The sequence below is a fragment of the Moschus berezovskii genome, chromosome 4 (assembly GCF_049115385.1).
Source record: "Moschus berezovskii isolate FMDL1 chromosome 4, NW_MosBer_1.0, whole genome shotgun sequence".
Taxonomy (NCBI): domain Eukaryota; kingdom Metazoa; phylum Chordata; class Mammalia; order Artiodactyla; family Moschidae; genus Moschus; species Moschus berezovskii.
This window is the reverse complement of record NC_142463.1, coordinates 12,783,913-12,928,091: the sequence shown is the minus strand read 5'-3', so window position 1 is coordinate 12,928,091 and position 144,179 is coordinate 12,783,913. Positions and strand designations below refer to the sequence as shown.

Below are 144,179 nucleotides of genomic sequence, written 5' to 3'. Positions count from 1 at the left end.
GGCCAAACTGCAATTCAATAAGATGCAGACATGAAGTCACCCCCAAGTTCCTGGAAAGAGCAGACATGAAGGAAAAAACCCTTCTGAGATGAGACTCTGATCTGGGGATGAGGGAGAAGGGGTGGGTGGTCTGAGGTGCTCCCTGGCCGTTCTGAGGAATTATCCACTCATGAGACCAGCTGTTCTCAACAAATCCTCCCCTTCTTAAATCAAACTCCAACTCAACGGGAACAACAGAAATGATTGTATGAGTCAGACTAACCAGGAAAACAAACCACCTTAAGAGTGTCTAATAGAAGGAATCAAACCTTATTTATCTGCAGTTAATGTATATCCGAATACATTTTTAAGGTTAGCTTAATACATGTCCTGCAAACAGATTGCATTTTCTTTTTTATCTCCTTGTGCTACACAGTATGTTCTTATTAGTTATCTATTTTATACATAATAATGTATATATGTCAATCCCAGTCTCCCAATTCATCCACCTTCCTTCCCCTCCTGAGTGTCCATACATTTGGTCTCTACATCTGTGTCTCTATTTCTGCTTTGCAAATAGGTTTATCTGTACTATTTTTCTAGGTTCCACATATATGCCTTAATACAGGCATCCCAGGTGGCTCGTTGGTAAAGAAGTTGCCTACCAATGCAGGATACGCAAGTTCCATCCCTGGGTCAGGAAGATCCCCTGGAGAAGGAAATGGCAACCCCTTCCAGTATTCTTGGCTGAGAAAGCCCACAGACAGAGAAGCCTGGCAGTTTACAGTCCATGGGGTCGCCAAAGAGTTGGACACGACTAAGCACAACACAGCAGCAGCAGAGTTGATATACAATATTTGTTTTTCTTTTTCTGATTTACTCCACTCTGTATGACAGAACAGATAAATTCATACAGTCAGAAAGTACATTGGTAGATACCAGGAACTGGGGTGGTGGGGGTGGGTAGGGGGTTAGTATTTAATGACAGAATCTCTGTTTAGGAAGTTGGAATTTTCAGGAGCTAGATGATAGGGAGAGTTGTACGACAATGTGAATGTATTTAGTGCCACTGAAATGCACAATTAAATATGGTAAAAGTAATATGTTTTCTATTATGAGACTTTTACCACAATAAAAAAAATTTAATAATAATAATAACAGAAACAACACCACCAACAAAAAGAATGTATAATAGAAGGGATTTAATGCAGAGAACTGGTTACATAGATGACAGAGAAACTGAAAGCCAACTAGGTGGCAGGGAGGTGCCCAGAGGTTGGCAGGAAGCCACTGTCACCTCTAGACTGGAGAGAAAAGGAGAGGAGGGGGCGGTGTCACTGGAGCCCCAGGGCTAGGTTCTAGCAGAACTGGACTACAGAACGCAGAGGAGTTGGAGCCACGGAGGGCAGGCGGCCTCTGCCAGAGAAGCCACCAAGGCAGAAAGGGCAGAGGACAGATACCCAAATTCTCCACCAGCCAGGCTGCCACCAATCCCTCCTACTGGCCCAAACCAGAGGAGCTTGCAAATGCAGCCTGCAGGGGGTCAGCTCCCAACATGCACACAGTTGTGATTCCAAGAGAGATGTGAGCGCAAACAGGCTCAGGATGGGGGTGACTCCCACAGTCAGTATTTCACCTGAGCTCCTGAGTCTCACTCCTCTCTCCCAAGGGCTCCACAGGGAGGAAAAGAGAGGAAGTATTGAGGCTTCTCCAGCTTCAGCCTGATGGCCGTGGTTGTGACAGATCCCTCCTCTGAGCATAGGCAGAGACCCCAAAAACAGACCTGCGTGGGAGTCATCAAGCCACTTGGCAAGACTTACAGTACCCCGCCTGCCATCCAGAGCTCTGAGCTCCATGGAAGTTGTAGGTTGGATTTTAAACCCAGCAATGTCCAGGCAGAGGGCACCTGAAATCTGACCACACTTGACCCCTGAATCCCAGCTACCCAGCCCCAGCCAAAGCCATGGCAAACTTCATCCGTACAGCCTTCATAGTCTCAAATGTTCTTCAAAATATTCTGAGCAGCAAAAAGCTGAAAAGGGTCGAGGTGGTTAACGTAGGTTGGATTTCCCAGGAAACAGACTCTGAGGTGGGGATTTGTGCGTAGGGAGTGTGTGGGAGTCCAACACCTGCCAGGGAGTGAAGGCCGCAGAACTGAGCAGAAGCATTTGAACAGTGATGAAGTCTCAGCAAAGGCCTCGACCCACCCCATGAAAAGCCCTAGGCCTTGAGTGGGACTGCAGAGAAGGCTTGAACTGAGGCCTTTCACCCTCGCAAGCTGGTCATTGGATATGGGCCCCCCCGGGAAGGAGGTATCACCTTGAGTGAGGCAGAAGTCTGCAGCCAAGGGCAGCTCCCAGCAAGGAGCTCAGCAGGGAGCATCAGCACTCCAGAAACTAAGGGAAGGAGTGCCTCCATCCTGAAGAAGGATCTGGGAACCGCACCACAGCACCCACTACAGGTGCCCAGAGCCGAAAGAACCTTCCAAGCAGAAGGGACCCAAGACTTAGGGAGGTCTTTTGGGAGTCCACTTTTCTTTATGTTTTTGTTGTTGTTGATTTCTTTATACGTCTCATATACATTGAAAGGGGAAGTGAGGGGTAGTACATGAACGTCTAAGTCAAAGCTTTTCCCATCCACCCATGACACTGGTGATACCCAGAAACTCATCTTGTTGTGTGAAGAAACAGGGTGTCCTGATACACAGGTTGTGAATCTGAAGTGTCCTTATAAGAGAAACGTGCCCCTCTGTTCATTGCAGCACGATTTACAGTAGCCAAGACATGGAAGCAACCTAAATGCCCACTGACAGGTGATGAAGAAAGATGTGAATGGAATATTCAGCTCAGTTCAGTTCAGTTCAGTCGCTCAGTCGTGTCCGACTCTCCGCGACCCCATGAATCACAGCACGCCAGGCCTCCCTGTCCATCACCAACGCCCAGAGTTCACTCAAACTCACCTCTATCGAGTCGGTGATGCCATCCAGCCATCTCATTCTCTGTCGTCCCCGTCTCCTACCACCCCCAATCCCTCCCAGCATCAGAGTCTTTTCCAGTGAGTCACCTCGTCGCATGAGGTGGCCAAAGTATTGACTTTCAGCTTTAGCATCAGTCCTTCCAATGAACACCCAGGATTGATCTCCTTTAGGATGGACTGGTTGGATCTCCTTGCAGTCCAAGGGACTCTCAAGAGTCTTCTCCAACACCACAGTTCAAAAGCATCAATTCTTCGGCGATCAGCTTTCTTCACAGTCCAACTCTCACATCCATACATGACCACTGGAAAAACCATAGCCTTGACTAGACAGACCTTTATTGGCAAGGTAATGTCTCTGCTTTTTAATATACTATCAGCCATAAAAAAGAATGAAATGATGCCATGTGTAGCTACATGGGTGGACCTAGAGATGATCATACTAAGTGAAATAGGCCAGACAGAGAAAGACAAATATTATATGATATTGTTTATATGTGCACGCTGGGGAAAAAAAAAGATACAAGTGAATTTATTTCCAAAACAGAAAGAGACTCACAGACATAGAAAATGAATTTACTTTTACCAAAGGGAAAACGAGGGTGGGGGGAAGGATAAACTAGGAGCTTGGGATTAACATATACACACTACTATATATAAACTTGGTTACCAACAAGGACCTATTGGTTACCAATAAGCAACTGTATAGCACAAGGAACTATACTCAATATTGTGCAATACTCTATAAGGGAGAAGATTCTGAAAATAATATATATACATATTATTTAACAGCTGTGCTATATACCTGAAACTAACATGATACTGTAAATCAACTATACTTTAAATTTTTTTAAATTAATATAAACAGTTAATATTGCAAATAAAGTGATAGGGTCCATTTTACAAGTTCAAATAAATATGGAATAAAATGAAATCTGAACAAAAGGGGGATGATGTGGGTTTCAGAGCCACTAGCCAGAAACTCCTCTTTCAAACACCAAATAGCCAGCAAAACCAGCTCTTTATCAAGGACACTCCTGGTTTGTGCAAATAAAATCATGTCAGTGGCATCCAGGAAACTGCTGTTCTTTCTTTCTCTTTGGAGACAAGGGGATAGGCTTCCAGAAGCCAGAATGAGCATCTTCACAGAAATCAGTATAATGAGTGGGTCAGTATTTACTGCCGTTCTAGCTCTGACCGGTCGGGAGACTGGTCCTCCTGAACCCCCTGTTCGACTTGTAGCAAAAGCCGGTCGGTCTTGACCCAACACAATGGCTTCTGTACATGAAGATTCCAGACTACAGCCTTAAGAACACACAGCTCTTTTCATAAAGATATTTTTCAGGCCAGAAAATACCTGGAAGTGACACTGTCGTATGAAAACATAAACCATCTATGACTCTCCAAACCACGCCCCCTGTGTCACAGCCCCATCAAGCCAGCCACAGTCCAACCGTAAGAAAGGAAGTTAGCAGAGAGGTGCCCTCTCTCTGTTACACAGGCCACTGGCGACATGGAGAAAGGAAGTCACCGCCTCAGAAATACAGTTGACATCGGTGCTATATTTGAAATTTGAACTTTTCAGACCAAGCCTGGGAATTTTCTGCTGTTGGCAGTAAAAGAAGGGACCCTCCCGGTGCCAAGGTGTAAGACTAGATTGTCAAGCCACACACACAGAGAAGAGACACAGCAGGAGAAAAGGCTCACCCTTCATTCCACCGTCCGTTCACTGAGCACTTTCTGTGAGTGGGGCACTTGGAACAGAGCGGTGAGCAGAGACACAGGGGCCTTTCCTCCTGGAGCTCAGAGTCAGGGCAACACAGACTGGAAAAACTAACATCGCAAACAGAGGGAGTAAATGCTTCGAGAAGCACCACCAGAGAATGTGAGAGATCATGGCAGCAAACCTGAGCCAGCCTGGAGAGTCAGAGACACACAGACCCTCATTAGCTAAGGGCTGCCCCACATAGTTCTCTATTTGTTGACATCATTTATGTGTGGACATATGTTTATATATAGTTACACACACTAAGCATAGATTCTTGAGTTAGCCATGGAGTAACCTGTATGTCATTCTCATTCCAGGGCAGACTGTGCTGGTCTCAGCTAACCTTGTTGTTGACTTAGTTTTTAATTGACGTATGAAAGTGAGAGCGAAAGTGAAATTCAGTCGTGTCCGACTCTTTACGACCCCATGGACTACACAGTCCATGGAATTCTCCAGGCCAGAATACTGGAGTGGGTAGCTGTCCCCTTCTTCAGGGGAATCTTTCCAACCCAGGGATCGTAAACAGGTCTCCCACACTGCAGGCGAATTCTTTAGTGTCTGAGCCACCAGGGAAGCCCAAGAATCCTGGCGTGGGTAGCCTATCATTGGTTTAAGATACTGTGTTAGTTTCAGGTGTATAGCGAAGTGATCCAGTTACACATACAGTGTTAGTTACTCAGTCGTGTCCAACTCTTTGTGACCCCATGGACTGCAGCCTGCCAGGTTTCTCTGTCCACGGGATTTCCCATGCAAGAATACTGGTGTGGGTTGCCATTTCCTACTCCAGGGGATCTTCTAGACCCAGGGCCTGAACCCAGGTCTCCTGCATTACAGGCAGATTCTTTCCCATCTGAGCCACCAGGGAGATTCTTTTCCATTGTAGGTTATTACAAGGCATTGAATACGGTTTCCTGTGCTATACGTTAGGTCCTTGCTATTTATCTATTTTATATATAGTACTGTGTATCTACTAATCCCAAACTCCTAATTTATCCCTGGCCCTCCTTTCCCTATAAATAAATTTGTTTTCTATGTCTGCGAGTCTATTTCTTTTTGGTAAATAAGTTAATTTGTATCATTTTTTAGATTACACATATAAATGATATGAGATGATATGTGTCTTTCTCTAATCCTGCTGTTGACTTAGCGAGCTCCTTCAGATATTGGTGATGATCGTCCCTGTTCAGAGTGAGCCGGGCAGGTCAGCGTCCTTATCCAGGACAGAACCTTAGCCAGGAGCATCCTGTCCCAATGCACCTGCTTTGGAGAGGGTGTAAGAATTTGGATGGGGATGGGCCTGCAGGCCTGTGAGAAAGACCCTGCGAGCCTCACTGTGTATGTGTTGTGTGCGTGTGTGTACATAGGTACGTGCACACATGTGAGTCTGTGTGTCACGTGAGCTCACATGCAGAGGTGTGGATGCCCCGTGTTCTGCTGAGGCGGGCGGTAGAAGGGAGCACCTCATTTTCCTGGATCGGCAATTTTGTGGCTCAGCGCCTCTGGGAGTTGAACACTTGCTGCCTGCCCTGGTGTTCCTTACAGCCGTTTTGCCTGCAGCAGTCACACTGTTGAAAAATCTGGGTCCCTCTGACTGCTCAGAGACTGTGCAAAGGCAAACAAGTAGGATTCGTGGCCATTTTGCAATTCTTGCTCATTAGACATGTCTGGGGCCTTGCGAGTGAGCTCTGAGGATAAATAAGTATAAATATTATATTTGCCTCCAGGTTATCTTTAAAAATGTATTTCCCTCTCCCTCTACCTGCCCCCCCAACCCCCACGAACAACTGTCAGTGCCTCCAGAAAACTCCTGGGTATGGGAAGTGCCATCGTGAGAGTCTAGGGTCTTCGCAAGCCGTTTGTTTCCCAGGGCTTAGCCCCGTCGCCCGGCCCATGGGGTGGCCACAGGCACCAGGCCACCCCATGAGATTCCTGGTGCCCCCTGGGGGCAGAGCATGAAGGTCTCTTATGTCCTGAGAGTCGGAGCCACCCAGCAAGCATCCCACACAGAGGACCAGGGCCTTCTTCCTCACCAGTGGTACCCGGCCAGCACAGGCAGAGCCTCAGAGTCACGTGTGCTAACCCTCAACTAACAAGGCAGCACTGCCCAGAAGCGATGGAGACTCCCACACCTGGAAGAGAAGGTCCAGGCCCTTCTGATGTTTGGGTCATTCAGTGTTAAAAGAGAAAACAGACTCCTGTAACTCAAGGCAAAGGGGAGATTTGCAGGAAGTGTATTGGAATTCTGTTCTCTTCCCCCAGGATCTACTGACTCTGCAGTGTTTTCCAGGGTGAGATTCAGGAAGCGGTGTTTTTAGAAAGATGCTGAGTGATACTGGTGTTCAGCCAGAGTCGAGAGCTCCTGGTATGGAGTGAGAAGCAAACAGAGGGCAGAGCCCTGCCCCTCAAGCCTTGGATGGCTGTGAGCATCAGAACCTGCACTGGGACAGAGAACTTTTTCTGATCCCCTCCATCCTCTCCAGTTACAGCAAAGTATCAGCTCTCTCTACCTATGATAGCTTTTCAATGGTCTAAAAAATAAAAGAATCCCTGCATGGATCTTCTCCAGGCTGAGCTGCGTCAGGCCTGCCTCACAGAACAATATTTCCAGTTCTCCCACTGACCCCAGCATACTTCAAGGGAGACCCTGGGCCACTGTCACCTAAAATACAAGACACGGTGGAATCCTCTGTGTCTAGCCAGATCATGGGCTGCCCCAACCATGGAGACTGTCCATCCTCCCTTCTGCCTATCCTGGTAAAAAGATCTTCTTGGACTCTCTATGTGAGATGGGATGGCACTCCCCCTATCAGCATGAAAAAATGCCCCCCAATTGCATAACAATAATAGCTTCAATTTGTTTAATATTTCCTATGAACCATCTGTTCTATGGATTGCTTTACAAGCATGATTTATTTAATCTCTACTATAGTAATGATAACACTATTATCATTTTGCAGATAAGGAAACTGAGGCTCAAAGGATAACCATCCTAAGTTCCCACAGCTTGAACCCAGGTCCTTTTCTTGACCACCAGCTCTATATTGCCTAAAAAATCTTCTTGAAGCAACTGAGTTCAGCAGCCTACCTGGACCACCCCACCCCCAAACCCCAGTGACACTATAGGGGTGGGAGCTTCAGAGTCTCCACATGGAGATTAGAGCTTCTCTGGAATCCTGAAAAGAGATGAAGCATCCCTACTTACCGGAACATGACTGGTCTACACCTATTATCTAACCCCAGACTCATATCATTTTGCCTTCCTGGGCTCTCTGTGGTATGACCTGAGATCATGGGCTACATCATGTCTGGAAACAGAACTGGATAGTAAGATGAGAAGAAGCTCAGAGATGGAAGACTCCCTAGAAATCACCCAATCCAACCCCCTCATCATACAGGGGGAAAACCAGCCCTAGAGAAGGAAAGAGTTCTTCCGACTTTAAGAGCTACTTAAAGCAAAAATGGCAATGGATCTCATCTCATATACCAACTCTTGCTAGTTGGCTGCCTTTGAGTATTTTGTTGAGAACACTTCTGGCGCCATATCTGGGTTCAGTGGGAAGAAATGCATAGTTAATAGGCAATGACAAGCATGGCTTCAGGAAGAAGTAATGGTAGCAAGCACGCCAGGTAACACCAACTCTGTGCCGGAGCCGTGATTCAGTCTCAGGTGTCTTGACTGCAAGTCCAATGCCCAGCAGGCACAAGCATTCTAGTTAATTGTGAAACATTCTAGAAAATTCTGTTCTAGAAAGTTGTAAAACAAATACACCTCAAAATGTCTCAGTGATTGTCCTAGGTATACTATATTTGGTTGCCAAGACTAGAAACTCACTCATTAGCTTAAGTAAAGGGGAACTGGTTGTCAAGATATGATAGGCAATCTCATAGGCCAGATAGGAAACAGTGCATCCAGCCCACAAGGGTCAGGAGTGGAAATGTAACCTCAGGGACACAGGCCATGCTCTTTGCCTCTTTGCCACACACGTGGCGGAAACTATTGGTTGCCTGTACAATAGTGACTCCACCACCTTCTTAGGCACCAACAGTCAGAGTTTGTTCAGAAATCAGGCAGTACTGAGTCCAGCCCAAGAGATACATCATGATCAGTCCAAACGAGTCTTAATAATCCTATTTCCCTTTGCCAGTGATTCCCTTTGCAGGAACTGATTAATCCCAGTTCTGCTCAATGACAGAGAAGGAAGCCTGCAAGGGTCTCAATGAAAGAAAAATAAACAAGGGGAAGCTTCTCCCTTTCTCCCTGCCTTAGATGGGGCCATGTAGGTTGTTGTCCTGTGATTGGTCCAGATTGGTCAGGTGTTTAGCCCTGGTCCAGTCATCTGTGAGCAGGTGTGCATGAGCTGTGCAGCCATCTTACCAAGACAAGAAACCATCACCTACATTCTGAGGGTAGCAGGGTGGAGAGCTGGGAAGAAACTTGAGATTTCTGAGTCACAAGCTATACCCTCCTTCTTTCGCCTCCTTTCCTTCCATCCCTGTTAAGTGAGATGATAAATGGGCATGTTGTTTAAACTTTCTTTAGTTAGGTGTTCTGCTTCTTTTTTTTATTTTTTATTTTGAGGATGATTGCTTTACAATGTTGTGTTAGTTTCTGCTGTACAACAGGAATCAGCTATGTATACATATATCCCCTCCCTCTAGAGCCTCCTTCCCATCCCCCATCTCACCCCTCTAGGTAATCACAGAGCACTGAGCTGAGCTCTCTGTGTTATACGCAGCTTCTCACTAGCTATCTATTTTACACGTGGCTATGCCACTCTCTCAATTCATCTCACCCTCTCCCTGCACCCTTAGCCATGTCTGTAAGTCTGCCCTGTACATCTGTGCCTCTATTCCTGCCCTGCAAATAGGTTCATCAGTAACATTTTATAGATTCCATATGTGTGTATATGTATATATATATATACATTAATATCCAATACCTGTTTTTCTCTTTCTGACTTACTTCACTTTATAAGACAGACTCCAGGTTTATCCACATCTCTACAAATGATGTAGTAATTCTTAACAATAAAACACCCATCATAATTTATTTCACCCGCTCCACACCTCAAAGTTCCCATCTGTAAACTGTGAATAGCAATAGGATTGCTATAAGGACTTAAGGATATAATGCATGTAAAACACTTAGGACAGTGCCTTGCACAATTGTTAGCAATCGTTACCGCTAAAAATCATTACTTGGATAAAATGATACTGTTATCTGCTTTTAAATATTTCAATGCTTTCCCACCCACCAAAAAGTGGGGAGGCAGATGAGAAACAAGAAAAATAGAATGCTGATAATTGTCAAAGGTAAGATCATGGTTACATAGGAGTTCCTTGCGTTGTTCTCTCTTCTCTTGAAGGTTTTAAAACTTCATAATAGAAAGTTTTAAAATTAAAAAAAACATTATTATTTGTGCTAGCTTGTCTCCCAAGAGAGCCACCATGAAGTCTTTCCCTCCCTTTACCACTGATATTTCCCCATCTAGAGATAGAGTCCATTCCTTTTGAATCTAGGCTGGCCTGTGACTGCTTGAAGCGATACAATAGGGTTGAAATGATACTGTGCCAGTTTGAAGACTGGCCTTTAAGAAGATTGGCAAAGTTTGCTTCCCTTCTCTTCAGGTACTTACTGTTAGGACAGCCCACTTGGAACCCAGCCACCATGCAGAAGCTCCAGCCACATAGAGGAGACACCTGTGGGTACTCCAGGCAATAGCCCCAGTAGCGCTCCTAGCCTACAGTCAGAATCAATTGCTCACCAGTGTGCACACCATCTTGGACAGCTAGCCCAACTGAGCTTTAAGATGACACCATCCTCAGTCACACTCTGATTAGAACAATATGAGAGACCCCAGTGAGAACCACCTAGCCAAGTCCAGTCAACCCACAGGTAATAATAAACTGTTCTATGCCACTAAGTTTTTGGCTGGTCTGTTACATAGCAACTGGTAACCAAAATATTACCAACATAATCATTATATCTACTTCTTTGTGCTTCCCTGTAATTCCTACCTGTGTGTGAATGGAGTGTGACACAGAAGCAAGGGAACAAGCTGGAGCACTCACCTTTGGCCTCAATTCTACATGACTTTTCAGTACTAGTGCCTGTAATACTGTCTTACTGATTTAATCCCTTAGTCTCAGTTCCAAATTCCTATGTGAAAAAACCTGATTCACATTGAGTTAAGTGTTCACCCCTATAAAATCACTTATGATGAAAAATGAAGGTCATATACTGTCTAATACTATATAGGGTATGGGGAAGAATTTTCTAAGAAAGGTAGGTGGTATGGATAAAATATGGTGAAAAGAAAAGAAGCGAAAAGCAAAGGAGAAAAGGAAAGATATAAGCATCTGAATGCAGAGTTCCAAAGAATAGCAAGGAGACATAAGAAAGCCTTTCTCAGTGATCAATGCAAAGGAATAGAGGAAAACAATAGAATGGGAAAGACTAAAGATCTCTTCAAGAAAGATACCAAAGGAACATTTCATGCAAAGATGGGCTCAATAAAGGACAGAAATGGTATGGACCTAACAGAAGCAGAAGATATTAAGAAGAGGTGGCAAGAATACACAGAAGAACTGTACCAAAAAATCTTCATGACCCAGATAATCATGATGGCGTAATCACTCACCTAGAGCCAGACATCCTGGAATGTGAAGTCAAGTGAAAGCATCACTACGAACAAAGCTAGTGGAGGTGATGGAATTCCAGTGGAGCTATTTCAAATCCTGAAAGATGATGCTGTGAAATTGCTGCACTCAATATGTCAGCAAATCTGGAAAACTCAGCAGTGGCCACAGGGCTGGAAAAGTTCAGTTTTCATTCCAATCCCTAAGAAAGGTAATGCCAAAGAATGTTCAAACTACCATGCAACTGCACTCATCTCACATGCTAGTAAAGTAATGCTCAAAATTCCCCAAGCCAAGCTTCAGCAATACATGAACCATGAAATTCAAGATGTTCAAGCTGGTTTTCGAAAAGGAAGAGGAACTATAGATCAAATTGCCAACATCTGATGGATCATCGAAAAATCAAGAGTTCCAGAAAAACATCTATTTCTGCTTTATTGACTATGCCAAAGCCTTTGGCTGTGTGGATCACAATAAACTATGGAAAATTCTTCAAGAGATGGGAATACCAGACCACCTGACCTGCCTCTTGAGAAACCTGTATGCAGGTCAGGAAGCAACAGTTAGAACTGGACATGGAACAACAGATTGGTTCCAAATAGGAAAAGGAGTCCATCGAGGCTGTGTATTGTCAGCCTGCTTATTTAACTTATATGCAGAGTACATCATGAGAAACACTGGGCTGGATGAAGCACAAGTTGGAATCAAAATTGCTGGGAGAAATATCAATAACCTCAGATACGCAGATGACACCACCCTTATGGCAGAAAAGTGAAGGAGAACTAAAGAGCCTCTTGATGAAAGTGAAAGAGGAGAGTGAAAAAGTTGGCGTAAAGCTCAACATTCAGAAAACTAAGATCATGGCATCCGATCCCATCACTTCATGGTGAATAGATGGGGAAACAGTGGAAAAGTGGCTGACTTTATTTTTCTGGGCTCCAAAATCACTGCTGATGGTGATTGCAGCCATGAAATTAAAAGACCCTTACTCCTTGGAAGGAAACTTATGACCAACCTAGACAGCATATTAAAAAGCAGAAACATTACTTTGTCAACAAAGGTCCATCTAGTCAAGGCTGTCGTTTTTCCAATAGTCATGTATGGATGTGAGAGTTGGACTATAAAGAAAGCTGAGCGCCAAAGAATTGATGCTTTTGAACTGTGGTGTTGAAGAAGACTCTTGAGAGTCCCTTGGACTGCAAGGAGATCCAACCAGTCCCTCCTAAAGGAGATCAATCCTGGGTGTTCATTGGTAGGACTGATGTTGAAGCTGAAACTCCAATACTTTGTCCACCTGATGTGAAGAGCTGACTCATTGGAAAAGACCATGATGCTGGGAAAGATTGAGGGCAGGAGGAGAAGGGGATGACAGAGGATGAGATGGTTGGATGGCATCACCGACTCAATGGACACGAGTTTGGGTGAACTCTTGGAGTTGGTGATGCTGCGGGGAGGCCTGGCATGCTGCAGTTTGTGGGGTTGCAAAGAATTGGATACGACTGGGCGACTGAACTGAAATGAATGGAGAAAATAATGGGTGCCTTGCAAGTTCCACATGATGGCAAGATAGCTGCAGCAGCCCCAGCCACTACATCATCTTGTATTCAAGTGCAGTGAAAAAGAACCAGACCCTTCTGGTAACCCTTCTGGTAACTCCTCCAAAAGTCCTGAATTATTTGCAATCAAATGATTGCAAGAGATGCTTTGATTGGACAGGCCTGGGTCATAGACTTCACTTGTGGAGCCTAGAGCTGCTTCAGAAGAAAGGGTGAATGAATGCTAGTGTGTGTGTGTGTGTGTGTGTGTGTGTGTGTTTGGAGGCTGAAGGGGATAAATAATAAATCTCCACCATACACATGAAATATCAATGGAGATACCCAGGAACTTCAAGAGGGAGAAGGGAGAGTTCTGAGTAATGGACATTGTGATCCGGTTACTGGCAGGCACCGCTGCTTTATAAACGAGAGTTGACCTTCTCCTTCACCTCTTAAACAAACTTCACCAGTCTGAGTCTTCTTTTCCACAGGCTATAAATTCTTGCTGCTTCTATCCATCTGCACAGACCTCAGTCACACTGTGCCACGGTTGCCAGGCCAGCATTCTATCTCCACAAGTGGCAGCTGCCAGCTGTGCTGCCTGGACACCTCTTCAATACTAACTATAGCCACCATACTATCTTCTCCAGAAATCCACATGGTCCTGTCAGGGTCTCCTGGGATAGGGTGGTGGGGTGAGGGAGTGGGGAGAGGCAAGCACTTAGTTTTTTAAAAATATATTTATTTATTTGGCCGCATCGGGTCTTGGCTGTGGCATGCAGGATCTCCACTGCATCATGCGGAATCTTCTGTTGTGATGCATCCACGGGATCACAGCGTCAGACACAACTTAGCAACTGAACAGCAACAACTGAGTCTCTCTAGTTGTACCACATGGGCCAGCTTAGTTACTTCATGGCATGTGGGAGCCCCAGCAAGAAACTGAACCTGCATCCCCTGCACTGTGGGGTGGATTCTTAACCACTGGACCACAGGGAAGTCCCTACTTTATTCTTTGTACTTCTGGCTATTTCTCTTTCCCTCAGGGTTCTTTATTTGCATTTCCACCCGGAGTAGTTGTTAACTGCCCTCCAGTGACATCCATTGGCATGCTTGACTCCTTAAGACTGACAATTACCTTCCATGAAATGAACAGGCATCCTTAGCAGCCATTTTGGAAGGACTGGAGCGAACTGGGCATCAGAAAAACCCCATCCTCTGCCCTGGTCTCAGAGTCATTCATCAGAGGCTGACATTCCCTTCGTTGCTGGCCCAGGGCCAGGGGAGTGAGTGGCTTATTTCTGTGGCATGACAGTTTGAGTCCATATGCAAACCAGAGGGCTGTGTCTATAAATAAGATATTATAGTTAAATCAATATTGATTATTAGGAGTTAGTGTTATATTTAAAGCCATAAAACTGAATAAATATTATGGTAAAAGTATCCTAAATCTCATGGGCAAAATCACTGAGCAAGGCAGAGACATGGGCCTTGGATTGATGGAGCCATGACTTCATTTCCCCACCCCCTAAAAGTACTATCAGGCAGATGACTGCCCCTGATAGCAATGTGGGGACAACAGCAATGTCCCCCAACCTCTCTCTCAACCACGTTCTTAACTTTATTCAGAACTTGTTACATATCACTTGGGATGCACTCAGCTGATTCTCATGAATGGTGGTGAAAGTGTAGCTTATTCACAATTATGACAATTGTACTCACCAAATATATTTTTCTTAAAAAAAAAATAACCTTTTCTTCTGATTTAAAAGTATTTTGTGTTTATTACAAAAACAATAGAAAAGGCAAGATAAGCAAAAAGAAGAAACTAGAATCCACCCAGCATTCTACTCCCCAGAGATAATCACTGCTGGCATTTTGGCACCTACCCTGCCAGTCATTTCTCTGTGTGCGTGTGTGCGTGCGTGTAAATTTTTAATAGGCTTGGAAATAGCCAGGCTGTTTTGCAATCTGGACAGATTACATTCTATTGTATGTATTAAAATTTATTTACTCAATCCCTTATTGCTATATATTTAGATTGTTTTCAATGCTAATTCAATTACTTTTCAGTTTTGTTCATTCATTTTGTAAGTAGGACTAAAAGGTGCTTATCTTGAGGAAATAAGCCTTTATTTTTCCAGTTAACTATAAGGAACGAAGACTGAGATGGGAGCACAGTTCCGGTGGAACACAGGAAGTCACTGAACTCTTGCTTGCAGCATGGAGCAGAAGCAGGCGGCGACCGGCCCCAGGGGACAGAGGCCAGAAGGCCTCCCCCATCAGTCTCTGCCACATAGCTCTCTGCCTGGCAGAACTGGGAGTCCTCTGGAGGCCTTGGACTGCCCCATCACAGAACTGCTCACTCTGGAGAATTTGGGGTGCTGTCTCCCAGTGAGGATGGGTTAGAAATAGACAACGTTGAACAGAGTCATGGCAGGAACTAATTCCCCACGTTCTCATCTGTTTGGAGGGCTGGGAGGAAAAGGTGACCTGAAGTCAGCCAGTCACTGACCCCCAGGATGCCGAATCTTGAGCAAGAGTCACAAGGATCACAGAGCCATTGGAGGTTAATTTCAACAGTGGCAGAAACAGCCATGGCACCGCCAGCCACATCCCCTCCCATCCGCTCTTGCTGAGGACCAGTTTCTCAGCTTCCTGAATCCCAGGCTTCCAGAGCCTCCTCAGTTCCTGCCTTTTCCAGGCCTGGTCCCCCAGCCTCCTATTGATGAGTTGTTGTTGTTGTTGAGTCACTCAGTCATGTCAGACTCTTTGTGACCCCATGGACTGCAGCACACCAGGCCTCCTCGTCCTTCACTATCTCCCGGAGCTTGCTCAAATTCATATCCATTGAGTCAGTAATGCCATCCAACCATCTCATCCTCTGTCACCCCCTTCTCCTCCTGCCTTCAGTCTTTCCAGTATCAGGATCTTTTCCAATGAGTCAGCTCTTTGCAACAAGTGGCCAAAGTATTGGAGCTTCAGCTTCTGAATTAATTCTAATGCTCACATATAAAAAGGCTAACTGAAATCTACTTCATCCTCACTCCACTCACTCATCCTTCAAGGCTCAGGTCAAATGTCACCCCGTCAGTTGAAGCCTTCACCAGCTGCCCTAAAGGTAGTCACTATTTCTACGTTCTTCCAGAGCCCTTTTCTCATAACTCTTACAGCACTTATTTTATCCTGCCTGATATGCAAGGCAATTTTTAACACGACACAAAGCCTAGGTTGTGTCTTACACCATAATCATAGGAGCTTGTTGAATGGATTAATGAATGAACAAACATGTTTATCTGTGAAACTAAGAATAACATACTTTGTGTTCAGTCATCAGTGGATGGCGAACAGAGATGTTAACAGAGACCCTGAGTGTTGTTCAGTTTTTAGTTTGAATCAAAAGTCACAAGCATTTCCATCCTTTGTGAAATAAATAGTGAAAAATTCCTGGTCGGCTGGGGACACATGAACATTGAACTGTAGGTGTTTGCTAGTGCTTTTCACTTGCATCAGACATTAGCACCTGGCTGTTGTTAAACCCAAGTTATGCCTCTGGCCCCTCTGTGATTCTGTATCCGGAATCATAAACTGACTACTTGCAGGCCAAGTGCCTCCTGCAGCCTTGTTTGACCCACACTGGCAATTTTTTTTCCCCAACTGATTAGTTACCAACATTTAAAATTCAGATGACACGTGAAAAATTTCAGAATTTGACTTTTCTTGAATACTCAGGATCCAGCAACACCAGTTTCCTCTTCCTATACTTCAACAATCTGCTGGTGCCAAGCAGTGGCTTCCCCACCTGCCCGCCCCTGACTCTCACCCTTCGTATAGAACACAGACTCCTCAGAGTCCCCACAAAGCCCACTTCAGTTAGTACATGCCTGGTCCCTGAAGACATCAATACTCTCAGTCTCTGTTTGAGAGACTGGTCATTAGAGGTGGGAAAATGGCTGGATGAGGGGTTTACTGAAAGTTGATGTCCTCCTGTTTGAATCAGTTTCTAGGGTATCATAGTCAGTCATAGTCAGAAAAAGTCATCTTTAGAAGATTCTAGAAAACTATCCTCCTCCTTTCCATCCCCCACTTCCTCCACAGAGGACTCATCTGCTTCTGTGAAACTAAAACGAAGCTCCTCTTTCCTTCTTTAGTCTCCAGAGTCCACCCTTCCCACAGGCCCAAGAGGGCAATTCTGATACCCAGGGTCTCCAAAGTTCAAAAAGGAGCCTTTTCAGGCCAGCCTCCCACTTGGCCACGTTGGGATGTAAACCACAGCCCATTGGGTACCACAGGCCTCCTCAGTCTTCAAGGCTGTGTGAGGAGCCTCTCCCACCACCTGCCTGGCTAAGTCAGGGCAATAGAGATGAGGGCCAACGGCTCTCTGGCCTGACTGCTCTCTGGACAAACCACAGTTGGAGGTGGGAGACTATGCCTGGCTGGGTTCAACCCCCTGCTCATGGCTCAGCTCAGTATCAAGGTTCAACCCCAGGCCAGGCTACCTCCACACAAGACAAGTTTGACCCTCTGCCCCTTTCTGAGCCAGCCTGGTCAGAGCAGGGAGATTGGAAGGAGATGGAGTTCTTGTCCATGGGCCTCTTTTTCTCTGACAGAGCAGGGAGGCAGGAGGTGAGGTATATTTTTGTCATTGTTTCTTTTGGGGGGGTTTATTGGAGCACAGTTGATTTACAAGGCCGTGTTAGTTTCAGCTGTACAGCAAAGTGAATCAGTTACACGTTTACACATAACCACTCTTTTCTTGGATTCTTTTCCCCTATCGGCCATTACAGAATATTGAGTCAAGTTCCCTGAGCTACATGGTAGGTCCATATTAGTTATCTATTTTATACACTGGTGTTGTTTTAGTCACTAAGTTGTGTCCGATTCTTGTGACTCCATGGACTGTAGCCCCCCAGGCTCCTCTATCCATGGGATTTCTCAGGCAAGGATACTGGAGTGGGTTGCCATTTCCTTCTCTAGATCTTCCTGACCCAGGGATCAAGCCCACATCTCCTGCATTGCCTGGAGGATCCTTTACCACTGAGACACCAAGGAAGCCCATTTTGTGCAGAGTAGTGTGTATATGCCATCCCAATCCATCCCACCCCCATTTCCCTTCTTGGTGTCCATATGTTTGTTCTCTACATCTGTGTCTCTATTTCTGATTTGCAAATAAATTCATCTATACCATTTTTCTAGATTCCACACATCAATATATGTGTTAATACACGATATTTGTTGGAGGGTCTTAAAGAGACAGGCTTGCTTCCTCTTTCTCTCACCGCCCCCTATACCCAATCATCAGCAAGCCCTGTTGGCTCTGCTCCAAGACAAATACTGACCATATCTCTTCCTATCCATTTCTACCTCCTTCATCCCAGACACACTATTGCAGTGGTCTCCTAACCATCCACTAGTCTCCACACTATACCTCACACCACTCATTCTCAACACAGCAGCCACAGTGAGCTATCTAAACTGTAAATCAGACCCCATTTGCTTAAAACCTTTCCCAAGGCTTATCATAACCCTTAGAATAAATTCTCTGCCATGACCTGCAAGGCCCAGTTTGCCGTGGCCTTCACCTACCTCTTGAGATGCATTTTCTATTATCTATGTGTGTTAGTCTCTCAGTCGTGTCCGACTGCAACTCCATAGACTGTAGCCCACCAGACTCCCCTGTCCATGGGATTCTCCAGGCAAGAATACTGGAGTGGGTTGCCATTTCCTTCTCCAGGGGATCTTCCTGACACAGGGTTCGAACCCGGGTCTCCTGCATTGCAGGCGGAAGTTTTACCTTCTGAGCTACTAGGGAAGCATTTTCTATTGGTCTTCCCTAAATTCATCACACTCAGGCCTGTTTTGTTCCTTGAACCCAGCCAGGCTTATCCCTAGCCCAGTCTCCCTCTGCTTGGAACACTCACAGATCTCAGCCCAAAAGTCAGCCGCTCAGGAAGCCCTTCTTGACCACCACCCCCCACCCACCCACCCCCACCCCCATCTAAAGAAATTCACCTGTGGTCACTTTCATTTACATCACCCAATTTCATTTTCCTCACAGATCTAATATTTGAAATTATCCTTTTTTGTGTGCTTTCTTGTCTATATATTTAGGGTCTCCTCCAACTAAGAATCTTTGTCCAGGAGAACTAAATGCCTGCCTTGTTTGATACTATTTCCCGCAGTGAGCAGCACATAGTAATATGCAATAAATTGTTGTTGAATTAATTAACTAGTTAATTATCCAGGTGAGAGATGATAGGAACATAAACTAAGGCGGTTGCATCGAGAGTGAAATGGAGAGAAAAAATGTGAAAGGTATTTAAGAACCAGAATCAACAGGGCCAATTTTAAATAAGAGATGAGACAGCAGAAGCCTCCGGCTCTAACAGCCTGGTGGGTGGTGAAATAATTCATCAATATCAGTAATTTATGGGAGGGAGCATGTTTGGAGGAAACCATAATGAGTTCAACAATGAGAAATTGAGTTCAAGGTACCTGCAGGACTTCCAGATGATGTCCAGGTGTACATACATTTTGGAGAATTAAAACGAGATTTTGGCAGCTGGTTGAGATTTGGGGAAATCATGGGTGGTAGGTAAGTGGTAGGTAGTTAGAGTTGTGGTCTGCCTGAGTCCAATAAGAAGAGGACTTAGGATGCAAACCTGGGTCATTCAAAATGTAACAGGACAGACAAAGTAGAAGCAGAAAAGGACCTGAGGACTGTCTGGAGAGATAGGAGAAGAGCCAGCAGAGTATTATTAGGAAGAAATATTTCAAGGAGAAGAGAGCAGTCAACAGTTTCAAAGGCAGAGGGATCCTGAACATACAGACTGGAAGGTATTATCCTTGCAATTTAGGGGTCACTAGCATCACCAACTCGATGGACATGAGTCTGAGTGAACTCCGGGAGTTGGTGATGGCCAGGGAGGCCTGGCGTGCTGTGTTTCATGGGGTCGCAAAGAGTCAGATACGACTGAGCGACTGAACTGAGAGGCCTCCTTGGGCTTCCCTCATAGCTCAGTTGGTAAAGAATCTGCCTGCAATGTGGGAGACCTGGGTTCAATCCCTGGGTTGGGAAGATCCCCTGGAGAAGGGAAAGACTACCCACTCCTGTATTCTGTCCTGGAGAATTCCATGGACAGTATATATATGTGTAGTCCATGGGATTACAAAGAGTTGGACACGACTGAGCAACTTTCACTTTCAGAGGCCTCCTTAGAGCAGTTTCAGTGGTGTTCTTAAGCGACACCAGATTGGAGTGAGCTGCGTGAATGAGAGGGACGTTCACGAGACAATGATGGAGCAGAAATTCTCCAATCAATCTGGCTTTGAGCAGAAAGTCGAAGATGTGGTAATAGCCAGGGAAGGACAAAGGGTCAAGGAATGACTTTTCATTGGAGATGACTGACCTATATGTAGCCCAAACTTGTGATTATATGTGAGTCTATAACAAGGTTTGAGTTCTTTCCCAAAGAGCTGCTAATGGCCCTGCAAAATCACTGAATGCAGTGTTTTCTAGGTACCCAGTGATATTTGTAATATGAATGACAGTAGAAACTGCCCAAGAAAAGAAGCCCTTGAGCCCAGTACCAAGTTCCTCCCCCAGGATGGGAGAGTAAAAAGAGCAGATGACGGTGAGAAAGAGGTAAGGAGTGACATCATGGATAACATAACCTTTTTTATATTATTTATTTATTTATTGGTTGTTCTAAGTCTTCATTGCTGCCCCAGCCTTCTCTAGTTGCAGCGAGTGGGGGCTACTCTCCAGCTGCAGTGTGCAGTCTTCTCATTGTGGTAGCTTCTCTTGTTGCAGAGCACAGGCTCTAGGGCAAGCAGGTTTCAGTAGTTGTGGCTCTCGGGCTCTTGGGTGCAGGCTCAGTCATTGGGATGTGTGGGCTTAGTTGCTCTGCATCATGTGTAATCTTCCCAGACCAGGTATTGAACTTGTGTCCCTTTCATTGCAAGGCGGATTCTTAACCACTGGACCACCACGGAAACTCAAGTCTTGGATAATATGCTCCTCAAAGTCTTGGAGGGGAGAGGGGTGATGTCTGTTTTAATGGCCTTTGAGTTCCCCTGCCTGACTTTGATGAACAGAAACTGAGCAATAATAACTACAAAAAGATACTGGAACCATTATCTGGATTTTACCTTTAGCTTTATTACTATGTGTCCTCTCTTTAGGGCTCAGTTTCCCCCATCTATACTTTAAGGACATTAATATAGACCTTCCCTGAGAACCCACCACCTCTGACACTCTGTCTGAAGCCAGTGTGCCTGGATTTAAATTCCAGCTCTGCTATTTTCTACCTATTTGACCTTGGGTGAATTACTGAACTTTCCTGTGTCTTGTTTCCTCAATTTTTAAAGCAGCATTAATAATTGTCCTATGTCCCAGGGTTGTTGTGAAGATGAAATGAAGAATAATACATAAAATGTCCTTAGGAGAGTGTTGGGGACCTAGAAAGCACTGTATGGCTTTGGCTACTGTCATCACTATGTTAGCCACTGGTCCAGGAGAGATCCCCAAGTGAGTGGATGAAGCACGCTGGTCCCATCCAGAACGGCAGGAAAGAGGGGAATCTAGAACAGGGGTGGGCCACTTTTTCTTGTAAAAAAACAGATAGTAAATAATCTAGAGGGACTTCCCTGACAGTCCAGTGTCTAAGACTCTGTGCTCCCAATGCAGAGGGCCCTGATCAAGGCACTAGATCCCACATGCCACAATTAAGAGCCCACAACATTGTTGTTGCTGTTGAGCCACTAAGTCACGCTTTTGTGACCCCATGGACTGTAGCCCATTAGGCTCCTCTCTCCATGGGATTTCTCGGGCGAAAATACTGAAGTATGCTCCCACTTCCTTCTTCAGAGGATCTTCTCAACCCAGGAATCAAACCTGTGTCTCCTGCATTGGCAGGCGGATTCTTTACCACTGAGCCACCAGGGAAGCAAGAGCCCACACGTGTGTAACTTAAAAAAAAAATCCCGCATGCCACAGTGAAGACCCAATGCAGTCAAATAAATAAATAATCTAGATTTTGTGGGCAATCTAGTCTCTGTTGAAACTACTTAACTCTACCACTGTGATAGAAAACAGCTCCAGACAACATGCAAACTAACGAGCGTGACTATTTTTCAATAAAACTTTATTTACAAAAATAGGCGGTGGGCCCCATTCACAGACCCTTATTCTCAAACAAGGGACCCTGGGGAAAGGGATGGTGAGTTTTCCTCTCCAGTGGATTGTTGTTTAGTCTCTAAGGCATGTCTGACTATTTTGAAACCCCATGGTCTGTAGCCTGCCAGGCTTCTCTGTCCATGGGATTTCCCAGGCAAGAATATTGGAGTGGGTTGCCATTTCCTTCTCCAAGGGAACTTCCTGACCCAGGGAACGAACATGGGTCTTCTGCACTGGCAGGCAAGTTCTTACCACTGAGCCACCATGGAAGCCCTTCAGAACTAACAAATTTCATGCCTCCAGACCCAGATCAGAAGTGTGACCACTCATAGCTATAAACTCACCAAGAAAGTAAAGCTTCTAACTCACAGAACAAGCAAATAATAAACGAGTTTTGAAAATAATTAAAATTGAAAATTGATTGTCTGGGCCAGAGCAGATTTATGCAAAGGGCCCTGGCTCCGTAGGGAGTAAAAGGAGGGTTTCTAAGCTCTGTGTTGAACAAGCTAAGCATTTTTTCAGATTATTCCCAGCATAATATGCCAAAGGGAATAGGCTCCATTTATTATTTCCTTAAAAAAATCAATGGGCTGAAACATTCCCTCTAGACCTATAATATTTATTTCAATGTTCTGTCAATAAATATAACAAGGTTAGCTTTCTATCAGTTTAGTTGGAAGAATCATTTGAGGGAAGTTCTATTTGTTAAGCTCGATTACAGAAAGCAATCAATAGGGGAAAATTCCCTGGTCACTACAGGCAAGAAATATAGAGCTCAGAGGAGCCATCCCAGGAAGGAGATTAATGCCACTGCCCCATCCTTTTTTCCTCCCCCCAGAAACAGGAGGTGTGGGTGCAACATTGAATCATGGAGTGTCCCATCTGGTGCTGACAGGGAAACGGAGGCCCAGAAAGAGAACAGGAATTGTTCAGAGTCCTAGAGTACCACAATTGGAATAACAATCTGAGCATGCTAATCTTGGATTTCTCCCAGGCCCTGAGCTGAACAGTGGAATAGAAAGACCAATGGGGAAAAGATAATATTTTTCTTCTATTTGAATTCAGCTTTGTTGAATAGGGCTTTCCAAAAGACAGAGGAAGGTGGGGATCTCAGAAGGGTATTGAATGACCAGAGTAGAAATATGCCTTCTATGAATTGGGGATTCCTGCCACTCTAGTACTCTTGCCTGGAAAATCCCATGGACAGAGGAGCCTGGTGGGCTGCAGTCCATGGGGTCGCTACGAGTCAGACATGACTGAGCAACTTCACTTTCACTTTCACACATTGGAGAAAGAAATGGCAACCCACTCCAGTGTTCTTGCCTGGAGAATCCCAGGGATGGGGGAGCCTGGTGGGCTGCCGTCTATGGGGTCGCACAGAGTCGGACACGACTGAAGTGACTTAGCAGCAGCAGAGACTTGGACATTTAGGGGAGCTGTCTCACCACTTTTCCCTCACCCTCCAGCACACACACTTGCACACACATATATGCATCCCTGGCTAAGTTATCCAGTAGGTCCTGTCTCCTAGAACTTGAGACTCACCTTTTGGCATTGCTGCTGGATTGGGCTGGATGGACTCATTCAACTCTGCCTAGGCTTTCCATCAAATGAGTCCTGGATTCTGAGGTCAGAAGACTTGATGAGACGATTTAGCTTCACCATACTCTTGACTGGACAAAGTCATTTGGCCTCTCCAAATTTCCCTTCCCCGCATACAACATGGGAATGATAATGATGACATCTTACTTATACGGTAAAGAGTATAAGGAATGCATAATACTGTTAGACAGATAAAATGATCAGTAGTATTATTGGTGTTAAATTATTTTTTATAAATCACTGAATTTTTTTAATTCTGGGACTTGTTTTCTTTCTTTTTATTTTTTTAAATTTATTTGGTTGCACTGGACCTTAGTTGCTGCATGCAGGGTCTAGTTGCCTGACCAGGGAGCAAATCCAGGCCCTCTGCATTGGGAGTCCAGCGTCTTAACCACTGGACAACCAGGGAAGTCTTAATGTTAAATTATTATTAATAATCGAATGCTTTCTGTATACCACATGCAGGTATGTGTATGTGGTATATAGGTTTTATCACATTTAATTTTCACAGCAACACCGTAAGGAAGATGACATTAATATCTCCATGTTTGTTGTTGTTTAGTTGCTAAGTCATGTCCGACCCTTTTGTGACTCCATGGACTGTAACCCGCCAGACTCCTCTGTCCATGGGATGTCCCAGGCAAACATTCTGGAATGGGTTACCATTTCCTTCTCCAGGGGCTCTTCTTGACCCAGGGATCGAACTTGTGTTTCCTACATTGCAGGCAGATTCTTCACCACTGTGCCACCTGAGAAGCCCTATCTCCATGTTACAAGTATGGAAAATAAGGTTTGGAGGTTAAATAACTTGCTCAAGGTCACAAACCTTGGAATGATGGAGTGAAGACTTGAACTCAAGTTATCAAACTCCCAAGCCTGTACTTATAACTTCTACCATCAGAATTACAGTAGATCCTAAATCAGAAGGAGAAAGTTGCCTACCCTACCCCCACCCTATCCCATAATCCCCACCTCATTCAGGAAAGCTGGATCCGGATACCTGTGAGTCTTTATTTCTCATCCCTAGGTCTTCACAGACCTGAATATCCAAATAAAATGTCAGTGAGTCAAGTGCTTTGAGGAGACGGTCCAAAGCCGTGCTCCTTTAGTGAGACGTCTGAGACTTTAGCTAACTAGTCCCTCACCTAGACTCAGTTCAGTTCAGTTCAGTTCAGTCGCTCAGTCGTGTCCGACTCTCCGCGACCCCATGAACCACAGCACGCCAGGCCTCCCTGTCCATCACCAACTCCCGGAGTTCACTCAAACTCATGTCCACAGAGTCGGTGATGCCATCCAGCCATCTCATTCTCCGTTGTCCCCTTCTCCTCCCGCCCCCAACCTTTCCCAGCATCAGAGTCTTTTCCAGTGAGTCAACTCGTCGCATGAGGTGGCCAAAGTATTGCAGCTTCAGCTTTAGCATCAGTCCCTCCAATGAACATCCAGGATTGATCTCCTTTAGAATGGACTGGTTGGATCTCCTTGCAGTATAAGGGACTCTCAAGAGTCTTCTCCAACACCACAGTTCAAAAGCATCGATTCTTCGGCGATCAGCTTTCTTCACAGTCCAACTCTCACATCCATACATGACCACGGGAAAAACCATTGCCTTGACTAGACGGACCTTGGTTGGCAAAGTAATGTCTCTGCTTTTTATAGACTAAATTATCCCAAACAGAAAGCAACAACTGCCCTATCACTGAGGTTGGGTATTGCTAGGGGAGTTTGGGGAGAAGAATTTAGCTAATGTGTTGTAACAAATATTTATCAAATTCCTAACATGTCAGGTATTATTTTAGACACTAGACATACAAATATATTCAACAGACTGCTGAACATTACTCCTTTGGTGTTGCTCAGCATATCTAAATCTAAGTTCAATATCTCATCAAGCCAGAAACCTGGTAATCATCAGATTCTCTACTGCTCACCTGGCCAAGCACACAGTGACTGCCCCTGAATCCATATATGGTCCCACTATTTTGATCACTTGGAGCCTCCCAGCTGACTGATGGCAAGAAATTCAGTCTTTAAAGAGTTATCTTCCACTCTACTTCCTTGTTATCTCCCCTACCAAGTATTTCTGGGAATCTTAAGGGCTGCCACCACATTCCATAAATCAGTTCTGATTCCTGCATGCTGCAGTGATAATCAGCTACACACCACAGTCTTGGGACTCAAGAGTTTTGCAGGAAATGACCTTCTGAGTGGCTGGAACAGAACTGGAGCTCAGAATCTTGACTTTGCTGAAGAGAGCAGTCTTTGTGATAGGCTAGAAAGGTCACAGAGTTCTTGAGCATCACATCCCTTCACTATTCAATGATAAGGTCTTTGATTCACAGTTATAGCCCTTACCTCCCAGAAGATAGCTGTTAGAAAGATATCCAAGCTGGGCTTGTCCTAGAGCCACTATCCAGCCTCAGAGAGAACAATGAATGCACCAACAAACATGTATGCACGCACTGAGGGTAAGTGCTGAACAAATCAATCTGAAATTGATCAGTGGAACTCTTGTCTTACTGATTCTGTTCCCTAAATATCCATTTACTCCTCTCTCCTTCTCTACCACCACCATCATATGAGTCCAGACCACCACCATCTCTTGTTTGGACTTGTGGAATTGTCTCCAAACTAGATGAGCTTGTCCACTCTGGCTCTTCCAATCTGTTCTCCATCAACCACCAGAGTCATCTCTTTAAAATCAAATCTGATCGTGTACTACTTTTGCATGAAATGCTTCAGGGGATTTCATTGCACTTAAGACAAAATTTAAAATCCTACTGTCTTACTCCAATAAAAAATTTTTGAAACAAATTATTTTCAAAGACCTTAAAGCCCTTTGGAAACATCTATTAATATATAACCGATATGCAATTGAAAATTATTATTCAACAAAGGTAACTGAAGAACTCACTCTGTTGAATTTGAAATAAAATCACATTGAAAAATTTAATGAAATAACACCTTACTGTCTTATTTTATTCCCACTAAAACAGACCCTGAGACATGGGCTTGGGTGCAGGAGATAATCTCAAGGAACAAACGTAAAGTGGAGTATGGGGGAAATTCACAAGAAATAGAAAAGTGCTAGACTTATGTCCTATTGCCCTCATTAGGTAGCAGCAACCTAGCTCCTTTCTTTGTACGCTGGTCTACTAGCATAAGGAACCCAAAATGACTAGCTGAAAATCTTTGTTTTAGGTTCAGTGGAATCCTTACTGTTTCCTCTTTTGGACCAGAAGACCTCTAGTGCCATAGAGCCTTTAGATTCTAGACAGGAAGCACAAGTTTCCTCAAGCTGGTCCCTGAAAGAGGCGGTGACAGAGTCCAATTCCACTCTTACCCCTTGGTTCCCAAGTCCATGTCTTCTTGCTTTTGCAACACATCACTTACTGGCCATTAGTGTAATATATATACTGCATCCTGGAAAACAGAATCTTAACCTTGCAGGGTGCTATTTTTCAAGCTGCCACGTTGCTGAGTTTTTAAGGGGCTATTACAACATTCTATCAGCCAGAATCTTCCAGGTGGTATGATATACAATAGGACCAATGAATCCCAGTGTCAAATATCCATTGTCACACCTATTTTGCTACACAGTGGGTCCGCTGGTCTGAGATGAGGTTATATGGAATCCCATGTCAGTAAATCAAGTACTCTGTAAGCCTTTGGACAGTGATACTGGGATAGGAACTAGAGGCAAGGACGGCAAACTCATATCCAGAGTATCTGTCATTCTCAGTAAGGACAACTAAGGCGAAGACCACGGCATCCGGTCCCATCACCTCATGGGAAACAGACGGGGAAACAGTGCAAACAGTGTCAGACTTTATTTTGGGGGCTCCAAAATCACTACGGATGCTGACTGCAGCCATGAAATTAAAAGATGCTTACTCCTTGGAAGGAAAGTTATGGCCAACCTGGATAGTATATTAAAAAGCAGAGACATTACTTTGCCAACAAAGGTCCGTCTAGTCAAGGCTATGGTTTTTCCCGTGGTCATGTATGGATGTGAGAGTTGGACTGTGAAGAAAGCTGATAGCCGAAGAATGGATGCTTTTGAACTGTGGTGCTGGAGAAGACTCTTGAGAGTCCCTTGGACTGCAAGGAGATCCAACCAGTCCATCCTAAAGGAGATCAGTCCTGGGTGTTCATTGGAGGGACTGATGTTGAAGCTGAAACTCCAATACTTTGGCCGCCTGATGTGGAGAGCTGATTCATTTGAAAAGACCCTGATGCTGGGAAAGATTGAAGGCAGGAGGAGAAGGGGATGACAGAGGATGAGATGGTTGGATGGCATCACCAACCCAATGGGCATGGGTTTGGGTGGACTCCGGGAGTTGGTGATGGACAGGGAGGCCTGGCGTGCTGTGGTTCATGGGGTCGCAAAGAGTCAGACATGACTGAGCGACTGAACGGAACTGAACTAGGGCAAAAGGGTTGTATTTGGGAACTAACACACAGACGAGAAGCACCAGTGGAAAGCCTGCTATAAATACACTAGTGTGCTCTGGGTAGAGTGAGCATGGGATCCTGAGCGTGGCCATCTAGGTAGAAACCTCTCTCTGCTACCCCCTGGGTTTACAGCAATTCAACCTGTCTGCTGGTAGCAACTGCCTCCACACCACACTGACCAGAGCTATGAGCTCATCCTGCCAAAAGCATTACAAGGAAGTATCAGTCGCTTTAGGAGTCTTTTGTCCCCTAGTTGTTTAATGCCTTTTATACAACAGATGCTCTTTGGTGAGCATTCATGTGAGACACAAAATTCTGAAAACGTTGAGCCCATTCCCATAAGGCTATCTATATCCCTTATTCCCAGACTTCTCATCTCTAATCATTCAACCTTGCTTCTTCCAGACCCTCAGTCAATTATCCAAATAATTCATCACTACCCAATAGCCTTGTGTATGCTCATCTCAGACCACATCACTGTCCATAAAAAGCTGACAACCAAACTAGACAACTTGAAGCTCTACCGAGTGAAAGATTTTCTCTCAACCCTGTCCATTATGACCACAAACATATTCAGCTGATCCATCTGGGAAACAACTCAGGATTTTTCCATCTCCATGAGTTTGTTATAGGATCTCTTCACAAGGTGGCAGGTATAAGGCAAGGGGAAGGTGTTGGCTCAGCAAAGACAGATGACATGGGAGGATAATGCGCCTGTGTACTTAATGGTGCACCCTTGACCTGTTCAAATCTGGCTCAGATGTACTATTTTCCACCATACAATGGATTGCTGATGCAGCTACCCATCTTTATGACTCAGTTCTTATAGTATCTAGCTCATGATGGGCAGTTCTGATCATAGGGTCCCTTGATGGTCCATGGTCAGGTTCTCCATCTCTCCTAGGGCCCAGTAACATTCCAAGAGCTGATTTTCAAGCACTGAGTAGTTTCTGCTATAGAAGATGAGGACTTCCTCCATAATTCTTCTAATAGGGCTTGCCAGACTCTACCATGAATCCCTCCAACCACATCGTAATTATCAGGTTACATGACCCAAACAGTAGGGAAGGTTACACTGTAGCTCAGACTTGGCCCTCTTCTGATCTAGGATCCACTCAAATCTGGCAACCTTCTGAGTCCCTCAATAGATGGAGTAGAACATTATTTCCAAGTGTGGTAGACATTTCCTCAAAATTCCAAAGAGGCGCACTGAGCACTGTACCTCTTTCTCAGTGGTGGGAGATTCAAGGAACAGCACCTCTAAAAGCCTCACCAGTGGATCTTTGCAAGGCTTACCTCCCATATCCTGACAAGCTTTTCTCTTACTAAGGCACCCAGAGTACTTGCCCCTCTTATTAATTGGGTTTGATGAGAATGATGCCACCAGCGCAGTGGGTGAGCATGACGTTTTTGAAACGTCAAGAAAATCAAGGTCCTTTTAGCCGATATTGTGACAGAAAGTGAGAAAATTAACATAGCCTTGAGGCAAGACAACAAATAAATATTTTTCTGTCCTTCCCATGTGAATACAAACTGCTTCTAATCCTTTTTCCTGATGTGAATTGAAAAGATCAAACGCCACGTCATACATGCTGGAGGCTACATTGATTTGTTCTAGGAAAGATAGCATTTCTAGCACAGCAGCTACAACTGGGGCTCCCACTGTCACCATCCACAACGAGTCTGGACTTTTCAGGGGCCATATGAATGAACTGAATGGGAATCTGATGGGGAAAATCAACCTTGAACCTTTACGTCTTTGATAGCAGCACTGATTTCGATAATGCCAACAAAGATTTGGTATTGTTTAAAATTTAGCATCTTGGCCAAGGAGTTGGAGGGTACTTTTTTTATTATTATTATTTTTAATTGAAGGATAATTGCTTTACAATACCGATTTCATTTCTGTCCCATATCAGCATGAATTAGCCGTAGGTGTATGCATGTCCCCCTCCCTCGTGAATCTCCCTCTCATCTCCCACTCTTTCTCGCCCTCTCTAGATTGTTGCAGGGCACCAGTTTGAGCTCCCTGAGTCATACGGCAACTTTCGTCTGGCTGTCTGTTTTACATATGGTAGTGTATATGGTTCTGTATTATTCTCTCTGTTCGTCTCACCCTTTCCTTCCCCACCCGCCATCGTGGAAAGCACTTTTAAAGGCCTCCACTTGGGCTTCTGTTCATAATGTTCAGAAATTGTACACTATAATATAAACTTATTTTACACTAAATTTACATTCAGAAACCAGGAAAATGAACAAAGAGCAACTTTGTATGCCCTAACTCTAATAGGAAAGGCAGAGGAACCAGAGGTCAATTTGTAACATCCATTGGATCATAGAAAAAGCAAGAGAATTCCAGAAAAACATCAACTTCTGGTCCATTGACTACGCTAAAGCCTTTGACACTGTGGATCACAACAAACTGTGGAAAATTCTTCAAGAGATGGGAATACCAAACCACCTTACCTGCCTCCTAAGAAACCTGTATGCAGGTCAGGAAGCAACAGTTAGAACCAGACATGGCACAATGGACTTGTTCCAAATTGGGAAAGGAGTATGTCAAGGCTGTATATTATCAGTTTGCTTATTTAACTTACATGCAGAGTACATCATGCGACATGCCAAGCTGGATGAAGCACAAGCTGAAATCAAGATTGCCAGGAGAAATATCAATGATCTCAGATGTACAGGCGACACCACCTTTATGGCAGAAAGCAAAGAGGAACAAAAGAGCCTCTTAATGAAAGTGAAAGAGGAGAGTGAAAAACCTGGCTTAAAACTCAATATTCAAAAAACTAAGATCATGGCAGCCAGTTCCATCACTTCATGGCAAATAGATGGGGAAAAAGTGGAAATAGTGAGAGACTTTATTTTCTTGGGCTCCAAATCACTGCAGACTGTGACTGAAGCCATTTGACTACAGACTTTCATGAAGCCATGAAATTAAAAGACACTTGCTCCTCGGAAAATAAGCTATGACCAACATAAACAGTATATCAGAAAGGAGAGACATTACTTTGCCAACAAAGGTCCGTCTAGTCAAAGCTATGGTTTTTCCAGTAGGCATGTATGGATGTGAGGGTTGCACCATTAAGAAGGTTGAGTACCAAACAACTGATGCTTTTGAACTGGTGTTGGAGAAGACTCTTGACAGTCCCTTGGACAGTATGGAGGGCAAACCAGTCAATCCTAAGGGAAATCAATTCTGAATATTCATTGGAAGGACTGATGCTGAAGCTGAAGCTCCAATACTTTGGCCACCTCATGCGAACAGCCAACTTATTAGAAAAGACCCTGATGCTGGAAAAGACTGGAGGCAGGAAGAGAAGGGGATGACGTTGGATGAGATGGTTGGATGGCATCACTGACTCAATGGACGTGAGTCTGAGCAACCTCTCGCTTGCTCAGTCGTGTCCGACTCTTTGCGACCCCATGAATCACAGCATGCCAGGCCTCCTTGTCTATCACCAACTCCCAGAATTCACTCAAACTCATGTCCATCGAGTTGGTGATGCCATCCAGCCATCTCATTCTCTGTTGTCCCCTCCTCCTGCCCCCAATCCCTCCCAGCGTCACAGTCTTTTCCAGTGAGTCAACTCTTCACATGAGGTGGACAAAGTATTGGAGTGTCAGCTTTAGCATCAGTCCTTCCAATGAATACCCAGGACTGATCTCCTTTAGGATGGACTGGTTGGATCTCCTTGCAGTCCAAGGGACTCTCAAGAGTCTTCTCCAACACAGTTCAAAAGCATCAATTCTTTGGCGATCAGCTTTCTTCACAGTCCAACTCTCTGGGAGATGGTAAAGGACAGGGAAACCTGGAGTACTGCAGTTCATGGGGTCACAAATAGTCGGACATGACTGAGCAACTGAATGACAACAACAAACTCTAATATGGGTTTCCCAGGTGGCTCAGTGTGGTAAGGAATCTTCCTGCAATGCAGGAGGTGCAAGTTTGATCCCTGGGTCAAGAAGATCCCCTGGAGAAGGAAATGGCAATCCACTCCAGTAATCTCGCCTGGGAAATCCCATGAACAGAGGAGCCTGGCAGGCTACAGTCCATGGGGTCACAAAAAAAGGCGGACATGACTTATTGAAAAAAGAACAACAACAAAACTCTAATATGGTTGCCATCGTGGCCTTTGGGTTCCCAACTCAGACTTTAAGTCAAGTGGCTCTCAAAAGAGCTTATGTTTTTCCTTTCCCCCAATGCTTTTCTGATGAGTAGCTATAGGTCTCTTTAAAGGAAGAGTGGGAAAATGTTTAGTGTATACACTCGAAGTGATGTTGCAGGGAGTTTTCTCAAGGGTCATTGACCTCTCCTTCCATCAGTGAATTCTGAACAATGACTCAGATCTGAAAAATGGGAAAAGATTCATGAGTTTCTATTGGAAAGGCTTCCATAGCCTTTTGTTCACCTGCTCTTGATCTTTTTTTTTCTTTTGGTTACATAAGTCAAGTGATACACTTGTTGGCTGCCCATATATTAATGTCTAGCCTGTGGGAACATGGTCTACTAGCTATCAGCACAGATCCTTTAGGGTCAAAGCCCCTAGCAGCTTTGCTACTTGTGATAAACAAATCCACCTTTCCTCTGTCAATTATCTGCTGGCATGTGGCTTCTGCTATTCCAAAATACTATCATCCCCATTGTCATCAGGGAGCCCAGTTGCACGGCAGTGTGTCTTACCATTAACCTTCACTTTTAGAAGATAACCACCACTGAGCTCCTCACTGATGCTATATACTCCTCACTAGCTCATTCCTTCTTGCTGTAGTGAAGGGAGTATTCTCTGGATAGGGTATCCCCCTCGTAGATCAGTCAGAAAAGAATCTGCCTGCAATGCAGGAGACCCAGGTTCGAGCCCTGGATTGGGACGATCCCCTGGAGAAGGAAATGGCAACCCACTCCAGTATTCTTGCCTGGGAAATCCCATGGACAGAGGAGCCTGGCAGGCTACAGTCAATGGGGTCGCAAGAGTCAGACACAACTGAGCGACAAAACAATCAACCATCCATTCTCTGGATTCTTCCAGAGGACACAGAGAGCTGACCTGATAGTCTTGTGCCACATCCCTAGATCCTCTGACCATTTTCTCAATGTGCTTCCAAGGCAATTCCACTATCTCCACCCTGTTTACTGCAGGCCACTATAATACCAAGGAGATATCCCTTCACTATATTACATCTGGTTCAAAATGTCCTTGCCAGATATTAAATTCTTTTATTCGCTCATCAACATTTCAAAAACTTTCACCGGTGTTTATCTTTCTTCAAAAAAAAAAAATATTTTTGAATGAAAGGAAAAGGAAGAGAAAGAAGAAGAGAAAATGAAAAAAGGAGAAAGAGGAGGAGAAAGAAGAGGATCATTTGTAAAAGATGCTACTGTGCTACCTGTAGTCTCCACCTGGGAGACGTCAGAAGATATCTCTGGTTTGTCAGAGTCAAGGCCAAGAAGGTATAGACTATCTAAGAAAGTATTCCGTATCTGGAGTCTGGAAGATGAATTCTATACTTGACTTAGGCACTCACTGGTCCTTAGTTTTGTCTAACTGCTGGGTTGGAATTTTTGCATCTTATTGTTGTTCAGTCACTAAGTCATGTCAGACTCTTTGCAACCCTATGAACTGCAGCATGTCAGGCTTCCCTGTCCTTTACCGTCTCCTGGAGTTGACTCAAACTCATGTCCATTGAGTCAATAATACTGTCCAACCATCTCATCCTCTGTCTCCTCTTTCTCCTCCTGCCCTCAATCTTTCCCAGCATCAGGGTTTGTTTCCAAAGAGTCAGCTCTTCAAATCAGGTGGCCAAAGTATTGGAGCTTCAGCTTCAGCATCAGTCCTTCCAATGAATATTCAGGGTTGATTTCTGGGTTGATTTAGCATTAACTGGTTTGATCTCCTTGCTGTCCAAGAGACTCTCAAGAGTCTCCTCCAACACCACAGTTTAAAAACATCAGTTTTTCAGCACTCAGCCTTCTTTATGGCCCAACTCTCACATCGATACATGACTACTGGAAAAAACCATAGCTTTGACTAGATAGATCTTTATCAGCAAAGTGATATCTCTGCATTTTAATGCTGTCTATGTTGGTTATAGCTTTTTATCCAAGGAGCACATGTCTTTTAATTTCATGGCTGCATTCACAGTCTGCAGTGATTTTGGAGCCCAAGAAAATAAAGTCTCTCACTGTTTCCAGTTTTTCCCATCTATTTACCAAGAAGGGATGGGACTGGATGCCATGATCTTCATTTTTTGAATGTTGAGTTTTAAGCCAGCTTTTTCACTCTCTTCTTTGATCCTCATCAAGAGGACTCTAGTTCCTCTTTGCTTTCTGCCATTAGAGCAGTACCATCTGCATATCTGAGGTTGCCAATATTTATCCTGGCAATCTTGATTCCAGCTTGTGATTTATCCAGCCCGGCATCTTGAGGTAACTTCTATTTACCAGGTCACACAAGCCAGAGGTAAGAATGAGAGGAAACATTGGCCCAAAAGAGCAAGAAATGGATGTGCCATCAAGTGTTGACCATTAGTATTGCTATCACTACACCACTATCAGCACCATTCAGTCATTCACGCAGCAAAGATCTATTGCCTAGGCTTGGATAGAAGAGTAACAAGGAAGTCATACCTTCTGCTCTCCTAGAGCTTACATTCTAGTGGAAGAAGAAAGCTTGCATCACACAGTCAAATAAATTAGTATATAATGATAAACTGACATAGACATTCTGAAATAAAGAAAATCATTCTATGAGAGCAAATAAAGAATGAGTTGGCTTAAATGTTTCTCTGAAAAATGCAAATCAAAACCACAACAATGTACCACGTCCCATTGGTCCGAATGACTATCATCAAAACGTCTACAAATAACAAATGCTGGAGAGGATATGGAGAAAAGGGAACCCTCCCTTTTGGTGGGAGTGTAAATTGGTGCAGTCACTATGGAGAATGGTATGGGGGTTCCTCACAAAACTAAAAACAGAGTTGCCATATGATCCAGCAATCCCACTCCTGGGTGTATATCTAGACAAACTTTAATTTGAAAAGATACAAAAGTGGAAGTCGTTCAGTCGTGTCCAACTCTCTGTGACCCCTTGGACTATACAGTCCATGGAATTCTCCAGGCCAGAATACTGGAGTGGGTAGCCTTTCCTTTCTCCAGGGGATCTTCCTGACCCAGGGATCGAACCCAGGTCTTCCACATTGCAGGTGGATTCTTTACCAGCTGAGCCACAAGGGAAGCCCCAAAAGATACTTGCACCCCTATATTCATAGTAGCCTGATGTATAATAGCCAAGACATGGAAGCAATCTGAATGTCCACCAACAGATGAATAGAAAAAGAAGATGTGGTGTGTGTGTGTGTATATATATATACATATATATATATATATATATAATGGAATATTACTCAGTCATTAAAAAGAATGCAATAATGTCATTTGAAGCTACATAGATGAATCTAGAGATTATCATATTAAGTCAAGTAAATCAGAAAGAGAAAAACAAATACCATATATTATCACTTGTATGCAGAGACTAAAATATGATACAAATGAACTTATCTATGAAATAGAAACAAACAGACATAGAGAACAGACTTGTAGTAGCCAGAGGGGAAAGGGTTGGGAGAGCTGGATTGGGTGTTTGAGATTAGCAGATGCAAACTATCATATTTAGGATGGATAAACAACAAGGTCCTACTGTGTAGTACAGGGAGCTATATACAATATCCCGTGATAAACCATAATGGAAAAGAATACATGTATGTATAAGTGAATCACTGCTGTACACCAGAAACTAACACATTCTAAAGCAACTATGCTTCCATTTTAAAATGCTTCTCTGAGGACACAACACTTGAGCTGACATCTGAAACATGAGTGGGAGTTAACCAGACGAAAAAGAGAGGGTGGGAGGAGAACATTCCAAGCAGATGGTAGAGCAGGTGCCAAGGCTCTGTGCTGGGGGGAGGGGGGCATGACAGTGTCAGTGGAAGCGAAAGGCTAGCATGCAAGGACCACAGAGGCCAAGGGAGAAGAGGTTGTGAAATAAGGCTAAGGCTGGAGAAGCAGGCAAGAGCCAGGTCCTGTGGACCTAAAGATCTCATCAAAGATTTTGGTAAAATATGGGAAGTCAGTGAAAGAGGAATTGGGTGTTTGGAAAAGATCACTTTGGCTGTGCTGTAGATGGTGGACTGGAAGCAGCAAGAGAAGCAAAAATACAAGTGAGGAGCCCTTCCCTGGAATCCAGGCATGAGCCAACAGAGGCTTACCCTGTGGGGGTAAAATCAACAGGACTCGGGTGATGGGTGGATGATGGGCTGAGAGCAGCTGCTGCTGACATCTTGTGCTCTCAGCATCTCATGAAATTTGCAAGGTTCTTTTGGTTTTGAACAATGGAATCTCATTTTACACAGGGGTTAGATTTTGAAGTCTGTGCATAAGATAAGAATTGCATAGAGTCAAAAGTCACTTTGAAAAACTCTTAAGCCACTCACAAAGTCCAGTGTCTATGGGTTTGTTTACAGAACAACGAACAGGAATTTTTAGGCAACCCAAAGTTAGAGAGCCACTGAACTAGAAAAAAGAAAGGCAATGAAGAACAGCCCATATGCAAATGTATAGGCATTCAAATCACTCTGCCTTTAAAACAACTATGTGAAGCCTTAGCAGCAAACGAAGGGATGGGATAAGGGTGGAGGGAGAGGGGGAATCTATGTATGGAGAAGGGAAAGGGGCAGGAATCTTTAAAATGCTCCTACTTTTCTGAACCATTCAGCATTAACACGAGGCCTTTATAACGCTAACACACACTGATGAATTTCTTTCTTATATTAGGAGGCCTGTGTATAGGATTCCCACTCCAGCATCTATTCCTACTTCTGTTCCTCCTTCCCTGAAGGTGAGTTCTTTCCCAAGAGCCCTGCCCCCATTCCACACCAGATCTACCCGAAATGAGGTATAATAGATTTAAGATGAGCTAAGCTAGCTTGGGTCAAGCAGATCCCTTGTGTCAGCCAGGATGCTGTGATAAACAATCCCTTCATGGTAGCAGCTGCACACAGCAGAGATGGTTTCTTGCTTGTGCCACTTGCACATCATGGGTTGATTGTGGCTCGGCTCCGTGGCTCCTCACCCAACTGAATGGAGCAGACATCAGTGCCAACACTGCCAGTCACCAAAGCAGAAGGAAAGAACTCTGGAGAGGGCTCCACGCAGCAATTAAATGCCCAGACATGACATGAGTCACTTTCACTCACAACTCATTGGCCAAAATTAATCATCAGGCTGCACCCAACCACAAGAGGGCCAAGAAGTACAATCCTTCCATGTGTTCAGCAGGTGCGTAGCCAGAAATATTTGACAAACAACGCTAATGACTTCCACATGCTCTAAATGTACAATGACAAGGAAGAGGAGAGACGAGCATTAATTATTAAGTCTGTGTTTGGATCCTGGGCCCTGTGCAGCCATGTGGATGCATAAAATGTGCCCCACTCATGCCCCAGGGGGTGAGTCTGTGCCCAGAAATAGACGCTCAGACACATTGGATCTGTTATCTGGGAAATTAAAGAGATGTTCCAATAGAGGCAGCCGACAGCCTAAGGCTCGGCGCTTACCTCTCTACCCCTTTCCCAGGCTCTCCAGGGACCTGATACAGCCTGAGGCACTCTGTCACCAAAAATCTTTGACAGCTCCTCGAAGTGCCTAGGCTAGGAGTAGTGAATATACGGCTAAATCCCTGCCCTCAAGGAGCTCCCAGTATAATGATTGTTAATATGCTGTGGTTGATAGTTTCCAAATATGGTCATCAACTACTCCCTTTCAAACCTAGACACAAATAATGCTCTTCCCCATCATTACGTGAAAGCTGTTTCCCCTCGCCTTGAATCAGGCTGGCTAGTGACTTGTTTTGACCGATAGAATGCAGCAGACATGTTGTCCTAAACCTTCTGAGTCCAAGTCTTAAGAGGGATGGTCACTTCAGTTCTTCCTGCTTGACGCCCAGCTGCCATATTGTAAGGAAGCCAAAGCTACACTACTAAATGATTAGGGGCAAGAAGGAGAGAGGCCCTAGATGGTGAGTGGCCGTCTTGGACAGTCCAGTCACAGTGGGGCTCCCAGCTGAGCACAGCCACACAAGTGACCTAAACTTCACCAGATGGAGTAGAACTCTCCCATCAAAGCCAATCATGAGGGGAAAAGTCAATCGTTATTTGTAGCACAGAGTTTTGGGTCGGTTTGTTATACACCAATAGGTAAGTGAAAAACACCATATCAGATGTTTGTGCATGCTTCTAAAGGAGCCCAGAGGAAAAAAATCTGAGAATACCTTAAGACTTGTTTTAGACTGAGTTCTCTGGGAACAGACTTTGAAACAGAGTTGCATGAGGTTTATAGAGGAACAGAGAAATGCTTGAGGAAGATAAACCTATAAAAAGTACAAAAGCTAGCAATGGACCAGCAATGTGGTTGCATCTTTGTACCCCCTCCTCAGCCAGCACTGGCCAGGGGCAGGCCCTGGCAGGGGGCATAACCTTAGGCAAGGGGGCCCTCTTGCTGAGAAGAGTCGCTGAGAAGCGTTCTCATGGAAGGAAGCAACTGTAAGCCCTCAGAGCAAGGGTTCTCAGTAGTTGTGGACAGAGGTGCCAACACTGAAGAGAGGAGCTGGGAGGAGAACACAGTATCTTCCAAAAGAGGTGATCCAGCGGCACTGTGTGAGGGTAGGGAAGTGTCTGGAGAGATGAGGAAAGAAAGTTCCCGAGCAAAGGAAACAGCAAAGCCAAAGGTTCAGAGATGGGAATGCATGGCAGCTTTAAAAAGAAGACTACGTAAAAGAGGAGATAAGAGATGGCACAACACTGAGACCAAAAACGTGGACTTCCTCCAGAGGCGATGAAGAGCTACTGAGTTCTACGCACGGCAGAGACACGACGAGATGTGCTTTAGAAAGACTCCTCTGGTGGCAACATGGCAGGGGGCCAGCAGAGTAGAGTCTGGAGGCAGAGGGCCTGCCAATGATGCAGTAGAGAAATGAAGCTCAATGTCCAGCTCCTGCTAGTGTATCCTGGCCGAGTCTGAAGTGACACTTTTCCTTTGCAGGTGGGTTCTATTGGGTTCCAGAAGGGAGGGAGTGGGGAGTAGAACTTGGGGATAAGGGTTGGGGTGTTGCATGATGCTTGACTTCTTGCAGGGTAGAAGCCTCTGCATCATCTTCAAGCATGGAGAGCTCGAGCCTCATGTGGGAAGACAAAAGACACTTGGTTGCCTCAGAGGGCTCAGCGGGACTTGGGATTTGGAGGCATTCAAGTGCATCGGCCCAGATGTCCCTGTCCCAGGTGTGAGAACCCAACTCCCTCCCAATCAAAGCCCTCACCAATCAAGGCATAGCCAACTTGCTATGTTGAGAATTTAATTTTCTCTGGAAATCTTCTACTGTCATCATTAAACCCTGGGCCAAACTTCAGTTTTTTCTGCCCTCCAGCTGCAGAAGAATGTCTGTTTATCAGATGGCAAGGAGGCCCTCTGGCTTTTGCATTTCACCTCAAATTGGTGATGAATCACCCTCAGCCTTTCATTGTCTTTTTCCAATGCACTGAAAGCCCCCAGCAACAATTATCTAATTCCATGGTCTTTATCATTTGAAAAGACCCTGATGCTGGGAAAAATTGAAGGCGGGAGGAGAAGGGGACGACAGAGTATGAGATGGTTGGATGGCATCACCAACTCAATGGACGTGAGTTTGAGTAAACACCAGGAGTTGGTGATGGACAGGGAGGGCTGGCGTGCTGCAGTCCATGGGGTCGCAAAGAGTCGGACACAACTGAGTGACTGAACTGAACTGAACTGTGGTCTTTATCACTTCATTTTCCTCTGAGCCTCTCAGATGTTTGGGATACTACTCCCACCAGTGTGTTCCCTTCCAACAGCGCCTGTCCCAGTTCACCACTAGGAAAAGTCTGAACAATTGTTCAGCTGGCGCATGTCAGGTGCTATTACTACTTCCACCCGCCACCAGCCATGGGATTCTCATTACCAACTGGCCAGTGAGTGATACAACTCCAAACTCCCACTTGAGAATCTGTTTCCTAGGAACCACTCCTAGCACCAACTGTCGTAGGAGGTCAGGTTTCCTAGAAACGGACCTGGAATGGAGATGGGCATGCAGAGGGGCTTATTGGACAGTGATCCCAACACCTACATCTGTGAAAGAGAAAGGGCAGCAGGACTGGACAGAGGGAGAAGATGAACTCTGATGCATTTGTAACAGTGACCTCCGTCAAATCCATGCTAATCTCTAGAGCAGGTATGACCCTTTAGAGACATCCCCAAATAAAGCAAGAATAATCATTCAGTCATTGAATTCAAGGCCTTCCCTGGTGGCTCAGTGATAAAGAACCCACCTGCCAATGCAGGAGACGTGGGTTCAATCCCTGGGTCAGGAAGATCCCCTGGAGAAGGCAATGGCAACCCACTCCAGTATTCTTGCCTGGGAAATGCCATGGACAGAGGAGCCTGGGTATGCTATAGTCTTTGGGGTCGAAAGAGTTGGACACAACTTAGTGACTAAATAACAGCACCAGCACTGGAGAGTGGGAAGCGAGTTTACTCGAGGGAGTGAAGAGGGAGCGGCCCGTGCAGGAGGCAAAGAGTGAGCAGAAGGTGGAGAAGGAGAGATGATTGTTTTGACCTATTCAGACCCCACTAATGCCTGGCTTCCTATGTGGGCCTAATACCTAGGATGAATGATCCTTTAGGAATATAAGTCTTTGAGTATGGCTTGCATTATCTCCATACAAACATTATATGGACACATATACACACTGAGGTTTTGCAGAGGCAGAGACTCCAACCATTGGCTTGTGAGCAGATCTTGACACTCATTAGCCAAGTCTGAATATCAGACTTGCAGAAACAGAATGTACCTGTCCCTGTACACCTGGAAGGTCAAGCCACCCCAGCTGGAGTCTTGGCTTTGTCTTCCAGTCTGATCCGAATCTTGGCAGCAACCCAAAACAAAGAGAGCCCAAGGCATGAACAGCGTCAACAACAGTTGACATTTATTGATTGCCAGCCTTGTTCCAGGTGTCTGCTAAGTGCTTTACAAACATTAGCTCATTTCATCCCTCTCCAAATCCTGTGAGGTGGGGCATTTCTGTTATCCCATTTCACAGATGGAGAATCAAAGACTCCAAGAAGTTAGACAATTTGCCCATGGTTGCATACCTAGTTGGCAGCAGAACCTCAGTGGTGACCAGGTTAGAACCTTGATGTCCTTGAGACAAGCAGGACATGGAGAATAGACAGGACAGAACATGGAGAATGGCTCATTCACTCATTCAGCAAATATTTAAAAAGCGCCCGCTGTGGGCCAAAACTGTTAAAAGTACTTAAGAAACCTCAGGGAGCTATGCCCACAGAGTTCCTTCCCCCTTGGGGCCTCATTTTCTAGCTGAAGACATAGATACAGATGATAACTATAGTACTATTACGCTTACTCATTTGTGTATGCTGAAAGGTGAGGTGCATGTTTCAGTATGGCTCCCAGCTTCCCCACTTCTGAACTGAGGTACTCACTTCCCCAACTGCCAGGAGTACTGGTAGCTGATGGCATTCCACTGAGTCCTCCTCCTCCAGACAAGCCCTTAGAGAAAGCTGCGCTCCTCCCTAGGAGCAGCCCACATCCCACATTTGGTTCATAAGTGGTCATAAAGTCCCCCGTATCCTTGCCTCAATGCCAGGCAACTCTGAGAGTCAGTCCAGCTCCACATGGGATCAACTGAGACCTCAGTGACAGTCCAGCTCTTCTCTCTGCCCTGTTCTGCTTCCTCGCTCTCTAGAGGTCTTGATCTGAGAGCTCCCCCAAGAAACACCTTGCAAGCAAAACTATATGAAAGTCTGTTTCCTGGTGCACCCAGCCTACAAAGTCTACATTCTGTGGGGAGAAAGGAAAACCAGAGTGGAATAAGGGCCTTTGGGAGGGTAGCAGCTGATGGGGCAGCAGATAGTAGCATTAAATAAAATAGTCAAGGTGATCTTGTTAAGAAGTGATCAAAGACTTAAAGAAGGAAAGGAAATTATCCAAGTGGAGATGCAGAAGGAAAGCATTCTAGGAGGAGAGGGAACAGCAAAGACCCAAAGGCAAGAGCACAGCCAGGAGGCCAGTGTGATTGGAGTAGAGAGAGGGAAGGAAAGCAGGAGAAGCCAGGTTGGGGTAGGAAAGGGGAGTGGTCGCAGAGAGACTTGCAGCCACTGCAAGGTTCTCGACTGTTTCTCTGAAAGGAGTAGATAATTGACATGAAACTTCTGACTTGAAATTCCTCTGGCTACTGTGTAGCACAGAAGGGCAGAAGCAGGCCTACCTATTTGGAGGTTTTTGCAGTAAACCAAGTGTTACCAAGTCCAAGTTCATACTGCCCACCCCATGACAGGCCAATAAATCCAGATGAGGTGTTGGAGGAAGAAACAGTGACCTTTTTCGGAAAACCAACAGACTGAGAAGATGGTGGACTCGCATCCCAAAGAATCATCTTCCCAGAGTTAGAAAAGTTTTTGGTGCAGGAATCCTTTGTTCTTGCAGCTCTTCACTTAGGTCTGGTCCGAAGTTCTTATAAACCTCCAACAAGACGAATGTCAACCTCTGTTCTGCAGCTTTTCACCTCTGTGTGTGCTCAGTCACTGTCATGTCCACCTCTTTGCAGCCCCGTGGACTGTAGCCCACCAGGCTCCCCTGTCCATGAGGTTTTCCAAGCAAGAATCGTGGAGTGGGGTGCCTCTTAGAGAAGACAGCTGCTTCCTGACCCAGGGTTTGAATCTGCATCGCTTGCATCTCCTGCGTTGGCAAGTGGATTCTTTACCAATAGTGCTACCTGGGAAGCCCCTGGTGGCTCAGACAGTAAAGAATCTGCCTACAGTGCAGCAAACCAGGCTCAGTCCCTGGGTCAGGAAGATCCCCTGGTGAAGGGAATGGCTACCTACTCCAGTATTCTTGCCCGGAGAACTCCACGAACAGAGGAGCCTAGCAGGCTGCAGTATGGGGTTGCAAAGAGTCAGACACAACTGAGAGCCTAACACTTTCACTTTTATCTCTGTACGAATGGAAAAGTGTTATACCTTTAAAGGTCAAAGCCCTGAGAATGGGATACCATGTATATTTCAAGTTATAGGCAACATTCTTTTACAAAAGGTACAGAGCCAGCATGACTAAGCACAGGAAATGGAGCACAAAGGTTAAAGCTTTATATAGAACAGATTCTAAATGGGGTCAGGTTTGTTCTTTGTGACACAGTCAATTCAGTCACTCAGTCATGTCTGACTCTGCGACCCCATGGACTGCAGCACGCCAGGCCTCCCTGCCCATCACCAACTCCCGGAGTTTACTCAAACTCATGTCCATTGAGGCGGTGATGTCATCTGACCATCTCATCCTCTGTCATCTCCTCCTCCCACCTTCACTCTTTCCCAGCATCAGGGTCTTTTCAAATGAGTCAGTTCTTCGCATCAGGTGGCCAAAGCATTGGAGTTTCAGCTTCAGCATCAGTCCCTCCATTGAATATTCAAGACTGATTTCCTTTAGGATAGACTGGTTGGATCTCCTTGTAGTCCAAGGGACTCTCAAGAGTCTTCTCCAAAACCACAGTTCAAAAGCATCAGTTCTTCGGTGCTCAGCTCTTCTTTTCTGTGTGACACAAGTAGAGGTCTTAGTAGGGGCAGTGAAGGTGGGGAGAAGTGATAGGATTAGGAATGTATTTCTACCCTGCCAGTTGAATTTGCTGATGGACTGGATATAGGATGTAAGAAAAAGAGAGGAGTCCAAGATGACGCCAAGGTGTTTGTGATGTTGTGATTTATAATAAACATATATTTGGTTTATATTATAGTAATGGTACCCATTCCTGGCACAGAGCTCCTAAAACTCTTGGCATTTCCTAAATGCTGAGAGCAATGAAGGTGTCCTTTGTCATGTCAATAAAGTGAGTTTGGAAAGTCCTTTGATAGGATGGGACAGGTTGCCAGGGGAATCAACCACACGATTAAAGGGCTGGAAATTTTGATCCCTTTCCCCACACAACACTTACTCACACCCTTTTCAGAAAGGGGCTGGAGATTTAATTCAATCACCAATGGCCAACAAGTTAATCAATCATGCCTATGTAAAGCCCAAAAGGATGCGGTCCAGAGAGCGTCCAAGTTGGTGAACAGTTGGAGGTACTGGGAGAGCGGTGCTCAGAGAAAGTATGAAAGCCCTTTCCCCATACTTTGCCCCATTCATTTCTTCCACCTGGCTGTTCCTGAGTTATATCCCTTCATAGTAAACCAGTCATCCAACAGGTAAACTGGTTTCCTGAGTTCCGTAAGCCTCCATAGCAAATCATTCGAATGCAAGGAGGTTATGGGAACTTATGATTTATAACTGATTGCTCAGAAGCACAGGCAAGCACCTGGCCTAATGATCAGCATCTGAAGTGGGGACAGTCTCATGAGATTGAGCCCTTAACCTATGGATCTGAGGCTGCCTTCCGGTATATAGAGTCAGAAGTGGATTGAATTGTAGGACACCCTGCTGGTATCAGAGAACTGCTTGGTGATGTGAGGGGAAAACCTACACGTTACAATTGGTGTCAGAATCAGAATGTTTCATCCTGAGCAGTGGGAAGAAGGACTTGCCAAGACCTGAGGTGGGAAAGACTGCAGGTGAGGCAGGTTTGGGGGAGACCAGGAGTTCCACTTTGGACCTGCTGAGTTTGAGATTTGCAGAGTAGCAGCCCCAGGTCTGAGTAGCCAGCTGCGCTCTACGACACAGTGTGATCCAATTGGGTATGAGACAGGGCTCGGGGACACAGTGGAAGTGTGTGGCACGGGGGGCTCCATAGCACAGGAGCCTGACTCGAGAATCCCGTCACCTGACATCCCAAGATCCATTCCAAGTTCCTATAATGGAGACAGACAGACCTGTGAACGAAAGACTGACAGAGGAGTGACAACGAAGAGCCAAACTGTGTGCCGTTGTGGGACTGAGCTGAGAGCGGATTTGGAGCTAAGAGTAGGGGGCAGTCAGTGCAAAAAGGATGTGGCCTTGCGTGTGGAGGTGCTGATGGCTGGCTTGCATGAGCGCTTGTGTGTGTGTGCTTTTGTCAATGTGTGTGTGGGCATACTTCTATAAGGTCTGCATGTAAGCGCACATTGCTCTGTGTGTGTGTGCAGGCTTCTCTGAGTATGTGTACACGTGCTCCTGTATGTGTGTGTGTACACATCTATGAGTGTGTGTATACATGGCAGCACAGGTCCAGAGAGTGCTTGCTCACTCCCTGGAGTGTGAAAGCATGTATGTGGGTCGGGGGCACACGGATATGAGTGAAGAAATGACGCCAGCTCAGGACCTGACACAAAGTAGTTGCCTAGTTGCAAAACGCACAGGATAAACACATAGCTGCCATCAGCCCTTGGAAAGGGGCACTTGGGTCACCTGGAGAGTGGGAGTGGAATGCCCCTTCAGCCACCTTCGACTACACCTGGACCCCCTCGGAACCCTGAACTTGGGACTTCCCTGGCAGTCCAGTCATTAAGACTTCGCCTTCCAATGCAGGGGGTGCAAGTCTGATCCCTGGTCGGAGAACCAAGATCCCACATGCCTCTCAACCAAAAAACAAAGTGTAAAAGAGAAGCATTATTGGAACAAATTCAATAAAGACTTTAAAAATGGCCCACATCAAAAAATATCTTTTAAAAAAGAAGAACCTGCACTGACCAGTCCAGGACATGGAGGTCTCCCCCCAACCCCAGCTTCCCTGGTCCGTGCCCTCCTGCTCCCCTGGGTGGCTTTCAGGCCAGGCTGGGGAAACTGCAGGCGCAGATCAGGGGAGGGAGCTGGTTAACTCTCCATTTGCCATTAAACATAATCAGGAAGAAATCTGCGTGGAGCCCGCTGCTCTGACCGATAAGTGATTCCCCAGAACAACAGATAAAAGCCTGGCCCTAAAGTGCAGCCAGAAACGATGTGTAATTGGCATGAGAGAATCCTTAAATCTGTGTGCAGCTTTTAACTTAGGAGGCTTCAATTACAATTAATAGTTCCCTTGAAGAAGGCAGAAGGAGTGATAGAGGAATTCCAAGGCCTGAGCTCAGAGCCCTGGGCTCCACTCCCAGCTGTTTAGGCGGAGCTGGGGTGGGGAGAAAGGAGGGAGGGGAAAGGAGGGAGTGGGAAGAGAGGCTTTGCAGGATCTCAGGCCCCCTGCTGAGTAGCATCCCTTACATGTCCTGATCAGGCCGGTTCCCAAACAAGTTCAATAGCACTTTGGGACCTTTGCCCAGCCCCTCATGGCCTCCCTGGACTGTTGCTAATAGCAACAATTATGGTGCCCATTTTGCAGACAGGAAATGAAGGAGATACACATGCCCCAAGGCTCTGGAGTGCAGCTAATTCATCTGTATCTGCAACACGAGAAGAGGTCTGAGAGAGCATCCTCCCTTATGGTTCACCGGGGCACAGAGGCTCAGAGATGGGAAGGTACTTGGAAAGCACCACACACAACAACGATCTGATGGAGTTAGCCTCAGAACCCTTGCCCCCTGACTCTAGTAGTCGGTCCCTCTTTGGCGCCACTGGCCAACGCACCCAGAATTCTCTGAGGAGAGCGTGGTTCTCTGGCACTAGCCACGTGGCCCCTTCCTTCCCCAATCTGCTCCCTGGGATGGGGACTGAGGCCCGGCTGTGCCTCCTGGGGGAAGGTTGGCAGCCCTCACCCACGCCCAGGTCTGCCCTGTCTATCTGTGCTCGGCCGGTTTGGGCTGCCCACCTTCACTCCAGCACACAAATGTGCCAGCTCTCCCTCTGCTGGAGACTTCCTGCTCTCTGCTCTCATGTCATGCCTGGGGCTCTCCCTCTGGGGTCCAAGGGCAAAGCCATTGGCAGCAGACTGTGGACAAGTATTCAGGTGGGTGGCTGCTAGGTGCACATCGAATCATGAGGCTGGCTGGCTATCCTCCAGGAATGAGAGTTTGGGACCTTAGATGACACGGACAGTCAGAGGGAGCCTTGCAGGCTGCCTGACCATCCCCAGTGCTGTCTGAGTGGCTACCCCACAGACTCCTGTGTTGGCGGGAAATCCAAAGCTCCCTCCCATGAGCTCATGGGTGGCTGGGTGCCCAACCCCATGGTTCATGGCTTTGGAATGTATTCTTCAGGCTAGCATGCATCAGACCCACCCACCCCCACATCTCACCAAAGCAAGTGCTGCTGTCTGCTCCTGTCTCTTCAAAGCCGAGAAAATTCCACAAACAGCTTTTTTTCTAAGACTGACAAATTGTGTAAGCACATGAGTGCACTCGAGTGCATGTGTGTGTGCACAGATGAGCTTGTGTACTCCTATCCACGCACAAGTGAGCACCAAGTGCGTAGTTGCGTGCGTGTGTGTATATTGTGTTTGTGTGTGTTGTGCATGCATCGTTTTAAAAGAACACAGAGGAATCCGCTTGGGGCCTGTGTAGCTGAGCCTTATTTATAGCTCTCCTCTGTCTGGTTCGTTTCCTCTAACTTCCCTGCAGAATGATATGAATGAAAATGACACTATTGACTATCTTGGTAACCATAAAAGACCTTATAGAAATAAGATTTTTATAGTTTGTGGACTGGGAGAATCAAAAGACTAAGAGTTATGGACTCGGAGGATAGGAGAGAATCAAGCTGAGGCAGTAGGAGCGGTCCCCGCGGTGGATCGTCTGCGGGTTTTTTTAAATAAACTCATATAAATAAAGTGATTGTCTTGAAAGAGTTATGAGAGCCCTGAAGCTGGTGGGCAATATCTCCATGGCCTCTGTGAAGGCGGGAGGGTGGGTCTGCCGTCTGCCTGGGAGGAAACTGTTGCTCTATCTGAGTTCTGGACCTGGCCTCCCAAGAGAGAGGCAGAGGAGGCTGCTCCAGGGCCCATGCTACCTTTCCTGTCCTGGAGAGCAATAATATTTGGCAGCCCTGGGAGAAGAGCCCCGCGGCTGGCTGTTCACTAGTTAGTGTGGATCTGTAAACCCTGCATGGGGACTGAGCCCGCAGACTCTGGGTCAGCAGCCCCTCCAAGGTTGGAAGGAAACCCAACCCCAGTGAAGGCTAGGCATCCAAGCCCTGTACAGTGACTCCTCCAGACTATTCCTGGAAAGCACATCCTCACCACCTACAACAGCCCTGCAGAGAGAGCCCTGGATCTCCCAAGTGGAGCCCAAACACATCTATTTCAGCAAGTCCAGTTCCTTCAAACTTAACCAATGACCACTTTGGGTGTGTACCTTTACAGAGGAACAAGACTCCATCCTGCCCTCAAGGAGCTCCCCATCTGGTTAGGAGGATGAAGAGAAGGAGTCTGGACAGGAAGTGTGTTGATACCTGCACAGCTGCACAGGTGTGCAGGTACAGACAGAGAGCCATGTTGAAACCTGGTAAGCGATGCTTGGGACCTGGACACACAGAGCTAAACCAGACTCAGTCCCAGCCCTCAAGGAGAAGTTCATGTCCAGTGGGGAGAAGGACATGGACAATCATGGTACAGAGGTTAAGAGCTGAATTGTGTAAATTTCCCAGGGAGTGTGGATTACCTTTGCCTGGGGGATCAGGGAAGTCTTCTCAGAAGAGGACATGTTTCTGCTGAGACTTGAAGGACAGTGTGTTAGTCACTCAGTTGTATCCAACTCTTTGTGACCCTACGGATTGTGGCCCACCAGGCTCCTCTGTTCATGGAATTCTCCAGGCAAGAATACTGGAGTGGATAGCCATTCCTTTCTCCAGGGGATCATCCTGACAGGGAGATATTCATTAAAGATGAGGAGGAAGGGGCATGCCTGGCAGAGGGGATGGGGAATGCAAAGGCTTAGAGGTTTAAAAAAAATGCATATATATAAATGTGTCTGGGAAACTGCAGGGTATCCAGAAGGATTGCTGGCTGGGAACTTTGAGGTCAGGGACAGGAGGGAGTCAGAAAAGAATATTGGTGGCAGATCTTGAATGTTCACTATGATTCAGTTCCTGCAGGCAATGGGGGAGCCTACAACCACTTGAGGAAGGGGAGATTATAGTCAGATCCATGAAAGCTCACCCTGCACAAAGATCAAGGAGGGTGACTGGCCCAGGGACTCAGGCCGTGGCAGTGACATTGAAGAGAGTCATAACAAAGATAGAAAGTCAAGAGAAGGTGGGAAGGGCTCCTCCCCAGCATTGCATTTGCAAACTGTTCCCAATCCATAGCTAACGGATTTTCAGACAAAGAGCGGGATGGCACACTGAGCAGCTGAGCAGTCAGCAACCCGGCCTCCCTGGTGTTTCTCCTTCATTTTCTCCCCTCATCCCAGCCCCCGATTTGTTCACAGCCCTCTGGAGCAACACCAGGTTCACGCTGTCTTCCACCATGAAAGGGACAGTTCTGAAAAGCAGACAGAAGCCACTCCATCCTCTCGGGCAGCCCACTGGAAATCACTGCCAGGCTTGAGAGGCCATCCTACCTCCTGTCTCCTCTCCCAGGAGACATGGGGACCTGGGGTGAAGGTCAAGGAGTGCCCCCACAACACTTGTCAACACCCTGACTACCTGTCTGCAGGCATCGATTCCTCTCCTCCCTGACCTTTCAGGAGAGGCGCCCTGAATTTCATGCCAGGTCATTACAGAGCCCAGAGACTCTCAGAGGCCAGCCCCCCTGGCTGCAGCCCCTCCGGGATGGGCTGCCTCTGGTCTGGGAGAGCAGCCTGACTGCCACTGTCAGCCAGCCCGATCTGAATCGTCTGAATTGTGATCTGAATCGTCTGAATTGTGGCGAGTGGAGCAGGGCTGGATTCACACCGACTCAGCCGCAAGGCGAGTTTATGGTTCTTGATTACACCCAGCAGGGAGGCCTTCTTAGTGATGAGAGAGAAAATATTCAACAACCTGTCTTTGCAATGTGCTGATCTCTTGGAGAGAGGGAGAGCAGGAGGGAGTCGGGGAGGGGTTTGAGAGAGAGAGTGATTTACAATAAAGGGTTTTTTTTAAAATCCAGGGCTCCCCGAAAATGCCTCAACATTTCCTCTTTCTCATCATTTATTTTTGCCTTGGTGTAACTTTAAGGCCAAATGATCCCATCCTCATGGGCCCCCGCCAAGCTGGTGGAAGGCTTAGAAGACCTGAGGATCTGCTCGGAGCTGGGGGCGAGGGGGCCTGAGCTCTGCTGCCTCTTCCGAAGGCCCCCTTCTCTCCTTCACAGCCCTTCTCACATTCTGCTTTGTACTCAAGCTGTATCTGCTTGTGCTCGGCGCCCAAACACAGTGCCTGCCCCACAGTCATGCTAATAAATGAACAAACGGAAGAATGGGTGTGTATCTCTTCTCACACCCCAGCAGGAGCCCCCTGTGCCTCCTGCAGCCCCAGTACAGCAACCTGTACGAAAGTCAGCACCGAGTTTGTGTTTTGGATAAACGAATGAGTGAATAATATCAAACAGATTTCACACCCTACAGGGCTTCAGCCCTCTAACTAGACTGCCCTTTACCCTGCATGCTATTTCTGAAGCTCATTCTGGTTTTTTAATGATACATCCTATGCCCCCCAACAAACAGGATGCCAGGGAAGAAAGGGGGCTTTTTGAAGGCTACATCTTTAGTTGCTTCTTAAGAATTCATGAGAACTAGTGTTTTAAATCACTGGATCTGAAAGCACCTCCCAGTGGATCGATACGGGGGATGGGAGGCAGGGGTCTCTCCATTTCTGCAAGAACCTGAGCTCTTCCTTAAGGAAGAGGTTGGTCATGTTCCCTATCCGCCTCTCCTTCAGCTCCTCTCTCCACCCTCCTCAAGTCCCCAAGGGCTTTCCCACGGCTCATTAAAGACCCCTGCCTTTTCCCTTTCTGCTTCAGTCTCCTTGAGAGATGGAGAAGGGCAGCTCAGAAAGAAAAGAAGGCACTCTTGCCTTTACATGCACAGCAGATTCCAACCTCCAGCAAGGGTCCTGGGATCTTGAGGAGAAGAGGGAACCAGGAGCCCAGCTGGGAAGGGATAGATGGATGCCAGACTCATCACCACCTACAGAAGAGCAGGCGGGCCTCTCTTCTAGGACCCCCCCCCCCAACCAAGGGAACTTTCCAAGATCTCCCAAGCATGCAAATTCAGTGTCTGCTGGAGGTGGGCATCTGGTCGACCCTGAGGCGCGCCAGCCAAAGGCTGAGCTCTCCAGGTTGCCAGGGGTCCCCTGCCTGCTCTGCCTCCGTTTTCCAGGGCTGAACCCTGAGGCTGCTGAGAAAGCCTGTCAGCCAGTTTCCCTTGCCTCTGGCTCTGTAGAGCATGGTACCCACCGAAGGAGGAGGGGGAGGGGGGCGGAGCCGCAGGGACGAGGCCCGAGCTCGGAAACTTTACGCTGAAAGTTAATCCACTGAAGCGTAGCCCAAAATAAGCGCGCTGCCTAATGTGCCGGGAACTGCCGGTCGCAAGGCCAGACTGCTAGCGGATGTCTGCATCTCCGCCCGGAGCCTGCATTTAGCGCCAGCGAGGGAGTCTGGGCTGGAGCGCTGCTTTCACACCGACTCGAGCCGCGAGTTTATGGATCTTGATTGCACCCAGCAGGGAATCCTTTTTAGTGATGAGAGAAAAAATATTCAACAACCTGTCTTTGCATTGGGTGTGTTGGACACACTTCCCTGCTTCGGAATCAGACATATGCAAGTTGTGGGAGTGAAACTGCTGTCAGCAGGCCAGAAACACTCCTCTCCTCCCCGAGTCCCCGTGGAAGGGGGCGGGGAGCCCAGAGGGGCTGCGGACGGCCCCAGCTCCTCGGGGAGAGGAGAGGCAGCCCCCCACGGCATGGCTCCCACTCCGGCCCCATCCCCATCCGCCTCCTCACCGGTCCCCAGGCCGCCCGCCTCCCTCCCGGGCCCGCGGCGAGCGCGCCTGGGCAGTCCTCCGGGGAGCCGGCGCCCGCGTGGGGCCCGCTGACAGCGAGCCCAGTAGAATATTGTATTAGTTGGTTGTGAGCTGTGTTCTCGTCAGGGTATCTGAGTTTCACAGAACAGACGGGGTGAGAGTTTTTGTGCTATATCCAGATTGGCTTAAAATAATGTCGTTTTTGTAGCTTATTAAACCACAGAAACTACACCAAAGTCATCTACGCTGCTGCCAGCAAACTCTCTGAGCTGGGGTTGGGCTAAGAGTGGAGCTGAGCCAGGGGCTCAGGCCCCCCGACCCCAGGGAGAACTGGGCAGGCCGGGGAAGAAAGCAGGCAGCCATCTTCTCCTGATGGCTCTGGGGGAACCGGGCTGAAGGTTCTTGCTCGGCACTGGGCCCCTCCCTGACCCCAGATCCCCGCCCCCTCCACGTCTGGGAAAGCTCTGGGATGGGGCCCTGTAGGCATAGGAGCCACTGGGGGCTCCGAAGAGGCTGGGAGAAGAGGGCACTGCCTGCAGCCAGGGAAAGGCTGGGAAATGGCCTGTCCGGATCCTAACTCGGGAGGCTGTCTCAGCAGGGGTGATGGGCCTCTGAATTTCAGTTTCTGTCTGGGTTTGCCCACTCTCTCACCTGGACTGTTGTATCATTCAGACCCCATGGGAAGTCCAGACCCTATGTGGGAGGCAGAGTCCTAGGCCACACCTCCTCGTTCCAGGACTGGGGAATTGGGAAAGGAAGGGGTCTGACAGAGGAAGGGCTCCTCGGCACCCCATCCTGGCCAGAAAGTCCTCCTCCTTCTAGTCTAGCAGATGGTCCCAACTTCCTGTCCCAAAAGAACGGAGGTGTCTCCTAAGTATGAAGAAGATGGAGGCAAGGGGGAAAGGGCTCCTTTGAGACCTGGGCAAGAAGAAATGCCCACTCTGCCTCTGTTTTATGTCATCCTGCCCAGGTCTGAATAACTGTAACTAAAGGGCTTCCCTGGTGGCTCAGAGGTTAAAGCGTCTGCCTCCAATGCGGGAGACCCGGGTTCGATCCCTGGGTCGGGAAGATCCCCTGGAGAAGGAAATGGTAACCCACTCCAGTATTCTTGCCTGGAGAATCCCATGGACGGAAAAGCCTGGTAGGCTACAGTCCACGGGGTCGCAAAGAGTCGGACACGACTGAGCGACCGAACGGAACGGAACGGAAGAGTTGCGTGTAATGACATATGCCATGTCATCTTCACAACAGGCTTATGAGGCCCGTGCTATAATGAGCCCTAACTAAGGCTCAGAGACATGGAGTGATCCGCCCAAGAACACACAGCTACAGATTGGTGACGCTGGGATTTGAACCCAAAATGACCACATAATGAGAGTCCTGACCACTGCATCACAGGGCCTCACTGGGGTTTGCGATTGAGGAATGATGTACAGTTCCATTTCTCTTACAGTCCTCTGTGTGAGTTTTTCAGAATTCGAGACACCTATGAAAATGAAAAACATTTGAGAAGACATCAATACCTCTCCCCATTTTCTGGTGTGTCCATTGGCCATGCCTCTGACCTTCTACCTCCCCAGCCTCTGGTGTCCATCAGGCAAGAACCGAGGGCTAATCCAAATCTCTCCAGGGCTGGGTGATGCCCTGGCCACTTCCTGTGGGCTCCTTAAATCTTAGTCACCAGGGCTGTGGGCTTCCCTGCCCCGCTGAGGTTCCCACAGGTGTGGCAGATGCTACTGTCCTCCATGGTCTGCATCCAGCCAGAAACCTAGAAGCTAGCCTCAACAGCTCCCTCACATCCCTCCACATCCAGTCCACCACCAAATACTGAGGCTTCTAGCTCCACAACTGCGTCCTCTCCCGTCTTCACATTACCTACTCCAGCCAGGCCTCATCACTCTTTCACTTGGACTGTTGTATCACTCAGCTCACTGGCCTCCCTGCCTCCAGACTCTCTCCAATCCACGCTGCAGACAGAGAGAAACTTCTACAGTGACCCTGCCATTCTCCTACATAAAACCTCCTCAGGGGCTCGCACCACCTATGCTGTAAGAGAGAGGGACACAACTTCCTGGCCTGCAGAGACCCTTCACAAGCCAGCCCTGTGTACCAACACTCAGAATGAAGGGCCCTCCCAGACCCAAGCTCCATTGACACCTCCCTGCTTTGGCTTCATTAGAACCACCTGATACTCAGACTTCGTGGGATCAACTTCATATCCTCCCCCAAAAAAAAAACTCCAGCTGAGACTAAAGAGCATGACAGAGACAGAGCATCAAAGTCCAGACTGCACGGATGAAGCAGAGTCCGAGGCCACACCTGCAAGCTGACGGGCAGTATCTCTCAGTGGTTAAGATTCAGACCTGGCTCGACTCCTGGCTCTAGTATTTGGGCATAGCATTAAACTGCTCTGTGCCTCAGTTTCCCCATATGTAAAATGGGGTGATCATAGTACCCACCACCTAAATTGATTATGAAGAGTGAAATATGATATGTATATAGGGCTTGGAACAGGTTTGGCAAATAGTGTTACGTAAATGTCAGCTGTTATTATTATTATTACTATCATTATCTCACATGGCGCATCTAAGTCCCATTTCCTTTGACTTTAACCCCTTCAATCTCTGATGACCGCAACAAATTCTCCCTCCCTCCCTCCTCTCCTCTTCCTTTCTCTCCCCCTCCCCATCCCTCTCCCCCTCCTTCTCCTTCCTCTTTCTCTTCTTCCTTCTTTTTTTTCTTCTTCCCTCCTCCTCCTTCTCCAAAACTCCTGACTTTGGGTTCTGATGTGACAAAGGGGTAGAGAGGTAGAGGCACGGCTCCTCCTCCTCTTCCTTCTTCTTCATCTTCCCCTTCTCCTTCTCCTTCCCTTTTCCCACATCTTCACACACATATATGCCCACCTTCATATATGCACATGGGCACACACAGCCACGTGCACACGCATACACACACGCATACAGACACCCACGTGCTCACGGAGCAGCTTCCCATCCTCAGAACCCTTCTGCGCCCTGTGGTCCTCTGAAGCCACAGTGTCAGAGCCCTGGTCTCCACGTCTTCCCCTCATCAGAATCCAAAGTCAGGAGCCCCCCACTGCACCGCCAGCCAGGACCTGGCCCCTGCACACTCAGTGGCAGAAAAGGGAGTAAAGCTGATGTAGTGTGTGCAGCCAGTAGGCGTGTGGGCAAATGGGGCCAGTCCCCGGGAGGACAGGACTTCTTTCTAAAATGATCCCAACTCAGCTGTGAGGTCTCCTTTTTCAGCTCCTGCTCCAGCAGAGCCCAACCAGCCCTCCACACTGGCCCTGGAGGCAGGAGGTCCTAACAGAATTAGAAATGTTTGTTTCTACCAGTAATTTCTTGCAGTCTGCTTTACAAAGTGCCAAGGGCCCTCCAGATCTCCGTTTGTGAGTGGCAGGCAGGACTTCCCTCACGACCTTGCAGAAGCTTCCAGATAGCACCCTTTCACACCAGGAAACTTTCCTAACACCCAGCTCAGGCTATCACTTCAATGCATAAAAGCCTCTATTTCAGGGGGAAAGAGGATTTGGAGTGAAGCAGAAATGAGTTCAAATCCGTAACCTCCCTACTGTGTGACTTCCAGGCCATCATTTGACCTCTCTGAGCCTGTTTCTTCCTGGAGATAAGAATCTGTACTTAGGAGCGTTGTGGGGCATGGCCAGGAAAATGAATAAGAATGTGCTAGAGAAATTCTGAAGCATCAGACCATGAAAGGTCGTTTAGCATCTCTCCTAGGTCTGGGCTGGCCTTCTCCATTCATCCTCCCCCAGATCCATTTCTACAGGAGCCTCAACAATAAGAAGGGTGTCACCCAGGGGCCCCACCCACTGGTCTCCCGTCCAGTCCAGCAGCACCAGCAGGAGAAAGGGGTTGGGAATGTATCCCAGTTCTCCGTGGACTCACTGCATCCCGGCACCAACTGGCCGCAGCTCTAAGTGTCTAAGTGTCTATCCTCCCTCTTGCGTCTTACAGCCTAAGAGAAGCCACAGCTTCCTCAACCTGTTCCTGACGTCCAGATGCTTCACCATCCTTTGCTGTTTCTCTTACACCTGCCTCTCCCTCTCAAGCCAAACTATCCTCAGTTAAGCCTTTTGCGCTGTGACGACTTTCCCAAGCTGATCGCAGTGCAGATCTTCACTGGACCTAGCAGCATCTTCCTGTTCACTCTGCTGTTCTGCGTCTTGAAGACACCCTGGGCACCCAGCTCTGCCACCCCTACTCGCTGAGCCTCAGTGACTTTCGGTCACTTGTAGGGTGTGTTGTAAGAGACAGGCAGGAACCGGAATGATGCTAGAATGACTGCCCCCTTGGCCCCTGCAGCAGAAGGAGCTTCATCCCGTGCCCTCTTGCTGCCAGCAGCCCCCCGAGGCCGAGCAGGCATCGTGTCCAGGTGGAGACCCACCCAGGCCTGCAGCCCCAGGTCAGCCCCTGCAAGAGTAGGCCAGGAGTATGGCCTTTGTCCCCCATACCTGAAGCTCAGCGCCTGCTTTGCCTGCGCAGTGGAAGCTCTGGTTTAATTAAGGATCTTAGGAGAGAATTTTCTCTTGTTATTTTCTGAATAAATTAAGGAAGTAACTTTGATGCAATATCATTTTCATCTAATCAGGAACATTCTGAAATTACCATATTGTTTTCCATTAGAAACCCCATCAGCCCCCAAATCAGATAACCAGGCTGGAAGCTGCCAAGGCCCCTCTGTCCTGGGGCGGGTGTGTGCTGTGGGGATTCCTATCACAATCCTTCCTTGAGATCCTGAGACTGCTCATGGCTTTCAGCAGGGTTCCTCGGCCCTGGCTGGGGTTCGGGAGGGCTCCCGCAGGCCAAGGGCAAAGGGGATGCACCCAGGAAGGCCTACAGGGCAGGTCAGAACCTGTCCATGAGAGTTTCTTTGACGGTTGGGTTGGGAAGGAGGAGAGGTCAGGCTCTTAACCCCCAGCCCCCATTCCCACTCCCTCCCAAGGCAACCTCGAAAGACAAGAGGAAGGGGGCTCAGAGGGTCCTGGTGGGCACCAGGGGGCAAAAGAAGGGAGGCCAGGGGATTCGGCATCTGAGAAAAGGCTGAAGACCGCCTACGCAAGGTGGGGCCGGAGGCTGCCGGGAATTTACGGAATTTCCCCACAAAGCTGACGAAGCTCCCTCAAGGCTAGAGCTGAGGGTGTCGAGACCACAGTGAGGCAGGAGCCCAGGGAGTAGAGATGGGAGAATCCCTGGGCTGGGGCACCTGCCAAGGAGCCTCATTGTCATTGTCCACGGTCACGTCTCACCCAGGGCGCTTTTCAACCCGGCACAGCAGGATGGGAGCCAAGGCTGGAGAAGGACTCAGACCCCTTCCGAGTCTCGTTACAAGGCTGTGCAACCATGTACCTCGTTTCAAGGCTGTGCAACCATGTACCGAGAGACTCAAGTCCCGCCTTAAGAAAAGAGCGTGGTTTTTTTTAGAAGTTGCCCGGCGACTGGGTCAGAATCTTTCTGTTGGTCTGTTTGTCTCTATTACATACTTGTCTCAGACTCTGACTTTAACTGTGTCTCTTTCCCTCTGTTTCCCTCCTCTCTTCTCTTTTCTTCCCTACTCTTCCTCTCACCTCCCACCTCCCCTGCCCTCTTCCCTCTCTCCCACCAATGTCCGCATCCCTCCCTCCAGCCTCCTCTCCCTCCCTCCCTGCTCCATCCATCCCTCTGTCTTCCCAGTGTCCTCTCCCAGCCTGCTTCAGGCCATCAGGAAGCCAGGACCCTCACTCAGAACACAGCAGGGACAAGCTCCACCCTACCTCCAGGTTTCACGTGGTCCTACATCCCCCAGAGCCAAAGCCAGAAAGGGAGGGAGTGGGAGATGCAGGGAGCATCTGAGCATCCCCACAGCCGTCCTAATGCTGCCCCAGAAACAGAGGACGAGACCAGGTAATGTCATCCGTCCAAAGCCAGGATGAGGGAGGAAACCAGGGGGTGGAAGAGAATGATGCGGAGGAGGAGGCTGGCTGTCATGTGGCAGAGAAAATTGTGTGTGGAGGTGCCAGCTGGGGTGGGGGGTGGGGCAGAGGGCAGGGGGAACAGGTGGGGAGGGGGCAGAGCCCCAGGACAGAGTGGGAGCCAGCCTGGGGAGATGTGCTGTGGAAGCACTGTTAGTCTCCTTGCCTCTGGGCCCCAGAGCTCAGAGGAGGCCCAGGCACATGGAAAACCCAGGGAACATTTGCTGAGTTGAATAATTAAGTCAGACAACAACACACGCTAAGATGCAACCATGTCCCTCAAAAGCACAAAGAGGAAAGGGGCTGAACAGACACTCTGACACATGAGAACTGGAAAGGTGGCCACAGTGGCGGGGAGGTGGGTGAGGGGAGTACACTGGAGATTGGGGTTGTAGCTCTTGGCACCAGGGTGAATGCTGGGTTTGGGACTGCGTGCCCACGGACACAGAGCACGGCCAGCAGGAGCCAGTGGCTCCCAGGTGGGTCCATTCATTCGTTCTGCAAAGGTGTCTCGAGTGACTGTGCGACACTCCGGAGTGAGGCCTGTTGCCTCCCCACGAGTGTGGGTGTGGGAGATGCCGGGAGGCGGTGGACACACAGGTGGGTAGCTCATCGAGGGTGGGGGTGGGATGAGCCTGAGTGAGCCTGCAGGTCCACAAGGGAGCTTCTGAGCAGCCCGACAGAGCCGGGGCAGTGGGAGGGGTCCCAGCCAGAGGGTGCAGACCTAGCGCGCTTGGCCGCTGTCCTCACTTTCTGCTCCAGTCACTCGGGGCTTGCGGGAAGGCATTTCCCCTAGACACCTTGCCGTGGATTTCCAGGACCCCACAGCTCCTGCAGGGCCACCCCCCTGCCCCCAGTCAACCACTGAGTTGACAGTCAACCACTTAACACTGACAGCCTGTCTTACCAAGGTGTGAATCTCTGGGTCCATCTAAAGTTACCAAGAGGGGTTTTAATATGTTTGGCTTGGTGAATACTTTCCACAGTCACCTCTGGGCTCTTCTGGGTTTTTGCTTTTGGTTTTTTTTTCACTTTTTTTTGGCCATGCAGCATGGCATGTGAGATCTAAGCTCCCCAACTAGGTATGGAACCATGCCCCCTGCAGTAGAAGATGAGATTCTTAACCACTGGACTGCCAGGGAAGTCCCTGGCTCCTCTGGCTCTGGTTTTCACATCAGCTCTGGCTAGCACACTGCCTGGCACACAGCAGATGCTCACTGTCAGATCTCTTCCTGGTCCTCACCCCAACCCAAGCTGGGACAGGCCTCTAAGCTCCTAGGTCACTGGGGAGTACCAGCTTCCCTTCTTCCTTGACCCCTGGTCTAGCTCTCAATTTCAATCCTGAATGGCTCTCTCCAGCCCCAGCCGTCCCTCGCTGCAAACACCCCAACCCCCAGGGAGCTGGAGTCTCCTGAGACGCCTACAGGCTACTCCCAGAAGAGGTGGCCTGAGACCCTGGCTGAGACCCAGCCCCAGAGCGTAGGGACGCCCCTGCCACTGCTGGCTGAAGCTTGTTGTCTGAACCGGCCTGGAGGTGCCTGGGAGTGTTGGGGAGGGTGGCCTAACAGGGCTCGGAGAGCGGGCACGCCCAGGGTGAGGTCATGCATGTCTCACACCTCTGGTATTCTGGCTGATCGCTATCTCCTCCCCCAGCCCTCAGGTAACTCCGTGAAGATGCAGGCAGAAGAGCTGCTGGTACCACAGATCAGGCCCGAGGCAAGACAGGGCTGCTGCCAACCTGGCCTGCCTGCCTACCACTCCCCACCACCACCAGAGGGAAGGACCGACGGACCCCTGGGAAGGAGGTCTGCTCCCCACAACACTGCCTCCATCATCAGGCTAAACCCTGACCCAGATTGGGCAGGCTTCCTGCAAAGGACCTTCCCACCCCTCCTCCCCCAGGAAGCCAGGCCAGAAGGAGGGAGCCTGGAGGTGGGTTCCCATAGGGCTTTCCCCTTGGGAACACCCTTAGTCATCTCCTACCCCCACCTCCACCTGGGGTGACGATTCCAGTCACCATTATCCAATCGTATGTTTTATTGGGCAACTTTTGAGAATGAAAAGATGAGAATCCTATACCAAGATGGTCCCAGCTAACCAGATATACGAGCCCCCACTATGTGCGGGACCCCCAAGAGAGCACATGGGTATTTTGATGCACTCAGGCTCTGAGAAAACCTGATTATTCTCCAGAGGTTTTAGGGTACCAGAGAACTGTCCAGCACTGGAATCTTCTTCTTGACAGATTGGGGGGTGGGGGGGTGGTCACATGCCAGCAGCTCTCGGGAGACTTGCTTCTGTTTCCTGTTCTCCTTACAATCCTCATCCCTGGACTGGTCCCTGAGTTGGAGAAATCCAGGCCCTAAGAGGATGACAGGCTATGCTTTTGCAGAAACATGATCTTCCTGGGGGACTGAGATATGAGACATATCCCCCCTCCAACTTCTTTCCACCTCCCTACCCACAACACACACACACACCCTCCATTTCCTCTCCTCTGTCTGCCTCCCTCACACACTGCCACTAATCCAGGGGTCCCCAGAGTGTGGTCCCCCCATCTGCAGCATCAACATCACCTGGGAACTCGTTAGATAAGCACATTCTCAGGCCCCACCCCCTATCTACTGACTCAGAAACTCTCAGATCTGAAGTCACTGAGAGCCCTGCTCTACTCCTCAGACTTTAATGATGTACAGATCACCGGGGGATCTTATTAAAATACAGACTAGGGGAGAGAGGATGCAGATGATGATTTGAGGATCTGGGAGGGGCCTGATACTCCTCTCTTAGAAGCTCCAGGTAAGGCCGATGGTGCCAGTCGACACTCGGAGTCGCAGACCTCTGGACACCCTGTTTCTCAACCCTGGCTGCCCTTAGAATCGCCTGGGGAGCCTTTAAAAATACCAATATCTGGGCCCTGGCTCCAGACTGTGATGTAATTGATCTGAGGTGAAGACCAGGGCATGGGTAAGTTTTTAAATCTCCCTGGTGATTCTAACACACATCCAAAGTTCTCTGCCGAGGTTGGTGGGAAGTGCTTGATACACGTACAGCGCATGCCCCTGCTCACCCTCATCTCCCTTTTCCCCTTTGGTCCTCCATCCCTTTCCACATCTCCTCGCCCCATCTGCAGACATTTGCACACGTAAGCACAAGTTCGGGACACACAGAGAGGTGCAGGGCAGGCCAGCAGGAGGCTGCCGGCGCAAACACGCACAGCCAGCAAACCAGAGGCGGGCACCCCATTTGTCCATGGGCTGCAAACACCTCAGATGAATAGACAGATGGATGCATGAGCAAACCCCAGGACCTGCTCTGCAAGAGCACACGCTAGCCACGGTGGAGTTAAAGGCCTCCTGGATCTGAATCCCGTGATGCGACCCAGACACTGGGCTTCAGTCTGTCCCTGATGATATCAGCAAAGAGGAAGGCTGGTGTAGGCCCCTCCTCTTGCTCAGCACCACTGAGGTGCTCTGGGCAAGATGCAGCCCTCCTTGGGAGCCGTTCGGGCCAGGTGGCAGCCAACTCAGTCTCCGGATCTCCAAGGGGCCTCAGGAGCCATGCCTGCCCCTGTGCCCAGACCAGCCAAGAAGGGGCACTGAACCAGAGGGCTCACCCTTTCTCGGGGCTCTGGGTGTCCTCAACCAGAGCCACAGATCGGCTATGATGGGGCCCCTCCAAGTTGAAAAGCCCGACCCCCAGCCCGTACCCCGCGTGCAGACAGGCCTGATTGATGGCTCAGGGGGCTGCGGCTGCCGCAGGCCTATTTTATGATGTCATTAGGCAGCTTCGGCAGCGGCAAGGAATCCCTCCTGACATCATAAAGGACTTGATATTTCGCTAATGTTATCTTGGCGGCGTGTCGCCCTGACATTTTCTCTTTGCGGCGCTCCCCCCAGGACCAGGAGTAGTCTAACTACAGCCTGGAAAAAATGCAAAATAGACAAATGCATCCTCGGGGGACAGCGGGAGAGAGCTAATAGACCAGTCCCGGGCTCCCCACCCACGGAGGTGAGGTAGATGAGAAGCATGATGTGTTTGTCAAAGGGACCCAAGACAGACTCCCACCACCATCTCTCCCACCCTGGGCTGCCTCTGAGCTTCTGGAACCAGCTCTGCCACCCAGGGGTCTCAATTGCCCCACCTATGGCACGGGTTGGAGGCGGGGTGGGGGGGGCAAGGGGAGCAGGGAATCTTGGCCCAGACAATTTCAAAGACTGTTGAAGGCTTTGAAGCGGCAGGGGAGGGTGACCGTGCCACAGAAGTTAAATGGAGGGACCCCTTCCTAGGTTCGGAACTGAAACCCTAGACAGCTAGAGGAGGCTGGGTGTATGGTTTGCAATCCTTGTGGCCGGAAGTGGTTCTGAGGTGCTGACTCAGAACAGCAGGTTTTCCTAGCCTGAAGCCCAGCGCCTTTGAAAGACCAAGATCAGTGACTGGTTCTGAAACAACACTGAGGTGATGCTGGTGCATATCCCTAGAAGGGGCCTGGTGAGCAGAAGCTGACAGAAGGTGACCCTTCTCTCACGCCCAGGGTGGCTTGGCTGGCTCAGGGCTCTGTGAAGGAGAAAGCTCTGATTGCCACCAGTACCTCCTAGACTAGTTTCTTTTTAGGGGGATGGCAGGGGTGGGGGCAGGGGAGGTGCATTGCACCGCAAGACATGTGGATCTTAGTTTCCCAACCAGGGACCGAACCTGCATCCCCTGCCCTGGAAGCATGGACTCTTAACCACTGGACGGCCAGGGAAGTCCCAAGAGAGTGATTTTAAATCAATCACAATCCTCTCCCCCACAGGCCACAATCACCCACTCCACCCTGACCCCAGAACCCCTGGCAGATGGGCCTCCAGCTCACCACCTCCAGAAATGGGGAGCCCACTCCAGCCCCCAGGCAGTCTGGCCCTCCTTGTGCCTTCCTCCATGGGTTCCAGTCTCCAACTCCCGGGTGGGACAGACTTGGGCTGCTCCCACCATCCCAGGACAGTCCTGCAAACACAGACACCACCCTCCAGGTGTGCAGGGGGAAAAGCCAGGGTGATGCTCTGTGCTCAGAGAGCCAAATAGTTGTTTGCCAAGAGTGTAACTGGCCATATGAACCTGGGGTCCATGCTAAGAACTACAGTTCAGTAGAATGAGTTTCCTTGATAATCCTATGTATCTTATTTTATGCATTTAAAAGCACTATTTGAGATGTGTCTATAGGCTTCATTTAGCCATGAATGTGGCAGGTTTGGGCTTCCCTTGTAGCTCAGTCAGTAAAGAATCGGCCTGCAATGCAGGAGATCTGGGTTCAATCCCTGGGTCGGGAAGATCCCCTGGAGAAGGAAATGGCAATCCACTCCAGTATGCTTGCCTGAAGAATCCCACGGACAGAGGAGCCTAGCAAGCTATAGTCCATGGGGTCACAAGAGTCGGACACGACTTAGCGACCACGGTGGCAGGTTTGGGGAGGTCATTCTGGTCTGGGCATATCTCACAGCTCTGGAGAACCCTCCTCCCTACCTTTAAAAGTGAAAGTGTTAACCACTCCTTTGGGTCCAACTCTTTGCGGCCCCCTCGACTGTAGCCCACCAGTCTCCTCTGTCCATAGAATTCTCCAGGCAAGAATAGTGAAGTAGGAAGCCATTCCCTCCATCTTTAGAGGAACTATTTTTTTTTATTCTTCATACAATTTTTAAAGGTTATTTTCCACTTACAGTTATTGCAAAATATTGTCCATATTCCCCACGTTGGTCAGCACATCCTTGAATCTGTCTTATGCCCAGCGGTTTGTACCTCTTACTCCCCAACCCCTACATTGCCCCCCACCCCACTGGTAACCACGAGTCTGTTCTCTGTAACTGTGAGTCTAGTTCTTTTTTGCTATAATCAGTAGTTTGTTGTATTTTTTAGATTCCTCATGTAAGTGATATCATACAGTATTTGTCTTTCTCTGTCTGACTTACTTCACTTGCCACAATGCATTCCAAGTCCATCTATGCTGTTGCAAACGGCAAAATTTTGCTCTTTTTATGGCTGAGTAATACTCTGTTGCATATATATACCACAGCTGCTTTACCCACTCATCTGTTGATGGACACTTAGGTTGCTTCCATATCTTGGCAACTATTGCAGTGAACACTGGGGTGTATGTATCTTTTCGAATTAGTGTTTTTGTTTTGGGGGGATATATACCCAGGAGTGAGATTGCAGGGTCATATGGTAGTTCCATTTTTATTTTTTTGAGGAGCCTCCACACTGTTTTCCACATTCCCACCATCCTATGCTTTCAGTTCAGTTCAGTCACTCAGTCGTGTCCGACTCTTCATGACCCCATGGACCACAGCACGCCAGGCCTCCCTGTCCATCACCAACTCCCGGAGTTTACTCAAACTCATCTCCATTGAGTCAGTGATGCCATCCAACCACCTCATCCTCTGTTGTCCCCTTCTCCTCCTGCCCTCAATCTTTCCCAGCATCAGGGTCTTTTCAAATGAGGCAGCTCTTCGCATCAAGTGGCCAAAGTATTGGAGTTTCAGCTTCAACATGAGTCCTTCCAATGAACACCCAGGATTGATCTCCTTTAGAATGGACTGGTTGGATCTCCTCGCAGTACAAGGGACTCTCAAGAGTCTTCTCCAGCACCACAGTTCAAAAGCATCCATTCTTCGGCAATCAGCTTTCTTCACAGTCCAACTCTCACATCCATACATGATCACTGGAAAAACCATAGCCTTGACTAGATGGACCTTTGTTGGCAAAGTAGTATCTCTGCTTTTTAATATGCTGTCTAAGTTGGTCATAATTTTCCTATGCTTTGGGGCTCTCCAAAATGACAAGCAGTTCATTCATTCAACAAAAATTTATTGAACACCATTCCAGATGGTGAAAATAAAGACAAAAATCCCTGCTCTCAAGGAGCTTACATTCTCTTGTAAGAACCTCTTACAAGAATTCTTTTGTAAGAACCATACTGGAGAGAGACAAGCAACCATAGGAAATAAGTAAAAAGTATGGCATCATATACTAGAGGGTGGTAAATGCCACAGACAAAAATAAATTGGAAAGAAGAGCAGGCTAGTCCTCATGGAAAAGGTGACATCTGAGTAACGACCTGAAGGGGACAACAGAGGGAGCCATGAGGATATCTGGGGGAAGAGCATTCCAGCAACAGGCAGGCAACATGCAAAGTTTCTGAGGCAAGAATGTGGCTGACATGTTTGGGGGCCAGCCAGGAGAGGGGTGTGGTTGGAAGGAAGTGAAATGGGGGAGAAGAGCAGAGACAGTGACAAACGGAGAGCTTGAGGACCTTGCGGCTGCTGTGATGATCTTCGCTTTTGCTCCCAGCGAGATGGAAGCCACTGAAGGTTTTGAGCAGAGAAGTGATGTGATGTGACTTAAATGTTAACAGGATCACTGTGGCAGCAGTGTGGAGAATAGACCACTGGGGGATTGAGGTGGGGGACGGTGCTCAGCCCGCGGCCACCGCAGCAGAGGTAAGTTCTGGGTGTGTTCTCAAGGCAGAATGCTGCTCCAGGTGCGGGCCCTGGTCCTGCACGCCATCTTCTCTCACCCTCACATCTACCCTATGTAGTAGCTCCTTCATCCCCACTCTACAGATAAGAAAACTGAGGTTCAGAAAGGTCACAAAGCCAGTGAATGAGAGATTTCAACCCCGGCTCATGCAGCCTGAGCCCAGGTTCTTCACACCGCCCTTCAGTGCCTGTTTGGCCAGGATTCCAAAAGAAAAGACACCTCGCCAGGACCCCCAACAGAGAGGAACGAAACTCAGAACTTCACACGAATTTGAAATTGTCCATAAAATGGTCATCTTAACACGCTTTCTCTCTACGTTAAAGTTCAAACAAAACTTACTGGTGTTAAGCATTTTTATTTTCATTTATAGAGCTTCCAATTTTTAATCAGTCTTTTTACTGTAAACTCCATCCAAAATCATCAGTGTAGGGAGAAGATCATTGGAAGGGGGAAGAGATTTGGTAATTACAAGATATGAGCTGGTCTTTTCCTAAGACTAGAAATGATATTTTATGAATGCCTGGCTTCCAAAGGGACTCTGAGAACAGAATTGTCCACTTTATTGTCTCTTCTTTGTGCTTGAAATCACATTAAATAAACATATATCAAATCTGAGCAAAAAAAAAAAAAGACATGAGCTGGGACATCTTGTTTTTTACCAGAATCATCCATCTGCACTTATGTCCGAACCACTGCTGTGAGGCAGGGAACAGTAGTGCAGAGGGGGTTGAGTCTGACCTGGTCCCTGCAGGACAGAACAGAAGAGATGGTCAACACACAAGAGGAACCATATCAGGGTGAGGCTGCCTAGGAATGACCCAGGTAACTGAACAGGGAGGTCCAGCCAGGGCAGGCTGTAATCTGAGCAGTCAGGAGGAAGAACAGCCCCAAGTTCAATCCCAGAAAAGGTCAACCAGTGGCAGAAGGGACTATCATCATACAGTGAAGCTGGGGCAGAGGCGCTCTGAAGTCCGAGCTAGCAGGTCTTCCAGCAGGTAGTGGGGCCACCCTTTAGCAGCACCGCAGGAAGGCTGAGACGTTTCGCCTCCAGGGAGAAGGAGAAAAGGGCATGAGTTCTGACTCAGAGCTACTCTTGGAGTGATTATTAAAATGCAGTGGGGAGGCAAATACTTTATTTTTAAGGTTTTAACATCTTTATTTTGGCTTTGCTGGGTCTTCTTTGCTGCCCATAGGTTCTTTCTACCTGCGGGGGACGGGGGCTGCTCTCTGGTTGTGGTGTGGGTTTCTCACTGCAGTGGCTTCTCTGGTTGCAGAGCACGGGCTCTAGGGCTCACGGGCTTCATGGCACATGGGCTTAGTTGCTCCAAGATTGTGGAACCTTCCTAGTCCCGGGGTTGAACCCATGTCCCCTGCCTTAGCAGGCAGAACCTTAACCACTGGACCAACAGGGAGGTCCACAACGCCTTTAAGGAGCCCCAGAGCCCCAGGAGCGTGTGTGGTTCCGGGGCTGAGTCCTCAGAGGGGATAGGAGTGGGGAGTCCCTCTCTGGAGGTTGAAATGGGGCTTCTAGCATTCATATGTCACCTCCAGAGCCCAAGGCCAGGTCTTTTCAATTGAGTTGTGAAAAGGGAAGGAAAAGGAGAGAGAAAAGAGGAGAAAGGAAGGGGAATGGGGAGGAAGAACAGAAAAAGAAAAGAAGATGAGGCAAGGAAAAGGAGAAGGGAGAAATAAACAGGTGCCAAAGGGCAGGTGGGTCTGGCTCCAGGAGTACTCCCAGAGTTAGGGCAGCAACCTGGGAAACAGAGAGGAAAGCTTTCTTTCAAACACAGCACAGGCACGTGAATGTCCAGGAGGCTCCAGCCACAGGACAAAGACCGAAGTGATGACCTGGAGCCGCTGAAGCCACATGGAAGATTCCACCCAGCTCGCCTGAACACACTGTGCTTGCATCCTGAAATAGATACCAACGTACCCTCACAGGTAGATGTGCACACCCAGAAATGCACCAACAATCCTGGCACAGCCGTAGATGCCCATACATGGGCACATCTACAGACGTGTGCAACATACAGAGAGGCACGGGGCACTGGGAAGAACACACATGCCGCACAGGGATGCATGGGTGGATGCCAACAGAAAGGTGTGGACTCACATCAACAGATACTGACGGAGGTGGTCAGACGTGCACCAGCATGGGCACAGCTGTGGTACTGCTATGAAACGTCACAGACATATGGACATGCAGAGATCCAGGCAGAAATGTACAGACACACATGCGGGAATCCCAACAGATGTGTTTGTGCAAGAAGTTCACTCATACACATGCATGGGCACACATCATTCGTGCACACTGACACACAGACACACATTGACACACAGATGTGTACAACTACACACATGTACTTGATTAACTCTTGTACTGATAGATGACGCATAGACACACATACTCATAAGGACACATGCTCCCAGACGCATCCTCAGACACATGGACGTGCACAAAAGCACACTCAGACCCCAGCCCACATGCTCAGGCATTGCCAGCAGCCAGGCAGACACACGCATGCCTGACAGGGCCAGGGTCTCAGCTCGGGGGTGCCCTCAAGCCAGGTCCTCTGCTGTCTGCCTCCTGCCAGCTGCGCAGCTTCGGCTAGCTCCTGACGCCCAGGCTCTCCCATCATCCTTTCATCTGCCCCACTGGCCCTGGCCCAGGCCCCAGGCTCCAGGATGGCAATTGCCCCATTCTCCCAGGTGCCGACTCAGCCAAGTTTCACACCCCAAAGTGAAGCTAGTCCAACGGGGCCTGTCACAGCTCGCTTGGGGCATCAGCGTGGGGGTGGCAGGAGGGAGCCAGAATCCTGCACTGGTAGAGAGGAACAGCCCCGGCAATGCAGGCCTGTCCTGCAAGGCTGCCAGCTTCCTCTTCCCCAAGTCACACCCTTTGCGGGCCTCAGGCGGCTCACCTCTGAAATGGGACAATATGTCTGTCCCTCTGACACCTCCATTAAATGGACACTTCACCTCCAGATGATGGAATTTTGCTTAACTTTCCTTTGTTTCATCTTTACAACAACCCTAAGACTATATAGGTGTTTTTTTCCCTCCTGTTTTAAAGCTGAGCTCAAAAGGGTAGGTCAGTTACCCAAGGGAGCAGACAGCACTGGAATCCAGGTTCCTGCTCCAAATTCCACTTCTTTCGTGGTCAATAAATATGCAGCCCAAAAGCTGCCAGTGTCCAACGACTTGCCCACAGCAGACATCCCTAATTGATCATAATCTTCCTTTTGGTGACTCCAGACTTGAACTTGGAATCCTCCTTCACACATCATTCCAGGCAGCCATTTGGATTCAGCCAGAGCTGGCACCCATGGTGAAAACTACGGCCACCATCCCTATATCTGATTCTTCTAATTCAGAGGGTGGATGTAAAGATAAAAGGAAATCAAGGGCAGAAAGTGCTTTGGAGGAGCACGATGATGTGTCTCTCAGAGAAATTTTGGTACTGTTTCCAAAGCCTGTTCACACCCAATATCCCCCAAGCATCGCCCCTCTTGGGTAGAGGCTTAGAAGGAAGACTGCCACTGTCCTGCTCCATCTCACAGAGAAAGGGACTGAGGCTCAGGCAAGTGAGTCCAGGGGCACAGAGCTCCGACTCAGAGGTGGGACTGGTTCTCTTTGAATATCCACAGCCCCAGCCAGACAGGACAAGCGCGTGGGGGCCTGGGGGAGCCAGGGCTGGGAGGGCAGCAGGAGGGCCAGTCTCCATCCCCCCCACCCTCAGCAGAAAGGAGTCGACCCGACAACTAATTGGTTCAGAGTGCTTCTTTTGACCCTAATTAGCTATTTGTCATGTCTCCATTTGCATACCAGAAAAGATGCAAATTTGCATATTTGTAAATGAGGCCGGGCCTGGATGTGGGTCTGGAAGAGCTTGGCAGTTGCTGGCAGGCAGGGAGGCAGCTGGCTCTTGCCACTGAAGCCTGGGCCGCGGAACGAGCAGATCTGGAAGACAGCTCCTTGGCTCGGGGCTCCAAGGTGCTCTCGGAGGGGGTCAGACAGGACGGCCCACCTCGCCCCCTCCCCCAGGGCTGAGTGGTGGGCAGGGAGAATGGGTGAGCCTAATGCTGCTATTTTGATTAGATGAGACAAGGAGGGGGGAATATAAAGTAATTTCAGGACGCTCTGTGCTGGGAAGCCTTCTGTTCTCGTCCTTGGATAGAATCTGTAACACTTGCAAAGGGGGAGATGGGGGGACGTCCCCCTCCACCTCCCTGGAGAGGAAAAGGTCGGGAGGAAAGGGTGCCGAGGGGAGCGGAGGGCAGGTCAGGGGAAATGGGCCCTAACACACACACCCTCTTTCTCTCCCTAAGGCTCTCAGAGGCCCACATACATACTCGTACACACCTACAATTCACTTACACATACACACGTATACACTCACAAGTGCAAGCCTTACCCCCCCACCACCACCCCCTCCAGGAGTACCTTTACCCACAGCCCTCCCAGACCCACAGAGATACACATGCAGCTCTAACTGGAGAGGCACTTTCACACATGTAGACATTCCCAGACTTCCCGCCACACACACATTCACGCCCTTACACATACAGACACACACTCAGACACTCGATCATAGATGTAGGCATACAGACGCACTTAAGCTGTGCGTAAATATTTACACTCACACACACACACACACACACACAAGCCCTACACGAGCACATCCTCACTGAGACCAAATTCCCAGCAAATTCTGGAAACTCTGACCCCTCTGCCAGACTTTCTGGAGCCTCTCTGGGAAGAGACAAAGGAAGCCAGGTAGCTGTCCTTCCCAGAAGAGGAGGAGGGGTGTCCCAGGGGAATTGGACTCTGAGTAGGCACCTGTTCCTTCTCTAGGAGAGCAGTGATGGGCATATGCCCCCCACTGCCTTCCAAGTTTTGGTCTGGGGCTTGGAGCAGAGTCTGGGTGTGCCTTGACAAGCAGGGGAACACAGGAGGCAGAGGACTGGGGCACAAGGATATACCGGTGGGGCCTGGCCCATGCATTGAGCAGAAAAGTATCAGTGCCTCGGAGTGTCCATGTCGATCTTGGGGGCCAGTGTGGAACGGGGTGACACAGGCTGCTGCCTCCTCAGGCATGTGGGTACCAAGATGCCAAACCCAGAGGGAGCCCCAGGCCCGGGAGCTTCCCAGGAGCTGGGGCCCGGGTGCTGGACCCTGAAGGCCCAAGGTCAGGGACCCCATGCCTCAACCACTGTTCCCATTGCCAGCACCTCCTCTCCAAAGCCTGCACCTCAAAAGGCAAGCTAAAGAACTCCGTATTTGTAAATTAAATATAGCTGCACTCCAGCTTTCCGAGGAGCTGGGAAGGAGAGAAGGAGAAAGAAAAAGAGAGAGGGGAAGAGAAGAAAAGCTGCCGCCCTCAGGGAAGTCTGGCTGGTACAGATTGCCTGAGTCATGAATATTCATCTGGCGAATGAGGAGAGCGGGAGTTTGCATAACAGCTCCACCCACCCAACTGAAAGAAATGTCACCGCCTTTGCCAATAAAGTGCCAAAGGAAGCCGGTGGAGGCTGCCAGCCAGACGGTGCCAAACTGCTGACTTCCACTCCCAGGCGTGGAGAAAGCACATTGTTTCCGGCCCGAGGAGCCGCCACTTGGGGCTGGGGGAATGGAGCTGGCTGCTGGGAGAGAACCAGGAAGAAAAGTTTCACTTGCCACCCACAGGAAGCCTGGTGGGCAGAGCGCCTAGGCCACAGCCCTCCCCAGGACCCCTCCAAGGAGAAGCTTGAACCCTACTGATCCCAGGAGTCCACTCTGCAAGACCACCCAGGGCCTGGGTCCCAGTGGCAACCTCCAGGAGAGCTCCAGGCTTGGGACTCCCTTAAGGAAATCTCAAGAGGGTCCTCGTGAGTCCTGGGTATAATTACTAGGGACCAAGAGGCAAGAGGAGCAACTAGGTATCACTGTGGGACCGAAAGGCCCTCAGTAAGCTTGACCCCATTTTGCAGATGGGAACAACCCACCTGCCGGTGACTCTTCCCTTCCTGGGTCACACTCACTTCTAAGGCTCAAAACTGCTGTCTCTTATTCCGAGAAGTCCACTCTGATCTTTTCCTCCAAGACAGTCTACCTCTCCATCCTCGGTGCCCCCGGTGCTGAAAGCTCGCCAGGGCACCAGCCCTTTCCTGTCCATGGCTATTTCCTCCCCGAGAGGGCAGAGGTGGAGGCTAATCCATCCACCCCAGTGTCCCATCCCTGCACAAGATTCAGAGAAGGTACTGGTGCAGTTTGTTGAGTGGAGTCATTTTCTGCCAACCGTTCCCATCCCCATGCCTGTACCTGGCCCTCGGTCCTTCCTGCTGCTCTGAATCTTGTCAGGTCCCTGGGAGGTGACGCATCCTGTCCCAGCAATTCAATCTGGGCCGATGGGAATCAAGACAGGTCCTGAGTAGACGACCTCCCATCCTCAGGCTCCGCTTCCTACGAAGACAGCAGAGAGGTTCGAGCTTCTCACAGCATCCCATCTGTGGGGGCGCCCACTGAGGGGTGTTACAAACCTGCCTGCCTACCCGCCAGTCAGCCGCAGCTGGCTCCCTCCAGTAATTACCTAAATGAATGGAAGAAGCAAAGCTGGAGAGAGGACGTTCTCTTCGTACAGAAAAGCAATTAGGACTGTGGGCGTCTCCAGCTGCTGCTCCTGTTATGTAAAGTTTGGGATGTGTATTTGGGACTTAATGAGGATATTTATGTGTTCTTGTCTTACCTTCACAGACTGCTCATTTCAAGCGTCCCAAGTATTCTTGAGCTGAGTACACAACAATACAAGCCAGGCAACAGGCTCCAAGGGAGCAGTACCACCTCTGGGTAGCCAAAGAGCCCTCTCCCAGGGCTCATGGAACCCCAGAAATCAACATTGACACCCACTGGAGCCCAGCTCCCTTCTGTGACATCCTTGACAGGTCCATACCGTGCTCCAGGCCTCCTGAGACTGGATTCCCTTAATGCCTCTTTCACAGCTAAAACATCTGCAATAGTTGCAAACTTCTCCCTTAAGAACTGAGCCCAAACCAGCCTCTTTGCAATGTCCTCACATTGGCCCAAACGCTATCCCAGGGGCCACACAGGACAGCCGCTAGTCCTGCAGGAGGTAGACTGGGGTTAAGCTGAAGATGTTTCTGTGGTTGAATAAACGTGGGACAACTTGACATCAAAGTTTCTTCGCTGCAGGATTTCTCTGAGCCTTGACTGTGCTTCCATGCACTGCGCTGTTCAGCAAATACACTGAACGTATTTGCTCACTGAACTCTTTTTCATGGAACAACCTCAAGAAATTAGGGTTCCAAGCACGGTTTAGGAGACAATGCTTCTTCAGGTTAAGAGCATGGCCTGGGTTCCTTCTAGCATTGCATTTCTCCTAGATTGGGCCTGGGCCTGGGCCTCCCCACCCACCCACCCCCATCCTGCTCATTTCCTGCAGGTGAGCTCTGCGCAAGCGTCTGCATTCCTCCACTGCTCCAGACAACCTCTGGCTACTCAGAGTCCACAAGAGCCTCTGTCTCCTGAACCCAGGTCCATATGCTTCCACCAATGCCATCAAAATGCCAGTGGAGGCACGGCCGCTGAATCACACAGAGTATCTTCATGTCTTCCGTGAAAGTCCTCCCAACAAGACACAGTGGAGCCTCAGCTCCTCATTCTGCTCTCAGGCCCCACCATGGGGACACATAGGCAGACCTTCCATTTCCTCCTTCCACTTCCAGAAGTGGGGTCCCTACTATGCCTTCCCTGGACAGGCAGGTGGTGGGCCATGGTGGGCTCCCAGATATCTGCACACCAATCAGTAATCCACACACTGTCGGGCTTTTTCACAGGATCATCCAACACATGAAGTTGTTCTGGCATCTCCTCACCTCAGCCTCACAGACAGAGCACACCCACCTACCTGGGTTTCAGACCCAGAAATACTGCCAGGCTGAGGCCACAGTCCACACCTGCACTGGAGGCCCTGGCTGCCCCAGGCCTCGTCTCTCCCAGCACCTTTAATCACCCCTCTCTCCATGCCTTCCTTCTCATCATCTTTCAAGTATGTGTTCAAGCCCAGGCATGGAAAATAGGTTCATCCCACTGGCCAAGTTCAGTTGATTTCTAGTGGCTCCCTGGCCACCAGGGACAAAGATGCTGAGGCTTAACCTGGGCTTGACAGACTGATTAGTGATGCCTGCCAGTGCTGGGGAACCAGCAGGGTAGCACACGTGCTGGTGATTGCCATCCCTGATCAAGGCCCGGTCCCTTCCCTCAAACTGCTCCCCCAAGCTATCACCCTCCTTTCTCCCATCACAAACTCTCTCCCACTCCACACACACCACGGGCAGCCTCGACCCCCATCAAACAGCTCTCTCCAAGGTCACCAACAAAATCCTATCTGTCAAGCCCCGTGGCCTCTCTTTGATGTCAATGCTTTTGCAGCATTAGATATGGTTGACCTTTCTCTGGAAAGTCACCCCATCCCCACGGAATTCTGAGGCACTCAATGCCCCTGGTAGCCCCTCGCCCTCCTGGAGGACTCATCCTGTTTCTTCTCCCATCTCATCACCATGGCCAGGTTCCAGGGCCCAGCGTTCGGCCCTCTCCTGCTGATGCACCCCTTCCCTCAGAAACCTCGTCCGTGACTTTGTCCTTGGGCAAGAGACCCACCCCCCATCTGTGCCTCTGTGATGAGTGTCCTAAGAGGCAGGCCTGCTGCCTGCCGGTCACTGCCACCAGCCACATTTCTGCAAACCCAGCTCCTCCTCCATCCTCTAGAATCAGCTTCTGCCTTGGGCTTTCCACCCCATTAGTCCTCCCCAAATTTCTGGTTTCTGTCTTGACTCCCTACGCACAGTCATGAAATCACCACATGCTGATTCTTCCTGTTTAAAACTTACCTAATTTTCAAAATGAAAACTAACTTGATTATTTATTTCCTATTGAAAAGCATGTTATAGCCTCATTATTAAAAAAAAAAATCAAACCAATACTTTAAAGTATGGAAAAGAAAGTTAAAAAACCACTCAAAATCCTACCTCCCAGATATAACTACCCCTGGCATTTTAGTGAACAGGCTTTCAGACATATCTCTATGCATATATACGCACAGAGATCTATGTATATAATTTTATAGACGAGGAATTGTATTATACATACTGTTCTCGCTGACACCTGCTTTTCTCTCTCAACAATATGTCATAGACATCTTTCTATGTCAATAAATAGAGCTTTGCAAAATTATTTTAATTACTTCATAGTATTCCATTGCACGTATGTATCATACTTTCTTGGGCTGGGTCTCTATTGATGGTTTAGAATGTTATCAAGATTTTACTCTCACAAAACAACGTTGTGTGCCTATCTTTACACTCCTTTTTGCAATTCTTTCCTTAGAATAAAATCCTGCAAATGAGATTACTGCAATAAGGGTTGGCTAGTTCTAATTTCGCCACTCTGCCCTTCAGAAACTTATGACAGGGACTTCCCAACAACAGTACCCAAGCATCTGTCTGCCCACACCCTTGCCAGCCCTGGGTTTTAATGTTTGGCCAAATCAAAAGGAAAATGACACTCATTTTTCTTGGCATTGCTTCCATTACGAGTGGGAGTAAATGAGTATCTTTTATGTTTTTCAATCATTTACAAGTATTTTATTTGTGAATTGCCTGTTCCCGTCCTTTGCCCATTTTTCTAATAAGATAGTTATCTCTTAGTGAGTTGTAAGAGTTCTCTGTACATTTGAGATCAGAGTAAATCTTTGCCTAATATGTATGTTTCCCCCTGCCTTTTTTTCTCCCACTTTCCTTTTAATCATCTCTCAGGCAATTATTTAATTTAAATATTAAATTTAAATTTTAATATATCTAAATTTATCAATCTTTTCTTTCTGTTTTCTGGATATCATGTCATGCTTAGATGACCTTCTCCACCTTAATGACCAAAATATTCATTCATATTTATATCTTCATGGTCTTCATGGCTCAATCTTATTTGCATAGGTAGAAAACTAGATTTTGTTTCAAATTACTAGCCCATTAATCCAACTCCATTTATAAAATAGCCCATATTTTCCCAACTCAATTGAAATGCCATTTTAGCAGATAAAAAATTTCCTTAAAAACTTGGATCATTTCTGGATCCTGTTGGAACTCTATTCTGTCCCAATGATCTGTCTGTTCTCACGTAAGAATTTTCATTATTGTCCTTTATAAAAATATTTTAATACCCAATAGGCTAAGTATTCATCATTCTTTTTCAGAATTTTCCTGACAATTTTCATTTTTTATTCTTCCACATTTGTTTTATAATTATTTTTGTCAAACTGAAAAAGAAAAGAATTCTATTGGAGTCTTGTTTGGATTATCTTAAGTTTGTATAGTCACTTAAGGAGAATTGACATCCCTAAAGAATTAAATCTTTTCACACAGAAGTAGGTGTATGTCATATTAAAGCCCCTTTTGTAACCCTTAGAAGAGTTTTCTGATTTTCTTCATGTAAACTCTATATGTTTCTTGTAAAGCTCATTTCCAGCTATTCTGTGTTGCTGTTTTCTTCTCAACACTGTGAATGAGGCCTTTCATTTTATAAACAGAAAAGATATTATTAATAATTTCTGTATATATTATTTTCTTACAGGTCCTTTTACTAAATTCTTAATTTTTTCTAATTTCTTTCAGGAAATTGTCTTAGATTTTCCAGACAAATAATCATCTTATCTGCAAACTATGACTATTTTTCTCTCCTCCCTCAGTATTTAAACTTTTATCTTCTTGTCTAGCTCCAATGTCTAGCACTTTAGGAAAAATATTTTTTAAAATATTGATAACAAAAGCTATCCTGATTTAGTTCCTGTCTCTAACAAGAACATATCTAAGGTTTCACCAGCCTAGCATCTCCTGTTCCATCCTTTTCAGCCCTGTGACCTCTACCCTAGTCTGGCCCATATTAACTTGTCACCTGTGACATCACAAACTCGAAGAATAGGGATACAGGGTTTGAAGTCAGATGACCCATGTTCAAGTCCTGACTATCATTTATGAGCATATGACCTAGTCATGTTACTACTCAAGATCTTTGAAATTAAGATGGGTTTTATAAGGATTAAGTGAGCTAATATATACACTACGTGCAATATCAACATGTGATAGTATTTTTTCAAGTCTCAGTCCCCAAATTCTCCTTCCAATCCAACCTATATCCCAATCTTATGCTGACCTCAAAATACCATTGTGTTCACATCATTCCACCACTTCCCCCCTTACCCCCTCTGCTTGCAAATCTCCAATTATTCCCCACCGCCGACAGAATCAGGCTTCCCAGGTGATGCTAGTGGTAAAGAACCCACCTGCCAATACAGGTAGATGTAAGAGACACAGGTTTGATCCCTGAGTCGGGAAGATCCCCTGGAGGAGGGCATGGCAAGTCTTCTCACCTGGAGAATCCCATAGACAGAGGAGCCTGGCAGGCTATGGTCCATTGGGTCACAGGGAGTTGGACATGACTGAAGCAACTTAGCACACACACACACACACACCAACAGACTCAAGTCCAAATTCTTAAGTTTGCATCTAAGTCCTTCTTTTAAGCAACCCCAAACTTCTTTCCAGCCTTATTTCCTATAGACTCCTGCTGCCCCTGCCAATCACACACCCACTACCCACCCTTTACTCCAGCTGAAATGTTCTCCTCATTAACAGCTGCCTAATATTTTGGCCACCTCATGCGACGAGTTGACTCACTGGAAGAGTCTGATGCTAGGAGGGATTGGGGGTGGGAGGAGACAGGGACGACAGAGAATGAGATGGCTGGATGGCATCACCGACTCGATGGACATGAGTTTGAGTGAACTCCGGGAGTTGGTGATGGACAGGGAGGCCTGGCGTGCTGTGATTCATGGGGTCGCAAAGAGTTGGACACGACTGAGCGACTGAACTGAACTGAATACCAAGCAGGTTCTCACTCCCAGCTAAGATCCCCTGATCAGCCTCTCTATCTTTTATTTGCAAGAAATACAAAAATGAAATCCAAACTGATTTTAAAAGCAAATTTATTTAGCAGCTTAACTGAACAGGCTTCAGGCACAGTTTGACCAAGGTTGGAATGCCATTTTTCTGTGATTTTCCAGACTCTTCCCACCTCCATATGTTGACAGGAATCTCACATCATGTTCCTAGTCACCAGATGCCTACCAGGAACTAGGATTTCATTCTTCCTCATTTGAATCCAGAGATTAGGTGTATTTTCCCAGCCATCTAACAAAAGTTCTGAGCTTCTGTCTGATTGGGCCACTCTGAACCAATCACTATGACCAGAGGGATATGTGTATTAATTGCTTTGCAATCAACCAATGAGACAAGGTTGGGAGGACAGTGGCTTATCTTTATTGGCTAAACCAACCAAGACACTTCTCCATAGTCACATACGCTGTGAAGATGGATGGGATGCTGACAATCTTGTCAGTGCTACAATTCCTTCCATTTCACTTTCCTGGGACTTAGGCTTCCTTTAAGACCCAAGTCAAGCTCCAGTACTCTGATCATGGGCTCCTTCCTTTTAGCTTGCAGGGCTCTTGCTGCTGCTGCTGCTAAGTAACTTCAGTCGTGTCTGACTCTGTGCGACCCCATGTATGGCAGCCCACCAGGCTCTCCCGTCCCTGGGATTCTCCAGGCAAGAACACTGGAGTGGGGTGCCATTTCCTTCTCCAATGCATGCAAGTGAAAAGTGAAAGTGAAATCGCTCAGTTGTGTCCGACCCTCAGCGACCCCATGGACTGCAGCCTTCCAGGCTCCTCCATCCATAGGATTTTCCAGGCAAGAGTACTGGAGTGGGGTGCCATTGCCTTCTCCGTCCAGGGTTCTTACTCTCTGCTCAATACCTGGTAACCAAGCCATATGTAATTTATATAGTCATCTGTCCATTTTTCCCAATTAGTAATGATAGAACGCATTAAAGCCTGCATAACATTTCGTAAAAACAAACCCTTTGACCTTCACAACAATGCTCTGAGACTCAGGGAGGTTCAGTGACCTGCCTCCAGAGGTCTCCAGAGCAAGTCCTCGCGTGCTCTCACTCTCACACACGTAAACACACATGTGCACACACACACACACACACTCTCCACATCCCCTCCTCCGCTCCCCAATTCAAATCTGACCTGAAGGTGCAGAAATCCCCTGGCACCACCTCCCTTTTCCCATTCACCTCAATTTCTAGAGCTCATAGACTTCCTCCAAGAAGTACAGAGAAAGTTTCTTGCCAGACAGCAGTTTCCAAGATTTGTGTGACAAGACCGGGTAAAATTCAAATGACTCTGGGTGATTTAATCTGCTTGGGGCCAGGGTGGTAAATCAGCGCAGCCCAGGCTGCCACAGCCGCCCCAGAAACCCACGAGCCGAGCTGATGATAGGAGTTTATCTGCAGATCTGCAGGTGAGGGCCCTGGAAGCGTGAACTACAGCCCCGGGGAGTTCCCCTCCACTGCACTCAGAATACATTTGGAAGGTCCTACAGCCCACAGCCTCTCCCGGCCTACATGTTCCACCAGAAAACACCTTTCCCAAGGATGCGACCCCAATTCCTCCCTTGCCTCGCCTCCCATGGTCAGAGGGGGAGCCCAAATCCACACTGGAGTCTTCGGGGAAGGAGACTAGCATCGGTCAAGCTCCCACTGAAACTGCTGCCTCTGTGCCAGATCCTTGCACACCCACACACTCATTACCTCATTTCATCTTCACAACAACTTAATGAGGGAGGCATGTCCATCTTCAGTTTACAGGTGACTTAATTGAGGCTCAGGGCAATTAAATAACTTGCTCAGGGTTATTATATAGCTAGCAGGAGGCAGAGCCAAGATCCAAACCTAGATTCATAAGACTCTAAACTCCTCATCCTTTGGACCCCACCCCTCTGTGAAGTCCCAGGGAGCAAGAGAAGATGGCAGCTTCCATCAGAACCATCTTGTCTGAAAGGGGGAGAAGGCTCTGGCTGAAGGGGAGTTGTTATCCTGAGCAAAGGAAACAATAGTCTTTCCCAAGCAAGGGAAATGTCAAAGGAGAAGACAGTCACACTTACGACACCTACTGTGTGCTGAGCATGTATGCACATGTGGGGGCTGTCATCAGGGGCTCAATATCCATCATCCTAATGTAACTCTGCGAGCAGTGGTATGCTGGTTAAATATTTGCCAACTAGCAATCTGGAAGAGTAAAAGAGCCCTGAGTTGCATTGACACCATAAAGAAAGCTGAGTGCAGAAGAATTGATGCTTTTGAACTGTGGTGCTGGAGAAGACTCTTGAGAGTCCCTTGGACTGCAAGGAGATCCAACCAGTCCATTCTAAAGGAGATCAGTCCTGAATATTCATTGGAAGGATTGAGGCTGAAGCTGAAGCTCCAGTACTTTGGCCACCTGATGCAAAGAACTGACTCACTGGAAAAGACCGCGATGCTGGGAAAGATTGAAGGCAGGAGAAGGGGACGACAGAGGATGAGATGGTTGGATGGCATCACCGACTCGATGGACATGAGTTTGAGCAAGCTCCAGGAGTTTGAGCAAGTTCATGGAGGCCTGGCGTGCTGCAGTCCAAGGGGTCTCAGAGTCGGACACGGCTGAGCAACTGAACTGATACTGACTTGCACTGAATAGTATCTGCCAAGTTCTGTGGTGTAAATATCCCCACCATGGTCAACTTTCAGCTCCCAGCGGAGCTGAACACAGAATTGGGAAGAGATGTCCTCAGTTGGTTCTATAAGCCAATAGGTGGGATTGACATATATACACTACTGATACTATGTATACAATAGATAATTAATGAGAACCTACTGTATGGCACAGGAAACTCTACTAATGCTCTCCAGTGACCCAAAGTCAAAGTGTTAGTCATTTAGTTGAGTCTGACTCTTTGCAACCCTAAGAACTGGGGCCTGCTAGACTCCTCTGTCCATGGAATGCACCAGGCAAGAATACTCAGCTGGGTTGCCACTTTCTTCTCCGGGGGTCTTCCCAACCCAGGGGTCAAACCCAGGTCTCCTGCATTGCAGACAGATTCTTCACTGTGTGAGCCACCAGGGAAGCCCACCGCGACCTAAATGGGAAGGAAATCCGAGACAGTATATATGTATACCTACAACGTCTTCACTTTCCTGTATCAGCAGAAACTAACACAATATTGTAAAGCAACTATACTCCAATCAAAAAATGTGTTTAAAAAAGACAACAGAGATACATTCTAGCACACCTCCGCCTAAAAGAGAGGTTTTATGAAACCTACTTAACATATCAGTTCAGTTCAGTTCAGTCGCTCAGTCGTGTCTGACTCTTTGTGACCTCATGAATCACAGCACGCCAGGCCTCCCTGTCCATCACCAACTCCCGGAGTTCACTCAAACTCATGTCCATCGAGTCGGTGATGCCATCCAGCCATCTCATTCTCTGTCATCCCCGTCTCCTCATGCCCCCAATCCCTCCCAGCATCAGAGTCTTTTCCAGTGAGTCAGCTTGTCGCATGAGGTGGCCAAAGTATTGGAGTTTCAGCTTCAGCATCAGTCCTTCCAATGAACACCCAGGATTGATCTCCTTTAGAATGGACTGGTTGGATCTCCTTGCAGTCCAAGGGACTCTCAAGAGTCTTCTCCAGCACCACAGTTCAAAAGCATCAATTCTTCGGTGATCAGCTTTCTTCACAGTCCAACTCTCACATCCATACATGACCACGGGAAAAACCATAGACTTAACATATGAGACTATATAAAAAGGTACTCAGGCTGAAATCCATTTCTTCACAGTTTTCTAAAGTCCACATTCTCTCAGCAGCTCCATGTTCCCTGAACCAGAAGCAATGCAAGGAGCCAAGGTCACTGATCATGAATCTCTGAAGGAGGGTAGACTCCTGAGATGTCCTAAAGGACAGAAGAAGCCCAGTGGGTAAAAGTTCAGCAGATCGTGGTTGAGCATAAGGAAGGACTTACTGAATGCCTCGCTAGACTGACAGTACCAGGAAAGCTGCATCCAGCTATGCCTGGCACATAGGAAATGGCCAGCAATGAATGAATGAATCAAAAATTCATTCCACGTATGTTCCATTGATGCATCAAACTCACCAAATCCCAAACTGAACCCATCACCTTTCCCAAAAGGTGTTCCCTCCAGTGTTTCCTGTCCCGATGAATATCACCGAGCTGGAAACCTGGAGTCTCTGACTCTCCCTCTTCCTCAGTCCCTGCATCCAGTCAATCAGCAAGTCCTCTCCACTCCACTCCCCAGTTCGTCTGAAACAGACACTTACCCATCACACCCACTCCGCTCTCCTGGCTCAGACCAACACCATATCACTGAGCTGATACACCAGTCTCCTAACTGGCCTATAAACCCTTATCCCCTGGCCTGGACCCACTCCCAGCCCCAGCCAAATCCATCATCGACAGCTGCCAAAGTGATGTTTCAAAACTGCCCCTCTGAGCATGTCCCTCCCATCCCTTCAGTGGATCCCCATTACCCAGAGGATGGGACCAAAGTCCCTTGATTCTCCAAGGTCTAGCCGCATCTCCCTCTCCTATTTGATCTCAGACCACTGCCTCCACCCCAAGTTGGCCTTTATTCTCCAACAGCACCAAAGAGCTTGGTGTCCCCTGCACACCTGTCTCTAGCTTCCATCCACGCCTTTGCTCATCCTCTACCCCCACTGCCTGGAACACCCTCATTTCCCACCCCCCCCACCATTTTACCTTCCCTTACCTCATGAACTCCTTCTCATCGTTTAAGACATAAAGTAACGGATTAGTTGATGATTCCTGGGGGCTCTTTTGCTTCCCTGGTGGCTCAGATGGTAAAAGAATCCACCTGCAATGTGGGAGACCTGGGTTTGATCCCTGGTTTGGGAAGATCCCCTGGAGAAGGGTATGGCAACCCACTGCAGTATTCTTGCCTGCAGAATCCCCATGGACAGAGGAGCCTGGTGGGCTACAGTCCACAGGGTTGCAAAGAGTTGGACATGACCGAGCAACTAAGTAGCAGTAGCAGGGGGCTCTTGTAAACACTAACATTTCATAATTCTAATGCCAAGTCTTAACATTCAAGGTTTGCTGGATTCTACAGTCAGCTTCTCTCTTTATGGGACCCTGCAAGGGTCTTTGGGGATCCTCCAGTCCAATTTCACTATTTTTCAGACAGAAAATCTAAGGCCCAGAAAGAGAAAGGGAATTGCCTAATATCACACAGCAAGCCAGTAGCAGAGCCAGGATAAGAAGTAGGCACCTACCTCCCAGCCCAGGGCTCTTTCTTTGCAATACACTCTTCAACCTGATCACCCCTCTACCCCAACTCCAACACAGACATTCCTTTTTTCAAAATATTTTATTTATTTGACTGTGCCAAGTCTTATTTGCAGCTTGTGGGATCATTTTAGCAGTAGCAGGTGGGATCTAATACCCTGACCAGGGATCAAACACAGGACTCCTGCATTGGGAGTATGAAGTCTTTGCCACTGGACCACCACCAGGGAAGTCTCCAACACTTAGATTCTTAACACAATCATCACTACCCCACCCGGACTTATGTCCCCATACCCAAGCCAGACTCAGACCTTTCTTTCTACCTTTGCTTACACAGCAAGGTCATTCCCTCACCTCCATTCAACTTCCAGGGCCTCCACCTCCAGGAAGCCCATCCTGGTTTTCAAGCCAAACCCATGCACACTCCACACCCTTCCCTAAACCACCCATATTTGCCATAACCCAGCAACTAGGGCTTGGCTCCCTCTCATCAGTCAGCATCTTGTTCTGTCTCACCAAGTAGGATGCCCACTCCTCAGAGCTGGTCATGTCTCCTCACTTTTCTTCTTCTCCTCCTCTTTCTCCTTTTACACTCCCCAGCTCAATATACAACTGCTCAGAGTAACAAGGAGGAGCAAAAAGAGCACGGCGTTTGAGGTCAGACAGATGGAGGTTCAAATCCCAGTCCTGTGTATCCCTGGCTGGTTCACCTTAATCCCTCTGAGCCTCAACTTTCCTTATCTACAGAATGGGTCCCCGTATCCCCTAAGGTTGCTATGAGGATTGAATGACATTACCCATATTACAGGCCTAGCACTTAGTAGGTTCTTGATAAACGAGAGTTCCCCTCCCCACGGCCTTTCTCAGTGAACCCCCAAGACACCAGGAGAAAAAGGCTCCTCTGGGCTGGGAGGTAGGCAGAACATGAACACTCTCTCACTCCGCTCCTCAACAGGCTATGAGCAGCCTGTGTGCAGAAACGTGAGGCGTCTCCAACCCCCTTTCCCCACCCCCAACAATCTGCTTTAACCCTCCCATCACAAATGCCTTGTTTATTTCAATATCATTCGTTTGGATTTTCCATTCATGTAAAAAAAAGAAAAATTACAAAATCAGATTTAAGAGGAAAAGAAGTATTTAATGAGTCAAACTGTCTGCAGCCCTGTTTCTTTCTCAGGAAAAAGTGGCTGTGATTCTGGCAAGAGAGAAGGAAGTGCAACAGCTTCACTTCACTGCAGCTGCCAGAAGAAGTGCATTTCAGAGTGGAACAGAACCTCCAAACAGTACATCTCCCCGCCAGGCGCTTCCTGTGCCGAATTCAGCTTGGCAGGTGACACTCCAGCTTGAGCAAGGATCCAGCCCTGACATGAGCAACCGCAAGGTTCTCATTCCTACCCGCCTCCAGCACAGGAGGTACCAGCCCCACCAGGCTCCAGCAAACCGCTGACCACTGGGCTCAGGGCTCCAAGAGCAGAGGAAGGCAGCTGGAAAAGCAGTGGACACACCTGGCCGGTGGCCAAGGAAACCTGGACCCCTCCCTGTTCCACAGTATTCAGGGACTAGAACTTTCTTCTCACCAAATGAGGGAGATTTGGCATAAAGATCAGATCCAGGACTTGCTGCTCAAAAAATGTTCAGAAAATCTGCAGCTTCTTTTCTACTTTCAAAGGTGTCGTTCTAGAGGGCTGCTCTGGATTCCAAGGATTGAACTCCAGAAGGGTTCTATCCCCATCCCCTCAATAAAGGAGACGAGTTGAAAAAGCAGATACTAGCACATGACCTTCAGATATGTACAAGAGAGACTGCCCCAAGGCAGAGAGCATGCTGGATCAGGCTGGTGGTCACCTTCCCTGACTCAAACTCCATACCTCTATTAATGTAGCCCACTGACTCACACTGAACCTACTGGTCCCTGAACTCCTGAATCCCTTTCTTGTAAGCTGCTGTTACTCTCTACAATTTTTTTCCTGTCAATAAGATGGGCCCCAGCATTTATCCCCATGATATTTCATCCTGCTAAGTTCACCTCTTCACCCCGGTCTGTTGAGATCTCCCTAGATCCTGATCCTGCTATCTGAGCTTTTCTCTGTCCTTTTTCTCTATCCACTCTTCTTCCTACTGTTAAAGGCCTGCACGCTCTGCATCTTCTTATGGTCCTGGTCAGAACTGGGGAGCAGGCAGAGCCCCACAGCAGCCTCCAAAGGCCTTTACAGACTGACCTGTTCCCACTTATGAGAACATTCTATGGTTGCCCTTCAGATGGGAGTCCCTTCTGTGCCCTCACACCATCCATTGTGTCTTCAAGAGTCATAAGAGATCCTGTCCAGTGTCTGGGAGAGCAGCGTGATACAGCAGAAAGGGTCAGGCAGATCCAGGCTTGAATCCCAGCTCCGCGGGTCTCGGGCAAGTCACTTAACTTCCTGGAGATGCAGTTTCTCATCTGCAAAATAAAGAATGGTCACATCTAGTGCACAAACTTCTGAAGATCAAGACTATGTATGTGATGGGACTTCCCTGGTGGTCCAGTGGTTAAGAATTGCTGCCAAAGCAGGGGACACGAGTTTGATCCCTGGTCTGGGAAGATTCCACATGCTGCAGGTAACACCACACGACTGAAGCCCACACACCACAGCTAGAGTAGCCCCTTCTCGCCACAACGCGAGAAAGCCTGTGCACAGCAGTGAAGGCTCGGGCAGCCAAAATAAAGAAATAAGATTAAAAGCAAAGACCACGTGAGACCTCCAGGACAAGCAGGTGCTCAGTAAATAGACTCCAGCCCACTCATGCTAGCTTACTTCCTGCAGCCACCAGTCAGTAGGCTGGCGAGAATCTGAAAGACGTGCCTGGTCTGGAGAACCCACATTGGCTCCAAGGGTCACCGCCTTGTTTTCTGAGTGTCAGAGATTTTACCATCCATGCTTGGCCCTCACGCTAATTTGAGACCAGCCAAAACCCTGGCTCTTTTTCATGTGAATTTCTGTTAGGACATTCTTCCCTTCCTGGATCTGTGCAGTTTTGCTTATACACCTAAAATAATAACAGTGATAACAGCAGCCTAATCCTTTCAATCCTGATATGAAATTAAAAGTATCTCTATTTTGCCTATGAGGAGACTGACTTCATCTTCTAACGCACGGGGTGCGGGTTGGATCCCTGGTCAGGGAAGCTGAAATACTATATGCCTTGCAGCAAAAAAACCAAAACATAAAACAACAGAAGCAATATTGTAACAAATTCAATAAAGATTTTTTAAATGGTCCATATCAAAAATATAAACATATGAATAAATATGTCACAAGTGAACGTATCTACAAAACAGAAGCAGACTCACAAACAGAGAACAGAACTGTGATTGTCAAGGGCGGGTGAGGTGGGATGGACTGGGAGTTTGCAATTAGCAGATATAAACTGTTACATATAGGATGAATGCACAGCAAGATTCTACTGTATAGCATGGGGAACTATATTCAATATCCTGTGATAAACCAGAATGGAAAAGTGTGTATATATATATATATGAATCACTTTGCTGTACAATGGAAATTAACACAATATTGTAAATCAATTATACATCAATAAAATTTAAAAAAAGAAAGTGACACTTACATGCTCAATAGCCACACAGGCTTAGCCAATGGCTCCTGTGTTGGAAAGCTCAGACCTAGACAGTTTTCCATTAATTCCCTCATTCTATGAGATACTCCCTGTACAAATACCTGAAAACCTACTTAAGTTACCACATACCATGGACCTGGGTCACTTGACAGGAAGGTTGATGAATGTCATCATGTCAGTGAGAATGATTTAGGGACCCCAATGCCTCTTCCAGCTAATATGTTATTTCCGCCCCCCTCCAACTCTTTTCCAAAACAACTGTCTTGACCTGGTCTTCTCCACCTCCCTTTTTGATACCCTGAAATCTATTATTCATTCTCAGAACTCTGTCAAAACTGCTCCTGGAAAGATAAGCAACTTTCTCTTAAAAAGGAACTTCCCCTTTCTCCTCCCTTTCCATCCTTTATCTGCACCTTGGTGATGTCAGCTCTTACTGGTCCACAGATGGTGCTCTATGATTAACATAGAGAGGGAAAGTGACACTTAAGAGAACTCTTGGAAAGAGATGATGAAGTTATTCATGGGTTCATTCACTCAACAAATATTTACTGAACACACAATGAGACAGAGATGGTCCTAATAGTAGGGATGTTAATGTGAACAAAGAGCTAAAATATCTACCTCTTAGAGTTTATATTCTGGCAGGGGAGAGAGAAATTAGAAACAAAATAAATATAATGTGTTCAATAGTGATGGATGCTGAGACTTCCCTGGTGGTCCAGTGGCTAGGATTCCGCCTTCCCATTGCAGGGGGCCCGGCTTTGACCCCTGATCAGGTAGCTAGACCCCACATGCCACAACTAAGACCCAGCAGAGCCAAGTAAATATATAAATATTTTTTTAAAAAATAGTGATGGCTGCGATGGAGAATTTTAAAGCAGAGAGGGAGTAGGAAACAGGAAGGGCACAGTTTTAAGCGCTCAGGTCCTCATCCTCACTAATTCTATTAAGCAAAACACACTCATAGATCTTTCCCCAAACACACTGTCACACACACACACACGCCCAGTTTACTCAAGCCTCAGGGTCACCCACCCTCGAGGTCACCCAGGGAGACAAAAGTCAGAACTGGCAGAACCCTCAGTGGCCAGAGAGAAGTGATGCTGGGAGAGAGGCACCAGCTGGCCTGAGACCAGTGGCACCCACGCAGGCACCCACACTTGGGAACACCCACACTCAAGCGCACAGACTTGTACACACATATTCACACAAAAACGCAAACCCCCATTCCCTTCTTATAGGCAACCCGGTGGGGTGAGGTTTGGAGAGCTTCTGACAATTTCGGTGTTGCTTGTTCCCGTCGCCCTCCCCCGCCCTCCCGCCCCTTCCCAGCTGTTTCAGCATCTTCTCCCTGCCCTGACCAGCAGCCGCAAGCTCCCTGGACGGCAGGTGTGTGCATACAGATGCATCCTACATGAGTGTGTAGACATGTGGTTTGCAACTGAGGAGGATACGTTTGTGTGTAAGAATTCACACAGAGGGAGTCTGTGGCATGTGTCTATGTGTGTGTGTACGCACATGTGTGTGCACGCTCCCAAGAAAACAGAGAAATTTATAATCTAAATCTTGCTTCTCCGGGGGATGAAAGCAAAGCAAAGTTCAGGTTTAAATCACACGGCCACGGGCAGGAGGGGTTCCCTTGCCTTACATGATTATCTGCCGTGTGCAGCGGAAAGGGCTGGCAGGCAGGAGGCAGCCAGCTACCCGTCAGCAGGGAGTCATTTGTTGTCTCCAGGCCCCTGGGACCCGCTGTGGCTGCTCCGAGAGGGCGGGAGACCCAGAGAGCCTCAGCGACAAGCACATGCCTGTCCCAGGTGCTGGGGGATGAGGGAGGAAGGGGCCAGCATCCGGCCCAGGCATCCTGGTGCTAAAGAAAAGCAGAGAGAAGGGAAGCAGGAGTCTGCAGGCCAGAGAAGCCCAACCACTTGGCCTGGAGGGAGAAAGGGGGTCCAGGCAAGAAGTGGCCCCAGTGCAGATCCCACCCTGCCAATCTCTTCACTAGCCAGAATAACGCCACCAGGGTTCCAGGATGTCTGAGTCGTAGCCTGAGTTTGCCTGAGTCTTTCTCCCTGGGACCTTGGACTCTTCCCTCAGCTCCATTCGTTTCTCTTTGTTTCTCTGTGTTTGTTCTTTGTCTCTCCCTGGCTCTCTGTCTCTGGGATTTGTTTTTTGTCTGTGTCTGGCTGTCTGGCCATCTCTGTCCATCTGTCTGTCTTTCACTCTCCAAGTCCCTCTATCAGTCCCCCTAACCTCAAGGTTTCCCTCTGCTGACCTCTGTCTGCTGTGGCCTTGCTGGTGACACGTCGCACACCTCCCAGGGCGGCACATTATTCCCTTTGAGCCTCTTGCCATTTGCCCGTGACGGGGCGTGTGGTACAGCCTGGGAGAGTTGGAATTAAACACCCTATTTTACAGATGAGGAAACTGAGCTCCCAGAAGCTGAACGCCTTGCCCAAGGCCACGCAGCTGGCTTTGAATTTAAAATCCAGGTGTGTTTCCACTGTGTGACCAGCTCCCCAACGTCCACATCACCTGGAAGCATGAGCAGCTTCCCCCAGTCGTCCAAACCCTAAAGTGAAGAGAGTTTAAGGACTCAGTGCCACACAACGGCTCATCTCCGGCCAAACCACAAAAACTGCCTTTGATTCACTAAACTTCCTAGAAAACATAAGGGCGGAGATGGCATCTTGGGGCCTCTGTGTATGTCCTCCAAGGATGCCCCATCCCAGCCCCACTCTCCCCCCATATCGGAAGTGTGTGCACATCCCACATTCCCCAGGCCTACCTGGGGTGAATAGGCTTCCTGCTTCTCAAGTAGGTGCCTCTTGGGGGCTCAGTCTTCCCATCTGTACCATGGGGACGTTGGGTCTCCCTCACACTGCGGAGCTAGGCCCCTGCTCCAACCAACACAGCAGCTCCTCTTCCTCTCCAGGACCCTGATCTCTAAAAGAAACCTAACTTCAGCCACTAAGAGCCCTTGGACACCTCTGGAGGATCACTGCATTTCCAATGGGGCCCAAACTACTGTTGACCACATGCATAGGCAGCAACCACGAAGCCCAGACACAGAGGTTCATCTGCAGCAGCTCCCAAGCCCCCACCGCTGCCTCCAGCCCCCACCAGGGAGGCGTCAGCGCCAACGACCCGCAAGGGCCGGCCCATTTTCCTTTCTTTTCATTGCCGGCTCCGCGTGTAGTTATAGAACCAGGTCTCCACAGAGTAATTTACTGGCAGAATCTCTCCCAGAATCCAGCTTGAAACCAAGCTGTAAAAACAGCTTCGAGTGTAAATAATTCATGCAGACAATATGACTTTTTTATGTAAATTCGGTGCATTAACCCTCTATTATAATGATGGACGACAGATAGGGGCGACGTTGCCTTGGTAAGAGCTAATGGATGGCCGCCATAAATTCACTGCACATTTTATTGTGTTGCTGGAAATTGTGCCTTCAGGCAATGCTGTTTACTTTTATGTAAAACTCTAGGTTCCCTAAATATTACAAATATTTTACATCCAGCTCCTCAGCATTTGGGCTCTGCCCACAAATCAAGCTTTCTCCATGTGAGTTGTAATTAAAGGTTTGTTGTTTTTTTTTTCCTGGGACAATTATCTCCAACTATAAAGAGAAATATTTTTCCCCTTTAGATGTTCCGTCATTGACTTATTAACAAATCCTTTGAAGAAGGAGGTGGTAAGCGACTCACTGTGGTACTTGGCACGAGCGAGTCATGGGAGAAGGGGCGCTGTGGGTCCAAGAGCTTGGTGGCTGGCTTTTATGTCTGGCAGCCACTCCGGTTTATTTACACATATGATATTCTGGTCCTTCCTCCCCCTTCTTCTTCTATAATTCATGACCACTTTAGCAGGGTAATTCCTCCAGCCACCTCTGCAAGAGATGGGCCCCTTGCAAGCCCCCTGCCCGGGTTCCTCTGGGGATGAAGGCACCAGGGCCTTATGCCTGAGAGGGTCAGAAGTAGCGTCTTGGCAGCTGGCTGCCCACACACAAGCCAATTCATCCCTTCCTTGGCCCCCATCCGCTCACTGGCCCAGAGCGCCTTGGACGGAAACTCGGGGTTTCCTGCATTGATTCTCGTTCAGTCCAAAGTGCTGGAAAGGCCCTTCTGGCTCAGTCCCAGCCCAGGGAAAAGGTCACGAGGATGCCATTGAGTCCTGCGTGAGGCCTGGGGAGAGGAAGACTGAGGCCTCAGAAGCTTCTTAATGAGCGGAGGCCACAGCTGGAGCAGCAGCCCTCTTTAAAATAATCCTCACACTTGTTTATTACTGCCGTTAATATTAATAGCCACTCAGTTAATATTCATCTGGCTGCATTAATATCCTCCAGGAACACCTGGGATCTCCAAGCACTCCTAATGGCATGTGGACTCTGGCTGCAGCACCCCTACCTCTCCGCCTGACCCTCCCCAAGGGCATCACTCCCATCCTGCCCAGGTATCAAACTGCCCTCCACCTGCCTCAGGAGACCCAGAGCCATGAGGGATTTGGAATCATTTCTAAGTCCCGGGGCTTTACTGGGAGGATGGGACCACAGGCCAAGGACCCTGAACATTTCCTGCCTCTCCCAGGGCACAGGAAGGTTCTGACAAAGGTGGCTTAAGAAAGAAAGATAGTTCATTTCCCCCCAAGGGCTCAATTTCCTGCAGAATCGGAAAAAAAAAAAAAAGACACGCTGGTTAAAAACAAAGATGAGATATCATTTTTCACCGATTAGATTGGCAAAGATAATTATAATAATAATGGCAACAGCAGCGACCAGCTCGCTTCCTGTATGCACAGAGCCCTCGCTGCCTGCTTACACTGACTTTCACTGACTCTCCTGACAACCCCTTCCACGTATCCTTTATGAGACTGTAAAAAGCAACACCTTTGCGGAAAGCAATTTACAATATGTGATGAAATGCAAGCTCCTCTTACCCTTTGACCCAGCAATCCCATTTTTTGGAATTTTCCATATGTTAGTCATTGAAAATACTGCTCCCTTTAAGGGAAGTCCTCTCGCTGTTCCCTCCACACCCACCCATCATTTTCCCTTCCCCTGTCTCCTGTCCACTCATCTTTCAACCTGAAAGTCACCTCCTCAGAGAAGCCCTCTCTGGCTCCTGAGTCTAAGTTACCTTCTGTCTGACTCTCTCTCTTTCCCTTCGCACTGTGTGTACTTTTGTACGGCATATCATGTGCTAATTGGATCGTTATTTCTGTAAATGCTTAAGACATAAGCTCATCACAAAAAATCGCTGTCTTCCCTGCTGGCAGGGGCTGGCTGTCCTGTCTCTTCACTACATCATAAACTCTGCAAAAACAAGGACCAACCATGTAGTTTTATTCCCCATTCCTACTCCCAACCCGGCACGGGCCGGGTGTGTAGAATACCCTTGATTAACATCTGTGGCACGAATGAATGAGTGCACAAAGATAGGCACGTAGACAATCACTGCAGGGATGTTTACAAGAGCAAAACAACTGGAAAAACATCTACCGCCATCAGCTGGGGACTGGGTAAGTGAGGTACATTCAAACATACAATACAAGCACTCAACATTTGAGGTGGATCTATATGTATTGACATGAAGGATGTCCATGACATATTGCTGAGTGGGGGAAAAAAAAACAGGTGACAGAACAGCATGTGTCGTCTGATCTCACTCAGGGTAGAATTGCATACGTGAAGTCTATTTGTGTATATTTATGCACAGAGAGAAGTCTGGAAGGACGTTCACCAAAATGTTATGTGGTTATCTCTGGATGGTAAAATCTGAGGTGATTTTTACATTTTTCTTTGAACTTTTCCATATTGTCTGAATTTTTTGCAATGAGCATATGTATCCTTTTTTACAAAATGATAAAGCTGCCTTCAAAAGAAAAAAAAAAAGTATAGGTACATTAAGAAAGAATGGGAGAGGGAAGTGCCTTATGAAGGGCTCAACCCCAAGTCAGGCAAACCCAGAAGAAGCTGGGGCCAGGGCAGGGGCGGGGGCAGCGGGGCTGTCTCCCCTCTGCTGTGGGCCAGGCATCCTCCAAGGCTACAGGGGAGATGTGGAGCCCCAGAGCCCCTGAACCCCATCTTCTCAGGGCACGTCATGCCTGTCCAGAGTGGAGTTTCTAAATAGGGATTTCCGCATTTGATTCTTCTGACATGCTTTACCGCCTCAGAGCTGTTTTGCAAAATTCATAGCGGTTTTCGCAGGCTCCAAGCTTCCTGGGACCAATTCCATTTTGAACAATAGCGGAGTGTCTGCTTGCGGGTGGGGTCGGCCCACCCCAGAGCAGCCTCCCAGCCCACGAGCTGGGACTGTGGGGCTGAGTGTCGAGGCCACAGCATGAAAATACATGAGCTCGCCTTGTCCTCATCCTCACCCTGCTCCAGTCCAGGGCGGGCAGGGGGAGGGAGAGAGCTGCCCCCCTCCCCCAGCCCTCCTGTGCCCTGATGGGACCCTCCCCACAAGAGGTGAGGGAGACCGAGCCCTGCCACACATCCCTCCCTTTCCCGAGAATCACCTAAAACCCTGAGAGGCTGACTGACTTGGCCAAGACAAGGTCGCAGGGCTGGACAGTGGGAGGGGGTGGGGTGGGGTCTCCTGCTGTTGTCCCGTGCATGCCTTCATTGAAAAAAGCTTTGTAGGAATTTCCTGCTGGTCCAGTGGTTAGTACTTGGCACTTTCACTGTCGTGGCCCTGGATTCAATCCTTGGTCAGAGGATCTGAGATCCCACAAGCCATAGGGGGCAGCCCCCCCAAAATCAAAATCAAACAAAACAGCTTGGTGCCCCATTCCTTAACAGAAATCCAAGAGGTCTAGCAGCATGGTCATTACCCCAAACTAAGCCACAGAAGACCCTTTCGCTTGCCTCTGTGTCCTTTAACTCTGCCTTCCCTCAGTCAGGACCCAAAACCCCATACCCAGAACCACATTTATAAAATTTACAAAACTTCACATTGCCCGGAGTGGGGCGTGGGAGCGGGTCAGGTGGGATCTCTGCTCCTTAGGCTGATAATGCAGGTCTTGAGTAATATGGCCTCTATCCCACTCCAACCACACCTGTGTCCAGTCTTCACTGAATGACTTAGAATCATCCCAGCCCTCTGCGCTGTCACACCTTTCCCCTTCCCACCCCTGCCTGGACCATGCATCTCCCTCCCCTCTCACCTGGCTAATTTCCACTCCAGCCCTAGGATCCAGCTTGGTGGTCACCTCATCTGGGAAGTCTTCCCAGATTACCCCTACAGACCACTTATTCACCAAATACTTAATCAGCCCCTATGATGTGCTGTCAGATGTTCCTAGAGGGCAGGGATATATCACCAGGGCCCAGCTTTAATTGACTTCACAACTGTATGGCAATAGCCCAGATCATCAGCCCCATCTGATCTGAGGATCAGAGAACCAAGGACCCCCGGGCAAGCTTTGGACAAGGGCAAGAAGGGGAAAGGAAAGGTTTCCTAAAACACCAAACCGACCTGGCAATCCCCTATGGTTAGTGCCTCCTCCCAACTGTCTCCCCTAAACATTCCACCTACTAACCCAGCTCCAGGTCCCTGCAAGGGGCCTGCTCGCTCTCTCTCCTGCATTCTCCCACCTCCCTAAGCCTCTATAATTCTTCCCAGACAGCACTTTCTCTCTTGCTGCTGGGCTTTTGCACCTGCTCTTTACCTCTGCCTAGGACAGTCTTCCGTTCTTATCTAACCAGTTGCTGCGTGGTATTGATTTTGACTCAGCAACACCTTGTAGTCCCCTCCTCTCCCCTTCCTCCCGTTGCCTTGCTCAGGGTCACTGTCTCCGGATTACCCCTCACCTGCAGTCACCACCTCCCCGCAGAAGCTAGACCCTGACTCTCCTTCCTAAAGGTCTTCTTCACTGGCTCCCCCATGCACTGGGTGATCTCCACCAGCTACACACCCCCCAACTCCTGCAACTTTCTCCCTATCTCAAGCCACCCCAAAGGGGCCAGACAACTCCATGCCTATGCTCCCTCAGCCCGGCTAGATCTTCTCTGCTTCTTCATCTGACTCACCCCTTCTTATCCTCCAAGACCCTGCTCAACAACTGCCTCCTCCCAGAAGCCTTCGCTGACCCCCATCCCACCCCATGTCCTGCTCCATGAGTTTCGTTCCAGCACTCTGTGCCATCACCCTCATGGCCTCGGTGTCACTGCCTAGGTACGGGTTCGTCTCCCCACTGTACCGTGAGCTCCTTGACAGAGGGCATCCAGCACCCAGTGAATGTTCATCATTGTCATTCGACGCAGGGTCAGATCATCGGTCCCGGTTTATAGTCGAGGAAAACGAGGCATGGAGAGGGGAAGCGACTCTTCCAAGGTCACAGAACTGGCAAGCAGTGCAGGCAGGGCCTGAACTCAAATGTCACTATTCCCAGGGGGCTGTTCTTTCCACTGCATCGCAACTTCAATTAGGAACCACTCTAGCAAGCATCTCATACACACATACACACACACACACTCCAACATGCATACAAATGCACATGGGTATATCCAAACAGGGACACACACAGCCCTACTGACACACAGATGAACAGACACAAACAGCAGACTCCATAGGCATGCCTGATACACATGAATACTCATACATGTGTGCCAACTAATATACACAGATGAACACAAACATACACATCCATGCACACATGCATTTGTGCACATAACCCACACAGACACACACTGAGTACATCCAGGTGCACATACAGACATGTGCAGACACATACTTTCATGCACACATACCCAGTCACAAATACACAGACCAGCAGATGTGTCCCTGGGCACACAAAGATGTACACACACATATTCAAAGATGCACGCATATAAAATCTCAGCCACTCACTCCCGAGTCATCACAGGCACACACACACACAGGGGTGCCCTCACGTAGCACTCAGGTGCCTTCCGGTCAACACAGAAGCACGTGTGTATGCACACACACACGAGGATACATGCAAACCTACAGATCCTCACAAGAAGCAGTGCACACACACATGAGCTGGCATCCACAGAAACACACACAGGCAGACACGCTTAGTGAACCGCCAGGTCAAAGGGAGCTGTCTGCTAGGGGCGTGGGCTTGTCTGAGGTACCTCGGGGCGCTCACATTTTTGCAGCTCAGGAAGGCAGCTGACATACCAGCCCGGCTGTGATGGTATTTTGCATAAATGCTAATGTATTAATTACCATGTACAGTACACAGAGCTGCCATTTAAAAGAAAAAGTTAAGACTTTTTAATTCAAAAGCCCCATGCGGGGTGGGGGTAGGGGGCCTGCCCCATGCAGTGGGTGGAAGCAGGCAGGGTAGCCGTGTCCACGCCCACTGTCCCTACACATGGGTCCCTGCCTGCAGCCTCCAGCCCAGGCTGCCCCGGGGGTCAGCCAGCCAGGACTCAGCCTTGGGGACCCTGGTGCTTCCCGCCCCCACCCCTACCCCAGGACCACAGCACATCTGGAGCTTTGGGGTGGAGGAGGGGCAGGGAGAGTGGGGGAGGACCCCTTAAGGAGGGGGCAGTGCTGGGGCAGGATTCAGAGCCAGGATGGAGGGGCCGGCAGGATCCTTTCCTCCACGCAATCCATTCTCTGCAAGGGAACCCGAGTAACCTTTTAAACCAGTGCATCAGATTATGTCATGCCCTGGCTTTAATCCTTTCAAAGGCTTCCCATGGCTCTTGGAGGAAAGTTCACACTCCTTAAGAGCCTGTAAAGCCCAATGTGAGCTGGTTCTCTCTTAGCTCCCCAGGCCTCTGCTAGTCACATAGCCAGTTCATCCTCATATCTCCAGGCAGGCTGCTCCTCATCCACCAGGCCTCTGCTCCCCCAGCACCTCTTCGGGGCCTCTCCCCTGACTGCCCCTGGCCACCCCATCTAAAGGAACCCCTCTCCCTGTCCCTTATCCCCTCTGTGTAGTACATCTCATTAATGGAACCTTCTTTTTTGATTTTTGTGACTTGATACTATTCACGTCCCCCACTATAAAGGAGTTTTGGAAAGCCAAGATTTTGCAGACCTAGTTTCATCATGAAATCTCCCCTCCTTGGACAGGGTCTGGTACTTAGGAGAGGCTCAGCTAAAAGTTTGTTAAACGAGGTAATTCCCTGGTGGTCCAGTGGTTAAGATATGGATTTTCACTGACACAGGCCCAGGTTCAATCTCTGGTTGGGGAACTAAGATCTTGTAAGTCATAAATAAATAAATAAGCAACCCAATGTTTGTTTCCACAGTTTATTGTGATCCACACAGTCAAAGGCTTTGGCATAGTCAATGAAGCAGAAATAGATGTTTTTCTGGAACTCTCTTGCTTTTTCCATGATCCACCGGATGTTGGTAATTTGACCTCTGGTTCCTCTGCCTTTTCGAAAACCAGCTTGAACATCTGGAAGTTCACGGTTCACGTATTGCTAAAGCCTGGCTTGGAGAATTTTGAGCATGACTTTACTAGCGTGTGAGATGAGTGCAATTGTGCGGTAGTTTGAGCATTCTTTGGCATTGCTTTTCTTTGGAATTGGGATGAAGACTGACCTTTTCCAGTCCTGTGGCCACTGCTGAATTTTCCAAATTTGCTGGCATATTGAGTGCAGCACTTTCACAGCATCATCTTTCAGGATTTGAAATAGCTCCACTGGAATTCCATCACCTCCACTAGCTTTGTTTGCAGTGATGCTTTCTAAGGCCCACTTGACTTCACATTCCAAGATGTCTGGCTCTAGGTGAGTGATCACACCGTCGTGATTATCTTGGTCGTGAAGATCTTTTTTGTACAGTTCTTCTGTGTATTCTTGCCACCTCTTCTTAATATCTTCTGCTTCTGTTAGGTCCACACCATTTCTGTCCTTTATCGAGCCCATCTTTGCATGAAATGTTCCCTTGGAATCTCTAATTTTCTTGAAGAGATCTCTTGTTTTTCCTATTCTGTTGTTTTCCTCTATTTCTTTGCATTGATCGCTGAGGAAGGCTTTCTTATCTCTCCTTGCTATTCTTTGAAACTCTGCATTCAGATGCTTGTATCTTTCCTTTTCTCCTTTGCTTTTCGCTTCTCTTCTTTTCACAGCTATTTGTAAGGCCTCCTCAGACAGCCATTTTGCTTTTTTGCATTTCTTTTCCATGGGAATGGTCTTGGTCCCTGTCTCCTGTACAATGTCACAAACCTCCATCCATAGTTCACCAGGCACTCTATCTATCAGATCTAATCCCTTAAATCTATTTCTCACTTCCACTGTATAATCATAAGGGATTTGATTTAGGTCATATCTGAATGGTCTAGTGGTTTTCCCTACTTTCTTCAATTTAAGTCTGAATTTGGCAATATCATGAAAGTGAAAGTTCATGCTGGGCTGGAAGAAGCACAAGCTGGAATCAAGATTGCCAGGAAAAATATCAATAACCTCAGATATGCAGATGACACCACCCTTATGGCAGAAAGTGAAGAGGAACTCAAAGGCCTCTGGATAAAAGTGAAAGAGGAGAGTGAAAAAGTTGGCTTGAAGCTCAACGTTCAGAAAATAAAGATCATGGCACCTGGTCCCATCACTTCATGGGAAATAGATGGAGAAACAGTGGAAACAGTGTCAGACTTTATTTTTTTGGGCTCCAAAATCACTGCGGATGCTGATTGCAGCCATGAAATTAAAAGATGCTTACTCCTTGGAAGGAGAGTTATGACCAACCTAGATAGCGCGTTAAAAAGCAGAGACAATACTTTGCCAACAAAGGTCCGTCTAGTCAAGGCTATGGTTTTTCCCGTGGTCATGTATGGATGTGAGAGTTGGACTGTGAAGAAAGCTGAGCGCCGAAGAATTGATGCTTTTGAACTGTGGTGTTGGAGAAGACTCTTGAGAGTCCCTTGTACTGCAAGGAGATCCAACCAGTCCATTCTAAAGGAGATCAGTCCTACGTGTTCATTGGAAGGACTGATGCTAAAGCTGAAGCTCCAATACTTTGGCCACCTCATGAAAAGAGTTGACTCACTGGAAAAGACTCTGATGCTGGCAGGGATTGGGGGCAGGAGGAGAAGGGGACAACAGAGAATGAGATGGCTGGATGGCATCACCGACTCAATGGACATGAGTTTGAGTGAACTCCGGGAGTCGGTGATAGACAGGGAGGCCTGGCGTGCTGTGATTCATGAGGTCGCACTCAACTGAACTGAACTGAAAATGTTTGTTAAACAGTAGCACAAACTGGGATGAACAAGGGATGTCCTGTCTGCCCAGATCCATTCCGGGTACTAAACTCAGGACAGGCCTGGCTCCTCTACCTCCCACAGGGTGGCTCATGGTCCAGACCAGGACACTGAAGCCCAGGACAGAAGACATGTCCAGCATCATGCAGCATCTTAGAGACAAGTATCCAGGCCTCCAGAGTCCTCCAGCCATCCGGCAGAATGAGCGTCAGAGGATGCTGCTTAAACAGCAGCAAGGAGTGGCAACTCAGCCCTTTACCTTGCCTCTCACTGTCACATCCAGTCTTACAAAGGCCTTGCAAGGGAAGCATCATTTCCCCAATTTCAGAAGAAATTAAGGTGCTGAGATATAGGTCAAGCACCCAACATCTCTCAGGTTGTTCAGAGGAAGAGTCAGGATTTAAATCCATGTTCGCTGCCAAATCAAGGCTTCCTCAGCTGGACCAGGAACCTGCTCTCCCCTCCAGACCCTCAGGGCTGCTTCTGGCAGCTGGAGCATAGCAACAATAGGCCCCATCCTCCCTGGAGGCAGGAGAGCCAAAGTGGTCCTGCCAGGCGGGTGAAGAGGGAACCTGGGACCCAGCTGGCCCCCTCCCTAAACACAGGGTAGAGTCCTCCATCCACCCCCATCCCCACCTAGCTGCCAGCTCTCACCATTCTAGAAGCTGCATCTCTTCCAAGCCCAGACCCCCTGCTCTTCCCCCAGACCCCCTGCCCTGACCTCATCCAGGCTGCATCACCATCATCTCTCACCTATACTCTTATGACAGCATTTAGTCTGGATGTTCAGATCTGCCCTCCACCCAGCAGCCAAAGTGATCCTCCCTAAGTTCAAATCATATTTCCCTTCCCAATGACTTCTCCTGTCCCCACTGTACCACTGAATCCCCCTGCACCACCCTGATGATGTTCGTAAAGGTGCATCAATGCTAACCCACACTCCCTGAGTTCAAATCCTGGCTCTGCCACTTACTAGCCGAGTGGCCTTGGACAAATCACCTAACCTCTCTGTGCTTCAAGCACCTAATCTTCAAAGTGGCAATAATAATAGCATCCCCCCGGCTAGGGTCATTATAAGGATGAAACGAGTTAAAATATGCAAAGCACCAAAAATAGTGCCTGGCATCTGAAAAGCACTAGGTGAGAGTGTGCTGTTCTTTACAATTTTTGTGTGTGTGATTACTTGATTTGTGGCTTTTTCCTTCATGACATTATAAATTCTAGGAAGAAGGGGTTTGGACTGGGATGACCGCTCAGACGCTTCTTTGCCCACTCGCATCCCTCTCTGCCTGCGGTCTTTGTTCTGCTTTCCCCTGTTCTGGCTGGGTGTTGGCCCAGGAAAGAGGAGGAGGGCATGCCCCCGGCAGGAAATGCTGTCAGCATCAGCGTCCCAGGCCTGATGAAGATGACAGGCAGCAGCCAGAGACGACTGCTCCCCGCGGAGGGCCGGGTGGGGACGGTCCCCTCCAGAGCCCCAAGTTCCCCGGGGAGCCCCCACAGGGCCAAAGCTCCTTTTGTCCAGAAGGTCAAGAGCAGCTAGCCAGCTGTGGGAGAGTTCCGCTGCCCCGCTGCAGCCAGCGGCCCAGATGTGCGTGTTTGCACAGCCGAGTCCGGACTCTGAGGGAGCCTTGTTGAGCATCATGAAAGGGGGCTTGTGAGGAGGCAGACAGCCTCCGCACCCGGGCCTGCCCGCCTCCAGGACAGCAACCAGGAATGCAACCCGCAGGAAGCCCTTCCTACCAAGCCTGCCAAGTGCCCTGTTCCCGCCCGAGGATCCGGGCCGCTGCCACGAGCAGGTTCAACTTGCCAGCTGCAGGCTGGATGTCTGGGTTCTGATCCATCTGCAGTCTCCTCTTCTGTAAGACAGAGAGAGGCCCCAGCTTCTCCCTCCAATGAGGAGCAAGGGAAGCTCACGGCCTTATGGGAAGAAGAGAAGAAAGACCAGAAAGAATGTTCACCTCCATGCACCTCAGTTTTTCTGTCTGTAAACGGGGATGGTAGCTACTGCTTCCTGGGGTCGTCCTAGTGACGAAATGCCAAAAGGCCAAACCATGCGTGTGCTGACACACAGGAGGCGCTCAGCAGCTCTTTCGCCTTCTCTGTTCATTGGGCTGTAAAACAGGGCCCCTGAGGATGCCTACATTGAGGGTGGGGGCTTCCTCCTCACCCTGTTCCAAAAGAAGAGCTGCTGCTAGAAACCCTCACCCCAGGCATGGTGCCATGTAGCTAGGCGGCCTGTGTGCTGGGCACAAGACTCCATTTCCAGGTAGAAGAGTCTCTGCCCCCAACACGGTCTCTGGGCAGAGCTGGGCTCCTACCTCAGTCTTAGTGGTCCAGGCACAGCCCATTCTTGGGCCTCCTCCAGCCCTGGGCAGAGGAGAACTGGGCTCAGCTGCTTTGCCAGGTGGAGCTGTCCTGAGTAGAACTGGCCACTGGGTCACTCTAGTCTCTGGCACAGTCAGGCTCCGTATACCCAGTGTCTGGCATAATCAGCCCCTGAGCAGGGTAGCCCCAGGTCCAGTCAGCTCTCAGGCAGCCATGGTAGGCAGAGTGCTGGGCGTGGATGAGCCCCAGACACAGGGAGTCCTCAAAGGGTCTCTGAGAGCAGTCGTTTGGGCTCAGTTACTCCATGGTCACCACCAGTCCCTGGACAGAGCCGGTTCCCGGGCATCATTGGCTGACCAGGACACTGTCCATCCTGAGACATGGTCAACAGCCAGGCACTACACTCGGTCCCTTAGGCACAGTCAATCTTAGGACAAAGTAGACCCCTGACAGTCCACTGAGTCCCCCACCCTTGATTGACATTCATAGATGCATCACCCCCCTCTCTTATGGCCCCAGTCCCTCCTCAGAGGACCTGGAGAACTGGGGCCCACAGAAGGAACTGGAAGTACCCTCTGTGGTCCCCAGAGCCCCTGCAAGGCCTGCTTCTTGGCAGGTGGAGGCGGCAGGGTCAGAGAAGAGTTGGGGGAGAGCTCGGCCTGGGAGAAAGCGGAACTAGGTTCCAGAGCAGAGTCGGCCTTCCACGCAGGCAGAGGGGTGCACATTACAGCAGCCATGGCCCAGCCTGGACGCCAGAGTCCCCCTTCTCATTGCCCTGCTCCCCTGCTCTGTACTGAACGGATCACAGTTCTCCAGAAGAAGCATGCAGGACTGCTCCCAAACCTCCACATGACGGTGGGTAAGTGACCGCAACAAGTTTCTTGTAGTTCTAAGAATATAAATCCCCTTCCAGGTGGCAGTCCTGCTCTCTAACAAATACTCACAGCCTTAGGTGTGGCTCTAATAGGGAAAGAGAAGGCAGCCCGTCCCCGGGGACCGTCAGCTCCAGGACATGGCTGGTGCTGGATTTCTGATGCTTCCTGGGTCTGATCAGTCCCCCAGCTCCATCACCACCCGGTGCAGCTAGGAATGGAGCAGCAAGCCCAGGGTGGGGGTCCAGCCCACACGGAGGCCCTCTTCCCCAGGCCTGCTTGGTGCTCATCCCTTTCAGCCTGTGTTATTCTCTGAAGGGGGCATGGTTTCTGCAGGATGGTAATGCAATGTGGCATCCCATTAGCCGGCACCTGCCCTCACTGCCCACCTTCCTCCCCCAGCCCCCACACACATCAATGTTTAATTGAATTTCCAGTGTCGGAGTGCAAGTCACATCTGTTTCAGGGTCTGGGGATGAGGTGAGCAACGCCCACCAAGTCTCCCATGATGGGGGAGCCCCAACACACAAGCACCCTGCCATCCCAGACCAGCCCCACTGCCCAGGCACAGCTCTAGGTTAGCACATTCAAATCCCCCAGGTTCACACATTTTTTAAAAAATTGGGGATTTCCCTGGAGGGACAAGAAATCTGCCTGCCAATGCAGGGGACATGGGCTCAATCTCTGGCTGGGGAAGATTCCCCATGCCGCGGAACAACTAAGTCTGTACTTCACAAATACTGAGCCTGCACTCTAGAGCCTGTGAGCTGCAACTACTGAGTCCTCGAGCTGCTTACTGAAGCCCATGCACCTGGCGCCTGTGCTCCGCAACAAGAGAAGCCACCTCAGTGAGCAGCCTGTGCACCACAGCTAGAGAGTAACCCCTGCTCCCTGCAACTACAGAAAAGTCCATCCAAAGCCATGAAGACCCAGCATAACCAAAATAAATAAATAAAATTGAAGGAAAAGCTACTTCCTTCAGGACAGAAAAGGACGGGGGTCGGGGGAGCACATTTCGAGAGGATTCCGCAGGGACAGAATGGGGAGGGAGTTGAGGAGCGGTGCCTGGCAGAACTGACCAAGGCAGGACTCGCCAGCTGTGTCTTCCAGCTACAGACCCCCAGGGTCCCAGGGTGGCCTCTCCAAGGTTAATAATTTACTTACACTTTCCTTCTCACTGGTGTCCCAACCAAAGCCATCCAACCAGGGAGTCCTCGAGAAAAGCGTCCACAGGGAGTCAGAACCCTAACGCTGAAAGGGAAGTCAGCCTAGAGACAGACTTAAACTAGGTCAGTCCAGTTCAGACTGGTCCCAACTGGCTGCAACTCAGCCTAACTGCTTCAAGCTGGCTTGAATCAAACCAGACCTGGTGGGGCCAGCAGAGAATGTGTGGAGTTGGCCAGGACTGGATGAAGCTGAATCAAACTGGTTGTGACCTGCTCAACCCACCTGGAGCCACTGGAAGGTCAACCAGTCAATACCTTTCCTTTGTGTTGGCCTTTGCTGGAGATGTCTTTATTTATCCCTTCCTCTGCAAACTTTCTGGATCCTTTTGTTTACAGGATGTATTCTGTAAACCAGTTTTCAGTCCACATTGCACTTAGGATATGTAACGTCTACATTATCACTGCTGCTAAGGTGATTAAATGGTTAAGTGCAAGGGCTGTCAACTGCCTGGGTTCAGGTCCCCACATCTAGCCATGAGATCTTCAGAAAGTTATCTAATCTTGCTTACTCTCAAGTGTGAAAAATAAATCAGCTCATTACAGGACTGGCCTCATAGAGGACAGTTTTGAAAACTGAAATTCTGTAATGCATATATTAGCACTGTGCCTGATGCCTAATAACGACTTAATACATGTTATTCCTATACTATCATTACTCCCTGATTCTGACCTCATATAACAGCCTCAGGTGATCAGAACTCGGACTCCCACACTACCTCTTCCTTAGGGTGTGAACTGGAATAATTCACTTAATTTTCCTTATGCTTCACAATCCTCAGCTGAAAATGAGGGTACTAATGCCTGCCCCAAGGGTTGTTTAGAGGGTTAAATAAAATGAACCACATAAAGCACTTAGCACCATGCCTGGAACATGGTAAACAGCACTCCATACATGTTAGCTATATTACATTAATGACTATACTTCAGTAATGTTAACTCTACATGAAATGCTTTATGAATATGAACTCAATCTCACGGCAACCCTAAGAGGTAGGTGCTATTATTATTTGCATTTTCAAGAGAGGAAACAGGCTCGGAACGTATGACAGTGCCTGGTGACTTAGGAAATATTTTAGGAAGGAAAATAAATTATACATTTGTCAAGGTGGAGGGCAGTAGGCAGAAGACAAGGCTTGGGAGGCAGGCAATGATTTAAAAGAACTTGGGCTTTGAAGTCAGGTAAACCTGGACTCAAGTCCCCAGTTCAAACACTTTCTAGGCCTAGTTTCCTCGTTCGTCAAATGGGAATAACAATCCTTATCTCATAGAATCATGAGGATTAAATGAGATTAAAATTATAGCTTGCACAAAGTAGGTGCTCAAAAAATGTAAGCTTCCTCTCTCTTCTTCCTCAGGGACATTAGGCATTCAAAGTGGTGTGCATCTACTATTCACAATAGCCAAGACATGGAAACAACCTAAATGTCCAATAACAGATGAACGGATAAAGATACAGAACATTCATGCAATGGAACACAACTCAGCCATGAAAAAGAACTAAGTAATGCCATTTGCAGCAACATGGATGGACCAAGAGATCACCATCCTAGGCAAGTCAGAAAGAGAAAGACAAGTACCATATCACTCATACGTGAAACCTAAAGTATGCCACGTATGAACCTATCTGCGAAGCAGAAACAGACTCACAGACACAGAGAACAGACGTGGTTGCCAAGGAGGAAGGGGGCGGGGGAGGAGTGGACTGAGAGACTGGGGTTAGCAGATGTAAACTATTACATACAGAGTGAACAAACAACAAGGTCCTACAGTACAGCACAGAGACCCATATTCCATATCCTGGGATAAACCATAACGGAAAAGAATATTTTAAAATGTATATATGTGTATAACTGAACCTCTTTGCTGTACAGAGAGAAATTAACACAGCATTGTAAATCAACTACAATAAAAATTCTTCAAATTTTTTTAAAAACACAAAGTGGCATACATCTGCACAGTGACATTTGTCTGGGATCATCTTTAGAGGACATGTCCGCATGCGCCGTCCATCTCTAGTGTGGCATCTGTGCAGAGGTCACCCTCCCTCCCTGAACACTGACACCTACCAGCAGAGTGACACGGCTCCTCACTCTCCCATCTTCTTGCCCAGGTGCCTGCTGGAACCAAGCAGAGTTATGGGAGGAACCATACAGATAGATGTGACAAGCTGCACCTCAGGCTAAACATATCTGTTGAGCAAACACCATTGAGGAAGGGAAGGGAGGCCCAGGGTGGGTGGGGTGAGCATCCTTAGAGGGATGCTACAATATGGCTAGATCTGGGATGTCTGGCCCTGAACCCAGGAGGGCCTCCTTCATCCCACATCAGCAAAATCCTCCCTGTGCCCACCTGGACTGAATCCCTTCCGGGATGATTCTCCTCTCAACTCTCCACCTGGATGGATAGGGCAACAATATCCCTTGACCTCACTGATGATGATAATAATGATGAAAATGATGACATCTGGCATTTAATTTTCAACACAATGTGCCAGACTTTTTATAAAATACACTATTATATCCTCAGATTCTGAGAGACCGGGACTCCTATCTCAATCTGACTAAAATCCACAGAGGATACGTAACCAACCACGGAGACACAGCTGGTCAGTAAGGGAGCTAGAGATTTGAATCCACATTTCCTCATTCCAAAGGGGGTATTTTCTGTCTCCAACTTGATGGACCCAGAAGTTCCTTACTCCCTTCCTCTGCAAAGATGAATGCCCTCTACGTGGTAGACTGGGCCCCAGGGGTGACATAAAGAATAAAACGTGCTCAGTAACCTTAAGGAGCTCAAAGTTAATAATAGGAATCACCACCAGGTCTGACTGAGGAGCGATGGGTTTGACATGAGGCATTTCATCGGTGACGGAATGGGCTTGGAGCCCACCACGAATACGCAGCATGACGGCCTGTTAGTCGGGTTTGCGAGGCTGTGCCTCAGTAACAGCAACCGTGACAGCAGAAATGTCAGTGACTTGACACATGCGAGTTTATTTCGGCTCATGCAAAGTCCACTGTGGGCCCAGGAGCTCTTCATGTACACTCCGTCTCCAATATGACTCAGGGGTCCAGGCTTCCTGTGTCCTATAGCAGTACCATCTGGAACACATGGCTTCCAAGTCTCCGTGGCCAGGAAAAAGAAATGTCATTCACTGGCTCTTAAATGTTTCACTCCAGAGTGTCACATATAACTTCAGCTCACAGACCCCTGGCCAGATCGGTCACATGGCCCTGCATGGACACAGGAAGTTAGAAATACAGGCAGCACATGAATTCAGTAAGAAGCAAACGTCTCTGCCATAGAATGAAATTATTCATCCAGTTGGGCTGTACCATTAAAGGTCTAATATCCAACCAGAAGAAGCTGATGGTTCTATTCAGCAATGCCACTTTCAAACTTTAACTAGACTGCTATTCTGCAACTTTAGGCATATTTTCAGAGCCTCCTAGACAGAGGGGACTCCCAAAAAGAGAGGAGACCAACTTGAAAAGGGGACTTGAAGTCTACTCTGAGGAAGAGTTTAAAAGACGCTTGGTCTGGAAGAGGATAAGCCTCCAATCTCGAATTTCAGATTCTTGAAGGACTGTCATGGGACAAAAACTACTCTCCTTGTGGGTCTCCTTGGTGCAGAGCTCAGACTGAGGGAAGTTACACAGACAATTCCCAGAGGCACAGTCAGAGCAGAGCACTTTTGAAAAGACTGCCACAGGACAGAGTGAATTCCGTGTTGCAGGAATATGCAAGCAGAGTCCAGAAAGCCATTTGATTTGGATGCTTTGATTCTTCAGGCATCTGAAGAAGTTGAAATAAACAGTTCAGACAGCAAGGGTAGGGAGCACAGCTCATTCACACTCTAAGCTTGGCGTCATAAGGCATCAGAAAGGACACCAGCCCTCAGAACCCCTATTAATCAGGTTAGGCTAGGCTTCGCGACACTAACAGCAACAACAACAAAAAAGCAAAAGCTTCACAGTTTAACAAATACACATTTATTTCTCTGGGGCAGGGTGGACTGTCCAGAACCCTCCTCCCTGGGCTCCTCCAGTAAGAAGCTCTGCTGTCTGGGTGCCGCCCACTCTCAGGGACACTTATGAAGGACACCCAACGTGAAAACAAATAAAAGGAAATCACCCCATCAGAGCTATAAGTAATAATCAATAATTCAAAGCCTTGATAAAGTCTTGCTGGAGAGTGTTTCAGAGAGACGGCACGGGCTGAGTTTCATGGTTAATTCAATGTCAATTAGCTGATTGCTAACTTCCCTCCAGCGAAATCGCATGCAGTGCAGGGCAGAGAAATCAAACGTGCTCTCGCTTTAACAAGCCTGGCGTTTCAATCATTCATCTCTGGCCGCAGGCTCAGAACCAATGCCAACAGACGTTCCTTCACAGCTTTATCAACCATTTCTGCATGTCACTGTTTTCTCAGCTACCCTTAATTGTCCCAGGACCATCTCTGGGAACCATGGCTACTTGAAATCCAAAGTCAAGAGAATGGAATAGCTTTCTGCTTCCTGGAAGGTATGGGACCCACAGCTCCTGAAACTCAGTTTCCCTCTGAAGATCTTTTCCTCCAAGGGGATACTTCCATCAGTCAAGGTGACAAAGCACGCAATAGGAACGGCAAAGAGACTGGTACACAGTAGGTGCTCAATTCAGGTAGTTTCCTCTGCCCTCGTAAAACCTTAGATGGCTACCTTGCTCGTCTCCAAGCCGCTGTAGAAGCTATGCCTCCTTCAGCACCATGGCCAGAGTCTCTGCCCAGAGGCTAAAAATGGCAGGAGAGGATCAAGATGAGAAGACGCTGCAGGGCTCAGAGTTGGGGGAGGCGGGGGGCAGTGAGGAAATCAGTGTGAAGGAATCCTGGGGGCCAGTGAAGCCCACTGCTTTCCTTTGCACAGGAGGAAACAGGCCAGAGAGGGCAGAGGATTTTCCCCGGATCACAAAGATGCTGGATCTCCAAGCTCACAATCTCCACATCTCATGCTGTCCCACAGAAGGCGAGGTCAGGATTCTGGGTCCCTTCTCTTTTCTAGGAACTCCCTAGGGTGTGAGACACAAAAGAAGAGTTACTGGTGTACAGGGAGACCCCAGGAGAGGGCTGCCTGGAGGAACAGACGGCTGCAGGAGGCCCAGGCTCTCCCTGGGGGTTCAGCCCTAGACCAGAACTCTTGGAAAGTGTCCTTTGCCCATCTCGCCTCCTCACAGTTCTGAGTTGGGGCTTTAATGGACCATTCACATGCCTAGCACTGCGCCCAGCACTACCACGAGGGTAGGAAGAGGCTCCCTACACACACCAAGCACCTTCTCTTGGCAAGATGACATCTCTCTCACAAGTGCGTAGCACGCTGTGATGGTTCATTTTCTGTGTCAGCATGACGGGGCTCAGGGGTGCCTAGATAGCTGGAAAAAAACATTATTTCTAAGTATGTCTCCAAGAGCATCTCCAGAAGAGATCCACATTTGAGTCAGCAGATGGAGTAGAGAGGATCACCCTCACCAATGTAGGTGGGCAGAGGAAGGCCGAACTCTCTCCGTTTGAGCTGAGAGGTCCCCATTCTGCCTTCAGACTTTAGTTCTGCTTCTCACACCTCCAGACTTAGACTGGGGCTGATACCAACGGTTCCCCCGGTTCTCAGGCCTCCAGGTTTGAACTGGAAGTATACCACTGGTTTTCTTGGGCTTCCAGCTTACAGATGGCAGACAGTGCAACTTCTCAACATTCATAATCATGTGCTGCTGCTGCTGCTAAGTCGCTTCAGTCGTGTCCGACTCTGTGCGACCCCACAGACAGCAGCCCACCAGGCTCCCCCGTCCCTGGGATTCTCCAGGCAAGAACACTGGAGTGGGTTGCCATTTCCTGCTCCAGTGCATGAAAGTGAAAAGTGAAAGTGAAGACGCTCAGTGGTGTCCGACTCTTAGCGACCCCATGGACTGCAGCCTACCAGGCTCCTCCGTCCATGGGATTTTCCAGGCAAGAGTACTGGAGTGGGGTGCCATCGCCTTCTCCAATAATCATGTGAGCCAATCCCTAATAATAAACTTCTCTCTCTATATATATATACACATATACATATATACACACCCTGCTGTTCTGTTTCTCTTGAGAGCCCTGAGCAATAAATACACCCATACCTTGTGGACTGCCCTGGCGTGCAGTGACTGCAGAATTTTGTCCTGTGCAAGACTGAGGATGTTATTTCCATGACCATGACCCCCTCCCCTGCTCCCCTTCCCTGGGGGTGAAGGAAGGCAGCTCTCTCAAATCTCCTCTATCACAGACCAACCCTGAAAACAGATGCTGTGCCCAGCAAGCTGACTTATGTCCCTTCCTTATTAGAGATCTGTAAGGTGTTTGTTTTTGAAAGAAGAGGGACAAACTACAGTCTCTGGTCTCTGTTAGGCAGTGTAGCTTGACAGTGAAAACCTACAGTCACAGACACGTGGGTTTGAATCCCACCTCCACCACGTTCCAGCCATGAGATACTGAAAGAGTTATTTAACCTCTCAGAGCCCCAGTTTCTTCATTTATAAAATAAGTATAATGATAGTACCAGACTTATAAATAGTTGAGAGGATTAAATGAGACAGCTCATGCAAGTGCTTCCCACAGTGCCAGGTAAAGAAAAACTGTTTCATAAATATCAGCGGTCTTCCTTTAGTAAAAGTTTCTTTTGGGAAAATTCCAAGCCTCAAGGGCATCCCAGAAGTCTGTCCAGACAGAATGAGGATCAATCTGAGGCCATGTTCAGGACCAGTCTGGGCCTGGGCTGGGGCTCACTGTAAGGTCAGAGTTCAGGCTCAGTCTGAACCTAATCAAAGCTCTCCCACTGACTCATAACACAGCCTTGTGTGAAAGTCCCTTCCCTAGAAGCCTCAGTTTCCTGGCCTGTAAAATGGAACAATGAGGCCAGCCAGCATGCCCTCTGGAGGCAGTGGGCACCATCACAGCATGCATGTGAAGGCTGGTGTCAACCCCAGAGACCAGTGTCTCTCTCTGGTGTGACTTGCATCCCTCTGGACCCCGGGCCTACTGGGTGAGAGGTTTCTCTCCATGTTTCCCTATGCCCACGGTGGAGAACATTCCCGGGGATCAGAGGGAAGGACACCCAGGCTGTGCTGCTCTTCCCAGGGGCGGGGAACAGAAAGCATGGGATTCACAGCACACACATGGGCTGACTTCTCTGCGCCGTGCCAGCTTTCTGCATTCACTGCTCGGTTTATTTGAGGAGACTCAGATGAGCCAGATCAGGGTTCAGCAGACCTGCCCAGACCAACAGGCTGAGCCCTTTCTCACAGTCCCCCTCATACACCCCGCACCTCACTTGGTTTCTCTTTGTCTGTCGCTGGACGGCTTGCTCCTCCGCCTCTCTGTCTCCTCGGGCTGTTGAGTCTCCATCTGATCCCCTGCCTCGGATTCAGTTGCTGCCCTTCTCAGTCCTGCTCTGTGCCCTGGGAGGCTGACCCCTGAGGACTGCACGGCTGGGGAGCCCTTGGTTGGGTTCAGCCGGCAGGAGGCATGAGAAGAGATGGCAGGGTGGGAGGGGAGGACAGTCAGGGATTCCTTCCCCATGACCCCTCTCCTGGGCCACATCGTTCAAAAAGGCTGTGTTTCTCCACGACGACAGCATGCACGAGGCATCTGGTCCTTCCTGGCACCAGCCCTGGCTTTCTAAACTCCAGCCACACCTTGCAAGTAGCCTGTCCATTCCATTGCAGTCTCTATGTATAAAGCATTTGAGGTGTGGTAAAGAATCCGCCTACCAATGCAGGATCTGCAAGAGATGCGGGTTTGATGCCTGGGTCAGGAAGATCCCCTGGAGAAGTAAATGGCAACCCATTCCAGGATTCTGGCCTTGGATTCCAGAATTCATGAATTCCAGAATTCCATGGACAGAGGAGCCTGGCAGGCTACAGTCCATGGGGTCACAAAGAGTCCAACACAACTAAGTGACTAAGCATGCACACACACACACACACACACACACACACACACAGTGCGTCCTGCCAGGATCCTAACTGAACACTCCTCAACCTACTCAACCAAAGGGGATGCTCTTTGGCATCCTCGGCGTCTCTCAGTGTCTCTCTCCCCGCAAGTTCTCCTGAGCCCAGGGTGGGAGACACTGAGACTGCATCTGTCACTTAAGTAGAGAGACACCCCTCCCCCCAGGATGCTGGGGCGGGGGAGGGGTTCCCGTTACAGAGAGAGCCAAGAGACCCTCTCATCTTCCTCACAGGCCAGTGAGAACTAAGGGCGGCTTATAATCTCCTGGGTTATAGCATCCCTTTGCCACAAAGCAGCTAAAACATTTGATAACCTCTATTTCTTCCTTTATAACATAAAGAAATTCACTCCTCTTTCCAAGCTGTTAGAGGATCTGGTGGGCTAAGGGATGCGATGTGGTCTGTAAACTACAACCATGACACCAAGATGGGAAATCATTACTGAGTTCCTGCCTCCAAGTTGCAAGGCAGGTGGGGGAAAGGGTAGTAGGCCTACAGAAGAGCCAACATCTGATGTCTAGGGCTGCTCCCTGCCCCACAGACAACAAAGAGCCACTGCTTTCTGAAAAACATCAATATCCCAAGTGATATTGACATTGAGGTTGGAGCGGGAACCTGGCTTGAAACTTGGAATGAGGCTGTGATTGAAATTTGGGCTGGTGTTAGATTTAGGACTGGGGCTGAGGCTGGGGTGCTAAAGTTGGGGTGGCCATCTGGTATGGATGCAGGGTTGGATCTATGCTCAAGTAGGAGCTAAGATTGAAGCTGATTTCAAGGTGGGTGTAGGGTTGAGGTTAAGAATGTAGTTGGGGCTATGATGGGCTGGAGTTAAGTTAAGGTTAGGGCTGAGGAGGGAGTTGAGGCTGGGGCTGAAATCAGCATTGGAGATGGGTTAGAGGTTAAGGTCAAGGTTGAGGTCTGAGTAGGGTCTGGGGTTGAATACTGAAATCAGGCTAAAGAGGAGTCTGCCCTGAGTTGGGGTTTGGGCTTGAGGTTCCAGAATCCTCCCTGCCTGCACAGACCCCCAGAGGGCCTTGGGAGTCTCACTGACCCACCCAGTAGAGGTGCTGACACAGTGATATCTCTTCCTTTGTCCCTCTGGGCTGACTACTTTATTCATTCATTTATTATTTCACTCAACCATTCAGTGAAAAACATACTGCTCATCTATTACATGCTGAACACTATACCAGATGTTGGAAATGCACTGTAAGCCAAGCAGATGCAGCTGCTACCTCCGTCGAACTTGTGTTTTTTAAAGGGATGAAAGGGCTTCTCTGGTGGTCCAGTGGTGAAGAATCTGCCTTGCAATTCAAAGGACACCAGTTCAATCCTTGGCCCGGGAAGATCTCACGTGCTGTGGAGCAACTAAAACCGTGCCACAACTACTGAAGTCCACACCCCCTAGAGCCTACGCTCCACAAGAGAAGCCACTGCAATGATAAGCCCACGCACCACAACGAAAAGTAGCCTTCACTCGCCATAACTAGAGAAAGCCTGCATGAAGCAACCAGCACAACTATAAATAAATATGTGGTGCTCAGTTGTGCCTGACTCCTTGCGACCCATCGACTGTAGCCTTCCAGGCTACTCTGTCCATGGCGTTTTCCAGGCAAGTATACTGGAGTGGGTTGCCATTTCCTCCTCCAGAGGGTCTTCCCAATCCAGGAATCTCAAACCCGTGTCTCTTACGTCTTCTGCATTGGCAGGTGGGTTCTTTACCCCTAGAGCCACCTGGGAAGCCCGTAAATAAATAAAATAATTTTTAAAAGGAGAGAAAAGACAACAACCCAGCAGCCACAGAAATGAAAGCAAAGGAATGCAAAAGACTGTGAATGAAAGGCCCAGTGAGCCATGGGACAGCACAGCAGATGAAGGGCCGCGGAAGGCCACTGGAGGTGATGAAAGCACCCAAAGTGGTTCAAAGTTCATACGGGGGAAACAGATGACAGAAGGACAGACTCCTGCTAGTAACAGAGGAATGCTTCCTGGAAGTGGTGGCACTGTGCTAAATTCTTCATAAGCCCCTCCATCCATGAAGCTGGGAGGCAGCAGGTGCAATGGCTTTGGAGTCAGATAAACCTGGGCCCTAACCAGACTATCAAGGTACAAACCAGCTGAGCTGTGTACCTTGTACAAGCAACCTACCCTCTCCAAGCTTCCATCCCATTCTTTAAGATAGAGATAGTAATTCCTACTTTGCAGGGCTTATATGAGGATTTAACATGATGTGTATAGGGACATGTCTGATGGGCCAGTGGTTAAGAATCCACCTTGCAATGCAAGGGATGCAGGTTCAATCTCTGGTCGGAGAACTGAGATCCCACCTGCCTCGGAGCAACTAAGCCCACACAGTACAACTACTAAGCCCACATGCCTCAGCTAAAGAGTCCATGCAATGCAATGAAAGATCCTACATGCCAGGAAGAGCCAACACAGTCGAATAAATGCATACAAAAAAAAAAAAAGAAAAGGTGATATATATAAAGATCCTGGCATACATAAAGTTCTCAATTCATGTTAGCACCTTTCCCTTTTCCAGGGCAAGGGGAAGAACAGGAGCTTGCCATCAACAGCTGACACTCCACAGGCAACAACTCAGGGTCCAGGTCTTCAGGCTCGAGCTGTCACCCCCACAGGCCCAGGCATGATTTCTCCCTGGAGTTCTCACTCCCCAGAGTGCAGGCATGATTTACACAGCCATCGGGACAACTCCAAATTGGACTAAAACCTAATGACTGGAAACGAGACGAGTAATGAAATTCTACGCAGAAAATTTACAGGGGAGATTTATTAGGTGGGTTTTATTTACGATGCTGAGCACTTAGGGCTCTGGGCTGGGGTGTGGCATTGGACAAATAAATCCAATCCACACACTCCCAACCCAGACATCACCTGCCCTGGTACCACCCCTACTCAGTGGTCCTCGACTCTAGGTGGGTGGGAGACCCCTGCGGCACCCCTCAGGCCCACCGAACTCACACACACCGTACCCGCCACGCTGTGCCTTCCTTCGCGACCTCATTCCTGTACCACCAGGCTCTCCAGACCCTGAAACTCTCACCCTCTTTGGGGAGACAACTGTATTACTCTCGAGTAGGCTCTGCCTGGAGGCTGGACTTTGGAAACACAAAGGGCAGTGGCTGGAAAGCAGGAGCAACAGGAATGGCCGGTCCAGTGGTTAGCATCAAATAAATCTGACCTTGGAATAAGTATTCCCTGAGGCAGAAAGGACAGCTGAACCCCAAAGAGAAGGGTGCCATTCCAGGCCAGCAGTGCCCCTCAGGCAGGACGTACAATCAGAATAGGAGAGGAGTATGGTAAGAGTCTGGAGGGGAAACTGAGGCAACTCTGTGCTGCACAGGGATCTACAAGAAGCCAAGGACCCAGACAAGGGCTGCGAGACTGTTTTGCACTGTAGAAAGTGGAACCCTCCCCTGCTTCTCCCGCACAACCATCCCTCTCCCAGGATGGAGGGATTCATAGGGGACTCTCTGTTGGTCCAGTGGTTAGGACTCCATGTTTTCATTGCCGAGGAACCCAGCTCCATCCCTGGCCGGGAAACTAAGATCCCGCAAGCGGCCAAAAAATGTGTGTATATATTTACAGAATATAAATACAGAATACCCACCCTCCCTACTCAGCCATAAAAAAAAAGAATGAAATTTTGCCATTTGCAGCAACATGGATGGACTTGGAGGGTATTATGCTAAATGAAATAAATCAGACAGAGAAACAAATCCTGGATGGTATCACTTACATGGGGAATCTAAAATACAAAACAAGTGAGTGAATATAACAAAAAAGAATCAGACTTAGATATAGAGAACAAACTTGTGGTTACCAGGGGGTAGAGGGAAGCAGGAAGGGGCACAACAGGGGTAGGGGATTAAAAGGAACAAACTGTCACGTATAAAATAAGCTACAAGGATATACTGTGTAACACAGGGAATATAATCAGTATTTTATAATAACTATAGATGGAGCACAACTTTCAAAAGTTGTGAATCACTATATTGTACACCTATAACTCACATCAACTCTAATTCAATAAATTAAAAAAAGAAAAACTATAGGGGCTTCTCTGATGGTCCAGTGACTAAGACTGCCCTCCCAATGCAGGGGGCCCAGGTTCCATCCCTAGTTGGGGAATAATATCCCTCATGATGAAACTAAGACCCGGCACAGCCAAACAAATAAATAAATAAAGCTAAATATTTAAGTGAAAATAAAAGAAAGAAAAAAACATATACAATGTCTGCTCATTGGACGGCTGTGAAGATGAAATGAATCGAATTTGCAAAGCTCTTCATACTGACTGAACACAGTTATAAGCACACGATAACTGGCGGCTCAGATGGTAAAGAGTCTGCCTGCAGTGCAGGAGGTGTGGGTTCCAGCCCTGGGTCGGGAAGATCCCCTGGAGGAGAGCATGGCAACCCACTCCAGTATGCTTGCCTGGAGAATCCCATGCACAGAGGAGCCTGGGGTACAGTCCACGGGGTCGCAAAGAGTTGGGCTGAGCGACTAATGCTTCACTCACTTCAAAGGTTAGCCATTATTACTACTGCTTTTATTTATTGTTATCGAAAATTAACAGGCAAAGGGGAAGAGGAAAGAATTCCGAGGAGCAGGCTGGGCAGCGGTTAAAGGCAGAGTGCAGGCGCATTCAAGTTCAGAGCAGAGCCTTCCACACCCATCTCGGAGCAGAGCTTAACAAATGCCTGACAACTGGCTCTAGGGGTGGGGGACCCTGCTCTGCAGTGTCTGCTGGTTTCTGTGGGGTACATACTCCCACCTCATTTTAAACTGCCAAGGTGACGTCACCGAATGAGCCGCAGAGAGGGAAACACCAGCAGGCCCACAGGAGCGGCCTCCAGCCTGCAGGCTGGCTCAGAGGACACAGCCCACCCGAGCCCTCACAGGGCTGGCTCCATCTGCTCGCCACGCTCGGCCCTCAGATTGGGCCCTAGAAGGGCAAAGGTTAGGCATAGGCATGGGGGGCAGGAAGAGACCAACTCGGATGTAGCCTGCGGTTCATGTGTTCCTAGGAATCTTGGGAGCCAATGTAGCACTCTCTCTCTCACACACTCACAAACTCATACACTCAACACACCCCTGAATCCTCAGCCCTGAGTCCCAGGGCCACTTGGCTACGGACACATGTGCCTCTAGCGAGGCCAAGGTGATCTGAGCCCTTGGTATATCCCAGGGGAAATGAGGGACAGGGCCCTGCCCAGAGGCACATGTTCCAACCTTCCACGTGAATTCCCTTCAGAGGCCCGGGTCCCCTCATGTGGGCTCAGATGGGGAAGTTCTAGAAACCAACTTCAGAGACTTGGGGCTGGGCCAGCCCCCGCAGAGCAGCTCCACTGGCGGGGGGCGGGGGGGGGGGGCCTAGAAACTCCAGGGTTTGCCACCTTGCTGCCTCCCTCCCACCCGCCCTCCCCAGCAGGTTATCAGCGTGAAAACAGGAAGGCTGGCAGTGCTATTAATAATACATGAAGCCGCTCTGCCCCGATCAGGCAGGCAGAGGCGGAGAGGCAGCTCCAGCCCCAGGGAGGGAGAAAGCCAGGCTGCCTGGCTGAGTGGCGGGGCAGGGGTGGGGTGGAGCGGGCCCTCGGGGCCTCTCTTCCTTCTCCCATTTGCTTTGTGCGCAGTGGACACTCAAGGCTGGTGCTCCCTCTACTCTGCTGAACGTCATCTCCCGAGCTGCTGTCTGGGTCTGGCAAAAGCTGCAACCAGTAGAGAAAATCTTCCAGCCTGAATGTAGGAGTCCCAGCTCCTGGGATTTGGGAGACTACAGAGGGTAGAGGAACAATCCGAGCTCCGGTGATCAAACAGATCCAGGCCTCCGCCCACCTACTGTGTGACTCCAGACAAATCACTGTATCCCTCTGAACTTCCGATACTTCACCGGCAAAATCAGAGACTACAAAGGAAAGAGAGGGAACAACAACAACAAAAAACAGATGGGAAACCCCTGGCTTATATAGCAGGTGTTCAAGAAATGGTAGTTGGGGGGACTTCCCTAGTGGGGATCCAGTGGTTAGTAATGCCCTGTCAACGCGGGGAACATGGCTTTGATTCCTGGTCCAGGAAGATTCCACATGCTGCAGGGCAACTAAGCCCACGCGCCACAACTACTGAACCTGCGTGCTGCAACTACTAAGGCCCGTGCACCCTAGAGCCCGTGCACCACAGCAAGAGAAGTGACCGCAAAAAGAAGCCCGAGCCCCACAATGAAGAGTAGCCCATGTTCACTGCATCTAGAGAAAGCCCATGCTCAGCCAAAAAAAAAAAAATGATAGTTGGGTATCATTATTTCAATGACTCTGAACTTGGGCAGGCTTCTTCCTTTCCTGGGCTTCAGTCTTTCCATCTATAAAATGAGAGTGTTGAACCAGGTGATCTCTAAGAGCCTTCCAAGTGTCAGTGGGATTTTCACAATTATAGGGCAAGGAATCACAGACCACAGGTGGAATTTCAGAAGACCCCAAAACACCCCACTCCTCTGGGAGCCCCCTGTCTGGAAACATCCCGCCCCCAGAATTACACGTGCACCGAGACACAGATTGCCCCTGTGGGTCTGGTCCTCTCTGCCTCAGTTTCCCTAGTTTTGACGTAGAGACAGTAATCCCATCCTGGCTTCCTGGGGAAGGGGTGACCAGACGGTAGGAAAGAGGTAAGAGCCAGAATGTCCCTGGGAGGGAGAAGGAGCCCCCTTGAGGTTTCGGCAGCAGTCATCTGTCTGACTCTCCTTCTGCCTCCTTTGGTCCCTCTGAGGTTCCTTTCCAGCTCGTTTTCCCCAGCTGGCCTTCTAAAGGAAGGGTCCCCAGTTCTATCCTTCAAACTCACCTCCTCTCATGCCACACACTCCCCTGGGCCTTCTCCCACTCCCACAGATTTACCTCTCTCTTTGCCAATAACCCCCAACCTCCTTCCCTGGAGCAAACTGACCTCCAGAGCCAGGGATCCAGTTGCCCCCAGGGTATCTCTATGCTGAAGCCTCACAGGTACCTCAAACTCAACCAAGCCCAAGTTCAACTGACCACCTGCCCAGGCCCTCCCTAGATCTGGTCCCTCTGACCGTCCCACCTCCACTTTCTCTGAGCCCTACAGTTTTCAGGGCTCTTCTCTGTCCCTGCTACTATCTTCTCATACCTGAGTCTCCCTGCTCACAGCCATGACCTCCTCCCTATGCCCTACACTCAGCATCACACAGACAGTATTTCCGCCCCCTGGGAAGACCATGCCCCTATTCCCCTATAGTTTCCCTGTTCCCCTCTGCCAGTATCCAAGGGCCTTCCTTGAACTGGGGAATCTCAGTGCACAGGGGAGGGACAGACAAACTGGCAGCTGAGTGCCTGTGCACAGAAGTCTCTGGGACTCAGAAAATCAGAGGTGCCAGGAAAATAGAGTCTGCTACCTCTCTACAGCCAGATCCCCTCTCTCCAAGGCACTGCCTGTCTTCCCATGTGATGGGACCAAGAGGAAGGAAAGAGGCTTCAGACAGTAGCTGTAGTGGGCAGAGCCTGGGCCTCAGCCCTGAGCCCTGCTCTGTTCCTGCCTGGCTGTGTGGCTTTGGGCACAAGTTCATCTTCCTGGATCAGTTTTGTCATTTGTAAATTTCAATCACTTGACCAACATTCATCGACCATCTAGTCTATCACAGGCCCAGTCCTAGACACAAGAATATTTCGGTAAGTAAGACAAACCAAGTCTGTCAGACTAAGCCAAACCAAGCTTTATGAAGTTTACATTCAAACTGGGGAAACAATCAAAATGTAAGCACTCAAATAGATAATATAATGTTGCACAAGGAAAAATGCTCTGCCCCAGACATTAGAGAGGGAGGTAGTTGTTTTAGCCAGGGTAGACAGAAAAGACCACCCTGGGAGGAGGAGTTTGAGCATTTGAAGAGGTGGGAAATCACTCCTGGCAGAGGGAACAGCAAGTGCAAAGGCCGTGAGGTAGAAATGAATTGAACGAGTTTAAGGAGTAGAAGGGTAGCTGGTGTAGCCAGTGTGGCTGGAACAAGGGAATAAGGGAGAAGATAGCAGGAGGGAAGATCTGCAAGGAAGAAGAGTGTAGGTCAGGCAGAGCCTTGATTTTAGCCTGTGTGAGATGGGAGCAATTAAAGGGCTGTGAATTGAGGAGGGACATGGTCCAACCCAGATTTTAAAGGATCCTTCAGGCTGCCATGGAATAACAGACCATGCAGCAGGATGGAAGTCCCATATATGATTTAAAAGTTTCTAATGGCCACATCAAAAAGTAAAGAAACAGGGACTTCCCTGGTGGCCAACACTTAAGACTCTGGGCTCCCAATGCAGGGGCCCGGGTTCCATCCCTGGTCAGGTAACTAGATGCCACATGACTCAACTAAAGATCCCACATACTGCAACTGAGACCCCGTACAGCCAAATAAAGAAATAAAAATAAACATTTTTAAAAGGTAAAAAAGAAGGTAAAATTAATTTTAACAATACATTTTATTTCATCCAATTATTATCCTCTCAACATGTCATCTATACTGAAAGATTATTAGATGCTTTACATTCTTTTTTTCATACCAAGTCTTCAAAATCCCGTGTGTATTTTATACTTGCAGCTCATCTCAATTTAGACGAGTCACACGTTAAGCGCCCAGATAGCTGCCTGTGATTACAGTACCACTATAGAGTGGCAGAAGCAAAAGCAAGAATGCAGGGTAGGAGGCAATGCCAGGCGCAGGAGGGACTGAGAGCCGGTGGCGATGGGGATTAGGAAGAAAACAAGGATGCCTAGGAGGGGAGCTGAGCTGAGCCTGGGTGGTGCCAGTGGCTGGAGTTAGTGTCACAGGTCAGACTCCCCAGAAATGCTCCGGGACGATGAGATTTGCATAAAGGATGTTTACAGGAGAAGACTCTTAGGACAACTGCTAGAGAAGGAAGCAGCACTGGGCAAAGGGAGAAACTGACGCGCAGTGCAATCACAGCCAACCCGACACGGAGGTCAGGGGCGGGGACGGCCCTTCAGAAGTGTCCCAAGTTGCAGCAAGGGGACCTGGCCTTTGCACACCCCCCAGCCAACTGACCAGCCATTGGAGGCAGGCTGCCCCCAGGGAGGGGGCTAATTTTGGGCAAAGTACCCCTCTTCCACCAAAGGCAATTCCCGGACATGGATTCAGCTGGAAGCCATCAACAGCCCACACTCCTACACTACAGCCAGGCAGCCAGGGGAGACAGGAGAAAGGGGACCAAGAGGGAGGCCTCCTGACCAGGAACACTTCTTTCTCATGGGAAGAGCAGCAGTAATGCCCAGCGCCAGGAGGGTCGAGCACCAACCAGGGCCTCTGAGCACAGCTGAGAAAGACTCAGCTGCTGGAGGGACCCAGGCCCAGCCAGGGGCTCTGTCTCCAAACCCCTCACTGTCTACCCTGGAGGACCCATCTCACAGCCGGTCCTCGGGTTCCAGTTCCAGTTTTGCAGCTCCCTCTTCCCCTGCCTCTCCCCACAACGGGGCACATCCCTGCCCCCATCCTTGGAGGACTCCAAGCCCATCTCAGCCAGGCTATTGTGAATCTTGAATGAGCCTAAGCAAGTGGAAAAGTTTTGTTCACTGTGGGGTGCTATCCACATAGGAGGGGGCTGTTATTAAGCTCCATCCTTCCTGCCTCTGGAAGAGCTATTCCCCCTGGGCCCATGGCTTTCTCCTCTCGCCCTGGACTCCCTCCCCCAGCCCTCCTCTTCAGGGCCTTTGAGTCTTTCTTCTCTCACCCAGTTCATCTTTCTGAGTCTCAGTCTCTCCCTCCCTCTCTCTCTTACTCTCTCTGAAGCCTCATCTCTATAACCCTCAGCCTCCCCATGTCTCTTTGTCTTGAATATGGGTCTTTGTCTAAGCCCCTCCTCCTTCAGTTTCACCTCCTACCAGGGCAGCTCAGAGCTGCCCCACAGGTCTGGTCTAGGCAGGGAGGAGGGCAGGGAGAGTGGCCTGAACTCTCCAGCCCACAGCAGCAGCTCAGTTCAGTGTTCCCACTCCTCTGAGCCCCCATGAGACGCCACCTCTTGCCAGCAGGGCAGCCATCCCCGACCCAGTTCCCGCCTTAAGTCCCAGCCTGCTTGTTTATTACAGCAGCAACAGAAGCGTGGAGAGGCTCCATAGCCACACAACTTGACCGCTCCAAAAGCTCGGTGCTGGCAAGAGGCCAACAGCCCCTGCAGCAGTGCAGGCAGGCTGCCAGGCGGTGAGTCCCTGCCCCTGGAGCAGCAGGGCATCCTCCAAGCTGGGTCACAGTGAGGGTCACAGGCCCAGCCCAGCAGGGGTGGGAGCAGCATGCAAGATTCCCCACGACCCTAGTCCCCCAGGGTATCCAAGCCAGGCAGCTGCTGACAACCCCACAGCCAAGACAGAACCCTTCCTCTTGGCTCTATAGGGATAGGGACCCTGAGTTCTCAAGGAACTTCTGTAAGAAGCAGGTGGGGAAAGGAATTACATAAACAAAAGGGTCACAAAAGTATAAACACTGACCAGCTCTCCAACATACACACTCAGTAAACATAGCTGAACAGTGGCTGTGTTAGGCGTTCAGTCAGTGGAGGCATGGATGCATGGGTAGGTTGGGGGATGGATAGATGGATGGATGGATGAATGGATGGGTGGGTGGCTTGGGGAATGGATGGATGGATGGGTGGGTTGGGGGATGGATAGATGGATGGGTGAGCAGGTTGGGGGATGGAGGGACTGATGGACTGGGGATGGATGGCTGATCTAGGGGTTGAATGGAAGGGTGAATGAATAGACAAGTGGAAGGATGGATGGACAGACAGATGGATGGGTGGATGGGAAGACAGATGGAGTCGTGACTTCCAAGTTAGCACAGCCCATCAGAACAAGATCTTCCTTTTCCTTTGTGCTAGCCTTCTTTCCCAGGTTTCTTTATACACCAGACTCCTTCCCTGGCCTCTGAATTTTGAGCAACTCTTCCATTTCCTTTCTCTGTTCCTTTTCCTGCAGGAGATGTTAAAGAGCCCAGGTCACAGGCACAGATGGATGGTCAGGAGCTGAGAAGCCCGCGCTGGCTGAGGCCTGTGTGCCTACCACCTGGGAAAGGGGCAGAGGGAGCCAGGCCAGGTGCGCACCGTCCCTGCTGCCTCCAGCAGAGTCGGTGACGCACAGGGAGTGCCTCAGGACAGTCCCACCAGAAAACAGGGACAGAGCCTTCTTTCCTCCCTGCCAAGAGCCGATATTCCAAGCCATAACTTGGCTCCCTGGGCAGAGTCCAGAAGACAGGGCTTAGCTAAGCAGGGAGCTGCCAGGGGGCCAGGAGCTAAGAGATGGAGGGGATACAGGGAAGATGTGACTGGGAGCCCCAGGGAGAGGAAGTTCTGAAGCAGGCCTGGTTGGATGGGATTAATGTGGGCACCCCACCCTCTACTGGGTGGCTTCCAGGAGGCTCAGAGCCTGATCCTGGGCAGGGCCTAGCCAGGACATGTAAGACTCCAGAGCCATGACGTTCTCAGGACCACCCTGTCTCACCCATTGTGAGGATCCTGCCCTGTCTAAGTGGCAGACACTGGTGCCTGAGGTGGTTAGGAGGTGGGAAGAGTCTGAAGGAATCAAAGGAAGCCCAACTATCTCCCCAGAATTCCTTGTGTTGCATAAAAAATACATGAAATAATATACTAAAGTGCTTAGACATATAGTAAGGGCTCAATAAATGTTAGCCATTGGCACGTAGGATAGTGCCTGGCACAAAGTGAGCACTAAATAGTTGTTGAATTAATACACGAATGAAGGAAGGAATCCTGCTCCCACTTAGCTCCTGCACCCCAAACACCAGAAGATATAAGTCAATACTGTCTTCATAACTACTGAGGAAGATACACATTAAGCCCATTCTAACCCCAGAGCCTTTGCACTTGCTATTTCCTCTGTCAGGAGTGACTTTCCTCATATCCTTACCTGAGGGGTCCCTCCCTCACTTGATTCATCTCTGCCACTAGAAATGACAAAGGGCCCTGACTTCTGCCTGCTAATAGAGCTTTCAAAGTTGTCTCTCCTTTCCCAATCAAGAACCCTCACCGAGAATGTACAGACACACACACACACACACACAAATCCAGGCAATTCTAACTAGACAACTTCAGAGTCCCCACCCTACCCAGGGTGAAGACTAGAGCTGGCAGGGGCTCTGGCCTGGCAGGTGGCCCCTCCCACATGCAGATGGCCAGCAGTGTCCACGCACAACAAGAGCTCACACAACCCACAGCAGAGGTTCTGCTCTGTTCCCAACCAGCCCTCTTCCAACCAGCCTTGGCAAGAACTACAGTACCGTGCAAACAGTAGAGTCCACTGGACCACAATTTAAAATCCTAGCTCTATCACTTAAGGAAAAAAACTTTTATTGAGCATTTACTGTTTGCCAGCCACTGTGCTACGCTCCCTACATACTTGAGCTCATCTAACCTTCACAACAATTAAGCAAGGTGGGTGTGATATTGTATACATGGCTGAAGCAGAATAAACTAAGTGCCCAGACTACAGAATGAAACAGAACTGGGTTCAAATCTGAGCTCCTTCACTCATGGTGTGACCTTGGGCAAGTCACTGCAGCTCTCTGAGTCTCTGCTTCCTCCTCAATAATGTGGAGATAAGAGAGTCACTGCCTTTGATCCTGCTGATGATCAAAGGAGATAATGAATAAAAGTGCATGCAGCCTTCAGTCAAGGCCAGGGCCCTGCCCTTCCCGCCTTATCTCACCGGCTTCTCTGCCAAGGTTTGCAGGCTGGGACTGGCCTTCCCCATGGTGCCAGGCACAGGGCTGGGCACCAGCGGCACACACAGACAATTCCTGCAAATGAGAAGATTTTCCCAAGGCCTTGACTGCAGAGAGCGCACCCTGTCCCCAAAGCATCCAAGCAGGGGATCCCTGCCCTGCACAGCACCAGGCAGAACACCTCTGGAGGGGCCTCCCTTCCTGCCTCTCAGCTTCTGCCTTGTTTTATTTTTTCCTTTTAACTTTTGATTTTGTACTGGGGTATAGCCGATTAACAAACAATGTTGTGATAGTTTCAAGTGAACAGAGAAGGGACTCAGCCATAAATATACATGTATCCATTGTCCCCCAAACTCCCCTCCCATCCAGGCTGCCACATAAAATGGAGCAGAATTCCTCGTTGGTTATTCATTTTAAATATAGCAGTGTATACATGTCCATTCCAAACTCCTGAACTATCCCTTCCCTCCATCCTTCCCCCAGGCCACTGTAAGTTCATTCTCTAAATCTGTGCGTCTCTTTCTGTCTTGTAAGCAACTTCATTTATAACATTTCTTTTTAGATTACCGTATTAGGGATGTCATAGTATATTTCTCCTTCTCTGTCTGACTCACTTCACTCAGTATGACAGTCTCTAGGTCCATCCAGGTTGCTGCAAACGGCATTATTTCATTCTTCTTAATGATTTCTGCCTTGTTTTAGAAGCCCTCGCCAGGTTAGACCAGGTGTCCTAATCTGAACCCCACATCCATTTCCTAGGACTCCTAGCGTATGAGTTCCTACCCAGAAAGCCTGACTGATCCCCTGGCTTAGCTAGGACTGTGGCCACCTAGAGGGCCACCAGTCACCCACCCCAGTGCCTGGCATTCTAACTCTGCCCCAGCCCTAAGGGGCAGAGTTGGATCCTGCCTTATGCTGACAAACAGCCCCCACTCACACCAGCTGCCCAAACCACCCATTCCAGAATCCTAAGCTCCAGTCTACCTACTCAGACCCCAGGCTGCCATCCACTTCACCCCAGATGTCACTTTCACCTCATCCAACAGCCCCCCCAGGCAGGCACATTCAGAACCTGCAGCCGGTCCTCACTAACCCATGCCCTCTGCAGGGCCCCAAAGCCTGGCAGAAAAATCACCTAGGCACCTTGACATTAATCAAAGACACTCATAAATAAATATGCGTAAATCAAATGCAAACCAAGGTAGGAATTTACATCTTTCACTGCTGAGTCAGCATCTCCAGACACAGGCGAGGTTGCCTGTAACTCAAGAGGTTTGGGACAACAGCCCTCCCATTTAGGGGTCCACTGAACAACTCTAGGTGTATCATCTGAGATTCTCAAACTTTCAAGTTGGAAGCATCAACCCCCATTTATTGATTGCCTACTACATGCCCGGCATTCTACATACTACAGGCGTTCAACGAGATAACATGCACAGTACTTAGAATGGTAGCTGGCACCTACCTAGCAAGCAACCAATGTACATGGGTTATTATTAATGTTAATATCTCTTAGTTTCTTCGTTTGTAAAATGAGAATTAGAGTTGCACCTAATTCAGAGTGCTTTGGTGAGGATGCAAGGTGGAAACCCAGGCAGAAGCACAGCATAGGGTAGCACTCAATAAATCTCAGCAATTTTATTAAATACTGTGTGTCCACGCAAACAAGTTCTGGAAAGACATAGCCTTGAGGAGCAGTTAACAGAGGGGAGGTAGAGAAGAACAGAGGCCCTCCACTTTCTGTTTCGTATATTTCTGAGGCCAAGAATTTTGACAAATGAGTTTGCATGGCTTTCACCAGCAGCAAAAACAAGAAAGCTACTTCTATTTGGTGGAATAAAAGCCACCAAGGCAGAGACCCTGTCCTGGGAGCACCCACTTCCTAGCCACCTCCTCATGGTTCTGCATGCCTCCCTACTCAGCCTCTGTCCTCAGAAACTCTCCTCCAAAAATGGCCAGGGAGAGCAGTCTGCTCTGGACATGGTGTTTATACTAACCATACTTTATGGGACTTCCCCTCTCTGGCAGGATCAGTAAGCCCAGGAACCCTGAAACTTCTCCAACAAGCTAGGTCAGGTCTGCCTGGACTTAGATGTGGGTCCCATCCCCAGAGCCCTCAGACAGGTCACTAGGTCTGGATTCATTGCTGCTCCCTGGCCATCACTGCTCCTGTCAGGAGCGTATGTTTCGAATCTTCATCCAGGTCACAGATAGAGACAGAAGCATAACCATGCCATCATCCAACGGGCCTTTCTTACTGGCACCGCCAGAGACCAGGAATCGGGCTGGGGAGACGGACATGAACCAGAGCCAGCTGCTCCTCGGAGCTCACAGTACTGCCAGGAGAGACAGATCTACAAAGGGCAATGGCAATGGCATGCCAGCCCACAAATGCTAACACAGAGGTGGTCTTCACAATACAGCATGGAAGCAGGGCAAAAGTCGTGACTCAGTCTAGAGAGGGAGTGAACAGAAAGCCCAGAGCAGGTGCCCCTTGAACTAGGACCTGAAGGGTGTGATGGGAGGATAGGGGCGGGGGCAGAGAGAAAGGCATTCCAAGGAGAGGGAGCTGTGTGCGCAAGGGAACCATCAGGACCTGATGCGTTTGTGGGAAAGAAGCTCCGTGCTGCTGGTTCAGAGGACAGGCAGGAGCAGGACCAGGGGGGCTTTGGGTTGGATACTACACACAATGGGGAGCAAGGAACCGCTTCTTGGGAGGGAAGTGACATGTCCGAGTGTGTCTGGGGGGACTCTCTGGTTTGATTCAACAAAGGGACTGGAGGAAGGAAGAATGGTCCTAGCCCAGGCCCTCCCAACTTGCACAGGAGCTAGATTTTATCACCTATCCACTCCCCCTTATTCCTTTAACTTTGGTTTCCTGGAGCTCCTGGGGTGTAGGCTATAGCTGTCCCTTGAGGCTCCCAGAGCTAGCAGGCCAATGGGTCTACAGATGGAGGTAAACTGAGGCATTCTACAGAAGAGCCCTTTCCCGGTCAAAATAAGAGCAGAGACATGAGTCTGGCATATACGCTGTTCTCAGCCACAAACCAAAGTTAAGACTCCAGGGTGATTTTATCTGCAATGACAAGTCCACCCCCAGGCTCAGACAGGTATTGTTCTGGGCTCAGCAGACATCCCCAAGTCAGACAGATGTCCAGGACTCAAACAGACATTGCCCCCAGGCCAGGAGGATGTTGCACCAGGCCCAGACAGATGCTGTGCCAGGTTCAGACACATGTCCTGGGCCCAGATGAAAGCTTTCCTGGGGCCAGATAATGTTCTGGGCTCAGCCAGGTGTTCCAGCCTCAAACAGATGTTGTCTCCAGCCCAGGCAGATGCTACCCTAAGCTCAGACAGATGTCTGCCACCAGAGATATATAAAGATGCTAAGAGGTCCCTGGGAAAATATAATTCCTAAATTCTCCTTTGCCATTGCCACCCTCCACCTGCTACTCTTGAGAAAGCTGAGGAAGGCCAGCATTGAACCCAGCCAGCTCTCTCCAGGCCCTCCCAACTTGCACAGCCAAAGAGCTATATTATTCTGTCTTTCCCCCTGACTCGAAGCTGGCCTGCTGCACGGAGGGAAAGGAGGCACAGACGGTGGGGCAGTGAAGGAGGCACGTGGACAAGAGCACAGAGCATCTGTGCCATCTGCGGCATGGCAGACGATGGCATGCGGGCCCCCGCGATGACTCTGTGCAGAGAAAGGGGACTAGGTGGGGCTCGGAGCTGATGGAAAGGCTAACCCACTTGGTCTCACCGCAAACCCCACACTCTGGGACTGGACCTCATCTCCATACTCATGTACCTTGACCAACACCCTAGAAATGCCATTGCTGAGTCATTTGAAAGTACTGCTCCAAAGCTGCACTAAGCTACAGACAAAGACAGAAAGTAGGAAGTGTGGACATTAAGTGAGAGTGAGTCCCAGTCATCAGCTTGGTCCTGGCTAGAAGAATGACCTTCTTTCCCCAAGGGCCCTCACAGGGGCATCGCAGACTAGGAAGAAAAAAGACCTTTCCCATCACTGCCATGCTGCTCCCATCAGGAGACGGAGCTGTGTTAACTGCAGCTTTGCAGAAGTTACAGCTTTCCCAGTCCAAGTCACTAGACTTGAGGCAGAGGAATGAGAGGGGTTAGTTACAGTGAGACCCTGACCTCCCCATCTCCCCATCTGTCATAAGGGGCTCCCCGACTAGACTCAGTCTATTCTGAAGGGGAGTTCCTAGAGGCAGCAGCTCATGCATATTTAAATAAAGCATAAGCCACACCCCCTCCCACAGGTGAAGTCAGGATCTCCCTCCAGCTCTACCTCCTCCCCTTCAAGAGCTTCCTGGAGACTAAGGAAGGTGAGGTGTGGTCTTTGCAAACACTGCCAATGGCAAGCACTGTCTGAAACAACTACAAACACTAATGCACACATACTAATACAAACCAAGCACACCCTAACACAAGCACAGAAATACTTTACGCGCATCTGTAAAATACAAACAAGAATTCATGCAGGCATGCTAACCTGCAGTTACTCACCCATGCAAGCACACCAAGCCCCCAACTCACTGCTGTAAACACTGTAAGGCACACAGACACAGGACCTCCCTGCCAACTCCCTCCCTTCCAGACTACTCCAGCTGCCCACCCCCACCCTCAGTCGGCCAGAGGCAACACCAGGCCCAGGAAGCACACCCCTTGTCTAACAATGATGACAAGAACTTAAATCATCACTCGTTGCTCCCACCCCACCCTGTGGTGGTGAATTTTGCAGCCATCCAGATAAAAAGTGTGTTAAAAAAAGTGAGAGAGAGACTCAAACCCAGCCCCAGCCTTTCAGAGTGATTAATCCCTGCTAATGATTTACCGATTTGCAGAGAGCGTGTTCTGCATAACCGGATTGTGGGCATTAACACCAGCTCAGAGGCTGCCATTCTGCTAAAAATGAAAGTAAATTTCAAGAGCAATTGACCACCCCTAATTTGAATAGCCTACTGATGCACTGGGAGGACCCTCACCCCCACCCATCGACCTAGAAGCCTGAGGCAAGGGAAAAAACACAAGGAAAGGTTCATCCCTAAAAGATATCTCACCTTTCATCCTTCTTTCCCGTCCCCAAGACTGAGAGATAGGGAAATTTAAACAAGTGAGACTGCTTTTTCTCCTCCGCCAAAGGCAGCCATGCCTCTCCTACACTCTGGTCCCCTATACGTGGCTCTCAGGAGCACAGGAAGGGCAAAACAGGAGGACACCTGGAGGGGCTGAGTTCAGAGGGAGAGGGAAGGGGGTCTGAGAGCTCAGAATAGAGTGATCCCATCCCATGTGATCTCTTGATAGTGGGGAGCACTATGAATCTGTCTAGCTGGCACCAACCTGCAGGGAGTAAGTGGATGTACCTACCCAGGCTGGGCTTCCCAGGTGGCACTAGTGGTAAAGAACTTCCCTGCCAATGCAGGAGACATAAGAGACTCTGGTTCAATCCCTGGGTGGGGAAGATTCCCCGGGGGGAGGGTATGGCAACCCACTCCCATCATTCTTGCCTGGGACATCCCATGGACAGAGGAGCCTGGCGGGCTACAGTCCATGGGGTCGCAAAGAGTCGGACACGACTGAAGCGACTGAGCACGCAGGCAGGCTGGAATCTGATGCAGCCGGGACCCTGCCAGACGCTTCCAGTCAAAAACATGTTCCAGCCCAGAACAAGCAGGGTGTGGGCGTGGTCGCTCCTGACACTGCTTAGCAAGAACTGGTTGAGGGAACAGGCAGGTTCTGCTCCTGCTCTCACAGCCTCTTACTCACCCCTGGCAGCCAGGCAGGAAAACCAAGCCACGCTCTCCCTTTCCAAGTTTCCATCCACGCAGTGATCTCATCCCGCCTCCACAAGAACCCATTGGAGACCGTCCTGCCCAGCTTACAGATGAGGACACTGAGGTTGACAGAGATCAGGAGAGCTGAGATTGGTTTCATCAGGCAGGTTTGAGTCAAGATGGAACCGAGGGCTCCTTGACACTGAAAACACAGGATCTGGAGCTTAAGGGAAAGACTGCTGGGCTGAGAAGGGAACGGAAGCGGGCTGCCCCCATTTTGCCCCCCTTCCCACTCAGCCTGCCTTGGACAAAGACCCACGCACACAGGAGGGCATCCTAGGACATGAGCTCCTCCCAGCAGCCCTCCCTACGAGTCTGATCTCTCCTCTCTTTAGCTCCACTCAGCATTCCTGACTTGCGAGGGATCCAGGTAGAGAGTCCGGAGCCCCTTTTCCTCCAACATTGAAAAGGCCTTGGGGACTCCCCTGGTGGTCCAGTGGCTAGGACTCCACACTCCCAATACAAGGGGCCCAGCTTTGATCCCGGGATGGGGAACTAGATCCCACATGCCACAACGAAGAGTTTGCATTCCCCAGCTAAAACCCAATACACTCAAATAAATAAATAAAATTAAATATTTTTAAATAAAGAAGAAGAAGGAGAAAAGGCCATAGGTCTGTGGCTGCATCTGCTCTCGGGGCTCCCCTGGACTCCGAGGACCCGCTGCGACAAGACATAACGACAGGAGCCCAGGGACCAAAGCGGGAGAGCAGCTGGACCCAGCGGCCCCCTCTTCCTGCCTCCCAAAGCTCATTCAGTGCACCATGGTGCATGCTCGCCTGTCTGGGACGTGCGCCTAGAATATTACAGTGCATGTGCGGCTGCCCTGCTGCTGACGGCGAGTATGGTCATACCACAGGCCGCTTCTGAATCTCTCAGGCGGGAGTGTGAACGTAAATTCTTGGGTTTGTGTCTCTGACTTGAGACTTTTCGGAGAGAGGATATGGGGGCTTGTGTAGCTGCAGCTCATCCCCACAGAGCCTCCCCCCTGCAGCCCCTCCGGCTCAGAGACCCCCCACAGTGAGGGCCCCATCTGCTGGAGGCTCGCTGACCTGTGTCAAATGAGCAGGCGCTCGGTCACACTCCAGGGCCTGGAGGAGGCCTCGCCACTCTGGGAAAGCCCGGGCAGCTCCTGGCCTGGGGGCAGGCTGGGCAGGGGCCCCCGCTGGGGAGGGAGGCCAGGGAGCCTCTGAGGCTGGCGGCGGCCTGGCTGGGAGCTGCCCTCCACAGACAAGGAGAGTGTGGGGCGGTGGGGGGGGGGCGGGAATGAAAAGAAAGGGCTTTCCTGCTTCCTTCAAATGAATGGGGCCGCTGAATTGCGTGGACTAAGCTCTGGGCTGGGTATGGCCCCCTCCTGGGCTTTCTGATCCCTTATGTAGATGGGTTAGTTCCTACAGGGTGTAGGTATCTATGTGATGCATGGGGTGGGCCTCTCTCTCTGTGCATGGGGTGGGGGAGTGCATGCTCACGTTTGTGAAGAGGGTGCGCCCATTTGTGTGAACTGGCACGCCAGCTGACAGCCTCCATGCTTGTCACCCCAGGAGCCTGTAGGTCTCCTATAGGTCTGGGTCTAGTAGGCTGAAGGAATGCCTGCTTGAGCTGATTTCAGTCTCGGTGTGGACTCTGCAAATGTTGAGACACATGTCTGTATTTAAAATCGGGTGTCAGTTTGTGTGACTTTGAATATCCAACCTAATGATGTGAATCCGTGTGTTCCTATTATGAATCTGTATGTCTGTCCCCAGGCTAAATTTCATGTGTGTATCTGCGTGTTATGTGTATTTGTGTGTGTGCGTGAATGTACATCTGTTAACATGCCTAAACCACTCTGTGTCTGCATGGGTCAGGTGGGTATCCGACTTCCGTCCTCCAAGTTTTCTCTGTGGTCTACGAGGGCAGGGCTCCTAGAGAGAGGGGTTTCTCTGTAGTGGGTATCTCTGTCACTAGCCGTCATCGCCCTCAGTGTCCTGCACAGAATCTCGAAGAGCAAGAGCAAAGGGGATGGGACTTCCCTGTCAATGCAGTGGTTAAGACTTCACCTTGCAATACAGGGGGTACAAGTTTGATCCCTGGTTAGGGAGTTAAGATCACACATGCCTTGAGGCCAAAAAAAAAAACAAAAACAGAAAACAGAAACAACATTGTAACAAATTCAATAAAGACGTTAAAAGTGGTCCACATCAAAAAAATCTTTAAAAAAGAAAAGAGCAAATGGAATACTGAGACTTCCTAAGAAAAACTTAACTCTCAAATACAAGAAAATTGTGACTCAAGACCAAACCCATATCACTGTAGAGGATCTAAAATTTTGAAAGCAGAGAAAGAAATGTTATCCTTTCCTAGTTCACACTGCTGTTCAACCCAGGGCAACATCTCATACTAAGAGGGCATTTTAATTACATGCTTTGTTTCATCCTTGTAGCTCCAAAACAAACCTGAGAACTAGGCATTTCTGTCCTTGTTTTTATATGAAGAAACTGAGGCTCCAACAGGCAAAGCAAAGATCAGGGCTGTTAAAAAGATTAATGGGATTGCGACTAGATTTGCTAGCCGACAAGCCGGTAACTTGCTTAGGAGCCTGGTTTTGCTGCAGTTACCCTTCAATTCAGCACAGACTTGGGAATTTGCCTTCAGGAGCACCAGCTGGCCAGAGGTAGGGCAGTAAGCTTTCTCTGGTGTGAAGGCCAAAGTTGCTGCCTCCACAGGAAACTTCCCCATTCCACAGCCTGGGGAGAACGATGGCGAGCCATGGGGAGTGGGACTTCCCCATCATTCTCCCCAGGGTGAGGCTTGTTCTGAGCCCTTCAACAGGCCTCAGTTCCTTCATCTGTGCAATGGGAGAACAATTCTAGTGCTCTCTCCTGAGGCTGAGAGTAGCAGTTAACATCATGAATGAAAAGCATTTATTTGTTAAAACATCCATTGCTCATGGTGACCATTCCAAACAACATCTTGTCCACTATCCAGACATTTCCCTTCCTCCAACAAAAACTGAGACAGGTTCATAGACTCAGACCATCAGAGCTGGAAGGGAGGTTACAAAAAAGGTCATCTGGTCCAAACCTCCACATCCCCACACTGCAGATGAGGGAACTGCGATTTAGTTAGAGAGGAGGAGTAACCTCTTCATTTACTGGGTGCTAACAATAGAAACAACAAGAGTAAAAGTCTTTTCTGAGTCCTATTCCCTCCCACTGTCTTGTACCACTCTATGACTTACCTTAGTGAGACGGGTGGGCTGCCTACGGTACTGTTATTCCCAATTTACAGGTAAAAGAACAAACCAGGAAGTTATTCTTGCCCAGGAAGATAGTGGCGGGTCCAGGTTGGCAGCCTAAGCTTCAGTGTCACACTGTCCTGGTTAGCACCGGAGTGAGAGGGGACTTCACTACAGAATTCCCAGGTGTGGTCGTAACTCCTGGGCCTGGGAGAGAGGTCAGGAAGTCCTTGGATGCTGCACGGTGACAACTTCCTTGGCCAGAGTCCAGGAAAGCCCAGCATTTTTAGCTAGGTTCAGACACCCAGCTCCATCACAGCTCTTGCAATGGAGATGGGACCTAAGCAGCTTGCTCAGGACAGTGGTCAAAGGCCACTCTCCCTTGCGGGCTAGCCAGAGGCTAGTCCTGGGGCATTCTGGGCCTGGATGAGCACATCTGTGCCCTTGTCACTGTTGACTCTGCCCCAGTCACCCCCACTGCAGCTGCCACCTGAGCCCCCATCATCCTTCACACACTGAAGCTTTATTCCACTGTCCAGACCTGCCAGTAGGGCCCTAGCTGGGCCCCCAGCTTGGTCCTGCAGTCTGGGGCCCTGGGGCCCTGGGGCCCTGGAATCTATGAATCCACTGGAGGCAAGGTCAGTGACAGAATAGAGGTGAACTGGCAGCTGGAAGACTCCCTGTGAGACAAGCCTCAGCATGGAAAGAGTGGAGGCTCAGCTCATTCCACACAACCCCCAGCCAACGTGTCATGGAAGAGCTGATCTTGAGGCCTAAGTCCACTCAAGATCCTTCAAGGAGCCCTCAAAGACCTGGGGGATGAGGAGATACCCCAGCCTTGCCAACAAGAAAGGCCTCTTCAATCCCAGTGCCCTTTTCAGGAGCCCCAGGCAAGTGGGTTAAACTCCAGCCCAGGGTTCCCTGCAAAGCTGGACAGCTCCCGGCCTGCACTCCAGATTTCTGAGGCGCCAGTGCCCTTCCCCAAGTCCATGCGGCTCCTCACCTAGAGCAAGTTTCCCTCCGGGCGTGACCCCGCCATGACCCAGGCCAATGAGCCATGCAGGCAGGAAGGAGTAGGAGCGAGAAGGCGGCAGCGGCGTGGGTCAGATATCCGTAGGCCCTGTTTGTCCACCAGCCCTGTCAGCGGCGTTTCCCCAGAACCAGTCTCCACCTCGAGGTCCTCGCACTCAGGAACCTCGGAATCGGCCTGGTTACAGGAACTCCGGTCTCCCCCACAGCATCGCTGCCGCCGACCGTTTCGGCGCGGAGCCACCCGCGCGGTACTCACCTGGGCCACGGTACCCTGGAGGAGAGCCCATGAGAGGCGTGAAGTCGGGCCGGTACGACTCTGCCCGCGCCGGATGCTCTCTCAGGGCCGCGGAGGTCGACGGAGTTGCGCTGGCTGGTCCAGGGGCCGAAGAAGGGAAACCGAGACGGGCCGGGGAGGCGCGCAGAGGAGAGCTCCGCGCCCGCTGGAAGCCGTGGGAGGCGAGGCGGGCAAGGTGAGCAACCGCGCCGCAACCGAGCCAGGGACCCGCGCCGCCTGCAGCTCGCGGCCGCCGAGACCCGCGGGAATCCCGGCCCTCCGGCGGCGGCACTGCGGAGGGAGGAGCGCGGGGCTGAGCGGCTTCTCGGAACCCGAGCGCCTCCCGGAGCCCGCCATCCCCGCCACCGCCTCTGGCCACCCAGGCGGGAGACCTGCGGGAATTCTGCTCGCGTGGAGCGTGGGACCCGCCGGGCTCGGAGTCTCCAGAGACGGGGGAAAGCGGGGCCCACGCAGCCAGGACGAGAGGGGGTGCGGTCCCAGTACCACCCCCGCGCCACTCCCCACGTGGCGGCCGCGCCCCCGGGGCGTGAGTGTGTACGCGGACGGTAGGGGGGCTGTGAATGAAGCCCCAGCGGCCAATCAGCGTGGCCGGCGCGCGGGACCCCGGGAGTGAGGCCCAATGGCGAGCTCTGGGCGGCCCGGCCGGGAGGCAGGCGGGCGCGGGGGGCGGGGGCCGGGGCCGCGGGGGGGCGGGAGGCGGCTCCGCGGGCAGCCAATGGGCGGCGGGTGGGGTGGGGCTCCGGAGCGCCGAGCGGGTCCCGGCTTTAAGCCGGCGGAGCGCGGCGGCGGGGCCCGCAGACGGAGAGGAGCGGCGGCGCGGCGCGGCGCGGGGCGCGGGGCGGCATGGCCACCACCGCGCAGTACTTGCCGCGGGGCCCCGGCGGCGGAGCCGGGGGCACAGGACCGCTTATGCACCCGGATGCCGCGGCAGCAGCGGCAGCGGCCGCGGCAGCCGAGCGGTTGCACGCGGGGGCCGCGTACCGCGAAGTGCAGAAGCTGATGCACCACGAGTGGCTGGGCGCGGGCGCGGGCCACCCAGTGGGCCTAGCGCACCCCCAGTGGTTACCCACGGGAGGAGGCGGCGGCGGCGACTGGGCCGGCGGCCCGCACCTGGAACACGGCAAGGCGGGAGGCGGCGGCACTGGCCGAGCCGACGACGGTGGCGGAGGCGGCGGTTTCCACGCGCGCCTGGTGCACCAGGGGGCGGCCCACGCGGGCGCGGCATGGGCGCAGGGCGGCACGGCACACCACTTGGGCCCCGCCATGTCTCCGTCGCCGGGGGCCGGCGGGGGCCACCAGCCCCAACCGTTGGGGCTGTACGCGCAGGCGGCCTACCCCGGGGGCGGCGGCGGCGGCCTGGCCGGGATGCTGGCGGCGGGCGGTGGCGGTGCGGGGCCGGGCCTGCACCACGCGCTGCACGAGGACGGCCACGAGGCTCAGCTGGAGCCGTCGCCTCCGCCGCACCTGGGCGCCCACGGACACGCACACGGACATGCACACGCTGGCGGCCTGCACGCGGCGGCGGCGCACCTGCACCCGGGGGCGGGCGGCGGTGGCTCGTCGGTGGGCGAGCACTCGGACGAGGACGCGCCCAGCTCGGACGACCTGGAGCAGTTCGCCAAGCAGTTCAAGCAGCGGCGCATCAAGCTGGGCTTCACGCAGGCCGACGTGGGGCTGGCGCTGGGCACGCTGTACGGTAACGTGTTCTCGCAGACCACCATCTGCCGCTTCGAGGCCCTGCAGCTGAGCTTCAAGAACATGTGCAAGCTCAAGCCGCTGCTCAACAAGTGGCTGGAGGAGACCGACTCGTCCAGCGGCAGCCCCACCAACCTGGACAAGATCGCGGCGCAGGGCCGCAAGCGCAAGAAGCGCACGTCCATCGAGGTGGGGGTCAAAGGCGCGCTCGAGAGCCACTTTCTCAAGTGCCCCAAGCCCTCGGCGCACGAGATCACAGGCTTGGCCGACAGCCTGCAGCTGGAGAAGGAGGTGGTGCGGGTCTGGTTCTGCAACCGGCGGCAGAAGGAGAAGCGCATGACCCCGGCTGCCGGCGCCGGCCACCCGCCCATGGACGACGTTTACGCCCCCGGCGAGCTGGGGCCCGGCGGGGGCAGCGCGTCGCCGCCCTCGGCGCCCCCGCCGCCCCCGCCGGCCGCTCTGCACCACCACCACCACCACACACTGCCGGGCTCCGTGCAGTGACCCCGCGGGCCGGGCCCCCCGCCGGTGCGCGGCGAGGCGCCGCGCGGCCTGAACTCTTTTTTGTTCGGTTGCTTTGGATTTTACAAAAAGCCCACAAACTTTCGAATAAAACCAAACACCCGGACCACCCTCTCCTGCAAGCGGCGAAGACGGCCGACAGGCTGCGTCGCCCGAGCCCCGAGAGAGAGGAGCGAAGATCCGGAACGCGCCAATTCACCCCGGGCATCCTGCCCGCCGCCTGCTCCCTGCCCCCAACCCCTCGACGACCCCCGCCCCTGCCCCCCCGGGCTGTTCGGGGCCGGATCCCGGCAGCGGCCTCCCCACAGCGACAGGTAACGCGGTACGGGGTTAGGGATTCCCCGGGAGAGAGGACGAAGAGAGGCGAGCTCCCCATCCCTCTTCCCCGCGCGGATCCCCTAGCCTGCGGGTCGCGTGTGGGGAACTGTCACCTTATTCGCTCCACGCCTCTTCTCTCCCATAAGGATGCGCCCCATCCCCCTTACCCTTCCTCCGGGCTTGGTTTTTTACGGTTTTTATTTATTCATGGAGCCTCTCGGCTCCTGGGGTCCTTCTAACTCCGCCCGCGCCCTTAATTTAAATCGCTGTATACTGTATTTATCGGGGCCCCGGAGGGGAGGCCGCGAGAGCCGCGTCTGTGTATAAAAGCAGGAAATAGCCAAAGCTTTAATCTAGCCTAATTTATTTTTCCCCTTACCTTCCCTATCTTACCCCTTCAAAAAAAAAAAAAAAAAGCAAAACAAACAAAAAAAAAAAAACAAAACAAAAACTAACAAAAAAAAAAATTCGAGTGTTCATTTTTCGTTTCGTTTTACCCGAGCTTCTGCTCGGTTCCCGGCCACGCTGGAGGAGTCTGCGCTCCCACGCACACGCGGCTGGGAAGGGGCTTCTGCCCCGCCGTTGACCGACCGGCAAGTAGCAGGGCCCCGGCTCCCCGCGGGGCCCTGCCCTCCTGGCCACAAACAAACGAAACTTGGAAAAGTTGGAGATATTTTTTAACCAGCTGTAGAAATAAGCCGTTCCCTGAGAACCTTCTGCCTGAATCCGCTCCCTTTCCAGCCCCCTAGGATGCGGGATGCTGGGGGAGGCCTGGAGAGAAATTCCCCAAATTTGGGGTGAGGTGGGAACCATGTAAATATGTGAGATATGTACACACTGGCGGGGAGAAAGAAACATTTTGTGCTTGGTTTTTATTTTTGGTTTTCCGGGTTGCCCTCCCTCCCTATCCTAAAGGATTTTGTACACTCACTAATCCGAAAAAGATATTTTAATATGATTTCCAGATTTCTGATCCATCTCTTATTTATTTTCTGGATGTGTTTGGAGCTTCCCCCTTCTCCATTTCTTGTTCTGTTACCGTTTGAATTTAAATTTTGTTATTTTATTTTTATTATTTTTTGGAACAATGTTTTGGTGCATTCTCTTTGTATCCTTATTGCAAAAAAAAAAAAAAAGTAATAATAATGTAGACTGGGAAGTTCCCTTTATATTTATGTTATAGTAAATATTTTATTACTCACATAAACATGTACCCCAGGGCTGTGTCCTGTGCTCCTTACTACTAGGGCCGGGTTGGTTCGTGGGTGATGTGATGGGATACCCTGGCTTGCCTCCCCTAAAGTTCTGGCATCACTCTCTTGGAGGAAGGTGACCACACAGACCTTCTTCCAGGCCAGTATTGGGGCAGCTTATTACTTGGGCACCAGTTGGGCCCCTGCCTCAGATGAGTGAAGTTACGGAAGATGAAGCTGCCTTATATCCCCCTCCCATAAACAGACTATCCTGGGATCTGACCAGGGCATAAGACACTGCAGACACCGCACCGAATTCGGATCAACCATTCCTCAGGCACAACTCAACTGCTCTTCTGAGCCAGGGAAAAAGCCTGCCTCTCTCTACCTGGCCCACCAGCCAGGCATCTCTGTATTTACATTCCCCCGACACACACACCCACCCCTGACTTTGACTTCACTTTGCACTTCCAGGGTGGGGCCCAGGCCAACTTCATCATTCCAGGTCTTGGGGCAAGTGGAAGCCAGTCAGGCCCCACCAGATCACCCCAGCTGGCATTCCACCTGCAAACAAATGGTACCCAAACCTGCCTGGATCCACTAGGAGCCCTAGCAGGTCAGACGGGGTCCTGCAGAAGTTGAATGGCCTGGGGAGGGACTCCCACGTGTTTGAGCAAAGCCAGTACTCTTCTACCGGCAAACGACCTGCCCCAACTTCTCTCGGGGAGGAGCAGGGGCAAGAACATCTGTGCCACCAGAAAGCCCTGGCATCTCCTCTCCAGGGCTGGGTCCCCAAGGGAACCCCCCACTCCTCAGGGAGTGGTTGCCTTTGCCTATGGAGGACTCCAGGGGCGTGCACTCATGACCTGGGGAGAGAAGCAGCCATGCTCAGACATCCCCCTGTTGAGCCTTCAGCACAGTGTCCCCCCCTTCCCCAGAGTCAGGACGGTGAAGGCAGCTCCGGGTTCCAGAGCCAAGGCCCCTGACTGTCTGTGTCCCAGTGAAGATCCTTTCTCCTTTAAAACAACTCCTCTTAAAAATACTAATAAAAACAGCTCTTCCTGTTTCCTCCGTAGATGCAGTTCTTTTCCCATCTTAGGAGAAACCACGTGAGGTTTATCTTACTCTTCGTGGAGACAAAGCTTGAAGGCACAATTGCTTGCCGGGGGAGAAAGTTGTGTCCTTGGTGAGGGTATGTGTGTGGCTCTCTCCTGCCGGGGAAGCTGTCGAAGCCCAGGTCTGTGAGAGGCCTTGGATCCAGCCGACAGAATCTTGAGTGCCCAGAGGGGGGTTCCCAGGCCCCCAAGTTGGCTGTCTCTGGCAGGCTTGGGCCTCAGGATGACTTTTTCAATGCTGCGGGTTCCTGGAGACACCCAGAGCTCTGCCCCACTCAGTCTCGGGAGACAGTTGTCCCTCCAAGTATAGAGGCCATCATGGTTTTCACAGGCTCAGCCTCTTACAGTTTGTTTATTTTTCCCCTTACACCTTCGGTCCAGCCTTAGTAAGCAATTAGCCCTGCAATTGGCACCCGTGTCCCAGCCATTCCATTTCCCAAATCATCAGGACAGGGAGCCTCCCCAGGCTTTTTACAAGGAAGGTTAGAAACTCTACCTGCTGGTTGGGTGACAGCACAACCAGGAGCCGCTGGCCACCCCACCTAGGCCTCTCATCTCCAACTTTGAAGGAATCGCACGCTCCCCCACGTTCCCTCCCTGTTCCCTTCTTTCTGGATTTGTCCCAGCCTCAAGGCCCTGAAATGGAAGCCAGCGTAGCTCAGAGTTCCCTGCCGCCTGAGGCCTGAGCCGCAGCAGGTTTGGAGGTTGGAAAGGGCGGCCAGGAAGACAGGGACCCTTCCCTGGCCTCTGCCTGCAGCTGACACCAATTGATTGATTGATTTCCTAATTGTCTGCTTAATCCGGTCCAAGAGGGTGGATTTATTATTTAAGCAAGTCAACTCCAAAACAACCAAACAATGCGGTCCCCCAAGATCCAACAGCAGCTGAGGAGTAGAACAAAAAGAGGAAAAAAAGTGGGAAAGGGGACGGAAGAAAATCTTCCACTTGGCGGCGATTTTGCTTAATGAGACACCGGCCTGGGACAGCTACCCGCTAACCCACCCCTTGGTCGCAGAAAGCCCCAGAGGGCTCCCTCCCCCAGTCTCCAGTCTGGGTTGATGGTAGGAACCACAACACGTCTGACAGTATAAGAAGGAAACCATAGGACCTACAGAGCAATATTTTTCCCTGGAGTCTTACTCCCCAGGTAGAATAGAGTTTAGAAATGGCAGTCAGCTGTGAGCTTGACCTCGGTTTTTCCAGCCCATACATATGGGGGTCTACCTGCTCACTCCTGAGAGCTCCAAACTTCCTTTTGTTCAAGACAGCCAGATATCCCTAACATTGACCTCCCATGAAGCCCAAGCTTTCCCCAGTGGATTTGGGATTTTCTCATCCCATCTCCCTCCTCTTCTCACTGGAACAAATTTCTTTTCATAGATCAGACAACCACTGATTCTGGTAGTTAAAGTGAGCCTCCCGCTCCCCGCAGGAACCTATGGGTGTTGTGTGAAGGGGTACATGTGCTCCTGTGCCTGTAAATCCATAGCTGCTCCCAGAGATATGAGCAGGAAAGAAAGTCCATGCTACACTGCCGCTGCTTTGAGCTGGGAGAATATTTGCAGGGTGGGAGTTGGCTAACATGCAAAGAAGAAAGGTGGCCATTGTGGTTGCCTGGGATCATCAAGGCAGATTCGGAAGGTGCCTGCCCCTGAATTTCAATTCCCCACTACCACTTGCCCCAGAAGTTTGCACTGGCTTCTAAGTCGCATAGCTTAGAACCTGTGCCATCATCTTTTGACCCCAGGACTCCACTAGGGGTCCATAGGACTAGCTGACCCCCAACTGCAACTGCCCGCTTAGGGCTCTTTAGAATCAATTCTCCTCCGAAGAGGCTCCGGGCCAACATGGGGGAGGGTCAAGCCCCCTGTGACATGTCCAGGCCCAGGCTTTCACCAGCAGGGCTTGAGCTCCAGAAAGGAGACCCACCTGAGCAGGGAGAGGAGAAAGAGGAAGTTAGTTACTTGGCCTGGAGGCTCCCCCTAAGCTTAGCAAAGGGGATTCATCCGGGTTTTCTGGCTTAGTGACCATAGTGACCAGAGGAGCCATCGATCATGTCCCTGCACAGCATATGGGAAGGCCCTGAAGTTAGTATTTGCCCTCCTTCAAGGCTCCCCTTGCCACTTGGGAGGCCTCCGTGTGGGAGGACTGCCCTCTATTGGTCCCTGAGCTGGGACGTGGCAGCAGTCACCAGGGCCATCTCACGGCTGAGCATACCCCCAAATCAGCATTAAGTTGGCTACATGCTAAGGGGTGCCAGGTAGAGCAGAGGTAACCTTAGCCTTCAAAGGAAGTGATCTGGCTTTACACACACGCAGGCTTGCCCGTGACGCTTCCTTCTCCATCTACCACCCAGCCTGTGCCCCCAGCAATCCTCAGAAATTCTCCATCATGGCTACCTCCTCTGCTTCTGCCCCACTCACACCCATCACCACCACTCCTCCTCTCAACCAGCTAAAGCCCCAATGCACACTCTGCTAGCTCGCTCACTCACACACATGCTGACACTCGCAGGCACACCCGTATCACCGTCTGGCTGTCCGAAGCCAGCTTCAAGGCCTTTAACACCGAGCTCTCCAGAGTCGCTGGGTACCTACACCTGTGCTTATTTGATTTAACACACGCAGCCTCCTTTCCATCCCTTGGCAGGGTCCCCTCCTCTCAGGATTTTCAAACACTCACCCCACAAGCTGCTTTCCAGACACATCCCTGCCCATCATTGTTCCCAACTCCTCCCAGATCTCGCCTGCTCCTTTCAGATAATTAAAGTTAGGCTGTGTGTTTGTATGTATGTGTGATCTTATTTTTTAAACACACACCCCCACACATACATATGCGTGTATATATACAAACACACACAGCAATTAGATTTATCCGTTCCTGCCGTCGTCCCTCTTGTGCTGAACACATGTCCCCCATCGCCACACCATGAACCCAGCATCTCGTAGTCATGGGCTCTTGATCTTTCTCTGTCTCTCTTTCACACACACACACAGATACACACTGGCACTTTCACACACCCACCCCCAGCTCCTTGGTGTTTCTCCAGGGGCACGACCTACCTCCCACCCACCTCCAGGACATCTGAATGGGCTCCGCTCAGAAGAGCCAAGTACCAAGACTCTGCTTCAGCACTCCCCCGCTACGCACACACCCCCAGTGGACATGTCTCTGGCTGAGCCTGACCAGGGTGGGTCTGGGTATTATTAGGCTGCAGAGACAGCACGGAGGCATATGGTCTCGTACACAAGAAATAATGTTCATGTTAAATCAGACCTCATGCATAATGCATAGTGCCTGATCTCACATTATTTTGGGTGTTCGTCAAAATCAGTGTTCTTTCTTGTGAGGGCTCCTGGAAAGAAGGGGAAAAGGCGTTTGCTAATTGCACCCGCATCCTGGACCAGGGAGCCGAACATGCCCGGAGAGCCTCCCTCTGGCCCCACTTCACCCACCAGTGGGTCTCATCCCTCTGTTCCCCTCTGTCTTTCCACTTGAAAGGAGGGGCTGACTCGGGTTTGGAGCAGGCGTAAGGCCCCGTGTTATTTTTATTTCTTTTCTCTCGGCTCTTGTCCCCGGAGGGTTCTGGGGACTAGCAGTGCCTCGTCGTTCACACACCCGATTCATTTGCTGTTTTATGAACTCCCCTTTGATTCATCGCCCCCTAAGTCAATGATTCACTCCTGATGGCTTTTCAGAAATCCTTCTTCAAAGGCTCCAGATTATTCAGCCCTGAGCAGGAGCAGACCTGGACCCCGTGCTGCAGCCGCCCTCCCTGCTTAGGGTGGGAAGTTGTCACCATCCCCAGCCTCTCCTAGGGGCTGGCCAGCCCGGGGAGGAGGGAGTGCACCCTCCACGCAGAAGCTGCTAGAGTTGACCCCAGCAGCTCATGGACAGACCTGGCCTTCTGGCAAACCCCCTCCAGCCACGGTAGGTCACCTGCCTTTCCCCAGTGTCATCAAAGTCCCTGGGGATGCTCTACACGTCTCAGGAGAGGCTGAGAGTGGAATGGTGAAGCACAGGGGTCTGTGGGACCCGACAGATAATGGCTCCCCTTCTTATCAGCTGTGTGACTTTAGGCCAGCTCCTTAGCCTTTCTGTTCTGTGCCTCTGTTTCCTGATCCGGTGGTAATGGCAGTCCCTACCTCACAGAGCTCTTTCGAGTGCTTAGCGTAAGTAGGTGATGGATGAGTGAAAGCTGCTTTACTGTGGGACCTGGGCAGCGCATCGTACAAAAACAAGTGAGCGAGGAGGACGACCAAAATGTAAATAAACTTTTACCACGATCCCACTCTGTCTGAGGCACCCTGACATAATACTTACCCAAGCACTGACTTTGTGCTTTGTTTTCATTATCTCACGTTAACTATTCCTATTTTGCAGATGAGGAAAGTTTTGCCCAGAGAGTTTGAGTGACCTATCCAAGGCAGCAAGACTAGCTAGCATTATAAAGCCTAGAAGAAAACCCATTTAATCTGATGCTTAGATATATGAACAACAATAGTGACAGGCATATGTTATTTTTAGACTCCCTGCTGAGGTGAACCACAGTGTCCAGTGCTTGGGAGCTGTGCCCAAAGCAGAGGGAGTTCCAGAACTCAGGACTGAACCAGGGAGAGAAGTGGGACCATGGGTTTTGGAGTTAATTGGCTAGGATCTGTCACCTTCTTCACCACTGTGCAACCAGGCAAATCCCATAAGGCTCAGGGAAGTTGGATGAGTCGCCTAGAATCAGCAAGAAAGTCAGGCAGCCTTCTTGTGTGTCCATTCAGAGCACTGTGCCCTGAGAAGTGACATACATATGGTGGCTAAGAATGCGGGCGTTGTCATCTGTCCAGTCTTCCATCCTGGCCTCACCACCTACTACCCGTGGGACCTTGGGCAAGCTACATATGTTCTCCCTACCTCAGTTTCCTCGTATGTCAAAAGAAGAAGATGACAGTACCTGTCTGGTAGGATTGTTGTGAGAACTAGAGGAGAGATGATATACATAAACACTTAGAATGAGAGCCCGGCACAGTGTAAGTGCACATTAAATGCTAGCTATAAAATCAATTTTATATGTACAATATATATTATCGTCTTATTGCTGGGGCTGAAGAAGTGCAGAAAAGTAATGCCTAGTGCTTCTTCTCCCCTCTCCCCAGAATTATTTTTCTTCATTCTCAAAACGATCCTGGGAAGAA

The 144,179-nt window shown here is 49.4% G+C and overlaps 2 protein-coding genes across 2 annotated transcripts; one reads left to right on the top strand and one right to left on the bottom strand.

Annotated features, from left to right (window-relative positions):
• Positions 1–83,908: 83,908 nt before the first annotated feature.
• On the bottom strand, positions 83,909–134,995 carry LOC129540306 (uncharacterized). The gene is made up of 3 exons (XM_088834980.1): positions 134,951–134,995; positions 134,112–134,850; positions 83,909–85,192 (listed from the first exon to the last, which is right to left on the bottom strand). Exons 1-3 carry the CDS (start codon positions 134,993–134,995, stop codon positions 85,161–85,163), a joined length of 816 nt encoding a protein of 271 aa, XP_088691106.1. The 3' UTR covers positions 83,909–85,160.
• Positions 134,994–137,720, top strand: POU3F1 (POU class 3 homeobox 1). The gene has a single exon (XM_055402632.2). It carries the CDS (start codon positions 134,994–134,996, stop codon positions 136,347–136,349), a length of 1,356 nt encoding a protein of 451 aa, XP_055258607.1. The 3' UTR covers positions 136,350–137,720.
• Positions 137,721–144,179: the final 6,459 nt, after the last annotated feature.

What these genes read in the sequence shown, in the direction of transcription:
- POU3F1 (XM_055402632.2), top strand. Translation starts at nt 134,994, where the DNA reads ATGGCCACCACCGCGCAGTACTTGCCGCGGGGCCCCGGCGGCGGAGCC.
- LOC129540306 (XM_088834980.1), bottom strand. Translation starts at nt 134,995, where the DNA reads ATGCCGCCCCGCGCCCCGCGCCGCGCCGCGCCGCCGCTCCTCTCC. An exon ending in CCGCGCCGCCGCTCCTCTCC is followed by an intron (nt 134,851 to 134,950) that starts GTCTGCGGGCCC and finishes CTGCCCGCGGAG; the next exon opens with CCGCCTCCCGCCCCCCCGCG. An exon ending in TCCAGGGTACCGTGGCCCAG is followed by an intron (nt 85,193 to 134,111) that starts GTGAGTACCGCG and finishes TTTATTTTGCAG; the next exon opens with ATGAGAAACTGCATCTCCAG.